Source organism: Protopterus annectens, chromosome 6.part1, assembly GCF_019279795.1.
Source record: "Protopterus annectens isolate FY-2018-M chromosome 6.part1, PAN1.0, whole genome shotgun sequence".
In the NCBI taxonomy this organism is placed as follows: Eukaryota; Metazoa; Chordata; order Ceratodontiformes; family Protopteridae; genus Protopterus; species Protopterus annectens.
Window position 1 is genome coordinate 483,801,116 of NC_056738.1, and position 144,179 is coordinate 483,945,294.

Consider the following 144,179-nt stretch of genomic DNA (forward strand, 5'->3'; position numbering starts at 1 on the left):
TTGTTTGTTCCTGTACCATGTGACTGTGGTATTGTCTGTAACAACTTGAAGAGGTCCAGGGGACCAAAGATGTTTCATACAGTTGACTGCATTGATTAGAGCTCTTTTATATTTATGTGCTTATCTCTGTCCTTGGTATCCCAAATAAGTTGAACTTTTATCCCTCCTGAAACTGCTCCCCAAGCAAAGTCCAATATATCTGCAGTGACTGACTGACTGCTTTGGAATGAGGGGGACCTGGATTTAGGAAAATTTCCTGTCTCCACCAAGACATTTCTCTTCTGACAAACCCCAGAACTGGCATTTGAAAAGAAATGCATGTTGGCGCTGGGACCAAAGAGACTCCAGATACTACTGTATCTTTCTCATTTGGACTTTTGCCAGGAGTATCATGAGAATCATAGATGCAATGAGACCCAAAATTCTGAGGTATTTCCTTGCAGTGAATGAAGTCTGAGTGGGAAACCCTAGAAATAGATCTCGATATAGATATATTCTTTCCCTGTGAAAGAAAAAGCTATTTGAGCCGAGGTGTCTATCAGACACCACAGGTACACCATCTTGTGCAATGGAGTCAAAAAAGATTTTAGAATGTTATCTTGGAATCGCAGCATGTGTAAGAGATCTCTCATCCCAGTCAGATATTCCTGACACTTTGAAAAAGAATTTGCAAAGATAAGCAAATCATCTAAATATGGAAAATGTGGATTACTTATAGCCTGCAATGAGCTATAACTGGAGCTAGACACTTTGTGAACACATCTGGTGCAGTGGATAGTCCAAAGGGCAAGGAAGAGAACTGGTAATGTAATCCAGATACACATAACCTTAAGAAACTTTGCTGAAGTGTGGATGAATATGGATTTGATGCTAAGTATCTTTTAAGTCTAGTATTACCAAGAAAGTTACATAAGAAAGAAGGGATAACAGGTTTTAAAATGACAGCATCTTGCACTTGGTCACTATCACAAATTGGTTTAGGAAAGAAAGATCCATAAGCAGTCTCCAAGCATTTTCTCTCTTTCCCAGCAAAAGCATCCTTGAATAAAAACCTTTCCCAGTCAGGGAAGGAGGACCTGGCTCTATCATTTCTTGAGACAACATATGTTGAAGGATAGGAGGAAATAGAGAGCCTTAGCTGGTGGATGAGGAATTACCCCTGGAAAACAGGAATTTCCTCCCACTGCCATCTGTAACCTTGATGAATGATCTTCAGAACCCATTTGTCTGAAACTATCTATTGTCAAAGACAAAAGTGGAGATTCAGACTTTCTGGAAGGGAGAGGGAACTGCCAGGGTGGAAGGGAGGACAAGTTCCGTTAAATCATCATTCTGACTTGTTGGACTTTCCTTGGTTTTGGGGAGTTCCTATATTCTTTTTGGAACCCTCTTTCCATTTATTCTTAAATGTCTGTCATTTTTCTGAGACTGTTTGTTTTGTTTCTTGTCAAAACTGGAGGAGGGGGTTAGAGAATCCCTAGAAAATTTGGAAAAGGAGGGATGAAAAATCTTAGAAGTTCCTTGTATCAACTTACCCCTTTCATCACACTTTCTGAAGCAGTCGTACCAAAAACTACATCTCTATCCGAAGCAGAATTTACAGTCTCATTTTTCACATAATTTAGGAGGTTCTGAGAATACAGCCAAACAAACCTCCTCAATACAGAACCAGTGGCCATAGCCCTGGAAGAAGTATCAGCAAAGACATGCACACAGTTTAAATAACAAGTTGTGACATGTAAAATGGAAGAAATGAAACAATTTAAAGCAGATTTTTCCTCAGAAGAAAAAGAAATGCAGACAAAATATTCCTCATACATTCACAGTTAGCTAGAATAAACTTTAACATATGCACCTAACAATTCAAAATGCTGAAAATCAAAGTAGCAGAAACATACACTTTTTTTTCCATACTTATCAATTATTTTCCCATCCTTGTTAGAAAGTATAGGATTAGAATGAACTAAATGTTTAGCAGCAGTAGTATTAACTAAAGCTATAGCTGCTGTGTCACGTTTGGAATGAGCGTATAAAAGCTTAAAAGACTGAAGAAATTTTACAATCTATCTGCCTATTACCAGGAAAATTGCAGGAGCAACAGACACATTCTCAAAAGCTAACCACACTGGAGGAATGGGTGAAGGTTCTGAAAATTCCATCTGTAACTGCTCATAGTACTTTTTGAGGACCGACAAACCTCAGTGTTCTCCCACAAAAAACACTGTCACATTCTGGAAAGAGTTTCAGATAAACAGAAGCCCCCACAGGGAGAATCAGATTCTGTGCTCTCCTCTGTGTCTGAATAAGAAATCTGGGGATAAAACCCTGCATCTGTCTCTTTATCTTCCTGCCCATTTTCAAAATATTGAATCTTTTCAGGAAAAGAGGTATCCTTCTTTCTTTTACCTGAAACTGCCTTATACCATTTTCCTAGGTGATCTAAACTATTCAGCTGGAAAAGCTGCACTTCCACTAGAGCACAAGCACAGGGATTCCTGGACTTTGTCAATACAAATGCCTTGGAATAAGTAGTCAGTGTACCCACTAGTGGGAATAACATCTTACAGCTTGGTCTTGCTAATATGGGAGCATGTTGTACCATCCCCTGTGTATCTTCATCACATGTTTGGTCTGATTATAAGGCAGTCTCCTTCAAAACAAAACTGAAACCAGAGATCCCTTCTACCCAAGGTATCATTAGAAATTTACGTACTCCTAAGTGGTACTTTGACAAGCTTCAGATCCCCACCAAATGCAGTTAACTCTATCAAATATGCAGAAATGTACACCACCCGCAATACCGGCTTGTAAACAGCTGCATAGATGCACCTGTACCATATAGGAACAAGTGCAGGGCAAACCTCAGAAACAAACACACATCATGGAACAATAATATCAACAGGCTTTATAATAAAAGGAAAATAATTTTGACCAAAAGTAAGAAGAGTAATTCCCATAACGTTAGAGCACCTGTCATTGAAATAAATATACAACTCAGGAGGTTAATAAAATCTACAAAGCCGAGTCTGAAGCTAAAATAGCCAACCTAGTCAAAAACAATCACAAGTCATTTTTTTAGGTACATTCATAATCTCAAAAGCACAACACACCAATTTGCTGAGCTGATTTTGAATGATGTTACTTACACTGAGGCTGAAGATATAGTTAACCTACTGGCCAATAAATTTAGCTCTAACCCTCTCTCCCCTCTGTCTATCCCTCAATATATACCTGAAACTTAAAATTGTTAAGTCACTTTTTTTTCTCAAAAATACAGTAAAAAGCACTTAAATATACTTTGCCATCTACAAAAAGTAAAATAACCACATTTTTTCCACAGAAAACATTTTTTTCTTCTACTTTAAACATCTTTTAAACTGCCACCCCCCCCCAAAGTGTGCTCCTGTTTAAAAGTACCATTGTCTCATGACAGTCCCTTAAAACACAAACTCCTACCTTAAAAATAACTTTCCTAAGCAAGAAAGTACAATAAAACAGTATATATTTTTTAATGTGGAAGGTTTTTTTCCCCCCAGAGGAACTTATATGCCCAGCAAAGGAACAGCAGAAGAGGGCAGTTGATCCTCAAAGGCCTACACAGGAGCACTCTCCTCAGTGGCAGGAAAGCTCTGAAGGGCTTAGCACTCAAACCTGTGTTTTTGGGCAGCACAACTCAAGCTGCCTAATGGTTTGAGCACATAGAAGATGCCCTGAAGCTTTGGAAGCTGGCTGGCTGTTATTTCCTTGCCGTGATATAACCCATATTCTGTAGCTAATACTACTGCAGCAGTGATCATTATGATGAACCTCTATGATTTTAAACAGAAGATTTAGTCCTCATGAAGATTTACAGACATTTTGGAGAATGCTAGGGAGAAGGGGAGATGGGGTAACAGATGAAGAATGCATAAAACAAAGCTTTAGATAAACCGACCAATCACAAACTATTAAAACAGTGGAAAAGGCAAAGTTTTCTGATTGGGAACTGAAGAGTAGAAGGATAGGAATGGGAAGTAATGTTGAGGAATTATGAATGAAAAGAAACGGAACTAAGATTTTGCAACTAAAACTAAATGGAGAATGGAAAGAATGGGACATGGAAAGAGATGAATATAACTTAACTACAAGAGACCAACTTTTATACCAAGGGCTTACTGTGACCAGGAAAGTGAGAGAGAGAGAGAGAGAAAGAAAGAAAGAGAGAAAGAAAGAAAGAAAGAGAGAAAGAAAGGAAAGCAATGGAGAGGGTCAACCTAAAATAGTGCTATACTTAATGGAGGCTAGAACTAACCAGTACAGCAGAAGACAAACATTATTCATTAGAGCTTATGGTGGGCTTAGAGATTTGCAAAAAAAAAAAAAAAATAAGGCTACAGGACATAGACAGGAATGGGCTAACAGTCTGCAAAAAGAGTACACAGAGAACCCAGTGGAAATAAGTTTGCTTAGTACCTAGCAACAAAGGCCAGGAGATATATAATTTTTGGGGTAGAGATGCTTACACAAGCATTTCTATATACCTGTTAGGCTTCAAAGGAGGTTCACATTGGCAGAAGGGATGTGCTGGAGATGTAGGAAGGGGGAGAACATGGGAACATATATTTCAGGAATGTGAAACAACAGATAGGTATGAAAGAGAGCTCCAAAAGTGATTAGGGATTTAGGAGGAGAAGAAATTGCGTTAACCAGGGAGACCAGGCTGCTGAATTGGGTGGAAACTAGAAAGCTTGGATACATAAAGGCCTTAATCTCACCAATAATACTAGTAGTAAAAAAGTAAACCACAGAAAATGGAAATCAGAGGAGTAACTGAAAATATAAGACATTAAGGAAATTATGGAGAGAATTAAACAACTAGAAATACAATCAATGTGCAAAACTTTGCCCATGAGTAAACTTCCGGTGAATAAATAGACCAAGTTGTCACTATACCAACAGGAAAATGAAAATCAGATAAGAAACAAGGGGTAGAAAAGCACCAGGCACTAAGAGGGAAGGAAATAAAAGCAACAGGGATGCATTAGACAAAAAGAAGTTAAGTAGACTGATCTGTCTGAAAATAATGTGAATAATGGGATGTAAACAGTTGCTGAAGAACATTTTTCTTTTTACGAAGGCAACATAAATAAGAGTGGGATAAAAGTAGAAGAGAAAACTCCGTATGCAAGGAATGACAAAAATGGGATTGATTACATAAAATGGAGGGGTTTGGCTAAGTCAGCTTCCCTTTTTTATTTATTTAGTTTTATTTATATTTGTTTATCGGGATAGTGCACTGATTAATAATGACCAATTTCAGGCTCAGTCCACATGAAACATTTCACAAACAAAAAATACAGAAATGTAAGCAATAACAGAGTAGTTCAGACTAATTACATAGAACAAATGTGTATATACATTGTTGCGAACAAGCACAGTGCTATGTACAATTAAGCAGATTATAATATACAGTACATGCATTAGTTTCTAAAGTGGGTCAAAGGAGGTTCACTCAGGCAGAAGGGATGTTCTGGGGATGTAGGAAGAGGGAGAAGGGAACATTGGTACATATATTTTGGGAATGTGAAAAACGTGATGGATATGAAAGAGAGCACCAAAAATGATTAGGGATTTAGAAGAGGAAGAATTTTCTTTTACTTAACTGTTATCCTGAAAGTAAGGACTTGGAATTTGCATTGTAAACCTTGATATTGGTCCAAACCAAATGTATAATGGGTTGTTGCAAGAACGGTTATGTTTTACAATACACAAAAAGGATTCGCCACCAGGGTACAAAATGTGCACCATGCATAAATTATTTAGCTGATGTTTTAAATAAAGTAACTGGGTTTGGAAGACAATGGGCGGCACAGTGGTGCAGCAGTTAACAACATTCACACCACAGCAAGAGGTTCTCGATTCTCGATTCGCTGGCTGGGCCTTCTGTGTGGAGATTGTTGTGTTCCCTGTGTTTCGTGGTTTCCTCCTCCGGGTACCCTCCCCCCCCAAAGACATGCATCTGGTTCTCCTCTCCCTGCCTCTCTGCTGAAAACAGGCTCCTAGAACCACATCATTCGGTCAACAAATGTTAAATAAATAAAATAAAAAAATTCTTCTTTAACTACATCAGATAATAAATTAACTAACACAGAGGCATGCTTTGAATTAATTCATAACGTTATCACCTACTCTGACTCTGAAGATACCGATTATATACTTGCAGATAAATTTACTGCCAACTTTACATCAAATACAACCAATGAAGTTCCACAAATTTAAAAGACCCTTTCTCCTCCCCAGGAATATTATGGCACATACATTAACTGCATTCTCTAAAGCTAAAATACCACATTTGTGAGGCCTGAAAGTATACTTGATTGTTTAACTGACAGCACCAAATATGGCCTCTCAGAACCCTGCCTAAAACTGTTCAACTTAAACATAGCTGCAGAACATGTTCCTGAGGTATGGAAAAGGGCTATTATTATACCATTCCACAGAGGGGGCCATAGCTCATATCCCAGGAAATAAAGACCCATCAGCATAATAAGCCTAACTTCCAAAGCTGAGGAACATTTTAGAACTTGTATCAATTCTTAACCAATGTTTTTATATTATCACTAATTTGTTATAATTATTTCAACTGCAGATGTTTTTGTTTTATTTTTGAAGACTAAAATTATTGTTCTGAAAATGTTTTGTAATAATGTGGAGCTTTTCTCCTTGGGCCTCCTCTGAAAAAAGGCTTCTACCCAGTCGGACTTTCCCGGTAATCAAATGTTAATAAACAAGTCTATGCTGAGGCAGGTCACGAGGCATAGCAGTAGCTGCTGAGATTGCTGAGCCTATGCCTTTAAAACCAAAACAGAGCAAGCAGGCAAGTCCCAGTAAATAAATGGTGTATTTTGAGATGTATAATAAATAAAGAAATGGACAGCTTCAGAATCCTGTTTTCCTGAGTCCTGGGTGAAGGAAGAAATATAATAAGGTATCTATGAAAGTCGGGTCTGAAGGGCAGAATTAATCTGAAATCCATCCTTGCAGTGTCAAGTTGGGAGTTTGGAGTTACTCTTTTTGCATTAAAGTTTGGAATTGATCCTGTTCACCTGGTGTCAGTGCTGTTGGCTTACACCAGAAATATTAAAGCTATGTGTGTTAAAAAGAGCCACAAAGTATGAATCAAAGCACACAAAGGTGAACTTATAATTCCTGAGAGCACTTATTGATGTTACGACTATATTTTCTGTTATTCCTTATTTTGTAATATAGCATCATTTTTCGTGAGTCCATGTAAATCTCATTCATACTATAATCTGGTATCTAGAGAATGCCTCTGTAGTTGGAACTAAATAAGAGTACTACAACAATCACTTAATTTCATTTTATTATTTTCATTTACAATATCGACGACATCATATTTACAGAGTAGAGAGAGAGGCACTGTGTCTGTTTTATAATGACATGGAGGCAGACCTCTCAACTGAACCGATTTTGACAGTACAGTTTTATTTTCAAGCTTGATTTACCCCTTCATGTGATTTTTCAAATAAACATGCCTGTTTCAGAGATACATTCCTATTTTCAGGCTTGGTTTACCCTTCATATGATGTTCAAAATCTTCTCCAACAGACATGATTTTGAAACTGTTGAGTAAATACGAAATCAGATCATAGGTTCATAGGTTCATAGGTTCATAGGTTTATACTAGGCTATCTGCCCTAAGGCCTAGTAGCCTTATAAAGCTTAGCCTTTGTGGCTTATGCCACCCTTATATGAAAAAAATACTGTACCCATTAGTTTGTTGTGCTCTGTCCAGCAGTGACACAGAGATGATTCCCGGATAAATAAACATCCTCAGGTCATTTCTTCGGTTGAGATGAGCAAGAGTTTCAGCTCTGCCTCATGGACACAGCATAGACAGTCTTTTAGGATAACAGCATAAATCTTCTCTCTATCCGTCTTATGGTCCCCCGTTGCTATATATTAGTCGCTTGATCTAGTGGTTTTGCTGGATTGCTCTTTTGGTTTTTGCATGTTTGGATTTGGAGCATGTCCACATCCCCGGGCACATCACACACATGTGAGGCTTTGGAGCACACTGAATCTGCAGGGGTTTCTTCAATGCAACAGATTTTGGAGTCCTTTTTCCTTTTCTGGCAGAGCATGACAGATTTTGGAGTTATCCTTGGTGAGGAACTTTTTCATGGGGGTCACCATGTTTGCTGCAGATGTCAGGTGGTGCATCCAAAATGGGGCTGATGGTGACATCCTTGGTCTGATAAGTCTGGAGAGTCTCCATGAAGAGTGTCTGAGAGATCCTTGTGTACATCCCTTCATGATCAGGTGGGCAATGGTGACTTTAGAAAGGCCACTGTCAGCAATGGTAGGCCACTGTCAGGCTGGGTCCCAACAACCTGGATTGCCTCTTCCCTTGTGTCTTCTTGTGCTGCCTTGTGCACCAGTTGGTGTATGACTGGGTTTTTTGAATTTTTCCCGTCCATATGACTATTTAACTACAGACCATAACTCTGGCACCAGCTTTCTGGCTCGCCAGTCCCTTCGTCGATGTGCACTTCTGAATGGCACTTCCAGGGCACTATGCTGTTTGACGATGCATAGCAAGTTGTTTGTGTTAAAAGCAAACTTTTGTGGAACAAACTGGGGAGAAGTTGTGAGTTACTTGGGAGCTCAGATTTAGACCGGGTCTGACGTTACCCAGTTGACCACACATCCGACCGGTTGTGTGTCAAGGCCTCTGTCCTTAAGCCCTGTTACGACCTTTCTTCTGTTTGTTGGCCAACTTTTTACATTTCATATGTGCTTCTACAATACCGAGTTTTAGTGCTGTGTGAAAACCTGCTGTGCAAGGTCAAGTGATGGTCAATGGCCCCCTATGGCTTTCAAAATCCTCTCCAATGGCCTTGGCCACTGTCAACAAAGTCAGTCTCCATGAAGTTCAAAAGGCATGATCTGCCGGGTCCAGGATCTTCCCTGAGCTGATCCCAATATCTGAAGTCCCCACCCTTGTCCACCTATCTCCACATTTGGCTGATCCAACAGCTGCCACGCAGCAAGGCTTTGCAGGGCAGAGAGGGCAATTAGCCGGGTACACAGGGGCCCCCACGTATGGAGTCACCGTGCCATTAGACCGAAGCCACCCCTTATGAAAAGGATGTGCTAAAGCCTGAGTTTAATATAGCTGTTCTTTGTGAGGAACAGTTTCCTCGGGGTTTTCGGGACACCATTAGTCCGGGCCACCATGTTAGTAATTTGCAGATTAGAACAGGCTTTTTTAGATTTGAGTTATCTGAGAGGCTGGTTGCTGCTGGGATAGTTATCTCTCATGGGGATAGGAGAGGGGTGGATTTGGAGGGGAACCTGTCTGCTCACTGTTGATTTTCTGTGGGCTCAGTTTTTTTTTGTTCATTTGGACTAATTCTGAGCATATCTTTTAATTTTCCATAGCTATTTTGGTTATAATATTGTTAGATTTCCACAAAGCCTGTTTTTGTTATTGAATTATTTTTCTCAAAATTGTTATTTTCTCCTTTTTTATCTCTCCTTTTTTTTTTTTTGGTGAGATCAGGGTGACTTCCCTTTTTATGGTTTGGGTGACTTCATTTAATCTTTCTCTTATTGGTTTGTAATGTCTGATTGGGGTGGTTTCTCCTAAGTTTTGGGGCCTTGGTGGGGTTTGGGGTTTGCTTTGGGTTTGTGGAGATTGTTAATTAGGGATGAGGTGAAGTGATTCATTGCATTGTCCATGTCGTCTCAGGTTGGGGTGTGGTATTTTCTTGGGGCTCTTGCATAGCTTGACTCAGTCACCACCAATATTGATTAGTGTGAAGTTTGGTGTGTCTTGACTGTTGAGAAGTTTGTCAGTTTATTTTTCTAGTTGGGGTCACCAGTTGGGTGAGATTTCAGTATGATGGATTCCCGGCAAGATTTGTGGTATGAGTGTGGAGCATTTTTGAGAGAGAGAGCGGTTCGGTGATATTTCCCCGGTTAGACATGAATGGCTCTCCAGCATTCTGCAAGCTCCTTGGAAGGAAATGTGGGGTTTAGAAATGCTTGGCAGGAACTTGTGGGTGAAAAGCCGTCGGGCAAGACCAGTGAAGTTAATGCTTGGAGTAATGGAGCCAGCTGCACCAATTATGATGGTTTATGGGCAGCAGCATGGTACCTGAGTGTCTTCACTGGGAGGGTGGTCCGCAGGCGGGATGTGAGATTTTGACCCTGTTGTCAGCATTGGCAGGGCTACCATGGTTGCTTTGTGGCACCAGATTTGCTGAGCCTGTTGTTGCCGAATCTTGGTGGGGGGTATTGCCACTTCAACTGTGGTGTGGGTGGTTTTGTGTGGTTGCGGGTTTGGTCCCTTGTGAAGTGGGTGGTATTGGTGAGCGGTGATGATATGAGGTCAGGAAACTGAATAGTTGTTTGAGTGCAGCCATGAAGACAGACCCCAGTTACAGCACAGACAAGATGTTCTCCATACTGATTAGGGGAGAGCAAGGATGTTGGCATTTAGATTTCCCTCTGGCATTGAGCAGCATTATTTTTTATTTCTTCCAATTTTTTTTTGGCTGATGGTTATGTGACTGACATACTCATGGCACCAATAATTTAAAGGAAGAGGACTTATATTTTGCATCCTCCCTTTTCAAAAGCTAAAGATGAATGACTTTCTGAAGTAAATTTTTGCAATATCATTTATTAAAGTCGTCAGATTTTACACTGTCTTTGATAACATGCCTATAGTTTTGAGTCATTTTTGTCATTCAGTTCTTTGAAATGTGTGTTTCTGAGTTCTGTAGTACAATCATACTGGACATGTGAGACGGCATATGCTATTCACATTCAACGTGCATGCTAATTAGGGATCCAGATTCTTGACTGGATAGACATATATTTCAAGAACCTTTGTATCTGTTTTCTAGTAGATATTCTCCAGGTTGATAAGTATGGGAGGGTTAGTATAAGCAAAACAAAATACCAAGATATAAAGGAAATGAGGATTGTGTTAAAGTAGGATGCCTGGCATTTAAGAGATGAAAAAGTATGGTTTCAGAGGAGATGGACCTGCTTGGAAACCAGGATGAGCGTGATATATGAGTACATTTCCAAGTAGTTCAGGCAAATAGTAGGATTCTTCCAGCTGGTTCAGTTTTTTGTTGCTTTGGGGATGCAGTGGCAAGTGTATATGAAAACAGACTACTGTTAAGCCCAGTGACATAACTCTAAGATTCAGCCATGACTCATTTGGTTACATTTCCTTATACACTGGGCCTGGCTAATTTAACCCTTCTATATGAAGAATCTGATCGACGTTAATAGTATTGCAGCATGATAAAAGGGCAAGATCGGTAAGTTAGTACTGAGTACTAAAGCAATCTAAAATTGCAGTTACCAAACAAGTGTTGTACATTACATTAAACTTGGATAACTGACCCACAGTTCCACACAATACAGATTCATTGTATGGGTTAGACCATATTATGGGTGGTTACACATACTGATAAAATTACTTTATCAAAAATGCATTGATTTTACTTAGTCTATAGAATGCATGATTCATTGACTAGGAACATATTTCTGGAGCATATGCTGAGTGGTGCCATGTCAGAAGCACTGATGATCACAGAGTTATACTATACAAGGTAGGGATGTAGGGACACATTTCACACACGATAGGTAAAGGGGACTTTGTACACTGCACAAAATGTATACTACTGTGTTTTACTGATTACCGGTTTTGACTATTAGATGACCTTTTTGTTCCCCAGTCAGTTTTAGGTAATAACTTTCAGAGAATGCTGATTCAATCTTAAAGAGCTTCAATAAGCACCTTGTAGTGCAATGAAATGACAGAGAATAGCAAATAATTTGAACATAGGTTCATAGGTTCATAGGTAGGTACTAGGCCATCTGCCCAAGGGCATTTATAAGCCTAGCCAGAATGTGTTGGCTTTCGCCTCCCTTTTAGATTAGTTTCCTGAGCCTCTGTCCAGCAGGGCCATTGAAGTGATCCCAGGGATAAATTTACGATTTCCCATCCACTCGTCAAGATTTCTCTTGAAGAGAGTCAGTGAGGGGCTTTGCCTAACATAGATTGGGATTCTATTCCAGAGCGAGGGAAGTCTCTCGGACAGGAATCTACACCTCCAGCTTGTCCTATTTATTGTTGTGCTGAGGTTTAAATCCCTGGAACGTGTAGCTCTAAGAGATTTGGTTTTCTTGAGGTGGAGCATATCCATTAATTCCGGGTTGGACATGGCCTTGTACGTCAGGCAGAGATCACCTCTGAGTAGGCGGTAAACAACCGAGTAGAGCTGGAGTTTCTTTAGTCAAGCTGCATAGGGCATCTGTTTGAGGCCCATGATCCTCTTGGTAAGGTACTTCTGTGGTCTTTCCAGCTGTTGCAGGTGTCGAGTAAGGTACATCCCAAATGGGGCATTGTACTCTATTATGGGCCTGATGAGTGATGAGTAGAGGGGCACAATGACCTCTCTTGATCTAGATGTGAACCCTTTTGTGATTAGGTGGGCTACATAGAAGGATTTTCTAACCACTTTGGCAATGTGATTATCAAAGGAGAGGTTGCTATCTACTTGGGTCCCCAGATCCCTAATTACATCTTCCGTACTTAGTGGATTACCACCTATGTGGTAGTTCGTGGGCATTTGTTTTTCCCAAAGGGGATGACTATGCACTTTTTGGCATTTAGCTTGAGGCCATGGTTCTGATACCAGGTATTCGTCTCCATGAGACCCTTCTGAAGGATGTCTGTGTCAGCTGGAGAGTTGATTATGGCCCCCAGTTTGCAATCATCTGCGAACTTGGTCAGCCATAGTTCTCCCGTGCTTGCCTGTACCTCAGAGAAGTATATACCAAACAGGAGGGGTCCCAGGACTGAGCCCTGTGGGGCATCACTTGTAACTGGTTTAGAGTCGGACATGGCACCTGCAACTCTGACTATGTGAGTTCTATCCATGAGCCAGTTGGCAATCCATCTCATGACATAGGCGTTAATGTTCAGGCTGGTAAGCTTATCTATAATGCTAGAGTGGGGAATGGTGTTGAAGGCATTTGCTAGGTCCAGGTAGGCTGTGTGGACTACCTTTCCCTCATCTATGGCCTTGGTAACTGTTTCAAAGAAGTCAAGTAGGTTTAGGAGGCAGGATCTGCCTTTAACAAAGCCGAACTGGGTAGGGTCCAGTGTCTGGAGGTTCCCAATGTCTCTGTTAATGAGTTCCATAATGATGCGCTCCATAGCTTTGCAGACCAGGCTAGTCAGGCTTATAGGGCAATAGTTTCCAGGATCCATTGTGGCAACACCTTTGTGGAGTGGGATAACTATTGCTGTGTGCCATTCTTTGGGTACATAGCCTGTGGTAAGGCTGAGTTTGAACAGTGAATTTAGGTGAGGGTTTAGTTCATTTGGAGCTCGTGTAAGAAACAGCCTGGGATACCATCCGGTTCCATTGATGCTGTGTTTTTGGCTTTGGAAAGGGCTGTTTTCACCTGTGATGTCTGGGGCTCTACATTCTTCTGGGATGGACACGGGCCCTTTTGGGGGTGAGAGGAGGTGAAGTTTGCACTGAACCTGTCAGCCAGGATGTTGGCAATGTCAGTTGGTTCAGTGTATTTTTTACCATTTTGCACTAGCTCAGAGCATATCTGAGAGTTGCCACCTAGATTCTTGACATAGCTAAAGAAGGCTTTGTGACTATCTTTTGAGTCTTTGGCAATTTTTCTTTCGAAGCTAACCTTGGATGATTTTATGACGGATCATAGTTTCTTGCTAATACTGATCAGGGATGCCTTCCCTTTTTGGGATTTTGCTCTATCATGTAATAGTTTCCTCCTTTTGTTGCATTGCTTATTTATGGCCGAGGTCCACCAGGCCGGTTTCCTCTTTTTGGAGGAGTGAGTCTTCGTTTTACTTGGGATGGCTCAATCCATGCATTCCTGTAGGTGCTCATAGAATGCATTTGTAAAGGATTCTGTGGTTTGGGCAGCTTTATCCTTAAGCAAGGGGGCTTTGAAACTTTCCATCTCGGTCTTGAGAAGTGTGAAGTTTGCTTTTGAAAAGTTTTTCACAGTGGCTTCCTTGACTGGGGGTGGGGTCGGGATGTGAATGCCCAGTGTGATTAGTTTATGGTCTGATCTTACCAGCGACGGGTTTGACTCTGGTGTGGAACATTGATCCCCCATGTTGGTGATGATCAGGTCCAATATATTGTCACCTCTTGTGGGAGTGTTGACCAGTTGTTCCAGGGCATTTGAGTTTATAAAATCTAGGAAGAGTTGGGCATAGGAGTTTGTACTTGAGTAGTTTTCCCAGTCAATGTTTGGGTAGTTGAAATCACCCAATATCATGGTGTTTGGTAGGACCTTCATATTTTCCAATGTTCTCAGGAATGCTGAGTGGGGTCCTGAGACAAGGTGGGTGATCTGTAGCAAGCTACAATCTAAAAAGCAGCTTTGCCCACTGTTAATTGCACATGGATGGTCTCCAAGGCCTCGTGATGTGCCACTAACCTGGAAGTGTGGGTATCCTTGACACCCCCACCTTTTGTATTTCGGTCCGGGTTCTGGGGCCGAAAGGTATGGTATGAGTTATAGCCTGGTAGTGCTGGGGTGCTCTCTGGAGCCTTGAACCAGGTTTCTGTTACTGCACAGATAAGATTCTCCCCATACTGAGGAGTGCCACAAGTGCATGCATTTTGAGGTTTAGACTTCTGGCTTTGAGTAGCACTACCCTCAGTTTTTGGTTTCTTGTGTTGTTTATGGAGGTGGGTTTGTCTTTTGAGCATTGCCTAAAAAAGGCACTATGGGGGTGGCAAGAGCCTTGGCCAGTATTCGAAAGGCTAAGGGCGCCAGGTGCAAGCTGTCTCTGGGGAAGCAACATAGCTTGTCGAGCATGTCATCCCAGGCTGACAGACAATGGATCCCCTTTGAACGATACCAATAGCTTAGCTAATTGTTAAAATTGATCATTTTATCTTTATACTGTGGCATCATTCTTGGTGAGGGCAAGTTGCTACTCAGGGTCATGGTCATACCGGCCTGGGCTACATGATCAGAGAGCTCCTCTATGTCTCTTTTCATGTAGTCCAGGGAGGTACATCTCAGGTCATTCACACTTACATGGACAATGACAGAGTCATATTTGTACCTGTTTTGGAGTGACCTGAGTGCTTGTGTTATGTGCCGGATCCTGGCACCCAATAGGCAGCTTACAGTAGCCTTCTCCTTGTTCAGTCTAGTGAGTTGGATGTCTATGTGCCTGACAATAGAGTCACCTATTACTAGTGTATTGGTTGTGTTATTTAGCCTTAAGGGCTGTAATTGCGTGGCACACTGATTTTGTGAAGTATGTGGTACGTGGTTGTTGATGTGGGGTGGAGGTTGCTTGGATGTCTGCTTTGGATGTCTCTGCTGCTTTGGCAGATTTTTATTTAGAGCCTCCGAGTATGTTTTTGTGTATTTATGTGTGTTGTTTGCTGGTGCAGATATGACTGGTCTATGTGAGACTGGTAGTGTGGTGCAAGTGTTTCCCTTCCCCTCATCACTGACTGTTCCAGTCTTGGGTTGAGAGAGCTTGGCCTCCAATTTGGCTATATAGTTGCATTTCTCTCATACATTTGTGTTTCTTGGAAGGAGGACAGGGTTGTCTGTGTATATGAGGCAATTGTAACATTGCCTCAAGATGCCCAGATTCACCAGCTAGACTGGAGAGTACACCTGAAACTGCCCTTTGGACATGCCTGAACAGATAAAATGAACTGTTTTACTGATTGTCCGGTAGGGACGAATAGGGAGCCTTCTGTATAGAATAGGGGGGTGTACTGCTAGCATTTATTAGTGCTTACTAAGAGATTTGAGCAAGTGCTGGACTGTAAAAGGAAAGGTTTGAGTGCTTAAGTTGAGTGTTTGACTAGTTCCAAGGGAAAAATTGAAGAGCAGACTTTGTGGAACCGGGAATAGTTTAACCCTAGCTAACTGGCTTTGCACGGTGCTGCCTGGCGCGCAAAACCACACAAATGTGGGTTTAAAGCAGGGAGATGAAAGAGATAGAAATTAGCCCAAAATGGCCAATAAACTACTAGTTGCTGGGCTGAGACCACTCCTCCAGGGACAGATAGGCTGCTCAAAGCTCCCCACTCTCACTGGTGAACAGAGAAACTTCTCTCTATCCAAGTAAGGTATGGGCAACATAGGAACTTGTACCACAGCCCTGAATTCAGCAGAACCTGAAAACTGGACTAGACGAGCTTAGAAAAGGCTGGAAACAAGAATATTTTTTTTCTTTTTTTTTTCTTTTTTTCACAAAAATACAGTAACTTGCTCTAAAACACTTTAAATGCACAGAAAAGGCTAGCACACTTGAGTGTGTAGCCTACAACAGTTAAACAGATGATTAGAACACAAAAACTACTATAAACGACTTATACAAGTGCAATCAGAAAAAAATAAGTACAATTATGCAGCAAAAATGAGCTTTTAAGAACACAAAAAATGCTAGAAAAATGCGTTTTAGGCGAAATTAGCAGTCAACAGAAAAAATGCAGAGAAATGATACTTAATCAATCCAAAGTCACTCTTTTGTCACTCTGCTGCTTGTAGGACTCTGCAGGACACCACAAGGAGCTTTGCTGAGTTGTATACAAGCTCAAAACCGTGCAAATGCAGGTTTTAAAGCAGGGATATGAAAGAGATAGAAATTAGCCCAAAATGGCCAATAAACTACTAGTTGCTGGGCTGAGACCACTCCTCCAGGGACAGATAGGCTGCTCAAAGCTCCCCACTCTCACTGGTGAACAGAGAAACTTCCCTCTATCCAAGCAAGGTATGGGCAACACAGGAACTTGCACCACAGCCCTGAATTCAGCAGAACCTGAAAACTGGACTAGACTAACTTAGAAAAGGTGGGAAACAAGAATATTTTTTTTCTTTTTTCACAAAAATACAGTAACTTGCTCTAAAACACTTTAAATGCACAGGAAAGGCTAGCGCACTTGAGTGTGTAACCTACAACAGTTAAAGAGATGATTAGAACACAAGAACAACTATAAACGACTTATACAAGTGCAATCAGAAAAAATAAGTACAATTATGCAGCAAAAATTACCTTTTAAGAACACACACAAAAAAAATGCTAGAAAAATCTGTTTTAGGCGAAATTAGCAGTCAACAGAAAAAATGCAGAGAAATGATACTTAATCAGTCCAAAGTCACTCTGCTGCTTGTAGGACTCTGCGAGACACCACGAGGAGCTTTGCTGAGTTGTATACAAGCACAAAACTGCGCAAAAGTAGGTTTTAAAGCAGGGATATGAAAGAGATAGAAATTAACCCAAAATGGCCAATAAACTACTAGTTGCTGGGCTGAGACCACTCCTCCAGGGACAGATAGGCTGCTCAAAGCTCCCCACTCTCACTGGTGAACAGAGAAACTTCCCTCTATCCAAGTAAGGTATGGGCAACACAGGAACTTGTACCACAGCCCTGAATTCAGCAGAACCTGAAAACTGGACTAGACTAGCTTAGAAAATGCAGGAAACAAGAATATATATTTTTCTTTTTTTCACAAAAATACAGTAACTTTCTCTAAAACACTTTAAATGCACTTAAAAGGCTTGAGTGTGTAGCCTACAACAGTTAAACAGTTGATTAATACACAAAAATGACTATATATCACTTATACAAGTGCAATCAGAAAAAAATAAGTACAACTGCCATGGCATAGGTGGTAAAAATGTATTCAATGGAAATTTAAGAAGAGTAAAAGAAGCATTGTAATTGGAAGGGAAAACTCATTTATGATTTAAGATGTACATCTTAACCAAAAGAGTGCTGAACTCCTGGAAGAGTATTAAAATAGAACTAAAAAGACTAAAGCTAAAACATACAAGTTCAAAGCTGGAGCAGTACCACCTGAAGTGAAAAGTATGCATGTCTATGTGAGTGAGTGTGTGTGTGTGTGTGTGTGTGTGTGTGTGTGTGTGTGTGTGTGTGTGTGTGTGTGTGTGTGTGTGTGTGTGTGTGTGTGTGTGTGTGTGTGTGTGAATTCTTACGTATCCATGTGTGCGCCTGCTATATATGTACATTTATATGAGTAAAGCACTTCTGTGTCTGTGTCCCTGTGCATGTATGTTTGTTTTTGCATGTCCATATGTGTATAACCATCATATCCATTCATGCATATGCATATGTGTATGCGGACATGTGTGCCATTTCGACTGTTTGCAGTCAATGTAGCATATACCTGTGTAGTCGGTTGGTGATGTAAGCACACATAACCATATATGTATATACATGTAGGTGCTTTGGGGCTGGAGGTCAACAAGTCTCTGTCTGCAGTTATAGTAATGGCAGAGATGCAACTCACATAATAAATGGGCCAAAGGGTCCTTACTTAACATAAAATTGCATATTTTTCTATCATTTGCAATCCATGAGATTATGCCATTAAGGCAAGCTTTACTAAGTATATAATTACTTCTTATGTCTACTTTACAAGAATGTTACAAGACATTTGCATTTGACTCTCATATTTTGTAAGCAAAGTTACAAAAATGGGACACTTTTAATGCTAGAGTTATAGTAATTCTGCAACTTCAACTTAAACAACAGAGATATGGAGAAGATATGTAGATCTACTTGGAATTACAGTACTGCTTTTATAAAAGTGTCAGTGAGACAGTGAGGCAGTGTGTTTAGAAATTCTTTTAGTACTGTCTTAGGCAGTGGCAGCTGCTGGGAATGTGATCCTTTCAGCTGTGCTGTTGACAAATTTCTTTCTCTGACACTTAAGATACACTGTGTTCTGCATTTGTAATTATGTGAGTTCTGGAGATGGTCGCACCTAGTGGACAAATCTGTAGTTTGTACATTGCAATAGAAGCACCAATTTTATCCTATTTTATAAAGAGGGCCCAGAACGAACATTAGTAAATAATCCTTATGCACAAACAAGTTTTTAATGTAAGAATTGCATGGTTCCTGCAACATGTTGAGCTTAAATAAAACTTTATTACACTTTCTCAGTGCTATGTTTCTTTGAATCATAGAAACCTATGCTGCATGATAAATAGGGACCTCTTGGCCTATACATTCTGCCCATTTCACTGATATACTGATATATATATATATATATATATATATATATATGGATAAAATACAACAAACACTTACCTAAACACTGCTAGCAGGGGGCTCTGCCCCCAAACCCCCCTGTAACTTAAATATACCAACTCTGAGATCGCACTACAGTACAGGAATGGAAATCGTTCCATTCCGCACTGTACAGAGATGCCAGTTCTGCATTGTCAGCATTTCAAATGTCGATCATATGGTCTCGGCCATTTGAAATTCGGCATTTTGAAGTGTCGACAATGTGAAGGGGACCCATATATATATATATATATATATATATATATATATATATATATATATATATATATATATATATATATATATATATATTGATATACTGCAGATCATAATTATCCTATTAGTCATCCAACAGTTTGTTTCATTTTTTAACCTTATCTACTCATTGGAAATGCTATATGTCTGTTCCATGCCTTAATGAATTCTTTTCCACTTCTGAGTATATTCTTGAATTAATTTACCATTTCTGAGTGTACTTCTACTTCATATAGAATGTTTAACTTATTCACTATCCTTTTTGAGAAATAATACTACATTGGATATTACCTGAAATGGCCAACTTGTATCTCACTCTATTATGTTCTCACTTCTTGACGTTGCAAAAATATGGCCATCTCTTGCATTCAATACCCTAGAGGTACTTAAAAGTTTCTATCAGTGCCCCCTTTGCCTTCTTTTTCTTGAGTATACATGTTAAGTTCCTGCGCTGTCTCATTATGAGGTTTTGGTACAGATCTTGTACCATTTTCTTGCATTTCTATGAACTGCCTCTATTTGGTCTAGATCTTTCTCCAGAACTGCATACATTACTCTTTACAGGCTACTATCAGCTTAGCACACTCTGCTACTGCCAGAGTGCACTCTACCAGATATACAGAGAAAATAACTTATTGTTTCTAACCGCGGTGACTCATCCTCTGTTTCCCAGTGTTCCGCCAAATCTCTTTGATGCTCCCTGGTATTGCTTTATTACTTTATGTCATCTTACATGAATACCCATCCATCTGACTTTAATACTCCTCCTGTGTTGATGCTGCTGTTTCCTGTCCAATTATATACACTTTTCTGGATTTTGGCTTCACAGATGCAGTAGTATGTACTTTGCACTGGATTTAACTAATGTGTTTTAGGACATTATTCAATAATCAGAGTTACCCAATGCTAGCTGACAAACATTTTTTTCTCAAGTATTTCTTTATTTAGACACATTCATATGGTTTGCCTGTGTCAGAATGCACAATATATTAATCAGTGCTAAATAGATAATTGACAGCTGGTATTTTTTATTTGCTTTAGTTAAATACTTATTATAGCGGACCGGAGTTCCGCTGTGGCGACCCCTAACCGGGAAAAGCCGAAAGACACAAACAAACAAACAATTATAATTGATTAAGCATGAAGTGCCTTTTTGAAGAACAGCACAGAATAAAACAAAGATAGTATAACAGCTCAAGTGCCTGGGGTTCTTATGTAAACAATGTTAAAATTATAAAATACGGGGCAATTCCTATACCATTGCTTATATTTGTGACCATCAGATCTGGCACCACACCATTTTTCTATGACACTAAACTTGTTGCTGTTTACTCAATTAGTTGTGTCTGAGTTTTCATTACATCAAAGACTTTAGCACACCAGTTCTGTATATCAAAACTGCTTAAGTTCTTTCAAATTTGTATTCCTAACTTCAGGCATACTGTCTATCCATGTTAGCCTTTACTACCCTCTTCTCGTTTTGTCTTCAATCTTTCCTAGCATCTGTGCCTTCTCTAGTGAATCCTATGTTCTGGATTATGTAGTCAAAGTATCTGCAGATCTTCCACTGAACAGTCTGGATTTATTGTCCTTAAGTATTGAATAATTTGATTTTGTAGCCCACAGAATTCTTAAAAGTTAAAAAATATCAATTTTCCAGCATACAGCCTTACATAAAGTCCAAGTCTTGCAGACATATCTCATTACTGGGAAACCCTTAGATTTGACTATATGGTCCTTTGTTGGCAATGTAGTCTTTGCTCTTTAAAATGTTATCCATATCTGCCACAGCTTTCCTTCCAAGAAGCAGTTTATCTTTTAACGTAGTGGTTGCCGTGACCATCTGCATAGATCTTTAAGCCTAGGAAAATATAATCTGAAACTGTCTCCACTTCTTTTCCATCTATTTGAAAGAACTTAAAGGGCTATCAGCCAAATTATCATTTTATTTTTATGATGGTAAGCAGCTAGCCAGCTTTTGTACGTTCTACCCTCACCTTCAACAAAAGGCCCTTCTGGCGTCATCTGCATAGCCAAGATTGTTAATATTTCTGCAAGCAGTTTTGATTCCAGCATCCAATTTGCCTAATTCAACATTTAACATGATATATTCAACATATAAATTTAATAACCAGGGTGACAATATATAGCCTTGTATTCCTTTCCCAGTCATGAACCAGTCATTTATTCCATTTTCAGTTCTAACTCCTGATAACTGTTGCTTCTTGCTCTGCATACAGATTTCTAAGTAGGGAAATAAGCTGACTCTTAAGTCCCAATTTTATAAGAGTTTGTGACAGTTTATTATAGTCCACAGAGCCAAAGTCTTTATAGTAGTCTGCAAAGCAAAAGTAAATACTGTCTGGAACTCCATCACTTTTTCTTTTCTTCTTTAGAGGATGACAATCTCATGTCTGGGGCTTCTGCCCCTATTAAAACCAGTTTATACATATGGCAGTTCTCTAGCCATATACTTCTGGAGTCCAGCTTGAAGGATCTTGAGTTTTACCTTGCTAACATGAGAAACAAGTGCAACAGTTTGATAATTCGAGCACTCCTATTATTGCTCTTTTTTGGAACTGGAATATAAATGGATCTTTTTCAGTACAATGGCCACCGTGATGTTTACCATGTTTGTTGGCAAATTCCAATCAACACTATAACAGCATCATTATCCAGAATATTAAACAAGTTAGCTGGAATTCTATCATTTTGTGCAGCCTTTTTATTAGCGAGGTTTCTAGGACCCATTTAAATTTGTTCTCTAGAATGTCTGGCTCTAGATTCAAAGAAAACTCCTTTGTATTTGTCAATGATGTTAGTGTCCTTCTTATATAGTGCTGTATGTTCCTGCCACCTCTTCTTAATATCACCTGCTTCTTCTAGGTCCCATTTTTGCCTTTTATCTTGCCCATTTTTTACATAAAATTGTCCTTTAATGTCCTTTAATATCACTAAGCCTCTTGAAGGGATCTCTTGTCATTCTCATTATATTATCTTCTTCCACTTCTCTGTACTGATCATTTAAATATGCCTGCATATCTCTACTCGCTATTCTCTGAAACTCTGCTGCTAAACTAGCTGCCTAAAAAAGTCCCACCAAGGGTTTTAGAATAATTCTAGTCAATAGTAGACTGAAATCACCACCTAATATTAACTCTTCCACACTTCTGAGGCTGATGGTGGCTTCCCATTTCAGGCCTTCACTCAAGGTTATATACCTATCTGCAATGTCTCCATGGCTGGTGGTATCAGTAACTTTGCTCAGTACAGCACACAGCATCATTTGCCAGTCAGCCAAACTTCGATAGCTACAGAAATAGGAGGGACATTCTATTTATTTGACATCTGTATGGGGAGCAGTAAGCCCCCAAATGAAGGACACACATACTGTCAGAGGATTTTTACATAACTGAAATTTCACTATGACTGAAGTAAGGGGAAGTTATATAGCCGAGGTGCCTTTGAACATCACATGAAAAGGTGACAGGAAGGTCTAACAAATCACACTGGAATGTTAAGACAGGAATTAAAGGACAGTTTGATTATGCAAATAGGATTTAATACAGGAAATATGGAGACTAAAAATATCCATGGCAGCCTTAAAGATGGGGAGAGGTGGCGCAAATCATTGTATTTATCTAAGTTCAGTTTATCAGCACAAATCCACAATTATGTGTTTTAAATATAATTAAATGAAATGATCCAAGGTCATTAGACAAGCCAAGACAAATTCATCACTGTTGGCTTCATTTTAATGGATGACTAATGGTCCAACACTGGCTATGTCTCCTCAATAAGCCATTCTCAAACCAACTAACAGATCTTTGTAGAACCTTCACTTTCAAGCAAGCCATCACATTTCCTTACAAAATGATTTAACTAATTATGGGCCTGTAGGTGACAGCCAGAGAAGTCAGTTCCTGCAGAATTCATGGTCCTCTTTATCCTGGATTTTCTCTCGCTGATTTATGTTGGACCAAATGGTCATCTGGTTCTCATGGACAGATCATAAATAGCCAGCAGTTTTCTAAGAGAAGAGTCCTAGAAGCAGAGAAAGTTTTTCCTTATTCTGCAACCACAAATGGGTGATTGACTATCTGATCCTATCTTAAGAATGTATCTGACATGAATACAGGCTGTTTGATGGCTTTCCAGTCTACTTCTTTTACTTTTAAAGGAATGTAAATGGCAAATCTTTTAAGGAAGCAATGAACCAGTGGAGGGACACATGGAACAGTATTTTATTACATTATGCCAAGGAACAATAAATATTTCAGTCACCTCTTTAAAATGATACCACTGTGAAGTATGAGAGAGTATACACATACATACACATATGCATTTAATATATACAATCACACACATGTATAATATACTTACCCTAAATACCCTTTACAACCCCACTAGGCCGCTGCGATCTGAACACCAATATCTTCTTCAAGTTCATAAACCCAAATTGCCTGCAGGCGAGTTTTTATATTCCTGAAATATTGCTAGAATATGGAATAGCCTACCTACTTTTATTTGTGTACAACAAAGCCATTCTAACTTCAAAAATGCACTGTACAATCATCTTCTCTCCAACTGGATATGTAACTGCTCACTTGCTTCCTTTGCCATTACTTAATTCTACCAACCAAAACAAAATCTGTTTTTATCTAGTTCCTGCTTCAACTATTGTGTCCATGATAATTCCTAATGAACTTTTGACTACTCCTGATTCTCTTAACTCCTTAATAATGTTTCCCCTCTTCTCTCCCTTCTTCTTCTGTCCTTCTGCTTCTATATTCTTCCCTCTCTCCTACCTTTTCTTTCTCTTTTTTCTACTGTCCATCCTACTTACTTTTCCTTCCCACTTCTCTCTTCTTCCTCACCTCTATATATATAATTATTCCTCTTAAGTTTTTCTCTCTTTACGTATGTTTTATTGTTTATTCTATGTAATACCCGAATTTACTTACATTCCTTGGTGCACATAACTGTATAACATTGACCTATGTCTTGCCCAGCATGTGCTATGTTATTATTCTCTGTACAACTAATATGCTTAATCTTTATGTTAGTACAATGTTTAACTATTTTCCATAATATTTTGATAATTTCTTTTATATATTATCCTTGATCTGTTGAAATTGTTTGAAACTTTATTTTGAAACTCTATGTAAGTTTTTTCTGTTACCGTGGAGCTTTTCTCTCCGGGCCTCCACTGAAAATGGTCTTCTTTTGGCCCAGTGGACTTTCCCAGAAAACAAATGCCAATAAATACATAAAATAAATAAATAAATATATACATACCAGAAACTTCATCTCATCGCTGGACAATTGGTGTTGTAAGGAAAGTGCTACATTTGTAGATTACTACAAATTTTGAAAAAAAAGCATCTTCAAGCTGGATGGCATATTTTCAGCAGTGATATAATCAAGTAATTAGTGATAATTTTTATGGTTTCATGGACGAGGCATTTAAAACTAATCACGTCACAAGCAGGGAAAAGTATGTCAGCAAAGTAAGCTTTTAACTGCCCACCTCTGCAACAAGCAGTTAACTGGGTGGCTAAAAGGATCATATGTCTCTACAAAGTGGTGTGCAAAAAAAAATATATATATATATAAGTCCTAAACAAGTAAAAAGGCTGTAAAACAAAAATGACCACTTGGTAGAAAGCAAGCAAAACTGGTAATAAATAATAACTATGGAGGAGACTGAAGTAAAACCTCTAAATGGTCCGAAGTTCCAGTCAGGATGTGCCAATATAGCACAAAGGATTAAGGCTATTTGTTGCTAACAAATTTCATCCTGTATTGCGGAGAATAGCTGTCCCAGATGCTCATGGCATATTGTAAGGCTTTATGTAAGTTAACTAACCAGACAGTGCTTCTAGACCTTCTCTGAAAAGGGGCATTTAGGTCTAGTGAACTTGTGTAGTAATTTTAATACTTGTTAACATTCAAGCTGCTTATTATACGGTAGGTTATACACGGCTTAGATGTCACATTACAGACTGTATTTTGGGGAGCATTGAGTGGGAACTTAAAAGGGGTTTTATGCCCATTCAGACCTTCTTGGTAAAGATGTATAAATAAACAAATAAAAGCATTAGAAATGTTATGAAACTGTTCTAGGATTCTTAGGAGTAAGATGGAGGACCTGAAATTGACATGGGGCAGGGAAGCCTGGCCATTGTGGAAAGAGACAATATACAGTAATAACTACAGCCACAGACAGATGTCACAGTTTCAGAACATTGTAATGGGTTTCCAATTACACATTCACCATGTTAACTCCCTCACTGTCATTGACAGCCACCACAGGATTTGTTTTTCTTGCTGAAGTACTCTTCCAGGCAGGACTCATTCCTGTGATGCTCCATGTGCACAGAATACTTACTGAATTTTTTTTCTGTATCGCAGTTATATAGTTCTAAGCAGCGTTCAGTGAAATGCCACTAGTGCTTTATATTGCACTAGCAAGAGCTTGTTTGTTACTATCCAGGTAAACAAACATAAATAAAATATAAAAGTACAGTGGGCTTGTTAATGATGCCATTTAGCACCATTGTCTGTGAAATTGTTGCTGGTGAAAACACAGTACCCACACATGTTACTGGTGGCTGTGCGTATCACAGTAAGCACAAAGAATGTGATCTGTATGTTCATGCAGTTGTCATGGCTACACCCTTAGTAGCTTGGTTCAGTAATAAAGACATGTATTAGTGCCAATGTGCAGCACAATACTGGGCAACATGTGAGTCTGCGGGAACAGGGTTACCATTTTGCTCCTTGAGTGGACTTTAGTGAGTGGGCATGGTTACTTCAGGCACTGAGGAATGTAAGTGCCCAGTATGGTGGGCTAGGGTTAGCAGGCATTTCCTGTTCTTCCTGTACAGAAACTTTGGGGAGTACCTACTGTAGGGTTGTTATGGTTGCTTGAATGGTAAGTAATTCTCCTGGTTTCATCCATTCCTATGAGAAATGCCAACATAGATACAGTGGCCTAGCATGATGCTACCCTGATCTTCTTCATCAGATGGAGTCAAAGGTTCAGGAGAGAGGGATAACTTGAAATGCACTGTTATCATTTTTAACTTCTTCTATATTAACTGTTGTACATGTATGCCCAAGAGTACATAGCTTTGTTTTCCAGATACAGAGGAAAAATTGCTGAATATGGTTTGGTTTCACAGAAGCTGGGAGTGCCTCTTGCAGCAGTGGAATGTATATGATATTTATACATCTGTGCCAATCCACTGTACAGATGCAGCTGTGTTTGTAACATAAGTGTGCAATCATTTTTCCTACAGTGTCATCCTTCTTCAGGTCCATTTGTGGAAGAAGAGAAGGAGGTAATGGCACAGTCACCTTGGGGTGCACCACTCATTCTCTTTAGTGCTGGGTCATACCAGTGTCCAGCAGCTCTTACCTCCACAGACAATTAATTTGATTTGTAGGGGTCACTGCTGTCAGAAGGAGGCAAAGACCCCTCTCCAGTCTGTAAGTAGAGTGGAGTGGTGCCCCCTGATCTTCTAGCATCAGTTATGCAGGCTAGTGGTGTTGAGATAGGCTAGCACCTGGATGCCTGCCTTGGCAATGGAAAGCTCCTTCTGGTGTGGCTTGTGGAAGTGCATGACCCGCAGGCCCATCCCACTGAACCTTTGGAGGTACAACCAGCACATAACATTAGCCACCCAAATGAGTGATACCTGCACTTGCTAATCTTTGGCCAGCCTGGCATCTAGCTATACCAAAATGTTGCCTTTTTGCCATTCTGTTTTTTTTCTTTCTCTCTTATGTGTCATTCCTCAGTCCTTGTTCATTGTCCAATCTTCCCCATTACTAATTATCCACCATATGTATGTCTGTGTCCATTCACTGTCTTCCCCACCATTTATATGTATACAGCACCTGTCTGTCTGAGTCTGTATTCTTTGTCAGTTTTGTCTCTGCCACCTCCAGTTTTCATTCTAGCCTGCTACCTTCCCCACCTACCTTTTTTTGTCTAATCTTACAAAGGGGTTATTTCCCTTAAAAATGTACCCTTCCTTCTCCCCCCACATTTCACGCTTTATGGTTAGCCTTGTCTGTTTTCTTGATTTTTCCCCATTTCCTTCTTTCCTATCTCTCCCATTTATTTCCAATTTCAAGAGACAGACAAGGCTGACACTTTGCTGTGCAAACTCACACTGGTCTTTCTGGTGGTTGCTGTGCCATTCTTCTTCTTTTAAACAATATCTTTATTGAATTATCACTTATGACATAGTCAGTCATACATTGATATAAATGAAAAAAAAACATAATGGCATATTTTCATTTGTAAACATTATACATCACTTATAATCTTCTGTACAGTCATTGTCAGTCAAATATTACATGGCTCACTGACTTCCTGCCTTCCCTTAAACTTCATTCCTCCTCCAAAACATTATTCTGCATGTATTAGTCTCATAATTCCAGTTTTTTTTTCTATGTAATTTGCTCCTACCCTTTTCTAAAGATCCCACTTCCAGTTCTTTTATCTCTGTTACTATATTCACTATTTCTTCTTTGATTTCCATTTTCTAGTAATTGCTTTTTTGACAGCCACTAGAATTAAACGTAGCAAGGCCTTAATATATTCAGGCAATTCTGATTCTGTATCACAGCTCAAAAAAAAATCATTGCCTTAGTTACAACAATTATCTCAACTAATAGTCTGTAGGGAATTTTTAAAGTATACCAACTCATTACACTCCCCAAAACATATGTTCCCAATTATCTCTTTCTTTTCCATCACACCTTCAACATTTGTGATCTATCTGAGGAAAAATTCTTTGGAATCTGCTTGGTGTATAAAATACCTATGCAAACACTTCCAAGCAAAGATCCTAAATCTTCCAGACTTTGTTGTATATTTGGGATCAATACATATATCATCCCATTGTTTCTTTGTGAATTGCTTATCCATTCCTTCTTCCCAATTCTTTCTGACCTCCTCTGATGGATTTATATAGTTATCAAGCAATATTTTATATACACAGCTAATTATCCCTTTTTAACAGCAGCTTATGTTCCAGATTATACTAAAAACTATAACAGTGCTGGTCTTTCACTCAGGATCCTCCTATTTATTTCTCTTTGCCTATACTTCTTGCTTGATAGGGAAGACAGTCTCTAGCCTGCAGCCCAAATGTATTCTTGGCCTCTTCCCATTCTATTACATTTCTCTCTTTGCTCCCAATACCTTGATTCCTTTGCCAATTTTCTTCAGTAAATTCTATCCCCCTCTTTCCTATTCACTGTACTCCTAATTACAGTCATCCCTATTTGCAGAATCTCTTTTCCCCATTCCCGTGCTGGCTTAGTTCTTAGAATACTTTTTGCTGCTTTATGAATAGGTTCCCTATTATAGGTTCATAGGTTCATAGGTTAGTACTAGGCTATCGGTCCTAGGGCCTATACAAGCCTAGCCATAATTCCCTGGCTATTTCTTCTACTTCTTCTTATGCGATCGAAAACACTGTTCTTCGAACGTGTAATAGTCAAACCAAAAACATCGAAAACACATAACTGTGAACGGCCAAGTACGTGAATTTTTTCCTAGGGAAAAAATTCAGTTGGTCATTCTCGCAGTTTGCCCTGTTCCCCAACGCTGAGTGATCTCAGAGTTGGTATATTTAGTTAGGGGATTGTGGGAAGTGTGTTTCGTTGGTTTACGGCCTCACAATTTTTTTCCCTAGGAAACAATTTGCAGACATGGCTGTTCGCGGTTATGTGCTTTCGATGTTTTAGGTTCGACTATTATGTGTTCGAAGAAGTGTCTTCGATCGCGTAATATAGACTCTATGAATATACTATTCTGTATGGTTATTGTTATTCTCCTTAAGAATCTGCAGCCAAAATCATGGAATCTCCCTATTTCTTGAACTTCCCCCTGTTTCATCATTATCGTCCTCATCCTCCTCATCATCATCATCATCATCATTCCTTTCAACTTTGAATTATAGCTTTCTGCTTGTGCTATGTATAGGAGCCTTAACTGTGTAGCTCTGAAATACCCCTTCAAATCAGGAAATCCCAAACTACCTTGTCCTACTGGAAGGATTAACTTCTCCCACATGACTCTTGTCCTTTTCAATTCCCAAAAAAAAAATCTTTCAACTCTTTATTAATTGCTATCCACATCTTCTCCTCTGGCTGATAAAACTATGCCTGACCTATGTATAAAACTAAAGGGACTAAAAACATTTTCACTGCTTGTATCTTACTATCCATATCCAAAAAAACAGAGCTTCGAATTTCTCAGTTTTTGTATTATTTTTTGTTTAGTCTCTTCCCACATATCCTTAGCTGCCATAACAGAATCCTTTTTAATCCATACTCCTAAGTACTTCATTTTATCATGTCCCCATAAATATGGGTATTGCTGCACCAATTTGTACATGGGTAGATAGTTTACAGTTATTGCCTTTGCTTTATCTTCATTAATTTTGTATCCTGAAAGAAGTAAAACCATTTCAAAATATTCCACAACACTGAACTATCCTTTTTTGGCTTTATTAGGTACAAAATAATATCACCTGCAAATAAAGCCAACTCTTCTTGAGTAGCATACCAATTAAATCCTTGAATTTCTGAGTCCTTTATTTTCTTTGTTAATGGTTCTAAATATAACACAAATAACAGAACTTATCAAAGAAGAATGCCCCCCCACTTTAATTTTCACCTCTGATACCTCATTTATCCTCCTAATCAACCGTATTATTTTATCAGGGTGTGCAAATGCTTCCATTGCCCTACTCATAAAATCCCAGCTTACACTAGCAAACACTTTCTCTGCATCAAGACCTACCAACAACAACTGTATTTTCTTACATTCTGCACTCCTCTGGATCATATTTGTTCTATTCATGTTGTTAAATGTTTGCCTCCCCTCTACAAAACCACATTGATCCATATCTATCAATTTTGGAATCACCTTTGCTATTCTTTTAGCCGTTACAGACAAAAACACTTTATAATCATTGTTTGAAATCGAAATGGCCCATATGAAGCTGGATCTGATGGGCCTTTACACTATTTAGGTAGTATAGCCACCACAGCTTTCTTCCAAGATGTTGGTGCTTTTCCTCCTTTTAAAATACTGTTAAACAAAACCTTTCAGATCATTATCACTTTCTTCCCTCCTAGCTTCCAAACTTCCACAGAATATCATCTATCCCTGCAGACTTTCCTGTAAATTGGTTATACATAGCCATTTTTATCTCATCTCCTCATATCCTGTTAGTAATTGAACCTCATCTACCACTAACCTTGACATATTTAATTCTTCCATAAACATAATTTATACTTGATCACTATGACTTTATTATCTCTGTTGATTTTTTATTCTGACAAACTAATGTGTGTTTTTTCAAATTTTGTGCTTGAATGTTATGACTTTATTACATATGTTAAGTTCTCATTCTGACAAACTAATGTGTTGTTTCCATATTTCTGCTTGAATGTTATGAGTTTATTATGTCTGTCTAGTTTTTCATTCTGTTAACCATATGTATCTGGATCTTTTCTCCCCGGGCTTCCTCTGAAAATGGGTACCTCATGACCCAGTCGGACTTTCCCAGTAAACAAATGGCAAATAAATAAATTAATTAATTAATTAATTTTCTTGATTTCCACATTTCTCTGCTTTATACAGATTTTCATTAAATTTCTGAAATATTCTTAATACATCTACAGGATCTCTAACTATTTTCCTTGTTATAGCCTCCCTAAGCTTGGCAACAACCCTTTCTACTTTCTGTTGCATGAGCTGTTGTGTAAAAGCTTTTGTGCTCTGGAGTTATTAGCAAAAAATAATTGCCTAGTAACAATCTTTCTAAAGTCATGCATATTAATATTGTGAGCAAGGTGTTAGAGCTGTGCAGACCAACTATGTTCAGTACTCACAGTTATATTTAATACCTAACTTGGCCTAGCAAAGTAACAAATATCATCCCTCTACCCAAAAACACCTCACCCTCCAGCTTGAATGACTTCAGGTCTGTTGCACTAACATCCACAGTTATGAAATGTTTTCAGAGCCTGGTCAAGAAGCACCTGTCCACCGAACTACCATTAACTTTTGATTCACTGCAGTTTGCCTACAGAGAAAAAAAATCCACAGCTGATGCAATACCGGTCGCATTGCATTGTGCTCTTGAGCATCTGAGGAGCAAGGACAGCTATGTCAGAATGCAATTGATCAATAAGCTAGTAGATCTGAGCATCAGCAAACACCTCTGCAATTGGATCTTGGACTTTTTGATTAACAGGCCACAGAAGGCATGTGTGGGCAAGAATACCTCTAGGAGCATAACACTCAACTCAGGTGTTCCTCAGGGTTGCATTCTCAGACCCTTATTGTTTACTATCCTAACCCATGACTGCACAGCAAACTTCAGTACAAATCATTTTATTAAGTTTGCTGATGACACCACAGTTGTGGGTCTCATCAGGAGACAGGTCAAGAGTGCATACAGAGAAGAGATTAACACACTGATTGCCTGGTGTGCAAGAAACAGCCTTGACCTGAATGTAAGCAAAACAAAAGAGACCATCATAGTATACAGGAAGAGGCAAACACCCCATGCACTGCTCCAGATCAATGGAGAGACAGTGGAAAGGGTAAGCAGTACTAAATGCCTTGGAGTTCATATCTCTGATAATCTCTCCTGGTCTGGGAACACCTGCCACACAGTGAAAAAAGCACACTAATGTCTCCACTTTTTGAGAAGACTCAAAAAGGGGAAACTATCATTGTCAGCACTTTCCACCTTCTACAGAGCAGCAATTAAAAGCATCCTAACATGCAATTTTTTGGTATGTATGGGAGCTGTTCGGTTGCAAAAGAAATCCCTGCAGAGAGTGGTGAGAGATGCGAGAGGATAACTGGCACTAGTCTGCCCACAATCCAGGATCTTTATACATCAAGGAGCCTAAACAGAGCCACCAAAATACTAAATGACTCAACTCATCCTACAAACAGTCTGTTTATGAGCCTGTCATTGGGTAAAATATACTGCAGTATTCAATGCAGGACAACTACAACTAGATTCAAAGATAGTTTTTATCCAAAGGTGATCAGACTTCTTAACTCCAACATTAGGTCTGATCATTGACAGGTCAGAATGTTGGGACTTCCCATTCACTGTGAGATATTATTTTATCTATTATTTATTAAGCCCAGCCAACCATTATAATTTATACTACTAACCCAGATGCAATATTTTTTTATTGAGCTGCTACTGCTATGTGCTTGTTCACCCATAATGTGGTACATGGTGCATGTGCAATATTATTACTTGAACAATGCTGCCAGATGTGTATTTTAGTATCTTAACAAGGAATATTTGTAGCTATATACTTAAGTGCAGAGTTGATTTATAAGATGATGGTAGTATTATTATATGTTGTTATAAATTATGTCTTTCTATGTATGCCATTTCTTTTTTGTCTGTCCCATGATGAGCTGACTGCACAGAATCTCATTTAATCTACACTTGTGTAGATCTAAATGACAATAAAGTTACTTTGGCTTTTTGACTTGACTTGATTATCGAGGTAGTCCCTTATTTCTCTTTAGCACTGTGCAGTTGCCCTGTTTCTGAGAGATTCACCCTATTCTGCAATACTTAAACCTTTGTAAGTCCCTCTAAATAATTTGTGTTACTTCTTAACCATATCTCTTTTCCTTTTATTTCTACCCTATTTTTTAAACACCATTTTTGTTTTATCCCACTCCTTAGCTATATTTTCAGAAGAAATTTCTAACTTCCCTAATAATTCCTGAATAAGTTCCACTACCCATTCCTTAAGTTCCTCTCTGTTTAACAAATAGATGGAGAAGTGCCAGTCTCATTTTCATTTCATATAAATACATGCCAGCATAATCCTCCCCCCTTACCAGTAGCCCCTTACAGCTACTAATCTACCATTATTATCTTTTCCCCTCTTTTATCACCATCCCAAAATCCTTTATTTACCAAATTCTCACTCTCATTTCTTTCCAAATGAGTCTCTTGTAGTATGGTTATTTGCATTCTGCATTTTATTATAGTTCACCACTTTCTTTTTTATATAATTGTGAGACCATTCACATTTAAAGATAATATTCAAAATGCTGTCATTATGATTAGTTATTGTCCCCACATGTTATGTATAACAACTTTTTTTTAATGTCTAACTTCAGCGTTTGTGTTACATGCATACACTAATGCCTGTCAGGTTGATCTGTAATACATTTGTTTCTTGTCTTATCCATTTGAACCTATGTCACATCTTACAAAACTTTTTGTTTTCATGAAAACCTTCAAACAAAAACACACCCCATAACCTATTAGCTTAATACAAACACACAAAACTATGCATATCTTCAATAATGAAATTTAACCCTCCTAATAGGAACAATTGTTCCAGATTGAAAGCTGCACTCACAGGCTTGAATTGACATATAATCAAGGTTGTCCATGCTAAGATGCATGGTACAGCCTATGCTTCTACTTGCACTAAGTGCTGTCTGTTTTTATCTTATCTTTTTTCCTCTCCCATATGTAGAAAACAACTTGAATTCAGAAAGCATTATCTTCTAGCCATTATAAGAAAAAATATATATATTCATTGTCCACAGTTGCCTTCAGCCACAAGCTTCTCATGTTGCACTTTGAGCATTTATTTGCTAAAGGTAAACTTTTCCTTATTTGCTTGTTTCTCCATAAAATTTATTGTTAGATCAATCCAATGGCCTTCATCTACTCAGTCTCCTTTCCAAAAGTAAGAAAAAGCATATCAGTTTTAGTTATATCATGCCCTTTTGTCCAGGCTTTCCTCTCTTTTTACATTGCAGTGCCTACATTTCTTAAAACAGAACAAGAAGAAAGAAAGAAGGAAAAAGGGCACCTGTTTACTTTAGTATCCTTATCAGACACAAAAATGACTGAAAAGCGTTACATTACCACTTGCAGTATATGTCATGTTTTATAAAAATTCTGTTAAGAACAAAAAATTTACTTACAGTTACATCCTTCCCTCCTCCTCCCCTCTCCTTAGTGCTCTTCCATATGTTAATGACATGAAGTAGGGAATATGCTTTGAAGTCCCCTACAAGTTTAACAAAGTCTAAAAAGTCCAATATTTGCATGTTTTCTTTTTCTGCCATTTTTCACAAATGTGACTGATGCTTCATAATCCCACATTTATTCATTAAATTCTGACTTGCTGGTTTTCTTCATGTTAATTTCCATCTCCCAACTCCATGCTCTTGTTCTTTTTTAACATACTCCTGGTTCTTTTTGTCAACTTCTGTGCTTATTTCTGTTTCTTAAGCATTTTCCTTTTAACTATTTAAAAAATTTCACTGGCATAGTCTCCCTATAAGCTTTATCATCAGAAGAATAAGAAACAAATCCCTTTCTGTTTGACATGTCACTTTTTGTTGGATAAACTTTTGTATTTCCTCCTTAGCATGTTTTACATCAAAATGACTTCAACCCACCAGGAGAAATATTCTAAAGAATAGCTGGATACAGCAGCTTAAAACTTGCACCTACTTTTCAACATTCTCTGATTTTCCAAAAACACTCTAGTGTCTCCATCTTTTAGTACTTTGTCCTTTTGCCACAGTTTTTTCAGAAACAAATCTTTCTGCTGGTAGGATAACATCTTTACTATTACATATATTGGCTGCTTTCTCATAGCCAGGTTTGGAACTTACACACAATGTGACTTTCAGTTAACAACTCCTGCTTTGGTATACCAGTCCAGTTGCTTGTCTGTACTTTCATAAAATTAATACAGTCTGTTCCTTCCAGTTTCTCTGATAAAGCAGAAAATCTCAGGTCTTCCCTATATGCTCTATCCTCTAAATCTACCATTTTTTGAAACCTCTCTTTTTCAGCCATTTCATACTCGGCTAGCTTTTTCTTCATTTCAACCTCTGTGTTTTGCAGTTTTATCACCTCATCTGAATATCTGTTTAAAGTTTCTTCCATTTTTCCAGTCTTTTGTTATTTGAGTTGATATATTCTTTCAGTGTTTTATTTAACTTTAACATTTGACTTATTTTTTCCTCTAGATTACTGGGCGTCATGTCTTGCACTAAACCTAGGGCTTGAATTGCTTTTGCCAAACAGCTGCAGGATTCTTCCCAGCCAGTGTTTTCTCCATACCTTTTGTGCTTGATTTTCTTTCAAGTTCTCCAAATTTCTTCTTTGTTGGTATCCAGGCAGTGCACTTACTAGCCAGTAACTGAAATTAGCAACAAAGACAAATTCACTGCCTGTCTTTTCTGAGTTTCTGGTTTCTCATTGGAAGAGCTGAAATAAAGCTGTTGCTCATTTCACAGCCATCTTGAAAGTCACTGTGCCATCCTTCTTGTGTCAAATGAGCTTGAGATGCAGATCTGCAGTTTAGCATTGCATTGAATTCTTGATCCATGCACATAAATAGAAATGGACACGCTAACAAAGGATGTGAAAGGGACAAAAAGCAACAGTATAACTAAGGGGAATTAATGTGATATAAATTTTAATAACATGCTGAGTTGAGATAACAGTTAGCAAGGACAGTAGATACATTAGGGCTATTCACATAGAAAGCAGTTATTGAACATGTCCATACCTACTCAGTCTGGAAACATCAAAAATCTGGCCCACTGGCCAAAAATCTGGATGCTGGTTAACATAAAATTAGCATACATAATTATGTGACACCACCCACCCCAATGGAATTGTGGGATGCCAACATACAAATGCAAATTGAAGAACAAATTATTAAACATAAAATATAACCAGAACAATAGTGTTTCATTTATATTAATATATGAGCTTGCATCAAAATTTGAACTTGTACAAAACTAAAATGCAAAAAAGTTAATAAAATTAACTGTTAGTAACCTGTTATTCTAACAACATTCCAAGTTTCTAAGAACAATATTTTAAATCTGTCCCTATTTTTGGGTCTTATTATTTAAGGTTTTATCCAGATTTCTTGTGTTAGGAAGTTGAGAGGTATGATAGGGAGAACATGCAGACCACCACAAATGGATGCCAGAAACACAGCCTATGATCTTAGAGATGCAAGGCTTCGATATTAAGCAAATTTTAATAATAATGGTATGTTGCTACGATTGCCTGTAGTATGCTCACTTTTTTTTAAACTGTGAACCTACAATTAAAAACTGTGACATAACATATTAAAACAAAGAAATGCCACTACTGAAAAAACAGGTTATAACAGTTTATGCAACTTACTCTAGCTTTGAACTAGCTGATAAGATTATACACAGGCATTTGGTGAATGTTGCTCATTCTAGGAAAAACAAAAACAAAACAAAATGTGACTATAAAGTTGCAATATAAATCAGCCTGAGGCAAATCTGGCTCAGTACTTTCTGCATAAGTGATACCATGGAAAGGCTAGAAAGAGAAGTGTTTTAATCACACTTACTTCTGAAATAGCATGAATGATTTAGAAAGGGCTGAACATTCAGCTGGAACATGAAAAATCTATAGTAAATGTCCATAGTTTTCTGGGCAATATTGTGTGTAAAATTACAGAATCAGGGACTTGATTTATAATAAGCAGATTATATTATATTCTATAATACTTGTGCATCTCTGTATCCATGTGTGCCTAAAGGGTAATGTGTGACACCAATGACCTCTGCTTAACATATGCTCAATGAGATACCCTAAGTATGCAGAAAAATGTCAGTAGTGGAAGGAAAGCCAAATGTGATACTGCTGCTGAGAAAAACAATTTGGAGACCTCATTCAGATTCCATTTCCGAAAGTCACACCTTCACGACTTTCACTGAACTGCAGTAGTTAACTACAGCGTTCAAGAACATACTCATATATGATGCGATTCCAAGGGATTTCAATTGTATATACAAAGAAACTATATTAGAAATGCTGAAAGCTTTCATATGGTTAAATAAGTACAGAACATGGAGGAAAATGTAATATATTATGCTCTAACAACTATGCACAAAGTGCTGATTTCCAGGAGTGAGATCTTCAGTACAGCAGATCGACAGAATGCAATACAGTTAAGTACTATTAAAAAAGACCATTTTTTTGTGGGGGTAGTATTGTTTCTTACTATATGAGGACAAGTAAGTATTATTAGAAAAGCAGGTTTTTCGGGTAGGGTCTTTGTTTCTCACTTTATGCAACTTTTTCATCAGCAATTGTTAAAAACTGCTGTATTACTTGTACAGATAAACTGGCATGATTTTCTTAACATTTATTTTACAACAAAACCACATGGAAGCATACCTCTCAAACATCTAAAATTCTGCAAAATTTCTAGATTTTTTACCTCATATTTTTGGACTGTTTCTAATTACATTTGCAGTTTTCTAGCAAATTACTGAGAACAATGATTGAGCTCACTAAATAATAACTGATGCTTGAGTTTCAGATGGCATATTCTTTAGAAAAATACATGCTAAAACAAAACCTAATATTCTTTCATTATTCTATCTGGTTTTCAAGGACCACACCTACCAAACCAAAGTGTGAGTTTTTGTACAATCATTTAGAGGCTTCCTACAAAACCTTTCTTTTGTGCAAACAGGTGCCATTTGATAAATAATACAAAATGAGTCTCAGGCCTGACTACAGAATTTAACATACAAAAGTATAATTTAAAAAAGTCTGACTTCCAACATGGTGAAGCCGAATCATGCCTTATTACTATCTTTCTTTATTACTGCTGGAGGCTTGGAGACTGTCGACACAAAACTTAAACACCTCAAAAAAACAAGATCACAAGGCCAATGTCTGCCATAAACATCATATCACACCCAGAGTCCTTAAAATGAAATAATCGTATATAACCATGGAGAAAACAAGAATGCTAGTGTAATATTATTAAACAATATTCAAACAACATCAATTCAACATCCAATATTTTTAGTAGCCTAAAGGTGCAAAACTACAAATCCCTGTTTGGTCCAATTAACACTCACCTTGGCACTCTCTATTCCAGACTGGCATTTGTATTTCACAGAATCTCTCAGTGTTAACTTAAACCATTCTCAAAGATAAAGATAAACCTGCTGTCTGAACATGGAAACAAGTCATCGTCTAACAAAACAGTGTAGAAAACCAGCAGCATTGTCTTATTAATTTTTAATAGTAATTCTATGGAAGTTTTACTCTCGTTGTACGTATATGAAAGCAGCAAAGTGAGTATTTATTTATTTATTTTATTTTACATTTGTTGAAGTCTAGCTGGATACATGTCCATTTCAGTAGAGGCCTAATATCAAACAAAAACAATAAACAATAAAAAACATATATAAAGTACAATCTGAAAAAGTTTACAGAAGAACACATGCAAAATTCAATCAAGAAAGAGAAGTAAAAAAAAGTCCATGCAAAATTCAATCAAGGAAGAAGTACCAATAAAGTCGTATATAAAAACAATATAGAAAATAGTATTGAGTAGAACAGATGTATAAATAAGAAAAAGTTTTTAAGATATAAAATATTAACTGCCTTACTACCATTGAGCATGACTGAGCAGTAAACAATAAGGGAATATTCATGAGAGGATGTAATATGCAAGTATATATAAAAGTTTCATGATAAGCAGATTTTATAGGGAAGGCTTAGGATGATGCAGGTAGTTATAAGTGAGAAGTATCAACAGTTAGTCAGGGCTAGTACAAGAACATAACCAGTGTGACTTGAGATGAAGCTTGAGTTTCTTTTATATGAGAGCAGAGAGTTGTGAGTTCAGTGGGTAGCAGATTCCATAGCTTACCAATGGTATTAGAGAAAAGGGAGTAACCTGCTAAATTGTTGGATCTGCAAATGTTAAACTGTAGTTTGTTAGAAGAGCGTAAGTTTTTAGGATTCTCGTAGGGGTAAGTAGCTTTGAGAGTATGTTGATACAGGGTTTTGTGGGCAATAGTAAGCTGTGAAAAGTGTAGATGGTGTAGAAACTCTAACCAATCAAGTACAGGAACATAACCAGTGTGATTTGAGATGAAGCTTGAGTTTCTTTTTAAAAAGTATATGAGAGCAGAGAGTTGTGAGTTCAGTGGGTAGCAGATTCCATAGCTTACCGATGGTATTAGAGTCACCTGCTAAATTGTTGGATCTGCAAATGTTAAACTGTAGTTTGTTAGAAGCAATCAAGTTGTTTAAGATTAAGACAGTGATGAGTTCTGAAAGGAGAGACAGTAGCAAATCTGGCATATTGTTATAGGATACTGTCAGTTTTGTTGTTGTTTTTTTAGAAGATTTATAATGGGTGAAGCAAGCAGCAGAGAGTAGAGAGAGAGATGAGTGCTATAGCAGTCCTGGCTGCTGGCTGCCTAAGTAAGGGTTTAATTCTATAGAAGGGATCCAAGTTTCTTGTTGACTGTTTTATTGTACTGTTAATATGCATGTCATAGTTGAGATTATTATCTATAGTTACTCCTAGGAGTTTGGTAGTTAGGGTCTGGAGATAAACAGTACATTGTTTAGATATAAAGTAAAATGAGAGTAGCAGTTTAGGTTTGTAAACCATTGTTCAACAGTATTAAATGCATTCTGGGTAAGGGTCTGCAGTTCAATTTGAGAAGTGGCTGAGCAGATAATAGTGGAGTCATCTGCATACTGAATGCAGGTAGTATATGGAATTACTGACTGAAGGTCATTAATATAGATGGAAAATAAGAGTGGACCTAATATGGAGCCTTGAGGGACACCAAAAAGATTATTGTGCCAGAGTATTGTTTTCTGTTTTCAAGGTAGGATTTGAACCAGTTAAGGTCAAGTGATAGAGATATCATTATATGTAAGAGCAGTTGGTGATTAACCATGTCAAAAGCGATAAATCAATGAATACTGCAGAGGATAGAATGCCTTTACTCTGATTCTTGTTAATACAATCTGTAAATGATAGCAGGGCAGTGGTGGTACTATGGTAAGGTCTGAAACCATGTTGACAGTTGGCAAGCATGTTATTTTGGAGAAGGTGGTTAAGAAGTTGCTTCTGGATACACTTTCCATAATTTTGCCAGAGGAGATACTTATGGTTCTGTTGATAAGAATGGAGATAGGGTAGGCAATGGATTTAGCTCCTATTTGAAGGTATTCTGCTAAGTAGACACTGGCTGTAATTGAAAAGATGGAGAGGGATTTAAAGATGAGTTTGGCAGATTTGAGGTTTCTGTGAATAGGATTAGTTGGAGCCTAGAGGTAGGTGTGATAGATTGTCCTGGGTGAAGAAGTTTGTTAATGCTGTTCCAAAACTTTTGATTCTTTTGATAGGTTTGCTGTATTTGGAGGTAGAAGTTCTTTTATCTAGCACAATGGCTTTTTAGTATGATTTCTTAGTTGTCTAAATGTTAGGTAATCCGATGGGTTTTAGTAGATTATCCAGGATTTGTTTCAGATGGAAGCTTTGCATCTATAGAGCGTAATGGAGCATGGTGGTTCAGGATGGTTAAGAATGTGAAGATATTTTAGTGGTGACCAATTACATTGTTTAAGTTCTGTCTGGAATAGTTCAGGGTTAAATTGTTTTTGTAGCGTACAGTTCTGGCAATGTTGGGATGAGTGAGGGTTTTTAGATTTATAAAAAAATAAAATATGTTAGTCACTTATATCATCTGGGAGGGTCCCTACTTTGTAGGTATGTAGAGGATTATTAGTAAGTATCCAGTCCAAGGTACTTTCTTTGTTGTTAGGTTTGTGAGTTCTGGTAGAGGAGTTAATAGTTTGTGTAAAGCCGTATGTTGAGTAAAAAAATTAAGTTACTTTTTGCTTTTAAATCTTGGTAGTGTGGTGTAGGTTGGAAAAGATGAGTTTACTTTTCTACTAAATGTACAGTTTGTTAACTCGTGTATTGAACGCTGCCTCTGCTTATTTCACAGAAAGCTGTTGCTTAAAAAATTTACACATTTTTGCTTATGGTCTTACCAAACTGTTTATTGGATGGTTTCAGTAAGCGATTTTTTTTGGATATTCCCTTTAATTTAGTCACGCCAGTAAATCGGTTGCAATGATGCCACATCAAATCATCTAGACATTACTCAAATGAGCTTTGTCAACTGACCCAATTTTGTTTCCCTGCTCAAAAAGTTTATTGTTTTATTGATAGGCAAATTTTCTGCATCTCATTTTCAGGTGTGAACTATTAACATTAAACAAAGAAAATGCTAAATTCAATAATAACAATGCATATACATGCTAAAATCTAGATTCTCAACTTAAGTTCAGTATTAGATAATTGTGTAAATGTGTTGTTAAATAATATAATTAAATTCACATACCATTGGGAATAATACAGTTCTGATAAATAGGAACTGAAGGGGCCACTCAGAAATTTGTGGCACCCCATTATTTTGCCCTCAAAATTGGCAAATTCCAAGGAATTCAGTATGGTTGAATGGTATAAATATGTCATGTATATACAGGGAATGATGTGTACTGCCCAACAGTACTGCTGTACTCTCCACTTCATCATGTATAAACAAGAAGAAATGAACCCTACAGCTGTTGTGTCATGCAATCAGATAGGGACATGTTTTTGCCACTTGAAGTAATTTGCAACAGAATAACAACAGAAGCATACTGTATTGCCTTTAAAAATGTATCAGACAAGCAAGTGTTTTATATTCATGTAAATCCTAAACAGTAATATAATAACACTCAAAATACACAAGTGACAAATAATAAAACAGATCTGATGGCATTTCATTAGTTCAAGGTCAACATTTGTAAATGGAGCACATCTACTACATGATTATACTAGGCATGATCAGTAGAAATTACAGTGAACACTACCATAACAGCATGTAAACAACACAAACACACAAGAAAGTGTCCTAACACAGGCAGAATCACACTTTAGGATGATCTTGTATCATGCCATACAGTAAAAAATGTTATCTAAGCCTTCATGTCCTATAAAGCTGTACAGTGTAAAGAAAAGAATTACAGTAATATATAAATATTTGGATGAAGACACATAACACAGAGCATTATTATTTGTAAAATAAGTAATCCCTGTGAGCAATCAATAACATACACAACATATGCATCTTACCAGACTCGAGCACATGCCAGGATTGCTATCCAAGAGCTGTGTATAAACCATTGATGCCACAGAAATAGGCATACCATAAATGTTATGAGACCACCCTTGAAGGGCTTACAGATCTTTCCTATTGTAATGGGTATGGATCATCTACTGTGGACATGAGGCCTTAAAAATGTGGCCCTCTGACTGTGTCATAACTACTTTCTTTGCCTAAGCCACTTCTGTCAGGCACAGTTATATGACAGAAAGATGATACCAGATTCCAACCTCTGCTTATCATAATGCACACTCTACAGACATATGTACTGACTGCACCTGATGCAGGACATAGAAATGGAGCTTGCCACAAATAACTGAAATTAATGTGTAAAGTAAAAAATGACTTTTGACGATAATTTGTACAATATTAATTTGTAAGAATGATGATAAGATGATACCTATGTTAATATTCTCACAACTGTAAGCAATCCAATATAAATGTATCTTCATCAAGAAAGCATTTTCCATTGTTTTGTGCACACACTATCCCAGACTTGAACCACACTCTATCTGTGTAGGTATGCTATACATGTCAGTACCCAATGCATATGCCATAGCAGCACTCACACCATGACATTCGCAGAACAACTGTTTCATTGCCATGAAATTACAAAATGTGTTAATATTTCTTTGCCCAATGTAAAAATGGATACTAATAATATGATGTACTGTTGTTTGTGTAACATCAGTGCATTCATATAATGTTGCCCTTGCTGGGATTGAACAGCAAGCTATGTAAGGCCACTGATTAACAACATATGTATGAATCACATGTGCCACAGTTGAAGTCATAACTGTTGGACTCCACTTATTTGAATTCATTATAACACATGATTGTGTTGCAAACAATTTATTTGAAATAAAAGGGATCAGGGAGCCTCTCCCACTGTAACTGTACACACTATAACTGTTGTAAATGTTATTCATGCATAACAGTATAAGGACATACAATGCTTACAGCTAGTCATTGTAGATTTTGAACATCTGACTGTGATGACAGAAGCTATGTGATATTGTGAAAGTGAGCATGCCACAGTACAATTGTTGCTACTCTGTGAGATATTTTGGTATTTGAAAACATGGCATCATATTATTGCTGCAAGGGATATGTGTCCCTGTAATTTCTTTGAAAGATTACTGCTATATGCCTACTGGTCACACAACATTTCCTGATGCTAGGTGTACCTAAACAAATGTGATGCATAATGCAGTCATCACTGTGATGGTAAAATGGCAATCATGCACAATGTATAGATAGTAACGGAATCAAACACATGCCTTACTAAGGCATCAACATACAGAATACTCACATTTTCTCATACTATAGGAGATGTCTTAGTAATTCTCTTAGGAAAGCCATATTTCATTAAATAGTATCATCAGTATCAACTAAAGTATTTCTCTGTGAGAAATGAGCAGAATTTCTTGTAAGAGGAATCTGTATCTAAATGTGTACACAGCAGGTAGCTGGGTGACAACATTGTTACCAACATGCATATTCACACTCATACTGACAAAACTGAGTCTAAGCATTAATGACTGAATTCGAACTGACTACCTAAGATCACGAGGGACAGAACATTGCCTGAATCGCACATGCCACACAAGGTGTTGGCTTACAATTGTGACAGTACACATTTGAATGGATGGTATCACCATTGTTTAATAGGATGATGCTTCTACCAAAAAGGAAAGAAAGTGGTTGAAAAGCAAAATAACACTGCGCAGCTACATATCCTATATGCATTAGAAGCCTTCTCTTTATAGCATGACAGACAAGCACACACCCACCTTAGCCAATTATTGCTGGATTCAAACCACCTACCTATTTAGTTACACAATCTAGACAGCACAATATTAACAGACAGTGCCACAGGATAAGTCATACTATAACTGTGAGATAGTTCAGTTTTTAAAGCATAATGTAATCATTGTGTTTCCAACACAGGGTTTTCCCTGAGGATACTACAAATTTATAGGGTAGCCCTTTGCCAGAGAAAATATGTCTTCTAAGTGGAGCTTTACTTAAGAGGTGTTGTTACTGAGCCAATTATACATGACAGTACATTCATTCACACTATTCAAGCAATGTTGGATTCAAACCACTTACCTATCTAGTTACAGAACCTAGATAATGCAGTATTCACCACAAGCACCACAGCAGAAGTGTGACTTTTACATTGACAGAGTGCACTTATGAAAATATGACCTTATCAGTGTGTTGCAGTGAAAACATTTGTGGTAATAGTGGGATACGATGTGCCTTCTGCCAGTGTAAATGTTCCTCCTGAGTTAAAGTAGATACAGCACTTCTGTTGACATACGTACCTGACTCTTGAGACATGCACACACACACACACACACACACACACACACACACACACACACACACACACACACACACACACACACACACACACACACACCCTAATTTAGTACTGTTGGATTCAAACCCCCCCCTCCCCGCCTTTCTATCTACAGAACCTATAGAACACAGTATTACCCACAAGCCCTACAGGAGATGAGGAGATGTCTTATCACATCAATGTGTTGCATAGAAGATGTTTGTCATAAAAGTGGGATAAGGTGATGGGGAGTCCTCTCCCAGTTTAAATGATTCTCCTGAGTGGAAGTAGATGCAGCACATTTCTTGAGGTAGCTATATATACCTGACATGTAAGCCATACACACAAAAGTTCACCACTGTGAGATCTGAGCCTCCTACTTATGTAGTTATACAATCTAGTGTACACAGTATGAATTACAAGTGCCGTATGAGAAGTCTTAGTCGTAAGGGGAGACAGTATGAATTGCAAGTGCCACAGGAGAAGTCTTAATCATAAGGGGAGAGAGTGCTTTTGACAGGATGCGCTCATCAGTGTGTTGCAGAGAAGATGTCTGTGTTAAAAAATGGGATAAAGTACAGAGACAGATGTGTCCAACATTCAAGTTTTCTCCAGATTGGAAGTGGACACAGTACATCTGTTGTTGAAGCTTTACTTTCCTGACACTAACAACACACACACAAATTCACCACTGTCTGATTTGATCCATCTGCCTATATAGTTACACAATCTAGAGAACACAGTATGAACCACTAGCACCACCAAAGTATGACTTTAAAGATGTGAAAATGTACATTGTAAGTATTAAAACTTCACTATTTTGAAGATCAGTTACTGTGCATGACAGGTTTTGGGACAAATGCATGTGTCTAGATAGCCCAGCTTAACAGCACTGTGCTTGTCTCATGTAATTACATACTTCTCTGATAACATCTATATACTGTCATTCACGCACATTGTGTTGCTGTGATGACATGAACCTGCTTCAAAATATGGGGTGTCAATGACAATCACAACTGTAAATCAGTGGATTGTCAAGAAAGCATTCATGACAATTCATACCTGGATGATTGCATGCAAATAATAGCCATTTACTGTATCACCATCAGTTGTATTGGCTTACACTGGCACAATGATCAAAAAATAAGACAGTGCAGTTCTGAATAAAACTGCCAGATTATGTGTGAAAAGGTTATATATGGTTGTAAAAAAGATGCAAGTGTAACTGTTGAAGTACAGACATACATTAAGAAAATGAATTAATTGAGTCAATATCACTGTGAAATCTAGATACCTTGGTTTAAAAATTTCATTAACACAGATTTTGTACAACCTACTCACATAATTCTTTGGTGTAATTTTTTTAACTGTCTTTCTGAAGCATACCACTGGCAAGTTCATTTGTGTGGCTGATGGCAAAGTATTATCATATCCTGAGATTCTGAACTTAGAATGGGAATTAGCAGTAGTCTATGGAGCTCTGTGCTGACCTTCACTTAAATAAGCAGTATACACAAACAATCGTGTCTGAATCTGATGGAATACAGAACAGATGTGTGCTATGGTCATGTTTCATGTGGCATGATTTACACATTTGTCATGACATTTGCAGTCCATCAATTCTTATATGTATGATACAAGTGTAATGTGTAGGCCACGGTGGTGCAGCGGTTAGGGTTATCGCCTCACAGCAAGAGGTTCTCCGGTTTGATTCTCAGATGGATCGCCTTCTGTGTGGAGTGTGCATGTCCTTCCCATAGTCGAGTGACATTTAAAGACATGGAGGTAGGTGCATACATGAATTGGTGTGCCTTCTTTGAAGTTTGGGCATTGGGCTGGCACTTTAGCACCGTAAAAATCCACTGCCAGTCATTAGCAGACCAGAGTTCCACTGTGGCAACCCCTAACTGGAAAAAGCCGAAAGATGTTAGTTATGATACAGGTGTAATATGAAACACATGAGAGACCAAGCATGTTACTGCTGGTGGAAACATAGATTACGGAAATGGTTTATTTAATGATACAGGATGGGTGGGAGGAGGTGGACATTTGGAGACAGGAATACACATACAGACATACTTAGAGATTAGTTTATGGTTCATTTCTGCATATATTTGTGTTTTGTTGTGTTATCCTGCACTTTCTGACATATATAAATTTACAAAATCAAATCTATGGCTTTTACTAATGCCTCCAATTGTCAACTATTCTCAAGATACTATTAAGGATAAGATGACAGCCACACACATTATGACTCATAAATGAGTACAACTTTTGAAACCCTGTACCCTTCAGATGTATTGTTCTGTACAAAAAATGTTTCCAATATGGATGAAGATCAAGTAGAAGACTGGAAATATGATAAGGACATAAGGAGGACACTATTGTTTGACTACATATGCACCACACTTACACACATAACATTAAGATGTGAAAACATTAATGTAACATTATGTATGACATATGTCTGGATTTGAACCCTTGACACTATAAAATCAAAGTGTACAAAGAGGATTATCTCAGCTCAATACACAGGAATTCAAGAATTGTTAAGTTTAACTGACACATTTGAAGAGATGCTGACAAAAGATTCAAACAAGGGAAAATGTAGACATCAGCCTTCATCACTCTAAAGACAGGTGTAACATCCCATAAGGTGCATTTGACATCTATCGGCCTAATATATATGTTACATGAACTGTGTCACAATAATACTATCAGTGTGCATTTCTATAGCACAGTAGGGCTAAGCCTATTTTCACAATGCGAGCCATGCTAGCGTGGTTGAAATTAAAATCTTCAGCTTTTGCCATAATACGTGAAATGACATTTACCATCACTCACCACTGGTGTGCGATGCCAAACATTGCGCATAAGTTGAGGACACTAAATGTGGAAAAGAGATTGGGAGACAGGCATGGAGACATAGGAAGAGATTTACGTATGGTCCATTTCTGCACATCTTTGTGTTGACTTTGGTTTGTCATCATAATTATTCAGTCATGATCTGTACAAGACAGTATTCCCACTAGGAAGGAAGTACATTAATATAGCAGCAGGATAATGATGTGTTAATAAAATGCATAGCGAACACACAAAGGAGTCTACAAAATACTCAATAACACTTTGGCATGCATCTGGATTTGAACCTTGATAGTATTCCAAAACAAATGTACAGCAGGCATGAGTAGTATCTTAACACACCACATAGGAACTCTACTTCATTCATCCTCATTGCACTTAAGACAGCTGCAAAATCCCTAAAGTTTATATTACTTCCAGTAGAATGATAAATATGAAACAGTAAAAAGTAATGATACAGAAGTGGAAACAGATAGAGACATGGAGACAGGGATGAAGACACACAAAGAATGGTATATTTTTCTGGGAAATTTCTTAACATCTATATGGTGTGTTACTGTTGTCTTTTTCCTGTTAAGTAAATTGTTATGTTATATACAATCAAATGCTTCCAGTGGGGAGCAAGCAGGGATCAGAAAGTATAACCATGACTGAGAGATTAATGCAGATTAATGGTGGGTTACTAGGATTATGTAGACAACACTTACACACATAATAGTAATATAAATAAAATATTAAATATGACTTTTACGTATTTCTGGATTCGAACTCGACACTATGTCAAAAGCATTTTACAGATATGTGAATTGTGTCAATACAACACACAGGAAATGTTACTAATTTTAGTTGTTTGAAGGGATGATCACAAAACCATGGGACAAGTGAGAATGTAGGAATCAGGCTTCATCACAGTAATGACCATTTTAGCATTACATAAGGTGTACATTACAGCCAGCAGTATAATAAATGATTTAAAGCAGAATGCTTCCTCAATATTTGCAACTGGATCATCCTACATGGGGTACATTCAACTCTTCAGCCCAAAAGAAGATTAGCCTGACTGTACATAGAGCAGTAAGGCTAAGCACAGTAGTGTGAAGGGCACCAGAGTAATATGGCAAAAGGGAAAAACTCACAAGATTCCATTCCTCCTAAATTACAGGTGCCAGGCATTGTGAAAATGCTGAGGAGAAAGACCGATGACACAGAAGGGGGAGGAGACATGCACAGATGGAGAGGGAAGCAGGGACCAAGTTGATCATGACAGAAGCAGGTTAATGGTGGCTCAAAACAAAATGCAGCCAACAGCTGCACATAAAATAGTAAATAAAAACCGTCACCAACAGTTTGACATATGTTTGGATTAGAACCCCTGAAAGTATGCAGAAATCAATGTATAGCTCTGGGCATTATCACAGCACACCACAAAGGAACTTCTAATTCACACAGTTTAAATAACTCAATTGAAGGGACAGTGACAACTTACCGAAGAAGGAATGAAAAGAGAGAGACAGAGAGATGGAGAGAGAAATATCAAAAGTTGTTTATAGGATATTTAGGACCATCTTTATGGTTTGACAGTCTTAGCTGTTTCCTCATTATTACTCTGTCATGCTTTGTATAATAAAGTGTTTGTTATAGGGAGCAAGAATATGTAGCAGAACAGAAACAAATTTAAGACATAAACAGGATAAGGGTGGCTTATTAAGTCTCCCTATTGGGGATGGAATGTTTTTGCAAATGCTTTCTTGCTGCACAATTCAAATGCTATGTTAATGAAATGCTTGTAAATGGATATAAATGCAAATGTTTTGGAATATAAAATGCCATGAAATAATATTTTAACATACAGCTATAATCGGACCCCTGGCACTATGCAAAAACATGACTCTACAGACAGAGGAATTGTCTCAACACAACACATAGGAACTTCTAGTTCATTACATCCAGCAGCCTAAGAATTGTTAGAGTAACTGTTTCAAAGTAGTGCCTTTACTCCACCTTTCCTCTGTATTCTAAGGCAGAATGAATTTAAACACATTTGTGCTAAGGTAACAAGAATAGTGTGAGCGATGGAAAAACTCATCAGTTTGTGCCACGGGATGTGAAACGTCATTCACTGTTACTCAGCAATGGTGTACAATGGCAATCTCTGGGCAAATGCTGAGGACAAAAAGTGAAGACTTTTTGATAGGCCATTTCTGGCCATGTGTGCGTTGTGACTGATTCTATTTTTTGACCAGATTAAATGTGTGAAAAAAGGGGTTGATAAGACAGTGGTGAAAATGGGGGCAAGCATACAGTAGGACACAGGGGAAGGATTATAGGAATGTAAAAGTTCCAGGAAGTTGTATGCAGATAAAATCAGAACCAGGAAAGCAGAAGACAAATCACAATAAATAAATAAACCAAGTAAACCAACATGGCTCTAAAATTAATGATATTTAATAAAACAAAAAAGAAACTGGTGAGCGCTTTCATGGTTATACAACTGCTTCATCAGACCAATAAACATGTCAACAAAAAAATGAAAACCAATCAAAATCTTAAAATAACACAGCCAAACCAATCAAATAATCAAAAAACTATCACATGTAGCACCTTCACTGTTGCAATGCTGTTCATTCGTAGCAAAATCATTCATGAAAAACTAGCCAATCAAATTATTACTACAGCACACACACCTTTACAATTGACTCAATAAGTAAATATAAAGTCTAATCCAATAAGGAAGTCCATCTAGTAATAAAATTGCTAGAACTAATCAAGTTATCAAAAGATAATCACATAAAATATTAGCATTGCTGTAACATTATACTCTGATACCAAAACCATTCATAGAGGCCTATCTAATCAAATTAGTGTCTCAGCCCACAGACTTTAAGGATTGGTTTAACCAATAGTACATTGTTCAGTCCAGGAAAAGAATCTGCCTTAAATGACATAATCCATTTTAGTTTGGCGCATTCTGACTTAGTAAAAAGACTGCCACCTCTAATATTCTCATAGACCCTTTCTGGCACAGGAAACTTAAAGTATGTTCCAGGCCAGTCTCTAAAATATGTTTGAATAATGAGTTGGTCATTCCTTTATTAGGAATGTCCCCTAAATGTTGTAGGATCCTGTCTTTGAACTGCTGATTAGTCTTACCAATATAAAATCAGATGCGGACTCGGCATTTTGTGAGGTAAACAATGTTTGGAGTTCTAGAGTCTGCATAAAAATTAAAATGTATATGCCGTTGAGATACAGAATGCTTAATAGAAGTGTTCCAAATGTGCTTACATGCATTAAAAGACCTGCACATAAAGGTGCCAGTACAATCTGACAAAATAGGATACTGCTTGTGCTGCCTATAGCATAAAAGACACTTAAGGGACTTATTATTACAGAACATAAACTTTGATGAAGTACCCAAAATATCTCTTATAGTATCATCGGTTATTAATATCGGCCAATTCTACCTCATTATATCACTTACTGAGCTGATATCAATCAAATAAGTCAAAATTATGCATGGTGATCTGTTGGAAACTATAGAATGATCTGATACTGCTGCATCTGTGGTAGAAAAAAGGGTTCTAGCTGTAGTTTCCCTAGAGGAACAGACTTCATCAATGATCTTGTTTACTTCACTCCTCAGATAGCCTCTTGATACAAAAGTATCTGCCAACACATTCAAAGCCTACAAGGCATTATTATCATTATTATGTAGTCTTGATGTATGTAACAAATGCCATTTAATCATGTTCTTAGGAATATGCCTCGGATGCATGCTAGTTCTGTGCAACAAGTTGTTTCTCTTACAAAGTTTTATCAATACCTTTGTGGTAATGCTTCCTCTACGATCTCTCATGATAGTCACCTCAAGGAAATATATATTCTCTAAAAAGTGATTATATGTGAATGTCAAAAAAGATATTGAATGTAAATAATAAATAAACAGATGAAAACTATCCAGAGTCCCTTCCCAGACAAGGAAAACATCACCAAAAGTGTCTATAGTATTTAACATTATGCATGAAAGGGTTGTATCTAAATATGTGATCATTCTCTCATTTCGATAGAACTAAATTCACATAGGAGTTAGCACAAGCAGGGCCCATAGCAGCTCCTACACGTTGCAGATAATAATCTTGATTAAACACAAAAAAATTTTCCTCTACGATTAAATCCAGCAAGACACAAATCAAGGTAATTTCATTGTTGAAAAAAACATCGCATGAAGACAAAAAAGTCCTAATATTCTCAACTCCCAGTTGTTAACTGAGATCTGGTATAATCCTCCTGCAGCAGCCTCTGGCTGTAGCACATGACGATGAGTTTCACAAAAATCTTGGGACTCCTCAAAACACCACCTTTGTGCACGGAATGGAAAACCATCCCTACCTTCACCAGGCATGTCAGCAGAAGTCAAGCTAGAAATATGTATCTGAACTGGCACCCAATTCAGATCGCATGTGTAACAGTGGCTTACATTTTTTTTCTTTTATGTTTCATCTCATACAGGACTATGGCATCCAAGAAATCTGCATCCCATAAACCACCATCCAGTGATGCAGATAATGAAAAGCTCATCCAGGCTCTACATTGACATGGGTCATTCCTCTTAAAGAGAGACAGAGGTGACAAGTTCTCCTGTGATCATATTTGGGAGCAGGTGAATGTCAATGCCGTAGGAAGGTATGGCTGTACCTTCCAAAAATAAGACAGAGCCAGCAACCTGATCATGCAGATGAGATGTGGGTGGCTACAATTGCAGGGGAACATATAGCTACAGGGAGGGGATCCTACTACTCAACACCACTGATTGAGACAGAGGAGTTCCTGTCCACTATCAGACATACAGACAGCTCAGCACAGAATTTACACAGAGTCATTGTTAGTGATGATGTGGAGGACAGCCCAAATGTGTCTGCTGCAGAATTTCTAAGTATACAATATAATTAAAGAATTTTCATGTGTGTGTGTGTGTGTGTGTGTGTGTGTGTGTGTGTATATATATATATATATATATATATATATATATATATATATATATATATATGTGTGTGGCTGCAAAGTGTACACATCCCTGCATCCCTGTTAAAATGCCAGGTTTTTGTGATATAAAAAAATGAGACCACAATAAATCATTTCAAAACTTTTCCCACCTTTAATGTGACCTATAATCTGAACAATTCAATTGAAAAACAAACAAATCTATTAGGGGAAAAGATATAAAAAATAAAAAACGTACAATATGATGGTTGCATAAGTGTGCACAGCCTTAAAATAATACTTTGTTGTGTCTGCACACCCTTAAACTAATACTTTGTTGAATCACCTTTTGATTTAATTACAGCATTCAGTCTTCTTGGTTAGGAGTCTATCAGCATGGCACATCTTGACTTGACAATAATTTGCTCACTCTTTCTTGCAAAAGAACTCCAAATCTGTCAGATTGCGAGGGCATCTCTTGTGCACAGCCCTCTTCAGGTCACCCCACAGATTTTCTATTGGATTTAGGTCTGGGCTCTGGCTAGACCATTCCACAACTTTAATTTTCTTCTAGTGATGCCCTTCTTTTGTTGATTTGGATGTATGCTTGAGGCCATTGTTGTGTTGAAAGGTGAAATTCCTCTTCATCATCAGCTTTCTAGCAGATGTCTGAAGGTTTTGGGCCAAAAGTGACTGGTATTTGGAACTGTTCATAATTCCCTCCACCTTGACTAAAGCCCCAGTTCCAGCTGAAGAAAAGCAACCCCAAAGCATGATACTGCTACCACCATGCTTCACCATGGGGATGGTGTTCTTTTGGTGATGTGAAGTGTTGTTTTTGTGTCAAACGTACCTTTTGGAATTGTGGCCAAAAAGTTCAGCCTTGGTCTCATCAGATCATAATCCATTTTCCCACATGCTTTTGGGAGACTTGATGTATTGTTTTGCAAATTTTAGCTGGGCCTGGATGTTTTTCTGTGTAAGAAAAGGCTTCCGTCTTGCAACCCTACCCCATATCCCAGACATATGGAGAATACAGGAGACTGTTGTCACATGTAGTACACAACCAGTACTTGCCAGAAATTCCTGCAGCTCCTTCAGTGTTGCTGTAGGTCTCTTGGCAGCCTCCCTGACCAGTTTTTGTCTTGTCCTTTCATCAATGTTGGAAGGACATCCAGTTCTTTGTATCAACACTATTGTCCCATATTTTCTCCACATTTTGATGACTCTCTTCACTGTGTTCCATGGTGTATCCAATGCTGTGGAAAATGTTGCACCCTTCTCCTGACTGATACCTTTCAACAATGAGATCCCTTTGATGCTTTGTAAGCTCTCTGTAAACCATGACTTTTGCTGTAGCAGGAAACTGAGTAAATGTCAGGAAAATCCTATTAGGATAGCTGAACTTTATTTGTGGTTAATCAGTCTCTTGAATTGATGGCAGGTGTGTACCCAAGAAGACTGAATGCTGCAATTAAATCAAAAGGTGCTTTAACAAAGTATTAGTTTAAGGGTGTGCACACACAACAAAGTATCAGTTTAAGGGTGTGTACACTTATGCAACCAGTGTATTGTAAGTTTTTTTTATTTTTCATATTTTTTCCCCTAACAGATTTGTTTGTTTTTCGGTTATAGTTCACATTAAAGGTGGGAAAAGTTTTGAAATGATTTATTGTGGTCTCATTTATTTATATCACAAAAACCTGGTATTTTAACAGGGGTGTGTACACTTTTTATATCCACTATATATATATATATATATATATATATATATATATATATATATATATATATGGGCCTACTTCAGAAAAACGAAACTCCAGAACACCGAAACTAACATCACCGAGACAACATGAACGAAACCCCATTACACCGAAAGACCAGAATCGTGAAATTCAAAATCCTGGTATTACGGGATTTTGAATTTTGTGCTTCTGGTGTTGCGGTGCAGGTAAGTATGTATATGTAAGTGTATGTTTGAGGGTTAGTGGTGTGTGTAAGTGTGTGTTGTGACTGTGGTGTGTGTGTGTGTGTGTGTGTGTGTGTGTGTGTGTGTGTGTGTGTGTGTGTGAGAGAGGGACTGTAATGTGTGGGTGTGAGTTTGCCTTGTGTGTCTGTGCGATCTCGGAGTTAGAATATTAAAGAAGGGGGATGTGGGGGGTGCAGGGGCTTGCCCTATCTGTATTGTAGGATGTTGTGTTAGGTAGTTTGGGGCAGTTGTGTATATGTGTGTTATATATGTTTTGCAATGTGGTTGTGTGTTTTCGGTGTTATGGGGTTTCGTTTTTGTGAAGTAGAGCCATATATATATATATATATATATATATATATATATATATATATATATATATATATATATATATATATATATATATATATATATATATATATATATATATATATATATATATATGTATATGTATATATATATATATATATATATATATATTCATAGGTGTGTACTAGGCTAATGATTACTAGGGCTCTTTTAAGCCTAGCCATGCATCCCAAATCTCTAACAAGTACTGGTACCCTTGATGTGTTTAAGCAGGGGCTTGAAATTTGAAACATTTGCAAGCAGGGGCCTTGGAGACGAACCATTTACAGGCTGCATATGTCCAATAGAGACATAGGTGTCAAATCAGGGATGAATTACCTGCCCCCTATTCAATTGTCCAAGTTACACTTGAATTGGGTTAGGGTTGAACTCTGTTTCACATGGATGGGGAGACTGTTCCAGAGAAGATGTACTCTCTGGGATACATACCTGTCTCTCCAGCATGTCCTAGTTATATTATAGGCAAGGGTTAATTCTTTAGAATGGGTAATTTTGGTGTTGACTGTTTTGTGGCTATGCAGGAGGTCCATCAGGATGGGGTCCAACAATGCCTTGTATGCCAGGCATAGATCTCCCTCAACAGCTCATAGGAGACAGAATTAGGGGTAGGGTTCTGGGTCAGTATTCATAAGGCACGTTACTTAAGCCCTATATTCTTTTAGTGAGGAACTTTTGTGGACATTCCATTTGTTGGATGTGCCTGATTAGGTATATACCAAAGAGGGCACTGTAGTCAAAGACAGATCTGATAAATGTTGAAAAGAGTGAAACAATGACCTCCTTGGATCTTGATGCCATTACTTTGTTTATAAGTTGCACAACACAGAATGATTTCCACACTACTGTAGACATGTGATAGTCAAAGGCAAGATTACTGTCTATGCAAGTCTTAGACTACTGTGTCGACTGTCAGGGGTTTGTTGTCAATATGATAGTTACCAGGGGTGTATGACTTCCTGAAAGATACTCGTATCCATTTCTTGGCATTTAGGTTTAGAGAATGGCTCAGACACAAGTTATTTGTCTGGGTCATCCCTTCCTGGAGAACATTAGTGTCAGTGGAGAATTCCATGACTGCTCCTAATTTGTAATTATCTGCAAATTAGGTCTGCCAGAGGCCCCTGACATTGACCTTGGCTTCAGAGAAGTAAATGTGAAAAAGTTGTGGTCCTAGGAACAATCCCTGAGAGACTCTGCTTGAGACTGGCCTCTTTGTAGAAGTGGACTCACCAATTCTAACTTCCTAAGTCCTGTCTGTGAGTCAGATGGCTATCCACCAGGTGAAATAAGGTTTTATACCTAACCTCTTTAATTTTTTAACAATGCCAGAGTGGGGTATTGTATCAAATGCCTAGACCAGGTCAAGGAATCAGTGTGGACTATTTTTCCCTCATCTATTGCTTTGGTGACTTTCTCAAAGAAGTCCACTGGGTTGAGTAAGCATGACCTGGCCTTTACAAAACCAAACTGAGTTGAGTCCAGGGTCTGGATGTTTCCTATGTCATTATTGATCATTTCCATAATAATTCTTTCTATGGATTTGTATATGAGACTAGTGAGATTTATGGGTCTATAGTTTCCAGGCTCTGTAAATGGCCCACCTATGTGCAAAAGGATGACTGCTGTCATGGCTGTTCTCCATTCATGAGGCATGAAGCTTGTTTGCAGGCTATAGTTAAATAGCAATTCCAGATGACCTGATTGGTCATGCTATTTAGAATGCATCCTGGGATATTGTCTGGGCACATTGATGCACGTAGAATGCATTTTCTGGGCCCATTGATGCATGTGCTTGGCCTTAGAGAGAGCACCGAGGACCTGTTCCCTAGTGATAGTAGGGGGAGTTATATGTGATGGTATTTTCTGAGGAGAGGGTGAGGATAAAGAAGAGTAAAGTTAGAGCTGAATTTGTTTGCTACTGGGTTTATTTACTTTATTTTATTTTATTTTATTTACATTTGTTTACCAAGAGGGTCCTACTGGGCCAGTGGTCCATTTTCAGTGGAGGCCCAGAAAGAAAAGCTCCTCAGTACAACATCTGTAGAAATAAACAGCATAGATACTAAACATTTTGTGGAATACAATACAGTCTGAGATAAAAAATGCAAGTTACAATTACTGACATAGGATTAGAAACATTACTAAGGCACGTGTATTTAGAGAAAATTTGATATTATTTGCTTTAATACAATATAGGAAAAGAAGAGGACATTGTTCAGGTTTTTTTTTTCATTTGTTTTTCTTTTTGTGCTATATCGTCTGGCTTAGTATAGGTGGCTCCATTACCAAGGAGTTATTCATACAACTGTATATTGTCTTTGAGGTTGCAGACATAACTAAAGAATGCCTTGTGGTTGTCCATAGCCTGGGAGACCAAATTTACCTCAGATTTTGCTTTGGTAGACTTTATTTGTCCTCTGTGTTGTTTGTTTAGTTTGATGAGGGTGCTTTTATCTTTCTGCATGCTACACCTCCTAATTTTTGCTATGATTTTCTTCCTTCTGTTATGAAGCTTATTGATGTTGTGATTCCACTAGGGTGGCTTGTTTTTTGAGTTACTTCTGTATTTATTTCTGGTGGATACAGCTGCCTCTATGCGGCTATTAACATGATTGTATGGGGTTTCTATGAACAGTTCTACATAGGTAGTAGTGTTCTCAGGGTTTATGGGGACTTGAATTTTGCCAGATTATCGCTTAATAGTAGGAGATTAGCCTAAGAGTAGTTCCTGAATATTCCAAGGTTAGCTGAGGTTCTGGGTTTTATTTTTACTTCAGGGGAGACTGTTTTGTTGTCTGAACTTACCAAAGAGGCCATTACATTAGGGGGTGTGCAGCACTGTCCCATATTAGTGAGGACCAGGCAAACAATATATAGCCTTGCACTGCTGGTGTGCTCTCCATGGCTTTAAACCATATTTCAGTGACTACACAGACATCATCACTTTCTAGGGTGAGGAGATATAGAATGAAAGAGACAGTGAGAAGGGTGGTGTGGAAGAGGCACTAAGACAGAGAGAAAAGGTGGAGGAAGTAAACTGGACTACTGTGAGTGTACAGTTCACTTTTGTACGAAATGTTTATTCTTCTGCAGCTGTCAGGGGGATTGTTTTCTGTTTCTTGTATCATTTGCATTGTGATACTTATCAGCCATGCTTTATCCCCCTTTCTTATGTGCAGGCATAGCTGGTTCTGAGTTTGCATGACCACCTGCACATGCTAAGCGCACCTTTTTTTATTCTTATTAATGTACATAAGATAGCTGTATGTATACACGGAAGTCATTTTTGCATTGCATTAACATTTATTATTTTTTAAAATACATTTTATGTAATATAACTTTGATCGGTCTGTATTCTGTTTCTCTCTTTGCTGTGTTAATTACTTGTTATCATAGGGGATTCTGCCAGTGGCACTGTTGAACTCCTACCACCTGATGCCAGAGTATCGGTAGCCTTTGATGATAATGGCGGTGATGAAGAGGAACAGTCTGGGGGTGCAGAGGCTCAGCCTGACATTGATTTTGTGCTTCCAACATCCCCTGCCCATATTTTGGATACAGTCACTATGACTATGCATACCCATAACACAGAGACCTCAGACATAGTAGGACATGTTGAGGGTAACACAGTTGATCAGGGTAGTGTGGTTACTCCAGTTGCAGAACTAGTTGATTCTCCCCATAGCCACCATGAGGACAAAGAGCCACACAGGCAGGTTGGTAGAGGTGCTCAGAAAAGACCTGCTGTCCACCCTCCTCCTGATGTTGGTGTGTCAGTAGCTGCCATATGAGGTATGTGTAGGGCTGTCATGGAGGTACAGGCACATTCCAACAGAGCCTCAGAAGAGATAATGCAAGTACTCAACACTGTGCATTCTGGTGTGTGGGACTGTCTCAACAGAGTGGGTGACTCCCTGAACAAGATGAGTGACACACTGGATCAGGCAGTATCTATAATGGAACATCTGCTGGGGTAGGGTCAGTATTCATGTGGCTGGAGAGCCATTACATCATCCAGTATTAGCCAACATGGCCATGCAGGATCCTGCTCTCAAAGAGGCACTACTTCCACTGCTCCATCAGTGATTACAGTGTCCACACCTAAATGTACATATAATCATGGACAGAAGTGGGTTAAAAAATAAAAGAGACAGCTGGGTACACAAGACCCAGGATAAAAAAGTGCTCAATCCTGGTAGGTGCACTGGTGCCAAGAATGGAAAAAAATGACAGTGTAGAATCCTCAAGACATGGAAAAAGTCCTACAATGGGGCTAGGCCAGGCCCGAGGGGAGGATGCCCCCCCCCCCCATTGTAGAAGGAAATAGCAATCCATAAAAATCACAAAAACTGATAGGCCAAAAAAGAGCCACAAAGATGACAGAGTGAACTATTGAAGATAAGAAAGAAATTATGTATTGTTACTATTATGCAAGAAGCCCAGAATCCAGACAGAATATATAAAAAAGATTAAGAAAGAAATTAGAGGAAAGAAAAATACTTCCACAAGAAAAACTGCCAGAAGCTTCAAATAAACATTTGTAATTATTAATACAACAGATTTATGAAAAACATTATATAGACCAAGACACCTTGTGACATTTGGAAAAAGAAGCAACTGAGGAAGTGCGAAAATATAAAGAACAAAATCAAGAGACTTTTGAAAGGTATAAAAAAGAAATATGGACATGAGAAAGAAAGAAAGAGAGATCTGATATGGTGCAATATTTGTACAGAGGAGAATAAATTAACCAACACAAAAAAGAGCCTCAAAGATATTTGAAGAGAATTACAGGGAAAGGGATCCAGATATGGAACATTTCACAATAAAAAATAGGATCACAAAGAGGGAATGTAGTACAGAAGATTAGTAAAGTAGAAGTTAAAAAAATAGGAGATGACATTATGGAATACTTGTGAAGTGAAGAATTTAGTGCAGAAAGTCTAGCACAAGTTATATCACAGCATGATGGAGCAACAATTCCCCAAAGTACGGAGAAACAGCAGGAGCAGGAGACATCTGAAGAAGAAATGTGTACATGGGAAAGAAAAAGAGGTGTAATATGCTGCAATATTTATGCAAAGGATAAAGCAAATCAATAAAAAAAGAGCAGCACCAAACATATTTGAAGAGAAATACAGGCAAAGGCATCTGGACATGGAAATTTTTAAAATACAAAAAATAAGAAAGCAAAGAGGAAAAATAGAAAAGAGTTTTAGTAATGGAGAAGTTAAAGAAATAGAAACTCAGGTTATGGATTACCTGTGAAGTGAAAGATTTAGTGTAGAAAATCTAACTCAGATAACATCACAGCAGGATAGAGCAATGGGTCCCCAAATTAAGGAGAAAACATTGGAGTGGGAAACATCTGATCAGTTGCCATATGAAGATGCTTTTGTGGCTTCCACAGGAAACCAGTACAAATGTTTAGTTGGAGTTGCACAACAAGGGTAGGAACAGGAAAGTGTGGCAACTCTGACACAGTCAATGTTGTGGAATGAGAGGCCAGTGAGTTCCTATATGAAGGGGCAATGGGTGACACAGGCAATGGGTGACACAGGATGAACTGAAGAGAATGTGGCACAGGAAGATGCTCTGGAACTTTCTATAGAATGCCCATAGGAAATGGAGAACAAATAACATGCCCTAAGTTTAAAAGAACATGATTTAAGAGAAGAGTTGCTTGATTTAATTGAAATGGACAGACATATTAAGATCAATGAAAGAAACAGACTACAGAAAGTCAATAAATCCCAAAAAGTTAGAAGTTTGATAAAACAAATGACCACAGTAATTAGGAATGTCCACAGAAATTCATGTGCTAGAAGTAAATAGGACATACTACTGTGCAGCTAAATTAATAATATTTAAAGTCTTACCACAAAAACACAGGCAGTAAGGGAAAGGAAGGGGAGAAATCAAATGTCATCATGGAATTATCGAATAGAGAAAATTATTAAGTTATTAAGACAAGAATTGTCACTGTTAGAAGAGTATACACCACCTAGACACTGTCGCTCCATTGTGCAAAATCAAGGTTAGAACCTCTACAAACCCCTGGTTCAGTAAAGAAACCAAACAAATCCTCAAGTCCAGAGACACTGCCTGGCTTTACTATCAAAATACCAAAGAAACACAAAGCCTAAGTACCAAGAACTGCGAAACTGTGCAAAAAAATACATTAGGCTAGACAAAAAATCCTACTATACAACATTACTAACTAAATACCAGCACAACCCCCAAAATTTTGGGAAAATGTAAACCAACTACTAAAATCCACCCACAAGGCTACGCCCAAACCAACCACCCCGACACTAAAGTTCCCTTCGAAACACAATTCAACTCCCACTTTGTGAACTCAATTCTATCCTTAGTATCACAGGACAGTTCCTTCCTCACTGTCCCCTCCAACACAAATAACACTAATACAAGCTTTACCCGCAAAACAGTTTCCACCACTTCAATCAAAAGCATGCTCTCCAAATTAAAAACCTCATCAACAGCAGCCGACCTACTCCCCAGCTATTTCTTGAAACTCACAGCAGATCAATTGTTGAAAACTATGTGCCCAGACTCTGGAAAATATTCTACGTTACACCCATACATAAAGGCGGGACCTCCACTGAACTTAATAACTACAGATCCATTGCTTTACTCTCCCCCCTGGCCAAAATCCTAGAAAAATGCATCCATACCCAGGTGCTAGAATATCTTCTAGACAGCAACATCCTGTCACCCACTCAGCATGGTTTCAGACCTGCCCATAGTACCACTACAGCCCTCCTCTGCTTCACAGACACTGTAAACTGTCTCAAAAATGAAGGCCTGCAGGTGTCAACTCTTTTTTTGGATATGTCCAAAGCATTTGATACAGTCTCACACCAAATCCTCCTAAACAAACTAAACCAATATCATCTATCAAATTCCACTCTTACCTGGTTTCAAAGCTACTTAACTGACAGGTACCAAACTGTGAAATGGGAAAATGCTCTCTCTCCTCAGCTGCCCATAACTAAAGGAGTCCCACAGGGTTCTATCTTAGGACCACTACTATTCACAATCTTCACAAATGACCTCCATACCTCCGCACAGCATGCATCTATCATTCAGTATGCAGATGACACTACTTTAATCTGTGCTGCACAAAACATTCCCACCCAAATAACTCAACTAGCATTCTCTGATGTTGAAAACTACCTTACCAAAGCCCAACTTATCCTTAATCCAAAGAAAACTCAGCTTATGATTATAACCAGTTCTAACAAAAACACTAACAGTCAATTCACTATCTATTCCACAAATGCTACGCCAATCGCTCCAGTGGCACAGGCTAAGCTATTGGGAATAACCATAGACTCTCACCTAAAATTTGTTAGTCATCTCAACTTAATTATTAAAAAAGTGCATGCCAAACAGGGGTCACTCTACCGTATCAAACCATTTCTTACCAACAACACAAGATCAGCCATTGCTCGCTCCCAACTTCTATCCACCCTACAATATGCGTCTCCTATTCTGACTAATCTCAACAAAACTGAACTAAGCAAAATAGAAGCCTGCTATAACAGAATGGCCTGCTTTGCTGCAAATTGCTCATATAGAACTCATCATGGTACTGCTTTGAGACAGCTCCACTGGCTTGAACTGAACAGCCTCCTAACCTACAATCAGTTCTGCCTCTGTCATTTGATCTATTACCTCCCCAATGTGTCCTGCCCTCAAAAACCTAGTACAACATTGCTCAGCCAAAAGGCCTCTTAGATCATCAAGCAAACTACTACTAGAAGTCACCAACAGCTACAATAGCTTTGAGGATGCACTATATAGTAGTTCAGTGGCTAAAAAATGGAACTCTGTCCCCACTAGCATTCAAAGCACACCGTCCAAAGCCTCCTTTAAAGACCTTATCAGGCAGCATCTCAAGCAAAGTTGGCAGTGCCATGATTGCTCCCCAGGCTAGTGAAAGTGGATAAGGTACACATACTAAACATAGAGTACTTGATAATAGTTTTCAGTCTTACTCACAAACACTGGCTAATCTGCAGTGTATGTACTGTACCTGTGTACTATGTATGTATTCTACCTATGTTCCAAAGTTCAGCTGTACACCACAAATCTATTAATTACCTTTATTTTTAAATTAATATTTTTTGTTTGTTCTCTCCAATGTAACTGTTGATGTGCTGCATACCACTGTAAAAACATGTATTTTGTAATTTGTGTGTATACTGATCATGTCTAAATAACTAAATGCATCTGTAATTTTTCTATGTGGAACTTTTCTCCCAGGGCCTCTGCTGAAAAAGGGCCTTTTTGGCGCAGTCAGACACCCCCGGTTAGTAAATGTAAAATAAATAAATAAAATAAAATAGAAGAGGGGAACAGATCAACAAAAATACTCACAAAGACAGATGTGATAAAACCAATGAGCAGTATCAGGCGAGATCAGGATTTATCATGCAATATTGCAAATAATAAACTAAAAATATCAGCACAGGCAGAAAAACTTAGAAGATGTGCAGATAAATATAAAGGAACAGTACAAAATAAGCAATTTACTGATGACCCAAAAAAGTTTTATAGAGAATTGGGAAACAAGGCAAAAGTAATTGAAACGCCACCAAAAAAATAGATTCATTTTGGAGAAATATCTATGAAGATCTTGTGGAACATAACAAAGATGTAAAATGGATAGAAGTAAAAGAAAAAATACAAAGTTCAAATGTACAGGATATGAAATGGGATGAAGTAACAAGCAGAGAGATTGAAACAAAGTTAAGAAAAGCTCCTAATTTGAAAACCCCAGGCCCAATTGCAATACCTAACTTCTGGCTAAAATTATGAACGTCTTTACATAAAGATTTAGCCATGAGTAAGAACTATTTATATGTTCACCCTGATCAGACACCAGCATGGTTAACAACAGAAAAAACAATACTCCTACTTAAGAGTGAACCTGCAAGCTGTACTAAAAACTATAGACCAATAACTTGCCTTCCGACAATGTATAAAATATACACTGTAATTCATGCCGACAGAGTTTATAGTCATTTAGAAGAAAACTCAGTCATGGCAATAGAACAAAAGGGTAACAAAAAAAGTCATATGGAACAAAGGATCATTTGTTGTTAAATAAAATCATAATGGAGAACTGTAAAAAGGGGAAGAATCTAAGTATGGCATGGATAGATTATAAAAAGGCATTTGACAGTATCCCACATTCATGGATAAAAGAATGCTTAAAAATGTATAAGATACACTCTACACTGATTGATTACATTACAGTGACCATGAAACAGTGGCAAACCACTTTGCAGTTAATCCATGATAAAAGACAAATTATTATTCCAGGGATAAAAATTCAAAGAGGGATATTTCAGGGTAACTCTCTGTCATTGCTGCTCTTTTGTCTTGCCCTTAACCCATTAAGTTGTCTACTTAATAGATTAGGTCATGGCTACAATCTGGCTCCCAGAAAACAACAAAGTATAAAGACTTCTCAGCTTCTTTTTGTAGATGATTTAAAACTGTATAGTTCATCATTTGCCTTACAAACTCAAGGTGCAGGGTTTGAGTCTCACAAGGGATAATTGGCTAGGCTTTAAATGGCTTGCAAGAGCAGTTAGCCTAGTACTAATCTATGAACCTATGAACCTATGAGGAACTGAAAGCACAACTGCAAGTGATCAAAACGTTTTCAGATGATATAAGAAGGTCATTTGGTCTTAATAAATGTGCAAAAGCAACCTATAAAGCAAGAAAGCTGCAGCACCAAAAAAAATCAGTTTGTCACAGGAATGTGATATAAAAGAACTTGAGCAAGAAGAAGTGTATAAATCTATCCATCCATCCTCAACCCCTTTTTCCTATTTTACACATGGGGTCAGGGTGTCACTTCAATAGTGACAATCTTCTTCTGCCAGTTTACACTGCTGGGTGGCTAGCCCTGCCATGATAAATCATCCATAACACTCACTTGCACCTACAGCCAATTTAGAATGTCCAATCCACCTACTTTGGAATGTGGGAGGAAACTGGAGCACCCAGAGGAAACCCACGCGATCACAGAGAGGACATGTAGACTCCCTACAGAAGACACCCCAGCCAGGAATCGAACCAGAGAACCTCTTGCTGTGAGTCAACAATGCTAACCTCTGCACCACTGTGTCCGTCTGTCCAAGGAGTGTGCAATTATTCGGGAATTAATGAAGGATCAACAATAAAACATGAACAAATGCAAACAAAACTTAATAAGAAATATTTTAGAAGACTTACATTAATACTGAAAACAGCGCTGACATCTAGGAACAAAGCCCGAGCGATAAACCAATTTACTCTTCCTGCCCTAACTTACAGTTTTGGAGTGATTGACTGGCCCAAAAAGGTGTTGGATTGGTTGGACAGGAAAACAAGAAGGATGCTTCATACTCATCAACTGAGTTATAAAAATCATTGCATACCAAGATTATATATTCCCCATTCTGAAGGAGGTATGGGCCTCCTCAAAACTGATTACATGTATAGATCTGCAATTATGGGACTGCATACATATCTGCTGACCTCACAAGACCCAAACGTAATAAAAATTTTGAAACATGAGGAGAATAATAAATAAAAATGACTTCCCTGCTTAGTTTAGCAGAAGCATATCAGCATCAAGTGGGAGTGGAAATCAAACCAGAAGTAGATAAAAATTAGACAGCAACTGAATGTGCCAAAAAACAAAAGAAAGAATATAAGGTGAAGGAACAGATGAGAAGGAAAGAAATGTGGAAAAAACATAAATATAACTGCAAGTATAGAAAACTCTTGTAACAACCTCATGATGATCAGGATCAAATGCAGGAATGGTTAGGGGGAGGTGAATTTAAACCAAAAGACAAAAGGTTAATTTTGGAGGCCCAAGATAATGGACTACATATATGCTGGTTTACAAAGTCCATTGAACATGTGGAAGAAACAGACAAATGTAGGTTTTGTACAACAGAATTGGAAACAGTCGAACATCTTGTTGCTGGTTGTGATATACTAATGGCAGAAGGAGTATATACTGAAAGGTATAATAATGCGGTAAGACTGTTACATTGGGGATTGTGCAAATATTATAATATTGAAGTAGCTGAAAAACAGTGGAAACATGAACCATAAAGCATCATAGAAAATTATGAAGTTTATTTCACATGGGATCATCCATTACCAACAGTCCAAAAATAGATGTAAGAAAACCAGATATAGTAGTCTATGAAAAGAAAACAAAAGTAGCATTGATCATTGAAATTGCTATACCCAGTGACTACAGTGTCTTACATACAGAGAGACACAAAGTCATAAAATACCAGGATTTGCAGGCAGAAATGAGGTCAGTGTGAAAGAAGGATACCCAGACAGTTTCAGTAGTAGTAGGAGCAATGGGTTTTATAAAAAAGAATTTACAATCATACTTAGATATGTTACTTATACATGTAACTGCATACTAATTGCAGAAGGAATTATTACTGGGAACATTGCAGGTGCTGCGAAGAGCACTTTTGGCTAACAGCAAAGATTGAAACAGTACTAATTTCATGAACTTTAATCATACTTTGATTTAGGAATGGGGTCCATTTCCATCATGGTATTAGAAACTCAAAAGACTTGGAGAAATTAAAAAAATGTCAGGCCATGTGGTGATGGTCCTGAATGTAGTCATGATGGAGAACTCCTACAGCAGACATCACTCACATTCAGGTAGCACACAGATTTCTAGCCAGGACTAAGGAACTAGCAGTGCAACTCTTGGCAGAGGAAGTTCTCATGGTTAGGGGTACCAAGGGTCTATATTATATTATCGAAAAGACAGGTCAGCGAATGGCGCTTACATCGAAAATGCCATTCAGCGAATTTGCTCTTTCCCCACTAATTATATATACCAACTCCGAGATCGCACTACAGTGAGGAAAGGACACATTTTCTGGTCATCACTGTACCGTGATCTCAATATGAACAGTTTGATGAATGGCATTTTCGATGTAGGTGCCATTCCCTGACCTGTCTTTTGATAATATAATATAGAACCGGATAACAATGCTGAACTGACTGCTCTACCATGCACAGTTCACACTTGGCTGATATGCCAGAACATAGTGATAGCACAGTCCTTGACTGATTTCATGACATCACACATTGAACAAAAACTTGCCTGTACCACCAAACACACATACACACACACACACACACACACACACACACACACACACACACACACACACACACACACACACACACACACACACACACACACACAACTGATGTACATATCTTTTCTACTGGCCCTGACAAATGGATATTTACTGAATAATTTTTTTGTTACTCACACACACTCATTGAGTGTATAGCTAATTTTTGTTTACTCACAAGCTTGCTTTAATGTAAAAACATTGCAGAAAAATGTTTTTATTTATCATGCCTGCTCAGTTGTGAATGATTGGTTATGTAGTTGTTGACCCTCATCATATTTCTGTTAGTATTCTTAGTAATGCAGTCAAGGTAGATATTTAAGTATTACATATTGATATACTTGAGTAAATGATGCTACCATTGATTGCTCAGTGATTTATATATAGTGGTCAGTTAAAATACTTGATGCATTTTATTGGGCAAAATCCATAGTTGTTGTTGTTGTGTCTTTCGGCTTTTCCCGGTTAGGGGTCGCCACAGCGGAACTCTGGTCCGCTAATGATTGGCAGTAGATTTTTACGTGCTGAGTTGCCGGCCCTGATGCACAACCTTCAGTGAAGGTACGCCCATTCACGCATGTCTCCACACAGAAGACGCTCTAGATGAGAATCGAACAGGACAACGTCTTACTGTGAGGCGACAACGCTACCACAGCACTATCACCGCAGTATATTGTAAAAATCAGTTGTAAGACATTACTGACATCACTGTACACCTGAGACATGTTCCTGCCTAGGGACATATAAATATTTGCATATGACAGTGATCAGTTATATATCTATTTTTTTCCCATACAGGTTCCATACTTGGCTTATTAATACTACAACTACAAGATGTATCCCTGGGGCTCTCTCTCTGCCTAACACTAACAGAACACAACCATTGCATGGTTAAGTAAAGGTTGTGGACTTTTACAGTCATCAGTTTTAATATTTGCATTTCCTTAGGATTTTAAGTTTCACTTAGGCAGTCAGTGTGTACTATCTTTTACTTCTTAGTCAGAGCCATGGCATATTGTACATGCCTACATCTGACAGCACGATCTGCAGCTGGCAATTCTCCCTCAGACTCCTCATATGCATCTGATAGAGCTGTGGGTTCTGCTTGTGATCTTGGAAACTGTGGTCCTGCCCCTTGTTGTCCTTGTTGAAGTTGTTTCCAGAGAATTATATTGTGCAACATGGCACAGATTGTGAGTATATGAGCACAGAGAGCTGAGTCATACTACAGGATACCTCCTGATGTGTCTAGACACCAGAATCTTGATATGAGAAAGTCAAATACACATTCTATAATATTCTTAATTTGAGCATGGTCATCGTTGTATCCTTGATCAGTTGGGTTTCTCATGGGTGTCATGAGCCAAGGTTTCAGTGCATACCCCACACCCCCCACTCGATGAAAATGTGGAAAGTCACCCCTAGCAAATCTTGTGTACAGCTCACGTGTGCCAAATGTGTGAGTATCGAAAGCTGCCTGGGTTACCTGCACAGACATTGTGTATGATCCCTTGGGCATTACTGACAACCTGACAGTTTATAGAGTGGTATCCCTTTCCTGTTAATGTACCTCTTTCCCTGTTCACTGATGGAGCTTTTATTTCTATGTAAGTGCAATCTATGGCCCCCAAAACTTCAGGAAAGTATGCTACTGCATAAAATTTCCGCATGTTTCTTTCTCTCTCTCTCTCTCTCCCCTCTGGTTTGTGTGGGAAACAGATATGTTTCCTTGCAGGCAGTAGCATTGTACTTAGAAAATTATGTAATATTCTAGAAGATGAGGCCTGGAACACCTCTAATAAATCCTCTGTGGGTCTCTGTAAAGCCTCTGTAGCTAGTATACATAATGCTACACATACCTTTGTTTCCGCTGAGATGGATTCTCCACAATTTCCCAGGGGCATCAGGAGAGGGAGGCAGAGGTTGTACATTTCCTCTGCTGTTTTCTTGTCAACGGATATTGCTCTACAATTTTTGTGAAATGCAATCTACAGTAAGTCAAACAGGGTCTAAACACCCTTCTTCTTGGCCAAGGTCTGGTAGCAGCGGCAGCAGCATCTTGAATTAAAGCTTTCTGCTCATACAGGTTAATGATGGCAGTGGCAACCCCTAATATTTTTTTTCTAAGTGTAATCACAGCTGTATTCTAAAGACTTTGGGATTTTAGGGTAAATGACTATACTAAGTATTCATGATTACTTCATACCTTCCTGAATACCGCCGCCATAATTGGTTAATTAGCATTTAATTCAGTTACCTGTGCTTTCATTAGTGTATTCTGCCATTTACCCCTGTTTTGAGGCTCTAAACTAAGGGTAAGGCTGTTTAATAAATATAAAATAGTGCACTATCATGTGCAAGGTGCACTGTGATGCATACAAAATAGCAACACTTAGTGTAGGTGTAAATTAATCTGCTCAAAGGACTGGAACCTAGATATCATATGTGCATGGAAACTAATATGATAACAAAACCACAGTAGTTGTATTGCACACTCTTTCTTTAAATGCACGTTAACTACTATAGTTATGTATGAAGTTATTTTCTTAGAAGTTGATAAACACTTTAATACAGCAGCAAATGATACTATTTATTTATTTATACTGCTTGCATGCCTACACACCATGGAACTTTTCTCCTTGAGTCTCCAATGTAAATGTTTTTTTTTTCTAGCATAGTAAAGTATAATAACAACAACCTTAAACTCCTGGCCATCCTAATGACAATAAATGAGTCCAGTTATTATATTAATGAAGTCTTCCCTGGAACTGTGGATTCAAATCTCTCCTCTGACAAATGTGTTTGTCTGGCAGTTAGCATAGAGGATTAAAGTTTTCAGTTGTTAACAAGCTGTTTCATATAGTGTAGGGTACATGGGTTGATTCTTTCCATCTTCATTTTCCCACTGTGTGACTCTGAGCAAGTCACTTAAACGGACAGTGTTCCCCAGTCAGCCCAGTAAAAGACATTCAGGTCCAGTGGGCTTACTTGATTAATAAAGGACTGAAAGAAAATCTATATATTGCAAAATATAGAGGCTCTTCAATGTCTCTGCTGCCCATGATTCCTACCTCAGCCAGCCTGGTCACTAACTACTGATACCAATACAATCATCTTGGATGACTTCAACTACCCATCCATTAACTGGATAACATACACAACCAGTAACAAATATATAGAGTTAGTCATTTACTTTATTCATGCCTACTCCCTTGACAAAATAGTGTGTCTTCTAAACAGTGGTTCCAATCTCTTTGACTATGTTCTTTACTGTTAAAATACCTGCCTAAGGTCACACCCTCCAAGATCAAATCAGACCATCAGGTTGTCATTTTCAACCTAAGGACCCAGCCTATGACTCCATCAAAGCATGCAGTATTCAGAGATTTATCTACCATCAGCCTCGTAATGCTCTTTGATGACCCAATGAAATGCAAAAGTTCACTCCAGTGACCCTACAACCAAAGCAGGTGCTTTTTCACTCCGTATAATTGGTTATCCTTGTAACAGCCTTAGACTAGCTGGCTTTGGAGTGTCTGTTGGCAGTAACTACCTTATAGCCTGGGAAGAAGGGGGCATAGCTAGTAAATGTGTTCTAGCCTTTCCCAGGTAGGTGTATGTGTGTGTATGTGTGTGTGTGTGTGTGTGTGTGTGTGTGTGTGTGTGTGTGTGTGTGTGTGTGTGTGTGTGTGTGTGTGTGTGTGTGTAAATCAAGTCTCAAAGAGTCTGTGTGTGCCAGCTTCTGGGAACAGAGACAAAAAACACTAGTTTCACAGAGAGAGTGATGTATGACTTGGCTTGGATACTCAGCTGAGGACTCAATTCTACAGATGTACCAGTGGGGAGTCTTACTGGGGATCTGGGGAGAGAGAGAGAGAATGAAAAACAGCCCCCAAACTGTGTGTGTTCCCTGTCTGCTCTTAAGGGAAATTGTGCTTGATACAGAGAGCTGCATCTGGAAATACTGGGTGTATTCATTTCTGTTCCAAGTGAATGTCCCTCTCCAGTGTCAGAGGTGAGGATTCAGGCTCCTTGATTACTGTCCCAGAGTGGGGACGTCACTCTGCAATTCATAAATAGTGGTAATGGCAGCCTACAATCCTTCAACCAAGAGCCAAGTGAGTCTGGCTTTGTAAATGCTAGGTCCTGCCTACTGAATCTAACAGACTTCTTTCATAGGGTGACTGAAACACTGGCTATTGGCACAGCAGTATACGCTATATACCTGGATCTAGCTAAGGCTTTTGATACTATTACTTACTCTGGTATTATCAAAATATAAAACCCAATGCAATCCATGAAGAGCTAATTGGAGTACAGAAATAACCCACACAGTGAGGGTTGATGACTCACTTTGATCTACAACAGTATTCACCTGTGATGTCTCACTCCATACTGGGTACCCTCCTCTTCATCATATACTTCTGTAATGGCTAACCTGGTGTCAAGGGACTCTGGCTGATACAGCTTACACATGACTGCAAACTCAGCAATGTCTCCTACTGATACTCATATCCTGTAAAGGGGTCTAAACCCAATTACCACCTAGTGTCAAGCTCAATGTAAAAAAGTGTAGCATTGTACTCCTTGTCAAACATGGAGTCTCATATAACTACCACATAAATGATACTTCCCTCAAAGCTGATACTGTCATTACAGCTCTTGGCACATTCTTAGACAATGAACTCTCATTTGACCACCACAAATCAGTTACTGTTAGAAATTCCATCTATACTACCCAACTAATTACTAAAGCCACATCCTCCGGTTCCAAATAAATTTATGCCCAATTATTCCTGCTCCTTAGTCTGGTACATTGTAGAAAAGAATGCCCCCCTTTGTCACATATATATTCAGACCTATTGCTCAACTAGGAAAACTACAACAGCTTATGACCATGAAAACCTAAAGTAAGAGCTCCTTGGGTTACACAGAGTGACCAAAACTTCCATTATTTTACTCTGTCTCTTATACACTCTTGTGCATCAATCCCTGCTTAGCCTACAGGACTTTGAAAGACCCAGTCCAGCTTTAACTCTCACTCTTGCAGAAAACAATAATACCATAAATACCCTATTCTATAGACCTAAACCTACACTACACTATTAACAGGACCTGTTGACACACCACATCAGACACAGTATATCACTAGTGCTTGTTAAAAAACAGTACAGTTGTTTAAGCTCCACTTACCCATAAAAGTAGATGTCTGACTGCTGATAGATTAATCCCAAGGAGGGAAATCAGCAATCAGAATGAAACTTTCTTCGGGATTTCCTTGTCCATATATTGAGAGAAGAGCCTAAGAATCCTGAAGCAACAAAATAATAACAACAATAAAACATATAAAGTAAAAACACAACACTACTTTATATCACAACTACAACTATATAGCAAGAGAAGGGGGATGGAATGTGAGTGAGGCTACTGCAACAGTGAGGAATTTGAATATCTACCATTATGGGTAAGTGCAACTTATACAACTGCACTGTAGTGTAGTCATCATTCACAAGGCTCATTAGCCCTTAGACTATATGTGTTAATTACCAAAGCCCAGTCCACCTGGGAGGATGAAGGATATGGATCCAGAAGCCCCTGGAGAATGGTCCTAGCAATGTTCAACCTGGACATAGAGAAAGAATCTAGTTTGAAATGCTTTATAAAAGTATGTTCAGAGAACCATGTAGATGCTTCTATAATGTTTCTAGGGTCCCCCCTTTCCAGTACGCTATAGAAGAAGAAGAAGAAGGGTCTAGTGGAATGTACTTTGATACTGCCTGGAAAGGATTTGTCATGGTGGGAATAACAAAAAATAATAGCTGAGGGCACCCACCTGGAAACTGTTTAGCCACAGGATTTCCCTATTTTCCTCTTGATAAAGAAATTAATAGTTGATCAGCTTTTTTTAAAGGGCTTATTTCTGCCAAGTTGGTAACTGACTTGCCAATATACATCAAGAGTATGCAGAATCCCTTTTCCATGTTTTTTAGGTTCTGGGTAGGAAAAACCAAGAGACTGATGGCTTCTTTCAAAATTAACTCTGAAACCACTCTGGGTATGAAAGAGGCATTTCTTTTCTTAAAGAGACCCTATCCCTGTGTAAAATCAGATAGAGCTCACCCACCATTAGAGCTTGTGACTCAGATACTCTTCTTGCAGATCTCAGAGCAATGAGGAGTACAGTTTTCCAAGTCAAGAACCTTAACTTACTGTGATGTGGAGGTTCAAAAGGTGGTATAGTCAGTTTCTCCAGTATACAGTTGAGATCCAAGGAGGAGGAACTTGTTTACAAGAGGTCTCAGGTGTGAAACTCCTTTCAAAAACTGTTTTATCACATACACAAACTGTTTTAACACTATCGTCCTTCATAGAGCAAAGTCTGTATTCACTACATCTGACCTAGTCATTGCAGGGGCAGTGCCACAAGACACTACTCCAACAAGTTTACTGAGAATTTCATCATTGCATAATAGCCTGCTGTCACTATATCTGACCTCAGTACTGCAGGAGCTCTGCCACAAGGCAAGTTTACTGAGAATTTTGTCATTGCATAATGTAAGCACACTTATCTTGAATAACCTTGTTGTATATTAGCTTTAATCAGTCAAATACATGCCTACTCTGTAATTAAAAGTCTCTGTGAAATAATACATGCCACTCTAAGAACCTGTTACTAAGTTGGCTACTGTCCCCTTTTTCTTGACCAGTAGACTATACTGCATACACCAGATATTTAGCCTAAGGAAGTTACAGATGCTAAACTTTATTTCCTATCTCTTTGTTAATGGGTATAAACTGATTGCTCTCTTTTCTCAGTTATAATTTGAACTGAGGTGGAAGTCCGCTATGCTCAGCTTTGCTTTGCTCCCCTACCCCCAATTCCCAACACCACCTCTTACTCTAACATTATACTGCCTACATAACATTTGACTTGTGAGTCTTATTCCTAAATCCTCCCCAGATGACCTTACTACTTTTATACATACACTTCTGCTTTTTGTTTCCTACTTTCTTACATACATTTAATTTTTAGCCTCATTCCCAACTATCTTTCTCCCTCCCATACTGCTTTGCATTACATCCATTCATAATCATAACCCTCCCTAATAGTATCTATCTATTCCACATTGTATTTTTTATTTTTCCCAAATAAACCCTCATTTCTTCATATTCTGACTAAATCATTATACTCTAGCCTTTCATACCCCATCTGTTCCTTACATTCCAGACAATATTCTAGCTCAACCTAACACACTTCTTTTATAGAAAATACTTCTCTCCTTATCTATCCTCTACCAGCTTTCAGAATCCACCATTACTGAATCTCCTATTGCCCTGTAACTTCTTGTTTCCATCTTCATTGCTACTTCCATACTACCTGGTATCTATAAAATACAGATTCCCGTGTTTAATTATGCTACTCTTCAGCTTATCCTCTATTCTTCTCCTCCTACTTTGCCATCATTCACCCTACCGTGACTCAATAATATGCCTCATCATCTCTTTAACTCTGTCCCAAGCACCTATCCATACATTCTCTTTACACTCTCCACACATTGCACCAAACCTATTTAATATTGTCACCTTTATTCCAAATATAGATTGATTAACTGCACTTCACCTCAAACCAAAACAAAATTAAATGCAAAAATCCTCTCCAAAAAACAAGTATGCGTAATTCCCCTTCAAAATATAGGAAACAACTCCACCACAGTTAATCCAGGACCATTATACCAGAAACGTAACACTTCCCTTTTCCTCCTTAACATTAATGCAAGAAGTATTGGAAACAAAGTACATGACCTGCATGCCCTACTCTTCCACTGTTCCCCTGATATTGTAATGTTAACAAAAACTTGGCTTAAACCCAGCAATAACAACGATGAAATTGTACCTCCCAGATACAACATTCTGTGTAAAGACAGGATATCCAAATGGGGTGAAGGAGTAGCTATCTTATTCAGAGACCACCTATTGGTTGACTGTTTACAATTAAGCACTCCAACTTTGACAATGCAGAGCTTATCTGTACCAAATTGACACAACCCCAAAAAACAAATGAATATCGTAGATGTTTATATCCCACCTGGGAACAATATTCCCACACTAAAGAGTATACTATACTGGGTCTCTAACTCCTTACCACAGGAAAAATCCTGATGGGTGACTTCAATGTTGATTGGTTCAACTGTTCCTCTCAGAACCCAACATCACATATTAACCTACATGGGTTCACCCACGTTTTCACATCTCTGCAAGGATTGACAAATACTCCAAACAACACTCTATCCTGGACTGGATATTAGTCAATAACCCATCCCTGTCAGCACAATCAGGCTGCCTCCCTGATGGTCTGAGTGATCATCTGCCAACCTTTCTGGTAAGATCCCGTACTCACCATACCAACCTAACAACCTACCGATTAATTAGAAGTAAAAAAAGCCTCAACCCTTACATGTTCATCTCTGCTCTAAATAGCTGCAACTGGGAATCTCTCAGACAGCTACCCTTTGAAGACGGAGTCAACTACTTCAACAACAATTTCCTATATATAATAAACCGCCATGCACCCTCTAGAACAATGGGTTTCACTTATTGCAATTCTTTTTTGCACTTCTCCAGCAACCATCCACCAAAACAAAAAAGATCTATTGTTAAAGGGCAACTCGTGAGGGTGGCCCGTATGTGTAGTATGAGTGATGCATTCAAACAGGAATGCGTCACTTTGAAAGTTATGTTTATGAACAGGGGATACCCCGAGGCCCTTATTGATAGCTTGGTCACAGAGGTCTCCTTCAAAAGGGATAATGGTTTTTACCAACCCATACTTAATCATACTTAATCATAACAAACAGGGGATCACTCAATTGACTGAAACTGTATTAAGTCTGACTAATGGTGTTAATACTGCCACTGATACTATTGTTGATGATAACATTCATGGATCTGACTTTAAGACAAGTTTTGTTTTGACATACAATAGCTTTGCAGGTGAGATGTGTTCCATCATTAGAAAGAATTGGCACTTTATTCAGAACAATTCTGCATTATTAAATGTATTGGGTACACATCCTGTTATTATTTTTAAAAGAGGTTGTAATTTAAAGGAACTTTTACAGAGGAGTGGAACTGTAAATACGTTTACTAGACAAAAAGGCACTTTTATTTGTGGTGCCTGTAATTGGTGTAACTCCTTGAGAATGGGGAACTCATTTACTGTTAGAGATAAGAAATACATCATAAACCATGGGATAAATTGTAACACCAAATCTGTCGTTTATGTTGCTTTCTGTGATTGCTGCCCGGTGTTTTATATTGGGAAGACGGACCGTAGGTTACGGGACCGGATTTACCAGCACAGTTATGCCATAAAAAATAAGAGATGTGACAATGCTTTATCTAAACACATCTTGAGTCACCCGGGACATAGTTTCCATTTTATGGGAATTGACCATGTTACATTAGGAATCAGGGGTGGACCTCAGTCACTTGTTTTAGAAACAAGAGAGCTAGAATGGCAAATTCTACTTGATGCTTTTTCTGAACCCGGGTTAAATGAGTCTTGTAATATTGCTTCTATTTTAAAGTATAGAAGTTATTTGAGATAGGTTATTTGCATTTTTTATGTGTAGGGCAGGGTGTGCATATAAGCTTTTTAAAGCAGTCAACTGTTCTTTTTATATATATTATAAATTTTATATAATAAAACTAAACTACATCCTAATGCTTTTGGATAGAATACATTAGGTTGATATTCAGATTTTTTTAGCAGAATTTTGAAGTGCAGAAAATATAATTATTGAATTAATTGAATGTAGGGATTTTATACTTTTATATCTAATGTAAAATGATGTTTTAGTTATACATATAATTGTGCATATGTATTTTATATTGTATTCTCGATCCCAAGGAAGTAACATCACGATCCAAGAGGATTTAAAACTTGGGAAGTTTACTGTTTTTCTGTTCTGATGAAGAATTTCTGCAAATCACAGCAGATACTATAGCATATCCAGTAGCCATACTCATAAACAGATCATTAGCAGAGAGCCTAGTTCCTGATATTTGGAAAATCTCCCACATTATACCTTTACACAAGGGAGGTAACTCAGTAGAACTTACTAATTATAGGCTAATTGCCATCCTGTCCCCCTTATCTAGAGAGGACTATACGCACCCAATTAATGGCCTACCTTAACACACACAAACTATTATCAAACACTCAACATGGTTTCTGCCCCTCTCACAGCACTACTACAGCCCTTATGTCCTTCACAAATACAGTGAACCACTATAGAAACAATGGACAATTTGTATCTGCCACATTTCTAGATTTGTTCAAGGCCTTTGGCATGGTCAATCACAACAAACTCATCAGCGTCCTCTCCACCATAAATCTCAGTAACTCCTCTCTATCACATGGTTTAAACGTTACCTATCAGGATGACAGCAGGCTGTCCAATGGCAACACAAACTTTCCCCTCTTCTCTCCATTACTTTAGGGGTTCCACAAGGCTCCATCCTTGGACCTCTACTTCTCTCACTTCACCAACCAACTCCACACTGCCACACACCACACCACAGTCATACAATATTGAGACAACTCCACTCTAATATGCACAGCCTCCTCCCTACACTATCTCCACACCATAAACCAAGACTCCTTTCTAGCCACTGAATTATGGCTCACCAACTCCTAACTCATACTAAACCACAACAAAACAAAGCTCCTTCTCTTCTGCCCAACAAAATCCACCTCATCTTCCCAACCTTTCACTCTCCTATCCAAAAATAAAGCTACTATCACCCCAACAATTCATACCAAACTGTTAGGCATAGAAATTGACAACAACTTGACGTTCAATATACATATAGCACAAATCATTAAGAAGGTCCACAAGAAACTAGATCTTCTATACAGAAACAAACAATTCCTAACAAGATACACAAAAGCTACTATCGCTCACACACATCTCGTATCTTCCCTCCTACATGCCTCCTTAACCCTAACCAACCTCTGCAAATCTGAACTAACCAAACTCGAAACTTGTTACAATAAAATTTCCAAATTCCCCACTATGCCTCATACAGGACACATTACTGTATAGCTCTTAAACAGCTAGAATGGCTAGAAATTCCTCAGATGCTATACTTTAATCAGTTAACCTTTGCCCACAAAATACTGCATCAACCAGACAAAACTCCTGCCCTCCAAAAGCTATTACAACCATACACCATCTCTAGACACCCTCCGCTCTAATAACAAATTCCTACTAGACACCAAAAAAAGTTCAGTTACAGAGCTGCTGTTCTGAACTGTTTGCAAGTTTCGTGGAGGCCAGTGCTTACTTGGGCTAAAGGGAAGTCTATGTGTTCACCAGTGGCAGTGGTTAACAATGAGCAGCCTGCCTGTCCCTGTAGGAGTGGTTACTGCCAAGAAACTGTAGTTTTATTGGCCATTTTGGGTCAATTCCAAACTCCTTAATCACTCTCTCTTAAAACCCTGCAGCCGTGTGGTTTTGGCATCTTTCCAGGCTTGATAGTTGTTGCTGAAGCACCTACCAAGAGGAGAAAATGCTGAGAGAAGAAAGGAGCCACTTTTGAGATTTTAAGTATTTTCTTCTGATTTATTTCTTAGAAAACTGCATTGCCGCCTACTTTTTGGCATTTTCTTGCTTGCAAAAGTTGATATCTGTGTTAGAAACAGTATTTGGAACATACTTAGAGCCTGTTTATTGCATTTTTTGTGTTGCACTTAATTTAAAATCGTTTTTCTTAAAATTGCATTTTACCTGCCTCTGACCTAGCACACACATGTTGGGGTCATTTATTGCACTGTTCTGACTAGTTTGCTAATTTTGTGTCTCTGCTATCCTTAAACAACAACAAAAAAATCTTGCTATTTTCCAACTTTCTATAATTTAAAAAAAGTTCAGTTACAGAGTTGCTGTTCTGAACTGGTTGTAAGTTTCTTGGAGGCCAGTGCTTACTTGGGCTAAAGGGAAGTCTCTGTGTTCACCAGTGGCAGTGGTTAACACTGAGCAGCCTGCCTGTCCCTGTAGGAGTGGTTACTGCCTAGAAACTGTAGTTTTATTGGCCATTTTGGGTCAATTCCAAACTCCTTGATCTGTCTCTCTTAAAACCCTGCAACTCTCTTTTTGTGTGGTCTTGCGCACAGAGCAGCGTTGGGCAGCGCCAGTTAGCTGGGGTATACTATTCCTGGCTCCACAAAGTCTGCACTGCAAATTTTCCCTTAGAACTAGGCAAGCCTCAACTCAAGTGCTTCAGATCAACTGCTCTTATTGCAGCACTTGCATAACCCAAATCAGCACTTGTCCAAATCTCCTAGACAGCACTATTATTTTCCAAATCTCCTGGACAGCACTATTATAATACAGCATAAGATGCTCAATTGTCCGCAAGACAAGCAAAATTTACTTTTCCAAGCATGTCCAGAGGTCAGATTCAGGTGTACTCTATAGTTCATCTGGTGGAACTGGGCATCCTGAGGCAATGTCACAACTGCCTCATGCATACAGACAATCCTCTCCTCTTACCTCTAGACACAAACACTTGTGAGAGATGCAAATACACAGCCAGACTGGAGGCTAATCGCTCTCAACCCATGACTGTAACAGACAGTCAAGAAGAGAAGAGACACATTAGCATCACACCACCAGTCAAACATGGATCTACAAAACAAGCACCGGCAAAACATACACATAAATACACAAAAAACATATTCGGAGGCACTAAGTACCAATCTGAAAAAGAAACAGTGCCCTCCAAAGCAGACAGGTAAGAAACCTGCACCTTCAAACACAAGCCAGAAAATACATAATTCACCTCAGCAGTGTGCCTCACGACAGCCCCTAAGGCAAAACACCATACCCAACACGCTAGTAATAGGAGACTCTATAGTAAGGCACACGGATGTTCCACTCACCAGGCTGAACAAGGAGAAGGTTACTGTCAACTGCCTGTCAGGTGCTAGGATCCGCCACATAACACAGGCACTTAGGTCACTCCAGAACAAGTACAAGTATGATGCTGTCATTGTGCATGTTGGTGTGAATGATCTAAGACGTACCTCCCTGGACTACATGCAAAGAGACATTGAGGAGCTCTCTGATCATGTAGCCCAAGTTGGTATGACCCTGAACTTGAGGAGCATACTACCTTCACCTAGAATGATACCACAATACAAAGACAAAATTATCAATTTCAACAATTGGCTAAGCTTCTGGTGTCATTCTAAGGGGATCCAGTGTCTGTCTGCCTGGGATGACATGATAGACAAGCCTCGCTGTTTCACCAGAGATGGTTTGCACCTGTCCCCCCTAGGCTTTCAAATACTGGCCAAGGCACTTGCCATCCCCATAGTGCCTTTTTTAGGCAAGGCTCAAAGGACAAGCCAACCACCGTAACCAGCACATGTAACCAAAAACTAAAGGTAATGCTACTCAACGCCAGAAGTCTCAACCTCAAAATGCACGCACTCGAGGCAATCCTCAGTATGGAGAAAATCGATGTTTGTGCAGTAAAGAAAACCTGGTTCAGGGCTCCAGAGAGCACCCCAGCACTACCAGGTTACAATTCATATCATACCTTCCGGCCTCAGTTACCGGATCACAGTTCAAAGGGCAGAGGTGTATCCATATTCATCAAGGATACTCACATCTCCAGGTTAGTGGTGCAGCATGATGCCCCAGAGATCATCCATGCGTAACTATCAGCAGGCAAAACCACAGTTCAAGTCATAGCCTGTTATAGATCTCCCACCATGTCCCAAGATGCTCACTCAGCATTCTTTGAGGCATTGGAAAATATAAAGGTCCTACCCAACACCAAAATTTTGGGTGATTTCAACTACCCTGGTATAGACTGGGCAAACTGCCAAAGTTCTAACTCCTATGCCCAGCGGTTCATAGAATTTATAAATTCAAATGCCCTTGAACAACTGGTATGTTCTCCCACTAGAAGGGACAACATATCGGATTTAGTCATCACAAATATGGGCGCCCACTCCTCCTCTGGTCAGATCAGACCACAAACTGATAACCCTAGACATCCTCACCCCTCCACGTCCCCCAGTCAAAGAAACCATTGTAAAAACCTTTCCAAAGCAAACTTCAAACTACTTGCATCCGAAGTGGAAAGCTTCACTATTCCCTTGCAGAAGGATAATGATATCCAGGATGCAGAATCCTACATCAAGGCACTTTATATACATCTTCAGGATTGCATGGACCGTGCTATCCCAAATAAAACCAAGACTCCTTCCTCAAGCAAGAAGAAATCAGTCTGGTGGACCCCGGCCATAAGCAAACTATACAATAAAAAGAAGAGACTTATACAAAAAAAGGCCAAATCTCAAGTAGAAAAATCTTCCCTGATCAGCTTTAGTAAGAAATTGAGGGCCCTCATCAAGTCAACTAAAGCCAATTTTGAAAAGAAAGTTGCCAAGGATGCCAAGGATAACAATAAGGCCTTCTATGATTACGTCAAAAACCTAAATGGCAACACTCAGGTCTGTTCTGAGCTAAAAAAATGGAACAAAATGCACTGACCCCATTGACATTGCCAACATCTTGGCTGACAGGTTCAGTGCAAATTCCCCCCCCCCCCTCACCACCTACAGGGCCTATTACTATTCCAGGGGATTGTGCAACTCCAATTATTACTGATACATTCGTTAATAAGGCTCTATCTAAAGCTAAAAACACTGCCTCCATGGGACCAGATAGTGTCCCAGGCTGTGTCATACGCGAGCTCCAAAATGAATTAACCCCGCATCTGAATACCCTGTTCAGTCTCAGCCTCTCGACAGGATATGTGCCCATAGAATGGCACACAGCAATGGTAGTTCCGCTGCACAAGGGTGGGCCCACAACCGACCCTGGGAACTACAACCAATAAGCCTGACCAGTCTGATCTGTAAGGCAATGGAGCAAATCATTATGGAACTCATAAATGAAGAGATTGGGAACCTCCAAACACTTGACCCCACATAGTTCGGCTTCATCAAGGGCAGATCATGCCTCCTGAACTTGGGGGACTTCTTTGAGACAGTTACTCTGGCTATAGATAAGGGAAAGAAGGTACACATGACTTACCTTGACCTTGCTAAAGCATTTGACACCATTCCCCATTCGGGTATTATTGATAAACTCACCAACCTGGGCATAAACCCTTACGTCACAAGATGGATCGCAAACTGTCTCTCAGACAGATCCCACAAAGTAAGAGTAGTGGGATCTATGTCTGAATCCAGACCAGTAATGAGTGGTGTGCCTCAGGGCTCTGTCCTGGGGCCCCTCCTGTTTGGCATATACTTCTCAGAAGTACAGGCAAGCACTGAAGGGCTGTGGCTGACCAAGTTTGCGGACAACTGCAAACTGGGTGCTATAATAGAGTCTCCGGCTGACATGGATATCCTCCAGAAGGGCCTTAATGAGACTGATGCATGGTGTCAAAGCCATGGTCTCAAGCTAAATGCTAAAAAATGCATAGTAATCCCCTTTGGAAAAAAACAGAGTTCCCGCAAACTACCACATAGGAGGTAACACCCTGAAATCTGAAGTAGTAATAAGGGATCTAGGGACCCAAGTAGATAGTCAGCTTTCTTTTGATAACCATGTTGCCAAGATGGTTAGAAAATCCTTCTATGTGACCCATCTGATCACGAAAGGGTTCCCATCAAGATCTAAGGATGTAGTGGTGCCCCTCTACCCTTCCCTCATCAGACCCATTATTGAGTACAATGCACCAATTGGAATGTACCTGGCTAGGCACCTCCAGCAGCTGGAGAGACCACAGAGGTACCTCACTAAGAGGATTACTGGCCTCAAACAGTTGCTCTATGCAGCATGACTGAAAAAACTAAGGCTTTTCTCTGTTGCATACCACCTTCTCAGAGGCGATCTCTGTCTAACATACAGAGCCATGTCCAACCCAGAACTGTTGAACATGCTACATCTTAGCAAAACCAAATCCACTCGAGCTACATGATCTAGGGATATAAACCTCAGCACAACAATGAATAGAACATGCTGGAGGGATAGATTCCCTTCGCAAAGACTTCCCTTGCTATGGAACAAGGTCCCGATCTACATAAGACAGAGCCCCTCACTATCACTCTTCAAGATGAACCTTGACGAGTGGATGGGTAACAGAAAGTTCACACCAGGGATCATACCAACAGCTCTACTAGATAGGGGCCAAGGGTACTAGCTGCTAGATCAAGGGCCTAGGGAACTAACCAAAGGGGCGGTGAATACTGCACAATGTGGCTGGGCTAATATATACCTTCGGGCAGATAGCCTAGTATCTACCTATGAACCTATGAACCTAAAGCAAATAATACAGCTGGAGAATCACTCTTCTCAAACTACATTCCTAAAATATGGAATAAACTGTCCACCCAAATTACTTCCCTGCTGCTCTATAACACAGTTTAAAAAACTCCTAAAATTACATTTGAAAGACACTTGGCTCTGTTCTTGTAACTCCCCTAGATAGGCCTCTAACTGTCTAGCTCTACCTGTTTAACTAATTTTTGCAGTCCTCTCACATCCTACTGATACAGCTGTCCTCACCTGACTCTCACTAGTCTCCCTTCCTCATGTATGATGAATGACTTATGTATATACTCTTGTTGGATGTGCATTGTATACATTTGCCTCCAATGTATTATATTTATCATCCTGTTACTGTCATTTTAACCCTTTGTTCTTGCTTGCAGGCAAGCTAATTTTCTTTTTTGTGGTGTGTGTATGTTTTATATTTTTTGTAATTGGAACTTGAAAGTTTTTGTAACTGGAGCTTTTCTCCCCAGGCCTCTGCTGAAAAAGGACTTGCATTCCCGGTAAACAAATGTAAAATAAAATAAAATAAATAAATAATAAAATCCTTCTAGGAGGAGATATGCACCCTAATCTTGGCCCCCACTTATCACAATGAACACAAAGAAAAATCTGTCCCACACTATTCTATAACCCAACAATAGCTGATATCCAATTCTGGTGATCTGATTTTTGCTGGAATAAATGTTAGAAGCATAATAAATAAAACTGCTGAACCACATGCCTGGATTACCCAATATAAGACTGACATTCACACTGTAACTGAAACTTGGCTTAAACTCAGCATAAATTACTCTGAAGTTATACCTCCTGGCAATAATATCATCCAAAATGACCATATAAAGAGGAAAGGTAGTGGAATTGCTTTAATATTTCCCAAAATCTACTACATTTCCCTTAGAGCAAATCAATACCAAAATTCAGTTCTGCAGGGCTTCTTATTGCTTTTCTCAAAATAAACAATTATAAACAAATATGCATTACCGTACTTTACATTCACATTGCATTCCCATAAGAAAACATAGTACTGGGTGATGTGAATGTCAGTTGGTTGGACATAAACTCTAACTTCCCTACATCTAGCATGAACCTATATGGTTTCCCACACTAATTAATAGCCCCACACATTATAGCAAGACATCAAATTCCCGATTACAAGATCCTAGTTTCAGACTCTAGTAAATACACCACCACAGGTACAATGTTTGACTCTCTCAGTGATCTTCTCCCAATCTATATGACCAGACATCTCACACTTCCATTTAAACAGTATATTTATAAAACAACATGCAATCTTTCCAAGTTTAACCCAGAAATGTTCATTACTACACCATCATCTGTTAACTGGAACGTCCTAAAAATCCCCCCTTAGATGATGCTGTAAATGAATTCAATACAACTTTGTTTTAAATATCCTAAATAGCCTTGTACATCCTAGAAGGAAGAGCCTAAAAACAAATAATGCAGTCTGGCTGTACAAAAAGAGTAGAATGTTAATGCAGGATAGAGAAAAAGCATGGAAAGAATGGCAAAAATATAAACTACCTTAATATCTCGAAAACGTTTGAATGCTATGCAATCTTACTAAGAAGCAAATAAATGAAGACAAAATGCTATACTATACTATGACAACTTTTAGAATACAAAACAACCCTAAAAAATGTTGGACATCCATTAAAGAAATCTTACACCCCAGCCAAAAATTCAACCCAAACCCCTCTTCCAATAACTCACCACTGAAAACTGCAATACAGTTCAGCTCTTATTTTACAGACAGTATGGCATCTCTAACCAAGGATTCCTCAACATCTAATCCCAACTCTGCCCAACAGCCACATATTACCACATCCACTTTCACCTTCAAAGCTGTGCCCACATCCTATATAAAACTACTCTTAAACAAGCTTAAACTGCGCTCTTCTTCAGCTGATGACCTTTCAAGTGAGTACCTAAAATTAGCAGCCAATAGCATTGCATATCCTGTCTCAGTCCTTATAAATAGGTCACTCCAGGAATGCCATGTTCCCTCTCTCTGAAAAAAGTCACACAATATCCCTCTTCATGAGGAAGGAAATTCAACAGACATTAATAACTTTAGAACTACAGCAATCTTATCTCCCCTTACCAAAATAATTGAAAAATGTATTCAAAAACAATTGCTAGACTATCTCCTGCAGAAAGAACTCCCATCTCCTACACAACATGTCCGACCTTTCCGTAGTAGTAGCATGGCCCTTTTAACTTATATAGATACTGTCAATAAAACTAGAGATAATGGAAAACTAGGCTCTTCCTTATTTCTAGACTCGTCTAAAACCTTTGACACAGTTTGTCACAACAAACATCTACTTCAAATGTCTTCATTAGGTCTCTCTCATCCAACCCTTCTGTGGTTCAAAAGCTACCTGTCCAATAAGTATCAGTCAGTAAAATGGCACTCCATACTCTCTCCTTACCTCCCAGTCACCACCAGTGTACCACAAGGTTCTAATCTTGTCCCCTTCTCTTTAACATTTTCACCAACACTCCATACATCCACACAACAGGCCATCCTAATACAATACACAGATGATTCCACTCTCATATGCACATCTGACAACATGGTACACCTCCAAAAAATTACTCAGGAAGCTTTAACAGCCATTGAAACATGGCTTCATAACTCGCTACTCATGCTCAACCCAAAAAAGACCAAACCACTACTTTCCCCCCCAATCTCTTTCTCATGAAAAAAACAAAATTTAAAGTCCTCTCTCAATAATATAACCAGGGCCGGCTTAAGGTGGGTGCTATTAATGCTGCAGCATTAGGCCCATTCCTGAAATAAGCCCAGATGAAAACAGACGAGAATTTTCCGGAAGCTGAACAGTTTTCCTTTGCTATATTAACCTCAAAAAAATTCTTAGAATGAAATTTGGAGTCTGCCTTTTGGACGCCTATATACACAGCATTGCTTATTATACAGTTACTATTATTCTTTGCATTGTGATGTAACTATAACATCGCTGTGTTTATTGTTAACCAAAGATTTTAAGTTAATGCTATCAATTTTATGTTACACAGTTTACTTTGTGATATCTTCGTACTGCTTCCCGCATGCTTGCTATGACATCTCAACTCAGTGGATGGGATAAAGTGAAAAAGAAAAGGAAAGAAGCAGCAGAACAAGAAAAGCTTTTGGCAAAAACTCCAAAATTGAATTCATACTTCTGAGCACGAGCATCTTCATCTCAATTGTCTGCATCGGATGCAATTGCGAGTTCAGGTGCTCCTGAAGACCAGGCCAAGCAAGATGAACCTGTGGAGGTAAGAGAGAATAAAAAGTGGGAAAGTTCAGTGGAGAGAAGCGGTGAAAGGAGACGCTATAGCTGAAGCACTAGCGCCAATGCTGGAGGCTTTCACCAATGATTTGGGACAGTGGGGTGAAATCTATGCTGACACTCGAGAATATTGGGCCAAGAAAGGTCCAAAAGACTGCCAACACACTGAATAGAAGTTTGAAGAGAGTGCCAGACGATACCCAGGCAAGTCGTTCCACCGTCAATGCACAAAGACCTTCTTCGTGCGTACGCATCCGCTCAATGGCAAAAATCCTGTAGACAATGGTTGTGTTACTCACCTTCGACAGGAAAGGTGTTCTGCTTTGCATGCAAGTTGTTTGGCGGCAGTGCTGTTCAAGTGACCAAGTTTGTTTCTAGTGGTTTTGACTACTGGAGGGCAGGCGAATCCAGAATAAAAATGCATGAAAGCAGGGATGGTCATCACAAGGCTATGTTGTCCTTTGCGAACTGACAGAGGGAGGCCAGTCATGTTGACTACCTAGCCGTCAAACAGGTCAAGGAAGAGCTGTGTTACTGGCACCAGATTCTGAAGCGGCTCATCAATGTTCTGATATTCTTGACTGAGCGTGGTCTTGCTATAAGGGGCGTGGATGAGATCATAGCTTCCGCTCATAATGGCAACTACCTTAGCATCATTGAGCTGTTGGCGGAGTATGATACTCTGCTGGATAGCCATATTAGAAAGTATGTGAACCACGGGAAAGGTCACGTTTCCTATTTGTCATCCACAATTTGCGAAGAACTGGTGAAGCTCATGGGACAAAAGGTGCAGGGCACCATCCTGAAAGAAGCCAAGGAGGCGAAGTATTTCTCTGTCTCGATTGACTAAACACCTGATGTATCACGCCTAGATCAGCTAACGATTGTTATCCAGTACGTTCTGCCATCGGGCCCAGTTGAACGGTTCCTGACATTCTTGCCTATGAGGATGAGACACATGGCGGAGCAGATGGCTAGCATACTTCTAAACTTTCTGAAGGAAAAACGCTAGGATATTGCTAACTGCAGAGGCCAGTCATATGACAATGCATCAAACATGTCAGGACGGTACAATGGTGACCAGACAATTGTGAAGCGAGAATGTAAATATGCCGCTTTTATTCCATGCTGCAACCACAGCCTAAAGCTGGTAGGAGATCAGGCTGTTGAAAGCTGTGGTGGCTGTACCAGGGTTTTTGATTTTGTCAATGAACTATATATATTCCTTTCTGACTCAACATATCGATGGCAGCGACTAAAGAATCACTGCACGCTGATGCTCAAGGGTTTGCCTGGAACCTGATGGTGTGAATGTGCAGATGCTGTCAAAGCACTGGTAGAAGGGGGAAGAGCATTCAGGAAGTTCTGGAAGAGCTTGCAGCAGATAAGGAGCAGAAGGCAGATACGAGAAATCAGGCTGAGGGATTTTCGCGAAGGATGGACGAACTTGAGACAGCAGTTATGGCGACTGCCTAGAACGACATCCTTGGCCATCTCAACAGTACAAGCATTAGCCTCCAAGATCCTACAGTCAGCCTGAATACGGCAACTGGCTTGATGGCATCACTGGTTGACACGGTTCAGTTTGCACAAGACAGATTTGACGTGTATGAGCAGATGGTGACTGAAAAGGTTCAACATGGTGAATACAAGGCTGAGCAGCATCAAGGCCGTAAGCAAAAGTGAATGCCTGATGAAGGAGCTGCAAACAAAGCAGACCTCAGAACAAGGGAAATGTTCAAAACTCAGATGTATCTGGTCATGATCGACAGTGTTAGCTGAACTGGAAAAGCGGATGAAGGCGTATGACGATATTTGTAAAACATTCAGATTTCTCTCGGAGCTAACATCATTGAGTATTGAACAGATCGAGGACAAAGCTAAGAATCTCATTTCCTCGTATCCAGATGACTTGGAAGACACACTGGTGGCTGAGCTGATACAGCTTGCTGCATTTATGTGCACTCAGAAACTGGTGACTGTGAATGAATCAGCAGAGCTTACCATGTACAAGCTTTTGTCATCGTTGAATCTTTCTCAGATATTTCCAAATGTCAAGACTGGGTTGCGCATCTATCTGTGCATGATGGTGTCCAATGCCTCCAGTGAGGGGAGCTTTTCAAAGCTGGGAATAGTCAAAGGAGAGCTGCGGTCCTCAATGGGGCAGGAAAGGCTAAGCATGCTGGGGCTTATGAGCATTGAGCATGAGCTGCTGCGCAGCCTTGACTTCACTGACATGATCGAAGAATTTGTGCTTGCTAAGGCTCAAAAAACAGAAATATAAGTAAGCAGCACTAGCGCAGTAGTAAGAGTGACAATATGCCTAGGTAGGCTAGGTTAAGTCAATCTGGTTTAGCCTTTTCTGCATTAAGTGCACTTTTCAGACAATTGCTATTGAATGTTGATGTTACATAGCTTGATGTTAATCTCGAGTTGTTACGATAATACGTCGACACATTATTATTATTCATGTTCAATAAAGACTGGCTGGTTGCATTGCAAGTAATTAAGGCTTCTTGGTCTGTCTGAATGTGCATGTACGGTAAGTGTCGAATGCACATACACCAATGCCAAGAAAAAAATAGGCCCTTTTTGTGCTGCAGCATCAGGCCCAATTTGGTCTTAATCTAGCCTTGAATACAACCACTGAAGTCACTTCTCATAGCAAATTATTAGTGGTGATAGTGGATGATAAAGATACATTCGACCTGCATATAAAAAATTGTATAAGAAAAACTCATAAAAAAACTAGGGATGCTTTACAGACCCAAAAACGTTTTCACTGACGCAACTAAAAAAAAAAGTTATGTACTCACCATAACATTCCGTGTTTGTTGTCCTTGATCTCGCCTTCCTTCTTGCTGGTTGGGTTCGGAGCCGATCCTGGGCTCTGACTCGGCCATATACTATAGCTTGAGAGCTTTTGCTGGCTTGAGGCTAGCCCCTATCCCAACATGCCTAGCGGTAGTTACCCAGATCTCGTTTGTGATAACCCACCAGACTATACAGGTCAAAAATTACTATAATTTACATATAAGAGAACACCTGTATATAAGGATGTAAATAATCAGTAAAGAGAAAGGAAGGAAAGACTAGGCCTAACCAACTGGTAAGGTAAAAGGAAACTCAGCCAGTGTAGCCAAAAAAGAGGAACTCCTCTTGATTCTCCAGGAAGGGGGAAGGATGGTGGGATGCAAGAAGGAAGGTGAGATCAAGGACAATAAACATGCAACGTTATGGTGAGTACATAACTTCTTATGTTATGTTGTCCCTATCTTGCCTTCATTCTTGCTGGTTGGGACCACGTCCCCAGCACCTATTTCTTGGGTGGCTCACTGGAATGAACGGTTCAGGACCATGGAACCAAAGGATGCCCTGTCCTAGGAGGCCACATCTACTTTGTAATGAGAGATAAAAGTATGAGGATTAGCCCATGTAGCTGCCGCACAGATTGAATCTAAAGGCAGTTTGTCTTGAAAAGCAATAGAGGTAGCCAAGGCCCTAGATGAGCGTCCTTTAATATTTCCTGGATGTTTTTTGTTCTGCAAATCGTAGCTGTAGATGATAGTGTCTGAAAGCCACTTAGATAAGGTCACTTTTGAGACTGAACAACCTTTCTTATTCTCTGCAAAAGATATGAACAATTGGTCGGATTTTCTGAAATCTTTGGTCCTATGTAAATAAAAATATAACTGTCTATGAACATCCAATTGATGGAGCTTATACTCTGCCTTGCTGCCATGATTGGGAAAGAATACAGGAAGCTCTATGAATTGATTCAAGTTGTGCTCTGAACACACCTTGGGTAAGAAGGAGGGGTTGGTTCTGAGAGAAACTCTATCTTTGTGGAAAATCAAGTACAGGGAATGAATAGGTAAGGCCTGTAATTCTGAAACCCTCCTAGCTGAGATAATGGCAGTAAAGAAAAGGGTCTTCCATGTCAAACATTTCAGTGGGCAAGAAGCAGCTGGCTCAAAGGGGGAAGAATCAGAGCCTCTAAAACTAAATTCAGGTCCCGGGGGGGAGAGGTTCCCTTATTGGAGGTCTTAAGAGGGTAGTACCTCTTAGGAATGTTCTACATGGTCTATGGGACATAATGTTAGAGCCCATTTCTCCACATGGAAATTAGAAATGGCAGCCAGCTGAACCTGGATAGTAGTTGCCACTGCTCCTCGCTCAAAGGTTTCAGCAAGAAATTCGAGAATCTTTGAAATGGGTGCAGTAAAGGGATCAGTGTCATTCTTGTTTGCCCAACAAGATAACCTCTTCCATTTACTAGCATAAAGTTTCCTTGTAGTGGGTTTATGGGATGAAATCAAAATGTGTTGAACTGCTGGGGAAACCATCGGGAAGCCTGGCTAAGACTGGAAGTGGAGAAACCAAGCTGTCAGCTTGAGAGTATGGATGGAAGGGTGGAGCACACCCAACTGATGCATCAGGAGATCTGGAACTGGGTCCAGTATCCAAGGCTCCCCTTGCAGATGAGGCCAAAAGAATGAGAACAATATATGATGAGGCCAGTAAGGGGCAATGAGGATTAACTTGCAACCCAATGAGTGTGCTTTCTGAAGAACCTTGGGGATCAGGGTGAATGATAGAAAGGCATAAAGCAGTCCTGGGAGCCAGTCGTGAATAAGTGCATTCCTGGGTGACTGTCCCAGTGGTGGGACTAGGGCAAAGTAGCTGCTGCATTTGTTGTTGAGGGGGGTGGCAAAAAGATAACAGCATGGCAGGCCCCATTTGCGAAAAATCAATTCTGCAACTTCCTGTTTCAGGGACCACTCGTGAGGCATCAGAATAGCCCTGCTGAGCTTGTTCGCTATCACATTGAATTTCCCTGGGATGTGTGTTGCAACCAGAAAGCATTGGGAAGACAGCGCCAATTGCCATATTTGTAGAGCCTCTCAACACAAGGGATAAGACCTGGTTCCACCCTGTTTGTTGATGTACCATACTACCGACATATTGTCTGTCTGAATTGCTATAGTGCCTGTAGGTAGAGAGTCTTGAAGTGCTTGCAACACCAGAAGGACCACTCTCATCTCTAGGACATTGATGTGCAAGTGGTACTCATGTTCCTGCCAAGTCCCTTGAACAGTCTGTCCCAGATAATGCCCCCCCACCCTATCTGGGAAGCATCCATGGGCATTGTGACTACGGGTTGAGTGGGTTAGAAATGGTCTGCCCATTGACACCAGAGGGGAATGAAGCCACAATGCTAAATTCTTCTTGTAAGACTCCGTGATCAAAATCTGATGCGACACTGGTAAATCCTGCAATGACCATTGAGCAAAAAGGAGCCACTGCAGAATTCTCATGTGGAAGTGTACCACAGGGACCAGAGTAATTGCTGCAGCCATCGAACCCAAGACCTTGAGGACAAATCTTGCCTGGATTCTCTTGTTTGCCATGAGGATTGAAACTTGACAATGAATGGTTAACACCCTTTCATGAGGCAGTTTTGCTATCATGGCCCTTGTGTCCAAATCTGCCCCTATAAATGTAATATACTGGCAAGGCAACAAGGCAGAATTTTTGTAGTTTATGGTGATGCCTAGTTTTGTACAAGCATGAATTGTGGAGTCCTGTGCCTTGATCAGTTGATGCTTGGTGGTGGCAGTGAGGAGCCAGTCATCTAGATATGGAAACAACCAGAATCCTAGATGCCTCAGATGAGCCATGACTACTGCCATGCATTTGGTAAACACTCTGGGGGCTGTGGTGAGACCAAAGGGCAGAGCTCTGAACTGGTAATGACTGGCTCCTAGCCAGAAGCGTAGATACCTCCTGGATTGCCTGTCTATTTTTATGTGGTAGTGCGCATCCTGGAGATCGATAGAGCACATCCAATTGTCCTGACCCAAAAAGGGAAGAATGGACTGCAGTGTTACCATCTGAAACTTTGTTTTCTTGACTGATTTGTTCAGTTTGTTGAGATCCAAAATGGGCCTCCAGTCCCCTGTCATTTCTGGAACTAAAAAGAACCTTGAGTAAGTGCCAGATTCAATTTGGTCTGCTGGGACTTCCTGGAGGGCTCTTTTTTCTAGCAATCTTTGAACTTCTAAGTTTGCTTGATCCCAAAGACTGGGTGGAACATCAGTGATTGACTGTTGTTTTCTTGTAAGAGGTGGCTGGGAGAAGGGAATTTTTTAACCCCTGGATATTATCAGTAGTACCCATGTATCTTCCGTGATTGTTTGCCAGACTTTTGGGTACAAGGATAATCTGCCCCAACTGCCTCCGGATGTGAACAGTCAGGCCTCCTTTCAGGAGCACTGGAAGGGCCTGCAGGAGAAGGTATCTCTGTCACCATGATTCTGGAGACCCCCCCCCCCGGCCGCGAGATCGGCGTCTCCCATTATTATTTCCCCCTCTGCCCCTGGGGGAAAAATCTCCACGTGTGTCAGGCAAAACCCCCTAGAATTTCTGAAACCACATCTTCACGCTCTTCTGACCTTTAGGGTAAGGTCTAGAGGGAGCAGAAAAATGTACTCCAATGGCAGAGAGAGTTTTGTCATCCCAGTCACACCTGGTGAGAGTCTCTTCTACCTGAGGCCCAAACAGCAATGAGCTGTCAAAGTGGTTATTGGTAAAGGAGGACTTGAAGGGCTCCGCAAATTGACAAAGGCACATCCAGGAGTGTCTACACAAAGCAACTCCTATGCCTGCTGCCCTACTCACTCCATCTGCTGTATAAGAGATCAGCCACATGGAGGAGTTAACTACAGAAGTCAAGGTTGCAAGCAGTGACGCCACCTTACCTGCAGTTCCCTCAGCTGTAGGATCCTGTAGGGTATCTCCGAACACCTTTAGGAGATCTCTCTGAAGGCATGTATAGTGGGACAAATAATTCAGTGACCTAAGAGTAAAGGCCATTGAAGAAAACATACACTTCCCATACCTGTCCATTGTACAGGACTCTTTGTTCAGCAGATGGACAGAAGGAGAAGTCTCCACTAGTTCTTTCTTGGTGGCTGCTGCCACCACCATAGTATCAACAGGCATGCCCTTAGATAGAAAAAGCTTATCATCTGGAGCAGTTATGAATTTATTGGGCCTCCTCGGAACTGGTTCCATAGTCTCTAGAGAGCTCCACGCCTTCCGGTTCACTAAGGCCAGCAGTGGGTCAAAAGACAGAGACACCCAAGAGGTGGAGGGTTGGGAACCAAATGCATCCAGGTACACAGACTCACCCTCTGAAGGGGCAAGGGATTTCCAGCCACCCCTCTGTCTAAGGATTTCCAGGATGTCTGAAAAAGAGACATCCTCAGAGGGGACCCTTCTGAGTCCTCCAAGTTTATGTCTGAAGGCAGCAACTAAAGGGAATCCAAATGCTTACTCTTGCATTTCCTCTTCTGAGAGACCTCCTCTGAGTGGTGCTCTAGGAGGTATTGGAAGAGGTGGGGTCACTCAATGGGACATCCTGGAGCATGGGTTCTCTACGCTGGGGTAGGGGAAGGAGGTTCAGAGGCAGGCACCGACACCAAAGGAGAAGGAGCCAATGGAGCCGAGGGTGGAGCGGTCTCAGAGGACAGCACACTCCTCATCACCTCAAAGGCACCAAGATCCCAGCCCAAAAGAGTCCCCGGTTCTGAAGAGATCTCCTCCAAACCGAGGGCGATGGCTCCAAGGCTGATGTAGGAGCTGAGCTCACCTGCACCAAAACTCCGAGAGGGGGAGTAGGGGCCAGACAAGGGTCCAATGCCACCCCCCCTTGGAGCCAATGAGAGAGCATTGACCCCCAGATCCCTCGACAGAGTGAGTTAACAAGGAGATCAGAGCAGAAGTCAGAACCAAGAGACCGGTGGTAGTCAGAACTGACGGTTCCACAACAACTTCCATGCACTCCGGCTCCAAGCTCAAGAGAGTCAGAGGAGGAATCGATAATGATGCAGGTCAGGCTGCTGACACCACTTCCTTATGGGCTGGGCTCGATAATAATTTAGCTAATGCCTGTGTCTTGAAAAGCCTCTTCACCACTCTCTCCACATCATCATCCAAAAGACTCCTGGATGACCGATAGGAATGGGTGGAAGACCGATGACTGCCTGCCACAGATTGCAATAATGGAGACTGTGGAACAGACCACACCAGTTCCAGAGAGGGAGACCTGGTTCTCTTGTGAGTCCTGACTGGCTCCAAGACTACTGATGGAGCCGTCAGAGAAAGAGCTTTGTCAGAGCCAACATCCAGATCCCACAAACCTGAGGTTTTGTCCTTAGCTTTGGAAGACTCTGAAATTGTAGCCGACGAGGACAATGGCTTAGTAGACTTGTCCTGTGTTTTTGCTGACTAAGTACCCTCAGAAGAAGCATTGAAGGGGCCCTTTAATAAGCCTCACAAAATCAGCTTATTTTTTTATCTCCTGCAGGACTTGAGAACTGAAGGCATGACATATAGGACATGAGTCCTGCAGGTGAACAGTCCCTAAGCAATAGATACAGCTCATGTGCCCATCTGTACAGGACATCTTTTCACAGCACAAGTCCCCACTTCTTAAAACATGAAGGTTTTGTCTCTTTAGTGGAATCCTTAGACATGCTATCAAATAATAATTGACACTAAGAATAATGACACTAACAATAAACTTAGCTTTTTTTTACGAAGGAAAGAGGAAAGAGGGAAGGGGAAGAGCCTCTAAGCTAAAATGGTAAACTCCCAACCGAAGAGAGCCTCTAACTTAAACGGCTGCTCCTAGAAAGGTAGACAAGGAGGAAAAAAAGAGAAAAGCCCTTTAACTAAATGTGGTATTCAAAATGAAACGCTGTACAACAATGGCCAATGAAGTAAAGTTCTCTTGGAGAATAGGTAGTGTGGTTAAATGATATAAAACTTAAAAGTGCAACATATATAGCAAAAAACTTGCATACATTTCCAGTACTTAAATTAAATGCACTTACAAGATATTCATGCTGTGAATGCAGTTATACCATAGCGAAATGATGGCTCCAAAGTTTCCAGTCTTATGATGGCTTCAAAGTATCCAACCTTTTTGGTCTGATATACAAAGTAGCCACACTGAAGATGTAGTAGCTGCTATGTGACTGTGATGAACTGTGATAACAGCTTAACCAGTCTAACAGATCAAATAAAAGCTTCTAGCTTTAATGGCAGTTAAAACCCATTTATTGTAGGAAAAGTTAAATTCTTCGTCAAGTTAAAATCTTGATGTAGAATAAAACAGTCCCTATGTATTCCAAACGATACATGCTTTCAGTATCTTCTTCAGATCATAGAGATTGGGACTGAAAGTTCCTTTTTATAGTGCTTGCTTCCTTTACTGTTGAGACAATCATTCAATCATCACACTGTCAATCAGCTGTTTAAACGCACCAATCCTCTTTCCTCTCAGCTGGGGGTATTCCATTTCCTATACCTTTTGCTTTTGAGGGGTGTGACCAGTCATGAATTATTAAGCCAGACACGCCTCCATGTTAGCTGATAGTTGGTCTTCTAGCTTTTAGTATAGGTTTCAGTGGAATGATGTTATTCAAGCCTGGCTCAATATCAGCACGGAGGTTCACAATCCACTTACTCTCCCTGCATTCAGTAATATTTTCAATGTCGCCGTTCCTTATTCCACTATATACATTCTCTATCACCTTATAAGTGAAAGAATGACCGACATTTCTTTCAGCATGCGTTGCTAAAGCATTATGTGGATCTTTATTGATAATGCCTCTTTGATGTCTCAAAATGCGATTTATAAACATCTGATTAGTTTTTCCTACATAGAATGCAGGGCATAGTTTACAGGTAGCCATGTACACCACATTGGGGGTTATACAAGTGGCTTTGACATTAAAAATGTATTTCTTCTTTGTCCTTGGATGTTCAAATTCATTATTACAGTCAATCAGTGGGCATGCTGTGCAGTGGCCACACTTGAACGTGCCTTTATGTCCAACGATTTTATGTTTGCTAAACCCATCCTTTGTGCAAAGTAACCTCTTTAAATTTTTCTTATTCTTGTAGCCAAAGCATGGTGTTTCACCTACAATGTCTTTTAGCTTGGTATCCTGGGTGAGGATTGGCCAAAACTGCCTTATTATGGATTTAACTTGTGTGTTGTCTGTGCTGTAAGTTAACATCACTCTGGTGGTTCTGTCTTATGTCTTGTTTTTCTTTGGGATAACTTCTTGAACATTCAGATCTTTTTCATTATAGCCTCTCTTTATTAGGTTTTGTTGTAGAAACTAAATTTCCTTTTCTCTTGTCTCATCTTTGCTACATCTTTTATGTATTCTTTGTGTTTCATTTTGCATAATACTTTTAGTGACATGTTTAGGATGCATGCTGCTTTTCAACAAGTAATGATTTTTCCATGTATTTTTTTGGTGTAATTCGGTTTCCAGCATGTTTTCATTAAGAATAACATTCACATCCAAAAATGCAACTTGATTATGAGAGTGTTCTGCTGTAAAGCTTAAAAAAGTAGTAGTCCTATTTAGATATTGATGGAATGATTCAAATTGTGGTATGGTTCCTTCCCATAAAATAAAAAGATCATCCACAAATTGACCATAAAATTTGATGCATTCATACCATGGATTATTTGAGTTCAATACATGCTTCAATTCCCAGTCTACAAGCACAAGATTCGAGTAGCTGTTAGACAAGGGTGCCCATGGCTACCCCCCATTTTTGCCAATAGATTGATGTACCATACACAAAATAATTATTTTCCAGTATTAAATCTAATAAAGCACAAATCCTACTGGTTTCATTAACAGTTTTTTGTGGCTTAAGGTCTTTCTTACAGCTTCTACTGCCGTTGGGAATGGAAGTGAATAAACTATTCACATCCAGGGTGGTCACAAGTAGGTGGTCATAATCCATAATGTTATTCATGGTTTGATTTATCTTTCTTAAGAAGTCATCAGTATCCTGCAGAACTGTATCAAAATATTTTAAAATAGTTCTCAATTCTTTCTCCACAAATAGTGACATTGTTTCTGTCACCCAACCTTGTCCTGCTACTATAGGTCATAGTGGAGGGTTATGAAGGTCCTTATGAATCTTAGGAAGTCCATTAATATTTGGAACAGTGGGTTTTGTGATGTTCAAAAAATTATAAAGGTCTAGATCTACTTGGCCTTCAGTCAACATATCCTGAAGTAAGGAAGACACTTTTGTATAGTTCGATTTAACTGGATTGGTGTAACTCTATGGTATGTCTTTTCATCTTGTAACATGGTGGTCACAAATCTAATATTACAGACCTTTGTGATAACCCACAGACTATCGTAAAGAGAAAGGAAGGAAAGACTAGGCCTAACCAACTGGTAAGGTAAAAGGAAACTCAGCCAGTGTAGCCAAAAGAGGAACTCCTCTCGATTCTCCAGGAAGGGGGAAGGATGGTGGGATGCAAGAAGGAAGGTGAGATCAAGGACAATAAACATGCAACGTTATGGTGAGTACATAACTTCTTATGTTATGTTGTCCCTATCTTGCCTTCATTCTTGCTGGTTGGGACCACGTCCCCAGCACCTATTTCTTGGGTGGCTCACTGGAAAGAACGGTTCAGGACCATGGAACCAAAGGATGCCCTGTCCTAGGAGGCCACATCTACTTTGTAATGAGAGATAAAAGTATGAGGATTAGCCCATGTAGCTGCCGCACAGATCGAATCTAAAGGCAGTTTGTCTTGAAAAGCAATAGAGGTAGCCAAGGCCCTAGATGAGCGTCCTTTAATATTTCCTGGATGTTTTTTGTTCTGCAAATCGTAGCTGTAGATGATAGTGTCTGAAAGCCACTTAGATAAGGTCACTTTTGAGACTGAACAACCTTTCTTATTCTCTGCAAAAGATATGAGCAATTGATCGGATTTTCTGAAGTCTTTGGTCCTATGTAAATAAAAATATAACTGTCTATGAACATCCAATTGATGGAGCTTATACTCTGCCTTGTTGCCATGACTGGAAAAGAATACAGGAAGCACTATGAATTGATTCAAATTGTGCTCTGAACACACCTTGGGTAAGAAGGAGGGGTTGGTTCTGAGAGAAACTCTATCTTTGTGGAAAATCAAGTACAGGGAATGAACAGGTAAGGCCTGTAATTCTAAAACCCTCCTAGCTGAGGTAATGGCAGTAAAGAAAAGGGTCTTCCATGTCAAACATTTCAGTGGGCAAGAAGCAGCTGGCTCAAAGAGGGAAGAATCAGAGCCTCTAAAACTAAATTCAGGTCCCGGGGGGGAGAGGTTCCCTTATTGGAGGTCTTAAGAGGGTAGTACCTCTTAGGAATGTTCTACATGGCCTATGGGACATAATGTTAGAGCCCATTTCTCCCACATGGAAATTAGAAATGGCAGCCAGCTGAACCCGGATAGTAGTTGACACTGCTCCTCGCTCAAAGGTTTCAGCAAGAAATTCGAGAATCTTTGAAATGGGTGCAGTAAAGGGATCAGTGTCATTCTTGTTTGCCCAACAAGATAACCTCTTCCATTTACTAGCATAAAGTTTCCTTGTAGTGGGTTTATGGGATGAAATCAAAATGTGTTGAACTGCTGGGGAAACCATCGGGAAGCCTGGCTAAGACTGGAAGTGGAGAAACCAAGCTGTCAGCTTGAGAGTATGGACGGAAGGGTGGAGCACACCCGACTAATGCATCAGGAGATCTGGAACTGGGTCCAGTATCCAAGGCTCCCCTTGCAGATGAGGCCAAAAGAATGAGAACAATATCTGATGAGGCCAGTAAGGGGCAATGAGGATTAACTTGCAACCCAATGAGTGTGCTTTCTGAAGAACCTTGGGGATCAGGGTGAATGATAGAAAGGCATAAAGCAGTCCTGGGAGCCAGTCGTGAATAAGTGCATTCCTGGGTGACTGTCCTGGTGGTGGGACTAGGGCAAAGTAGCTGCTGCATTTGTTGTTGAGGGGGGTGGCAAAAAGATAACAGCATGGCAGGCCCCATTTGCGAAAAATCAATTCTGCAACTTCCTGTTTCAGGGACCACTCATGAGGCATCAGAATAGCCCTGCTAAGCTTGTTCGCTATCACGTTGGATTTCCCTGGGATGTGTGTTGCAACCAGAAAGCATTGGGAAGACAGCGCCAATTGCCATATTCGTAGAGCCTCTAAACCCAAGGGATAAGACCTGGTTCCACCCTGTTTGCTGATGTACCATACTACCGACATATTGTCTGTCTGAATTGCTATAGTGCCTGTAGGTAGAGAGTCTTGAAGTGCTTGCAACACCAGAAGGACCACTCTCATCTCTAGGACATTGATGTGCAAGTGGTACTCATGTTCCTGCCAAGTCCCTTGAACAGTCTGTCCCAGATAATGCCCCCCCACCCCACCCTATCTGGGAAGCATCCATGGGCATTGTGACTATGGGTTGAGTGGGTTAGAAATGGTCTGCCCATTGACACCAGAGGGGAATGAAGCCACAATGCTAAATTCTTCTTGCAAGACTCCGTGATCAAAATCTGATGTGACACTGGTAAATCCTGCAATGACCATTGAGCAAAAAGGAGCCACTGCAGAATTCTCATGTGGAAGTGCACCACAGGGACCAGAGTAATTGCTGCAGCCATCGAACCCAAGACCTTGAGGACAAATCTTGCCTGGATTCTCTTGTTTGCCATGAGGATTGAAACTTGACGACAAATGGTTAACACCCTTTCATGAGGCAGTTTTGCTATCATGGCCCTTGTGTCCAAATCTGCCCCTATAAATGTAATATACTGGCAAGGCAACAAGGCAGAATTTTTGTAGTTTATGGTGATGCCTAGTTTTGTACAAGCATGAATTGTGGAGTCCTGTGCCTTGATCAGTTGATGCTTGGAGGTGGCAGTGAGGAGCCAGTCATCTAGATATGGAAACAACCAGAATCCTAGATGCCTCAGGTGAGCCATGACTACTGCCATGCATTTGGTAAACACTCTGGGGGCTGTGGTGAGACCAAAGGGCAGAGCTCTGAACTGGTAATGACTGGCTCCTAGCCAGAAGCGTAGATACCTCCTGGATTGCCTGTCCATTTTTATGTGGTAGTGCACATCCTGGAAATCGATAGAGCACATCCAATTGTCCTGACCCAAAAAGGGAAGAATGGACTGCAGTGTTACCATCCAAAACTTTGTTTTCTTGACTGATTTGTTCAGTTTGCTGAGATCCAAAATGGGCCTCCAGTCCCCTGTCATTTCTGGAACTAAAAAGAACCTTGAGTAAGTGCCAGATTCAATTTGGTCTGCTGGGACTTCCTGGAGGGCTCTTTTTTCTAGCAATCTTTGAACTTCTAAGTTTGCTTGATCCCAAAGACTGGGTGGAACATCTGGGATTGACTGTTGTTTTCTTGTAAGAGGTGGTTGGGAGAAGGGAATTTTTTTAACCCCTGGATATTATCAGTAGTACCCATGTATCTTCCGTGATTGTTTGCCAGACTTTTGGGTACAAGGATAATCTGCCCCAACTGCCTCCAGATGCGAACAGTCAGGCCTCCTTTTAGGAGCACTGGAAGGGCCTGCAGGAGAAGGTATCTCTGTCGCCATGATTCTGGAGAACACCCCCCCCCCCGCCACAAGATCGGCGTCTCCCATTATTATTTCCCCCTCTGCCCCTGGGGGAAAAATCTCCACGTGTGTCAGGCGAAACCCCCTAGGATTTCTGAAACCACATCTTCACGCTCTTCTGACCTTTAGGGTAAGGTCTAGAGGGAGCAGAAAAATGTACTCCAATGGTAGAGAGAGTTTTGTCATCCCATTCACACCTGGTGAGAGTCTCTTCTACCTGAGGCCCAAACAGCAATGAGCTGTCAAAGTGGTTATTGGTAAAGGAGGACTTGAAGGGCTCCGCAAATTGACAAAGGCACATCCAGGAGTGTCTACACAAAGCAACTCCTGTGCCTGCTGCCCTACTCACTCCATCTGCTGTATAAGAGATCAGCCACATGGAGGAGTTAACTACAGAAGTCAAGGTTGCAAGCAGTGACGCCACCTTACCTGCAGTTCCCTCAGCTGTAGGATCCTGTAGGGTATCTCCGAACACCTTTAGGAGATCTCTCTGAAGGCATGTAAAGTGGGACAAATAATTCAGTGACCTAAGAGTAAAGGCCATTGAAGAAAACATACACTTCCCATACCTGTCCATTGTACAGGACTCTTTGTTCAGCAGATGGACAGAAGGAGAAGTCTCCGCTAGTTCTTTCTTGGTGGCTGCTGCCACCACCATAGTATCAACAGGCATGCCCTTAGATAGAAAAAGCTTATCATCTGGAGCAGTTATGAATTTATTGGGCCTCCTCGGAACTGGTTCCATAGTCTCTAGAGAGCTCCACGCCTTCCGGTTCACTAAGGCCAGCAGTGGGTCAAAAGACAGAGACACCCAAGAGGTGGAGGGTTGGGAACCAAATGCATCCAGGTACACAGACTCACCCTCTGAAGGGGCAAGGGATTTCCAGCCACCCCTCTGTCTAAGGATTTCCAGGATGTCTGAAAAAGAGACATCCTCAGAGGGGACAGTGGGGACCCTTCTGAGTCCTCCAAGTTTGTGTCTGAAGTCAGCAACTAAAGGGAGTCCAAATGCTTACTCTTGCATTTCCTCTTCTGAGAGACCTCCTCTGAGTGGTGCTCTAGGAGGTATTGGAAGAGGTGGGGTCACCCAATGGGACATCCTGGAGCATGGGTTCTCTACGCTGGGGTAGGGGAAGGAGGTTCAGAGGCAGGCACCGACACCAAAGGAGAAGGAGCCAATGGAGCCGAGGGTGGAGCAGTCTCAGAGGACAGCACACTCCTCATCACCTCAAAGGCACCAAGGTCCCAGCCCAAAAGAGTCCCCGGTTCTGAAGAGATCTCCCCCAAACCGAGGGTGATGGCTCCAAGGCTGATGTAGGAGCTGAGCTCACCTGCACCAAAACTCCGAGAGGGGGAGTAGGGCCAGACAAGGGTCCAATGCCACCCCCCCTTGGAGCCAATGAGAGAGCATTGACCCCCAGATCCCTCGACAGAGTGAGTTAACAAGGAGATCAGAGCAGAAGTCAGAACCAAGAGACCGGTGGTAGTCAGAACTGACGGTTCCACAACAACTTCCATGCACTCCGGCTCCGAGCTCAAGAGAGTCAGAGGAGGAATCGATAATGATGCAGGTCAGGCTGTTGACACCTTCCTTATGGGCTGGGCTCAATAATAATTTAGCTAATGCCTGTGTCTTGAAAAGCCTCTTCACCACTCTCTCCACATCATCATCCAAAAGACTCCTGGATGACCGATAGGAATGGGTGGAAGACCGATGACTGCCTGCCACAGATTGCAATAATGGAGACTGTGGAACAAACCACACCAGTTCCAGAGAGGGAGACCTGGTTCTCTTGTGAGTTCTGACTGGCTCCAAGACTACTGATGGAGCCGTCAGAGAAAGAGCTTTGTCAGAACCAACATCCAGATCCAACAAACCTGAGGTTTTGTCCTTAGCTTTGGAAGACTCTGAAATTGTAGCCGACGAGGACAATGGCTTAGTAGACTTGTCCTGTTTTTTTGCTGACTGAGTACCCTCAGAAGAAGCATTGAAGGGGCCCTTTAATAAGCCTCACAAAATCAGCTTATTTTTTTCTCTCCTGCAGGACTTGAGAACTGAAGGCATGACATATAGGACATGAGTCCTGCAGGTGAACAGTCCCTAAGCAATAGATACAGCTCATGTGCCCATCTGTACGGGACATCTTTTCACAGCACAAGTCCCCACTTCTTAAAACCTGAAGGTTTTGTCTCTTTAGTGGAATCCTTAGACATGCTATCAAATAATAACTGACACTAAGAATAATGACACTAACAATAAACTTAGCTTTTTTTTTAGGAAGGAAAGAGGAAAGAGGGAAGGGGAAGAGCCTCTAAGCTAAAATGGTAAACTCTCCCAACCGAAGAGAGCCTCTAACTTAAACGGCTGCTCCTAGAAAGGTAGAGAAGGAGGAAAAAAAGAGAAAAGCCCTTTAACTAAATGCGGTATTCAAAATGAAATGCTGTACAACAATGGCCAATGAAGTAAAGTTCTCTTGGAGAATAGGTAGTGTGGTTAAATGATATAAAACTTAAAAGTGCAACATATATAGCAAAAAACTTGCATACATTTCCAGTACTTAAATTAAATGCACTTACAAGATATTCATGCTGTGAATGCAGTTATACCATAGCGAAATGATGGCTCCAAAGTTTCCAGTCTTATGATGGCTTCAAAGTATCCAACCTTTTTGGTCTGATATACAAAGTAACCACACTGAAGATGTAGTAGCTGCTATGTGACTGTGATGAACTGTGATAACAGCTTAACCAGTCTAACAGATCAAATAAAAGCTTCTAGCTTTAATGGCAGTTAAAACCCATTTATTGTAGGAAAAGTTAAATTCTTCGTCAAGTTAAAATCTTGATGTAGAATAAAACAGTCCCTATGTATTCCAAACGATACATGCTTTCAGTATCTTCTTCAGATCATAGAGATTGGGACTGAAAGTTCCTTTTTATAGTGCTTGCTTCCTTTACTGTTGAGACAATCATTCAATCATCACACTGTCAATCAGCTGTTTAAACTCACCAATCCTCTTTCCTCTCAGCTGGGGTATTCCATTTCCTATACCTTTTGATTTTGAGGTGTGTGACCAGTCATGAATTATTAAGCCAGACACACCTCCATGTTAGCTGATAGTTGGTCTTCTAGCTTTTAGTATAGGTTTCAGTGGAATGATGTTATTCAAGCCTGGCACAATATCAGCACGGAGGTTCACAATCCACTTACTCTCCCTGCATTCAGTAATATTTTCAATGTCGCCGTTCCTTATTCCACTATATACATTCTCTATCACCTTATAAGTGAAAGAATGACCGACATTTCTTTCAGCATGCGTTGCTAAAGCATTATGTGGATCTTTATTGATAATGCCTCTTTGATGTCTCAAAATGCGATTTATAAACATCTGATTAGTTTTTCCTACATAGAATGCAGGGCATAGTTTACAGGTAGCCATGTACACCACATTGGGGGTTATACAAGTGGCTTTGACATTAAAAATGTATTTCTTCTTTGTCCTTGGATGTTCAAATTCATTATTACAGTCAATCAGTGGGCATGCTGTGCAGTGGCCACACTTGAACGTGCCTTTATGTCCAACGATTTTATGTTTGCTAAACCCATCCTTTGTGCAAAGTAACCTCTTTAAATTTTTCTTATTCTTGTAGCCAAAGCATGGTGTTTCACCTACAATGTCTTTTAGCTTGGTATCCTGGTTGAGGATTGGCCAAAACTGCCTTATTATGGATTTAACTTGTGTGTTGTCTGTGCTGTAAGTTAACATCACTCTGGTGGTTCTGTCTTATGTCTTGTTTTTCTTTGGGATAACTTCTTGAACATTCAGATCTTTTTCATTATAGCCTCTCTTTATTAGGTTTTGTTGTAGAAACTAAATTTCCTTTTCTCTTGTCTCATCTTTGCTACATCTTTTATGTATTCTTTGTGTTTCATTTTGCATAATACTTTTAGTGACATGTTTAGGATGCATGCTGCTTTTCAACAAGTAATGATTTTTCCATGTATTTTTTTGGTGTAATTCGGTTTCCAGCATGTTTTCATTAAGAATAACATTCACATCCAAAAATGCAACTTGATTATGAGAGTGTTCTGCTGTAAAGCTTAAAAAAGTAGTAGTCCTATTTAGATATTGATGGAATGATTCAAATTGTGGTATGGTTCCTTCCCATAAAATAAAAAGATCATCCACAAATTGACCATAAAATTTGATGCATTCATACCATGGATTATTTGAGTTCAATACATGCTTCAATTCCCAGTCTACAAGCACAAGATTCGAGTAGCTGTTCGCACAAGGGGTGCCCATGGCTACCCCCCATTTTTGCCAATAGATTGATGTACCATACACAAAATAATTATTTTCCAGTATTAAATCTAATAAAGCACAAATCCTACTGGTTTCATTAACAGTTTTTGTGGCTTAAGATCTTTCTTACAGCTTCTACGCTTGTTGGGAATGGAAGTGAATAAACTATTCACATCCAGGGTGGTCACAAGTAGGTGGTCATAATCCATAATGTTATTCATGGTTTGATTTATCTTTCTTAAGAAGTCATCAGTATCCTGCAGAACTGTATCAAAATATTTTAAAATAGTTCTCAATTCTTTCTCCACAAATAGTGACATTGTTTCTGTCACCCAACCTTGTCCTGCTACTATAGGTCATAGTGGAGGGTTATGAAGGTCCTTATGAATCTTAGGAAGTCCATTAATATTTGGAACAGTGGGTTTTGTGATGTTCAAAAAATTATAAAGGTCTAGATCTACTTGGCCTTCAGTCAACATATCCTGAAGTAAGGAAGACACTTTTTGTATAGTTCGATTTAACTGGATTGGTGTAACTCTATGGTATGTCTTTTCATCTTGTAACATGGTGGTCATTTTCTTCTTATACCAATTAGTATCCATAACCACTATAGTACCTCCTTTGTCTGCTGGTTTGATTACCACATTCTCATTTTGTTGTAAGTTGCATAGGGCTTGTCTTTCTTCATATGTAATGTTTCTATAATGTTTAGTATGCGTGTCCATTCTTAATTTCTCCACTGCATTATTACACAGCCGCATGAATAGTTCCACAGCAGGATGGGCTACAGGTACAAATGTACTTGGTTTCCTTAAGGTTCTAACTTGTTCTGTGTTTGTGCCATAAATATTTCTTAATGTCACATTACGTCCAAAATGCTTTATGTCTATAACAAATTAATTCAGATCGGATCTTAAAGAGGGTATGAAAGTTAACCCCTTCTGTAAAACAGAAGTTTCTGCTTGAGTCAATTCATATTGAGAAATATTCACCACTATAGAACTGTTTAATTCAGTGTTTTCTTTCTTTTTCTGTCTTGACTGTGAGTTTGTGGGTTCTTGTAACTGGTTTGATTCAGAAAAACCGGAAGTTGTGTGGTGATGGGGAGAAATGTACTCCCTTTCTTAGGAATGGTTCCTGTTCCTGAGGATGTTTCAACAATCCTATCTGCCGTAGTGGCCACAGCTGTCCCTGTAATATTGGTAGATGTATTCAATGTGCCAGATGTTTGCTCCTCAGTCCCAGTATGGTTTCTAGACACAGATGTGTCATTCCTAATGAATGCAGGATGTCTGGTGCTAGGGTTAAACTGATTTGTAGAAGATCTTATTTCCTCCCTGGGCCACTCAAAGATCCGCCCTTGTTTGAAATCATTAATGTCTCTATTTAGTTTTTTTATTTTCTGATCTTTTATTTTTGATTCATACACATTGAGATTGAATTGTAATCTTTCTAATTTGTTGGTGTGATAAGTATTCAAATTCATTTTTTCTAGTTCTACTTGTTTTTCTTTGATTTGAAGGGCGAGATTGTCTTCCTCTGGTCTAAAATAATCCATGATTAGCTTCATGTATCGGAAGCTGGTCTCTAAATTTATTGCTTGCCATTTAGCTAGGAGTTCAGGATGTTGATTCCCTTAGCTTGGCATGCATTTCACTTGCATTCCTCTAGGTCTGAACTGATGGTATAAACAAGCTTCCAAATGAAAACGTTGCCAAGTTAATCTTTTTAGTTTGTATGCTGCAAGTTCTACTTCTTGTAAAATATAATCAAAGTTGCTGTGATTTGTGATATCTTGAATGTCTGATGATTCAATGCCATCAAATCGCATATGTAATAATGGATTTGCTTGTTTATCTGTTTGTTCAGCATTATTATGCTGTAGGAAATCAATGTTTAAGCCTTGGTTTTTATTTGCAGTGGTAGCAACATTGGCCATGTGCAAATGAGAGGTATAAGAAATATACAATAAAGAAAGGGTACCTCCTAATGCTAAAGTACAGCTATCAGTAACAAGTAAAAACAGTATTCAAAATAAAACGCTGTACAACAATGGCCAATGAAGTAAAGTTCTCTTGGAGAATAGGTAGTGTGGTTAAATGATATAAAACTTAAAAGTGCAACATATATAGCAAAAAACTTGCATACATTTCCAGTACTTAAATTAAATGCACTTACAAGATATTCACGCTGTGAATGCAGTTATACCATAGCGAAATGATGACTCTAAAGTTTCCAGTCTTATGATGGCTTCAAAGTATCCAACCTTTTTGGTCTGATATACAAAGTAGCCACACTGAAGATGTAGTAGCTGCTATGTGACTGTGATGAACTTTGATAACAGCTTAACCAGTCTAACAGATCAAATAAAAGCTTCTAGCTTTAATGGCAGTTAAAATCCTTTTATTGTAGGAAAAGTTAAAATCTTCATGTCAAGTTAAAAAGTTTCATTTTGAATACTGTTTTTACTTGTTACTGATAGCTGTACTTTAGCATTAGGAGGTACCCTTTCTTTATTTTAACTAAATGCGTGGCTGAAAGAGAGGAGAACTCTCTAAGTTAAACAGGTTTACAAGGACAAGGTAGGCCTAAAGGAAACGGCAGCCACAAAAACAACAATAACAGCAGTGGAAAGGTTAGAAAGCGCAGTAACCTATGAAGAAAACACTAACACTCAATATTGTACAGAATCTAAAACTATATCTAACCAAAAGTTAGAATTTAGCCAAAAAGAAAACAACACTTAGCCTGAGCCAGTATCAGCAGTCTCCACGCTGCAAGTGGCAAACGAGGTCTAGATAACTACCGCTAGGCATGTTGGGATAGGGGCTAGCCTTAAGCCAGTAAAAGCTCTTGAGCTATAGCATACGGCCGAGTCGGAACCGAGGATCAACTCCGAACCCAACCAGCAAGAACAAAGGTGAGATAGGGACAACATAACATCAACACTTGCCACTACTTATCTCCTCCCCACACTTCTTTATGGCACTCCCATCTTTACTAACCTCCAGGCTTCTTAAAAATTAAATCTTAACCAATGCTATAACAAAGTTGCTAAATTTGCAGCAAATACCCCTTTCAGAACTCACCACTGTGTAGCACTAAAAAGTCTAAAGTGGTTAGAATTGCCTTATCAACTAACATATACACAGCTTTCTACCACCTATAAAATTATCCAGCATCCCTCCGCCTGTCCAGCACTAAAAAATATTCTACACAACTATGTTCCCAGCTGGTCATTGCGATCCAGTGACCAAAAACTGCTGCCTGTCTACAAACCTATCAAATCTGCTGGATGTTATCTGTACTTGTACAAGGTTGCTAAGGCCTAGAACTCCTTACCTGTATGCATCAGGTCAGTACCCTCCCTCCCATCTTTCTAAACCCCTCTGAAAGACTTTCTAGATAACATCTGGCATTATTCTTGCTCAAAAGCAAGATAAATTATATACCTAAATGTGAACAAGTACATTTTCATTCCTTATACCTCCTTACTCTCCGTTCTTGACTTACTTCCTTACTTCTATCAAATTCTCCTCCCTGACTTTCTCTCTAAATATACTGTAAGCCTGTTTTTTCCCCTCACTTCATATTGCAATTCCTGTTTGTATTAAACATGAAAGATTGAGTACCAGTCTCCAAGAGGCCTCTTTCTTTGATACCAGAAACATTCTAGAGTAGAACCCTTTGCTCCTTTGAATTAAAGGCACTGGTTCTATAATGCCCTGGGGGAGTAAAGATTGAAGAACTTGAGGAAAAAAGTTCTGTTTGGTTCGGAGGGTGGTGAGGTACTCCTCTGAACCAGTGTCATCTGTAACCCTTCTGCACCACTTTTTGGAGTCTAGAACAATCATTTGACAAAGGGCAATGCTAACGGACAGTTTTTGGGACAGCTTTGTTTAGATATTGGCCAGAGAAGAGGGAAGATGGAAGAGAATGCTGACATAGTCATTATGTACTGCTGGTCTGTCCCTTTTTCTGAAAAAAGACCCCTGTTTTTTGTTGTTGATAACCTCCACTCATCTCTTTTTTGCATTTTGTTTGCCAGAAAAAAGACTGACTTGTTTTGGCGTTTTGTGATAGAGGCAGGCCTATAAGACCTCTATTGGGGTAAATGAAATATCTTAGAAACTCCCTGAATTAATTTCCCTCTTCATCATATTGTTTGAGAACATGAGTAGTAGAAAAACAAAGAGAATCTCTGTCTAAATCTGAATCCACAGTTTCAGACTTTATCTCATCAGCAGACTTTTCTTACGTACACACACATATCTTCTCATCACTGTAGCAGTAGCAATGGCCCAAGATCCATTATCTGCACAATCATAAACACTTTTTCAAAGTATGTTTAGATACCTGAGAAAAGGCAGAAACATTTGGGTTCAAAAAAGAGCTTTCTTCTGTAGGAAAAGTGGAAGCCAACTCCCTTTAGACTGTCCATGTAACAAAGAATACATTTCTACATGTAAGCATGGTAATTCATAATTTTGAAAGCTAAAGTGGAAGACATAATTTGCTTACCTATGCAGTCCAACATTTACCTTCCTTATCACAAGGAGAAGGGTCTGTATTGAGGACCAGCCTGTCGCCAGCATGAGTCACAGTTGAAATGGCAGCTGGATAAGACCTAAGTTGAGAGAAAAGAAACTCAACTTTTTTAGCAGTAATAACGTGACTGTGGTGGTGGTGCTGCAGTAGCGTTGTCTCCTCACAGTAAGATGCTGTCTGGTTCGATTCTCAGCTACAGCGTCTTTTGTGTGGAGACATGCGTGAATGGGTGTACCTTCATTGAAGGTTGTGCGTCAGGGCAGGCAACTCGGCACGTAAAAATCTACTGCCAATCATTAGCGGACCGGAGTTCCACTGTGGCGACCCCTACCTGGGAAAAGCCGAAAGACACAACAACAACTTCATTAGAAGAACAATTTATAATTTGTTTCCTAATAGGAGTTCCAGTAGTAGAGGACCAATTCAAAGGATGGACGTCTTACAGGTCTAATGGTCTCTTGTCCTAGCTACCCCATGAAGAATGAGTGTCTCCCATACCTAGAGAAGAAAGTTCTCCCATGCCTATATTGGACTCTGGAACAGTTGAAGAGGACATGGGTGACCCCTGGTTTATGCTGGCCAAAAGGACAACAAAGGAAGCCAGAGAAGTAAGTGAATAGTCTGAGGAACAACCGGTGGCCACTGCAGGCTCATCTGCTATTGGTTGAGAAGTAGATTGAGTCTGCAACAACTGCAAGAACTCCTTGGTAAGTGATTTTTTTTCTTTCCAGGCACTGCGGGGAAAGAGCCAAATGGACCCAAGTGAGTATCCATGCAGTAACTGGGAAAGAAGCATCACACGTGGTAAGCATAGCAGGAGCAAGTCAGCCAGATGGTTTGTCCAGTTAACAAATCAACAAAATAAGAAGAATGTGAGTCACACTTAACTTTGTCTCCCATTCTCTGCTTCTTAACCTGCGGAAACTGTCTCTTTTCTGCTGTTTCGCCCACTGGCATCATGATTATCTCTGAATGAAAAGAACTCTCAATAGCATCCAAATAGAATACATACATCACTCTAAGAGTTATGTCCCTGAAAAATTAGAAATGTCTCTTCTATAAACTGAGGATTGTTCTAAGTTTGTATTACTCCCCAGCATAGCTGAAGTCTTATGTCCTCTCTTAGGTCGGCTGTTTATGATTACAGCATATAAGATACAACCACTTCTCCTATGAATGATCAAGATGTGATCGATTGAAATCAGACAGCTTAATCACAAATAATTGAGAACACAATTTACCGAAAGAAGACCTGCTTATATTTAAATAAACAATCTGCTTTTGTAGCAGAACAAACGCATTTGCACCCACCCCTTACATACTAACTCCACAATGTCACAACCATGAGAAAAGAAGAAACTTATCAATACAGTGTACAGCTGTCTCACGACTTTTTCCTACTAGTCAAATATGCAACCTACAAGGAAAAGTGACATTGACCAGTTGTGTTCCTGCAGTAAGACCCAAATCAACTGGTCGTTGACCACACATAGATAAGCTAACATTAGTATGACTGGCCTAGGCTCTGCTGGTTGACAACAGATTTATCATTTTTTTTATTTGATAACAATATAAGTAGACTAGTGCGCTCACCATTTTCAACTATACAATGTTTTTTTTCCTAAAATTTAGAATATTTGCAGATTGCTTCATCCCCTTTTCCATTTCCCTAAAATTTGCTCTCACAAAAAGAAATATTAAAGAAAAGGTCTGCAGTTCATTTACACTGTCTATATCTACATACAGTGTGTTGAAGTACTCTGATTTATTGGCTCATCTCACTTAATGTATTTTTTTTTGCGCTTGAATATTTAATGCAAGTGTGTGTGTGTGTGTGTGTGTGTGTGTGTGTGTGTGTGTGTGTGTGTGTGTTTCTGTGCGTGTACCTGCATGTATGCACCCCTCCCAGGATGAAAATATTTTGTTTATTTAACATAAATATTACTACATAAAATCAGCACAATAACTATAAATTCAGTATTATATTTATTATTACATTAAGTTACAGTATCTTTTGCCTCACTGTTTTGAAAGACTTACAGTCAGTTGATCAGATCACCCAAGCTTGTATCACAGTTGTTCAAGCATGACAGCTGAGGTCTTCAGCTGCTTAAGTCCTCTTTTCCTCTTGACACATACAAGTGACATGCTGTTCTGTGCATGTGTCTGCTTAATAAAATGTCCAAGCTCACAGCCTCGTAGAATAAGAGCAAAACAAGCTTTATCACAATTTCACTAAGATGCGTTGACTTCAGACTGAGAATAGTATGAGGGCTGGGCGTGCAGGGAGCTTGCTACCCTGCAGAAATGATTTTACAAAAATGTTGCATTTGTTCGTATTGCTCATGAGACTTGAGTACTTGTTTTGTGTGTTTCAAATACTTCAGTTTGTGTTATACAAGAAATTATTGAATTGGTTTTGTGTTATGAGTCTGGTATCTGCCGCAGAGATAGTAGAGCCATTTTGAATAGTTGTTGCCATTCATCTTGTTGATCACGTGTACAAGTTAAAGTATGTGAGTTGATTAAACAGTGCTGAGTGACCCAATCAATGCAGGAATGCCTTCTTAGACTTAAATAATGTTCACACCTAGCAAGTGAAATGTAGTAGCACAGCACACCTAATCCTAGAGGTGAATATTAGGTCCCTATTGAAATATTGGCACTTGTAACACTGAGTGCTGACACACACACACACACACACACACACACACACACACACACACACACACACACACACACACACACACACACACACAAAACTGAAAATGCAGAAAAAGAAAATATCAAAATATTTCTTCTTTAAACTTTCTTTTTTCACCTGAAATTGTATATACCAACTCCAAGATGACCATACCTCTGAGAAAGGGAATATCCTGAGAAATGTCCATTTTGGACTTGGTATGTGCAAGTCTGTGTTTTCAGCCAATCAGTCTCCATATCACTGGACTCGTTGAAGTGGGTCCTGAAATTTCAAATATTTACCAATTATTACCTTAAAGGAATTTAAATTAATACAACAGCAGATGAATATAACATGACAGAGGTTAAAAACATCAAGATCAGATTTAGGGAGGAAAACATGCAAATGGCCTGATGTACGTGTTATCAGGTGTGAATAATGATGCAGACTTAGCACTGCTACAGACTTCTCTGAGCAAAACAGGAAGACGTGTAACTTTTTTAAAGCCCTTTAGGTACATCAAAAGAAATAATAAGGCTCTCTCTATCTTTCTACCTCAAGCAGAAATATACTCAATTATGACAGACATGAACACAAGTAAGGTGTTTGATGAGCAGAGGGGCATTTGGAATTGTTACTTCTCTGAAGAGGTAAACAGGAGTGCATTCTGCTTTCAGAGCTGATGGCAGCAGAAGGAGTAAGGAGTTCTGAGCAATTATGGATCAGGGTGACAATAGGGAATACAAAGTTGGGTAAGGCTCAGTAAAGTGCAGTTATGTAATTTGCACTTACTGTAACAGTAGATGTTCAATGAAGTCACTGCTGCTGTCGCCTTAACTATATGGGTTATAACCTACCAAGAATATAACGGTTGGTTAGTTTTCCAAAGCCTTTGTTTCCCTCCACACATGTCCCCAGGCTGCTGAGGCTCAAACTCAAAAGGGAGAAAATAGCAGTCTGGCTGCCAAAACCCTTCAGGAATTTCTTGCCCACAAAAGGATAGCCTACTTTTCTGACAAAAAAAAAGCAAAGTTGAGAACTCATAACTTTATGTAAAACATAATGATTTACAGAAAAAAGGGGATGAAGCGATGGTGTGACTAATGCAGCAGTGATTTCATTGAACAACTACTGTTACGGTAAGTGAAACTTATACAATTACTTTGTGCATCATAAATCTCTGCTGCAGTAGCATTAGCTCTTTGGATAGATTACCATTGCTTATTCAACATCCTAGGAGAAAAGACTAGGAAACAGCAGCCCCTGGAGAATGGCTCTGGACATAGAAAGGGAACCCAGTTTGTAATGACTTGTAAAAGTATGCACAGAGAACCAAGTAGCTACCTATAGAATTGTTATAGAGTCCACTCCTTTCCAGTATGAAGACAAGCCTATTGTAGAGTGTGTCTTGACTCTGCCTGGAAGTGATTTACCATGGATGGAATAACAAAAAGCAATAGCAATAGCAAGGAATAAGCATTTATATTGATATGGGTTTCCTTTTCTTTGTCCAATCACAGGAAATAAACAGATGTTTAGTTTTCCTAAAGGACTTAGTTCTGTCAATATAAAACCTGAGTTGCCTGTGCACGTACAGTATGAAGAATCCTTTCTTTCTGATTATTAGGTTCAGAATAGAAAACACGGAGACTGATGGCATGATTCAAAGTAAAACACTATAAAAAAGACACAAGACAGGGGGAGTTTGATGCACCCCAGTCTGAAACAATGACAACTGACTGCCTGGAGGATTTAATTGTGACACCTTTAAGGCATCTTGTTACTTATATATATATATATATATATATATATATATATATATATATATATATATATATATATATATATATATATATATATATATATAAATGTTTGTTCTAGGAATTGCTAAAAACAACGAATAAATAATTAAAACCCTGAAGCACACATTTTAGTACACTGCTGCTCCTTAGTTTACTGCTAAGTAAGTACTTATTGTTACAAAGCTTACAGCTTTAGTACACTACTATTTATGAGTGATTTTAACTACCATTCTATAAACTGGGAAACATACACTGTCTCAAAATCACAGACACAATGCTTCCTGGACTTTATTAACATGAACACCCCAGAGGATCAAGCATACCGTATCTAGTAATCGCCATCATGGAACAGCTCGCCTCACCACCACCACCATGTCACATCCTCAATAGTGACATTGTAGCACAAAGCTGTCTCCTTCGAAATAAAAATCAACTCAGAAAACTCAACTAAACCTGTAACAGTTAGGAACTATTCTAAGGCAAACTACATCCACTATATCCTATCAAGAAACAGTTTGTCAAAATTAAAGGCTCTCTCTAACCTTGAGCTTACAGCTGCCTATGTAGAATTATTTACAGAAACCCTGTATAAACATATAAGTGGCTGCATAGATGCCGTACCTACCAGAAGTAAGCCCAAAATAAACATGAAAAACAAACCCCAATGGTGGAATCCTTACCTCAACAAGGTATATAACAAGAAAAAAGCCATGGCCAAAATCAGAAAGAACAACTCCCACAAAGAAAATAGCTCTCTGATTCAACTAAACAAGAAACCAAGAGGTCTAATTTTATTAATTTATTTATTTATTTGACATTTGTTAACCGGTTTAGTCCAACTGGGACAAAGACCTTTTTCAGTGGAGACCTGGGGAGAAAAGCTCCACAGAAAGACATTCAATATTTGACACTTAGTAATACAAAAATTTACAAAGAAATCAACAATAGAAGTTAATATTCATTATTTATTAATTAAGTCTAACAAGGCCAACTACAAGGTCAAGCTAGCCTCGTAGGCTAAAGGACAACCACAAGGCCTTCTTCAGCTATGTCCAGAACATTAAACGTAATGCACAGCAGTGTGCTAAACTGCTAAACTGGTGGCTTAAGGCACCACCTTCAGTTATCAGGGACTCAAGAGTGAATCTATTGGCTGATAAATTCTTCTCTTTCACTCCCCGTCAGCTATCCCCTGTGAAATCCTCTCTAGTACTCTACCCCAACTATTAGCAGATATCAGGTTCTGGGGATGCATGCTAAGGCCAAAAATACTGCCTCAATGGGCCCTGATAATATCCATGGTTGCCTCCTGAATAGTCTAAAAAAAATGACCTATCAGGACCACTTGTGGTAGTCTTCAACTACAGCCTCAAAACCTGTTGCATATCAAGTGAATGGAGGACCGCAAAGGTCATCCCTCTTCCTAAGGGCAGATCATAAACCGAATACAGGAGTTGCAAACCGTTCAGTCTAACAAGTCTAATATGCAAAGCCATGAAATGAATTATCATGGAAATGATCAACAAGGACACTGGCAACCTATGGACATTGGACCCATACCAGTTTGGCTTTGTTAAGGGAAGGTTGTGACTACTTAACCTGGCTGATTTCTTCAAGAAAGTAACCAAGGCAATGGATGAGGATAAAACAGTTCATATTGCATACCTAGTCCTGACAAATACATTCAATACAATACCCCCACTCAGGCATTGTTGACAAACTCACTGAATATAGGCATGGATCTCTACTGGATTGCTGGCTGGCTCACAGATAGATCCCAAGAAGTCAGGACTGGTGACACCACCTCCACCAAGAGACAGATCACTAGCGGAGTAACTCAGGGTCCATGCTGGGCCCACTCCCATTTGGCATCTACTTCTTGGAAGTCAAGGCTAATGTCAAAGGCCTTTGGCTTACCAAATCTGCAGATGAATGTAAACTGGGAGATGTCATAGATCCACCCCCCCATGATACCAGCATCTTGCAAGAGGGTTTAACACAGAAAAATGACTGGTGCCAAAGCCATGGTTTAAGACTCAATGCCAAGAAATGTATTATAATTCCCTTTGGGAAACTGTCTACCAATTTAATTACTTCATCGATAAAACACCCCAAAGACTCAACCTGGTAGTTAGGGATCTGGGAAGATATGTAGAAAGTAATATGGCCTTCAACCATCGTATACAAAACATAGTAAGAAAATTGTTTGATTTTGCCCAACTTGGTAAGAGTATAGCATCCAGGCCCAAGTAAATTAAAGTGCCACTCTACTCAGCCCTTATCAGACCCATCATTAGGTAAAATTCTCCCTTTGGCATGTATCTAACCAGACACTTGCAACAGCTGGAATGCCCACAAAGGTTCCTCACCAGGAGAATCCAGGGAATGAATATCCTGTCCTACATGGATCACGTAAAAAGCCCTATCTCTCTGTACTCAGTATCCTACAGGTTGTGGAGAGGTACTCTATGCCTAGCCTATAAGGCATTCACAGACCCAGCCCTGACTGATCTTTTGCACATCCACAAAACAAACAGCACTAGAAACATTAGATCCAAGAATTTGAACGTCCCTTGTGACAGAAGTAGAACATGTGAGGTGGACATATATGTCACTCAAAGGATCCCTGTGTTATGGGATAGTCTCCCCATCCATGGAAGCAGAGTTCATCTCTTACCCTATTCAAATGAAACCTTGACCATTGGATGGAAAATCACAAATTCACCCCCAGTATGGCTCCCATGTCTCTAATGGACAGAGGCTGTTAGTAAATAAAATGTTCTCCAGTTAACATCTCCCCCACAAATCCCTTAACTACCACCTTGCTAACATACCCCATCTCCTAATAGATGCCCTAAGTACTCAGCAACAAATTGGGCTGGGGTGCATGGCTGTTTATAAAGGCCCTAGTGGTCATTAGCCTAGTAATAAACTATGAAGCTATAAACCTACAAAAGAAATCAACTCAAAGATGGACCTTCTACCCTGGAAAGAGGTGTTTTACCCCAGCCATCCTGGGAAGGACCTCCCTGTGAAACTCCCATGACCAAAGAAAGTATCTTTCCCATGTCTGATAAGGATATATGAACAGCCACAGAGGATGTAGATAACCCCTAGTGACAGAAGGGAATACACCAGGGGATCCCAGATAAACCAGTGAGTAATCTGAGGAACAATCTGCAGCCACTACAGAGTTTCCCACCAGTGGCTGAGGCAGTAACTGAGGCTCCCTAGCAGTTTTCTTTTTCTTAAATAAAGCAAGAGAAGGAACCAAAGTACCAGTAAGTGAACCCATGTTCCTGCCAAAAATGAAGTCTGTTCCATGGTATGCACAGCTGGAAGGAGTTGTTGGAAGGTAAGTTGTCACTACAGTGTTCACAAGCAGCACACATATTTACAGCTCCTCAGATATGCACCACGCTCAATGAAATACAAAAGCAAATGTATCTACAATACTCTTTTGCATCAAAAATTGCAGAAACACCTGTAGAAATACAAAAAATAGACTGGCAAACCAGAGACATGTAACACTCAAGATAACACAGTAAAAACAGCAAACAAATGCTGGTATTCTTAACCACAGTCACATAATAGTCTGGGTAACACAGTATAAACAGTACACAAATGCATATTCTTAAAGAGACCCAGTATAAATTTTACACAAAAACAAATACATATAGAAGGAACCACAGTATAGGGACTTATCTGTCAAGAAACAGGACATAAGAGACAACCATTGATCCTATGAAGCCCAGCAGAAGAACTCTCAAGGGCAGCAAGAAAGTACTGAAGAATTTTGGTAACCAGGCTGCTGGTTTCTTCTTTGGAGCTCAAGGCACTGCAGCATGGGTGCATGTCTTGGGGGGGGATGCAAAGACTTTGGAAGACTGCCAGCCATTATATCATTGACTGGATGCAACTCAAGTAGCTAAGGCAACTGCAGCAGTGATTTATGATGAACATCTACTCAAGACAGTAAAGAGCGATGATAAACAATATATCCCCTCATCACTATGAGTGTACATGAAGCATTCAGTCCATTCTTTTGCACCTGTACCTTTCTTCAGGTGGAACTGTCCAATTAGCACAGCAGTGACCCTAACACTAAAGATGACAACAGTGCCTCTGTGAACAGTCTTGGCATACAGGAAGTGGACTAGAGGGAGACCCAACAAAATCCCTTATGAAGATGCCCTCTTCACAGAAATGATGCTTACCTCAATCATAACCTGCCCACCAGTGCCTTCTCCTCCTGCCCATTCGCTAATAGCATAGACAGCTATCTATGCTTTATTATGCTTATTAATCAGAAGTACCTCTCAGATTCATGCTTATTAATCAGAAGTAAAGGAATATTTCACCAAACATAGGCTTTGCTCATGTTCTCCACCAGGCTAACTAATTTAACCCCTTACTGTCTAACTTCCTTCTCTCCACCACCCCTTGTCAGTATTTTTTTGCCAGTTGAGCCTTCTTAGCTTCAGTTTGTGATATTTCTGCTCTGAAAAAAAAATATATATATATATATATATATATATATGTGTGTGTGTGTGTGCGTGTGTGTGTGTTTTGCCTGTATGAATAGTTATTATTATAATAATATCATTGTTATATGCTTTTAGATGCAATGTCAAGGAACTTGCGTTTGAACTCCTACTGTAATTGTCATATGCACAAATGTATAATTATGTAATCTTCCTTGGAGCTTTTCTCCCTGGGTCTCCACTGAAAATGAGTTTCTGGCCCAGTTGGACACTACCTGGTTATCAAATGTAAATAAATAAATAAGTACCTCTCAGATTCTTTGCCTGGTCCTACACCTCCTGCACTAAACCCCATCCCCCATTACCTAAAAATTATTCAAGCTTATGCAACCTCAGATTTCTGGTGTATCTTAAAAAAACTTTGTGAGTCCCATTTCTGTGTCCTTCACATTGGTTACTTTCTTCTTGTTATCATGAATGTGTTTTGTATCATTGAATGTATTCATCTTTTACACTGTCTTTCCTTGCTATCTGGTGTCAATGGTTCAACAGGAAGCATACTCTTCCTTGATGCTGGGAGATTACAAGGCTGTGAATTATATTTCCAAACAAGGTGCTTGGATACATTTTCCTGTACTGATATTACAATACACCTCTGAATTACTGTCCTTTAGATTAAATATAAAACGGAGGTCCCATCTCCTTGGAGTGTAAAAGATGCTATACTCCTTGCTGAAAAAGAGTAGCAGTTTTATTAAAATTATCCACAATGTGAAATTTATAACTCATAATTTTTTGGAACCACAAAATTTTATGCAACATATTTTCCAAATCTGAAACATTTTTTCTAATATCTCAGATCTTATTGTACAATAGCATCCCTCATCTTTCCATCCATAGTTTCCAAATAACACAAATAATAATACCATTTTAGGTCATAGCACTCATTTACCACAACCTTAATTTCTTTCTATATGTATTACTTATAACACTGTCAGATGATTTAATTGAGTACTCTATACCTAAAATCTGTTTTAAATTTCTATATACATGTATATGTATGTATATATAAGTACTTTTAAGTATGTGTGTGTATGCATATATATATATTTGTGTGTGTGTGTGTGTGTGTGTGTGTGTGTGTGTGTGTGTGTGTGTGTGTGTGTGTATACATACATACATTATATATATGTATATGTGTGTACATCCATCCATAACCCCTTTTTTTCATTTTTATACATGTGTTTAGGGTGTCACATTAACAGTGAGAATCATCAAGTGCCTGTGTTCCCTTTGCCAGATGTCTAGTCCTGCACAAATTAGTTTTATACAGACACACACATATACATATATATATTGATATTGATATATAAGGTATGCAGTTCAGAATGTTAGATGGCAAGAATGTTGATAGTTTTTTTTCTCTCTTTTTGGGTGAGAAAATATTGACTGTGCAAAAGGTCAACTGCACAGAATGAAAACTATACCTGGGACTTAGAAAGACTTAGCATGATAAGGAAGGTTTGTTTTGGAAGACTGCTTCATTATACTAAGCCCTTCTGATTTTTAAGCAACTCTCTCACTGAGATTTTCCCCCCACTTGGGAGCCTTAATGCAGCTACTGGTTTGCTTGTCTAAATGATTCACAGAATTGCTTGGAGGAGTAAAATTTTACTGTAGGAGGAAAAAGTGACATTTGTCAAAATACAGCAAGTGATGATTGGATATGAGTTTGTATGTAAGAATATCTGGGAGTGAGTGTGTGTGTGTGTGTGTGTGTGTGTGTGTGTGTGTGTGTGTGTGTGTGTGTGTGTGTGTGTGTGTGTGTGTGTAGGATGGCTGCCTTTAGTAACACAATGCATGGGCTGCTAAGGAGACCACTAGTGAGGTCAGGTCTGACCGTGCATTGTTTAATTCAGAGACTTTTTAATGAGCTGCTAATGAGGTCTTTCTTTTCTCATCTATATGATGTCTCTGAGTTGGAATTTCTCTCCATTGCACCAGTCTGTATTAGGTAATTAGATCTGGTGAAAAGAAAGTCCCTGAATCCCAGCTTGTGTTTTGGTCAGCTAGTTGGTTTACTGGATTTGTTTTATTATGTAGTACTTTGGATAATTGAGCCCATGTGAAATGATGTAGGATGTTACTTTTATTTTGTTGGTGCTTATTTTAGTAATGCACTGAGTGTATAGTGTCTGAGTGTGTGCTGGCAGTATTACTGTATGTAAGAGAAAGTTTTTCTTTTTGTATATATTTGTACTACAGTGCAGTTGGTTTATATATATATATTTTTTGGGGGGGACTTGTCTCCCTGCAAAAATCAAAAATCACTCCCTTTTTGGATCAATATGATGTATTGTGTTATTTCCTACTGCCAAGGTTTTTTTTTTTAGTGCAATGATTTTTTTTCACTGTACTAAAGTGTGGTATTTTGTAATAGTGATACATGCTTACATAACCATACATAGAAGTATTAAAAATTATAATGAAATTACAGTAATGATCAGAAGTTACATTTAAAAACTTAAAAATCACAAGCATGAGTCAAAGACTGCATCTCCTGAAAATGCAGTTTCATTGGTTTTCAGAAATATTAATCAGTGTCCCAGTTCATTATTACTTAAATTAATTTCAAAGCACTTCAAATTCTCAAGCCTGTTAAGAATCTATGTTATACTGTGCACCACAAATAATTAATTTAAGACTCATGCAAAATCTGGAAAATGAAAGGCACCAAGCTATGCTGCAGACAATTTAAGAAAGCAGTGTTAAATTACATATTTCATTAAAATTTACTATAGCTGCTCACGTGATAGAAGTAGCTCGCAATATACCCACTCACTGCCACTTACTCAAAAAAGCAAGTGCTCAAACCCCGACTACCATGATCTCCCATTTTTAAATAGCCCCTAACACCCAATCCTATAAATAACATAGCTACCAGAACCTTAACCCTAAATGTAAAGCTCCCACCCAGTTCACAACCCAACTCCTCATTCCCTTAATCTAAACCTCCACTCCACCTTCTTAATCCAAAAGTTCCCAATCTCTCCCTCAAACAAAAACTACAAACTCCCTCCCTAAACCTAAATTCACTGATCACTCTTTAACCTTAAAATATCCTTCCCACTCTCTACATCTAAAAACTCAACCTCACACCCTAAACCTAAAGTCCCCTATTACTCTGCAACCCTAAAACTCCCATTCCACTCCCTAAACCTAAAAAACTCTAACTCCCTTCCCAATACCTAAATTCCTGATCACTTCCTAAACCTAAAACTCCAACCCCCCTCCCTAAACCTAAATTCACTGATCGCTCCCTAAACCTAAAACTCCAACCCCCCTCCCTACACCTAAATTCACTGATCACTCCCTAAACCTAAAACTCCAACCCCCCTCCCTACACCTAAATTCACTGATCACTTCCTAAACCTAAATTCACTGATCACTCCCAAAACCTAAAACTCCAACCCCCCCCTCCCTAAACCTAAATTCACTGATCACTCCCTAAACCTAAATTCACTGATCGCTCCCTAAACCTAAAACTCCAACCCCTCCCTAAACCTAAATTCACTGATCACTCCCTAAACCTAAAACTCCAACCCTCCTCCCTACACCTAAATTCACTGATCACTCTCTAAACCTAAAATTCCAGCCCCCTCCCTAAACCTAAATTCACTGACCACTCCCTAAACCGAAATTCACTGATCACTCCCTAAATCTAAAACTCCAACCCCCCCTCCCTAAACCTAAATTCACTGATCACTCCCTAAACCTAAATTCACTGATCACTCCCTAAACCTAAAACTCCAACCCCCCTCCCTAAACCTAAATTCACTGATCACTCCCTAAACCTAAATTCACTGATCACTCCCTAAACCTAAAACTCCAACCTCCCTCCCTAAACCTAAATTCACTGACCACTCCCTAAGCCTAAATTCATTGAGCACTCCCTAAACCTAAAACTCACTTCTCGCTTCCTAACCCTAACACTCCCTTCCCACTCCCTAATCTTAACTCCCCTCATGCTCCCTAATCCTAAAACATCCCTCTCCTGCTCTTTCCCCACAGCTGCTTTTCCAAAGTCATATTCAAGTTTGAGCATAAGCATTAGCATAGATGATATGCAAGGTGCTTGAGTCCCTGGCGTTGGGACTGTGGTTTTCAAGCACTTGGAACTTGAGTGCCTGTAGTGAAACTATTTCATTACACTGAATTAATTCAAGACCTCCAGAGAAACTAAACACAAACAGTTTACTAACATGATACTGTTAACTGTGCAGGCATTTTTTTAATTTATGAAGTCAAACTATGCTAAGTTATTATGCAATGATATTAATTCAAGAATTTGAAGATGAGTGGGATGTCCTGAAAGTCTCAAACAATTATCAGAAGGTGCTCATAGTTAAGTAGCTTGTGTAAGAAAATATTAGAACTGGGAAGAAAGTTTGCAAAGCGGAGAAGGCAGGTCTGGATAGATTGGAAGTATGTGATAATGGAATAAAGACTTAAGTTATACAAAGTACTTTGAAAGTTGTGTACTCGAGTTGTATGCATCATATATCATAAATTAAATAGCAGGTAATATGAAAAGGAGACAAACCTTGGGAAGAATGGAAAGGAGATGGTGGAGATACAGGTGGGCCGCAGTCCATCTCAGAATGAGTTCAATGGTAGTGTTCTGCCTCTGAGATAGGGCTTTTTGAATAACAATATCACGAGCAAAGAAATAGTCCACTAAAATAAAGGTGCAGTCACATGCTTCTACGTTAGCTTGTGAGAAAAGGTAAAAAGTAGAATAGTAAATAATGAAACACTTCCACTTTAGTTATGATGTTTACCAGGTAGAAAAATCTCATGAAGTGTGACATAAAGTTAGGGTTAAATAAATATATTAAACCTTTATAAAGAATAACAAGAATCCAGATATTATTCCCTCTTTGCAAAAACTGAAGATTTTAAGATCAATTATTTGCACTAATATAGGAAAAACAACTAGTTTTACAAAACTGAACTCAGCACATTCTGTTTAGGAAAACTCCTACTGCTAATTATTTTATTTTATTTAAAGGCATAAAAAGACATGTCTGTACATTATGTAATGTGTGCAGTAAAAATTCAGAGCAAAATGAAGTAGACATCTACTGTCTCTGAAGTCATGTTATTGAACTGATAATGTTCATCATATTGATGACTGCTGCAATGGCCTTAGCTATACGGGTTAAATCCTGCCAGCCATATAACAGCAGGCCAGCTTCAAAAGCTTCAGGGCAACTTCCACATGCCCAAACTGTCAGGAAGTTTGAGCTGAGATGACTAAAAGACAAGTTTGGGTGCCAAGCCCTTCAGAGCTTTACTGCTGCCAAACAGTATGCTCTTCTAAGGCTTTCAAGGATAGAAGGTTCACATGGTCATTCATTTGCTGAGCAGATAAGTTCCCCCTGGTGAAAAACCTTCCCTTTTGTAAATATTGTTTGTGTTTTATCATGTTCCTCTTCAGAAAAGTTATTTTAAAGCTAGGAGTTTTGTGTTTTAACGAACTGTTGCAAGACTGTATCGTACTTTTAAATGGGAGCACTAATTTTTCCTGTCAGTTTAAAAGTTATGTGAAGTAACTGAAAACCATTTTTTTCTGTGGACAAATTGTGTTTATTTTTCTTTTTTAGTGGCTGGCAAAGTGTTTTGAAATGCTTTTTACTGCATTTTTTGTCAAAAAAGTAACTTTTGTGGACTGGCAATGTTTACTGACAATCGTTGCTTGTTTTCCCCAGAAAAGAGGTACTGTTTCCGGCTTTACCATGGAACAAACTACCAATCCCATGGTTGTCCTTCTTCCAGCCACAAAAAGAAAAAAATTAAGCAAACAGCCTTTGCCACCACAGAAAGTTAGCAATTTGCCTCATCCAGTTTTGGCAAAAAATAGAATAAACAACCTCAACAAAATACAGGTACACTGGCTTTTAAGAAAAATTGTAAATAAAAAACAACTGCTGTTCTGCCAAGTACAAATAAATCCAGGTCCCGAAATGTAAAGATGCTTAATTGGTCCAACCACCTCAATAGGAACACCAACAAACAAACTGCAGGCTAGTAGTGAAAAAACAATCCAAATAACATATTCCACAAAACGTTTTTTTAACTTCAACTTGTTCTCTCTTTTTTCAGAGACCATTTCCCCTCCCTCACCTTTGATTCTGTTCAGAATAGCAACGTCATACTAAGGTGGGATGCCGTACATTTAAGAAAAATTGCAAGGAGGTTCTAAAACCAAGGACAGTCCGAGAAGTCTGAAATCCTTGATTATGATGAAATGTTTCAGTTAACATTGCATATTGATATTGAACAAGTAACAGTCTTCTTACATAACAATATTCATACATTCTGTGTTAAAAAGTATAGAACTTGTAGATGGTTTAATTTCATAACAGTTAAAATACCAGGGTTGTGAAACAAATTGCCTTTAGATGTTAGATCCTCCAATAGTAGAATCTTGATTACTGAAGAGTCTATGACCTGGATTTGGTAGAAAAGTATAGTTGTGTAAGTAAACTTACAACAACAGTAGATGTTCAAATGTTCATCGGTGCAGCTAGATGGAGAAATATCCCACCAAGGATATAACAGCCAGTCAGGTTCCAAAGCTTCAGGTGGCCTTCCACATGCCCAGAACTATCAAGCAGCTCAAGCTGAGCTGACTAAAAGACAAGTTTGGTTGCCACATCCTTCAGAACTTTCCTGCCAGCAGACAGAGTAAGTAAAAGTGGATGAACCCTGAAAGGACAATGCTAGGAACAACAAATAATAAATGTCCACATTCTGGCATAAAGAACGCACCAAAAACAAGGGGAATGGAGGGCTTTAGTGGCTACTGTAGTGGTGATCATTGGAACATCTCCTGTTATAGTAAGTTTACTTACACAACTGCACTATGTTCATCATCCTGATTACTGATGCAGTAGTAGCCTTAGCTATATGGGTAGATTACCCTAGATTACTACATTTGCAGGTGGAAGGAAAAGAGTCCAAGAGCCTCTGGAGTCTGGTCCTAACAAAGCCTGGACTGTACCTAGAAAAGAAATTAAGCTTATAGTGATTTGTAATAGTATGTGCAGAAGACCAAGTAGCAGCTTCTAGAATATTTCTAGAATCCAACCCTTTCCAAAAAGCCATAGATGAAACCAAGGCTCTAGTAGAGTGGGTCTTTACCACACCGAGAATAGTTTTGTTACTCAGGACTAATGGAAGGTGCCCTAAGGCTTTGGAAGTTGGCTGGCTGTTATATCCTTGGCAGGATATAAATTATATAGCTAAGGCTACTACAGCAGTGACCTCTAACATCTATTGTTATGGCAAGTTTACTTACACAACTATTTTTCCGAACTATCCTTTTTGGAGAGTAGATGTGCTATGGTGAAATGTGAGAGTCTGATAATGTGGTACCTCGTTATATGGCTGTGAGTCTTAGTGGGTAATATGGAAGTGCACATGCAATGAGGGGTTACTTTTGTTACAGTGAGTGTAGTACTAAATATACAGTTTAGCAGAATTATTTGTTAAAACTGAGTGCTCTGAGCAAGAGCTTTGAAAACATTTTCTTTGAAGTTATTTCTCCTCATAGAATATAATTTTGTGCTGCCTTGTATGGTGGTCTCATCAGAGATCTGACATTGGTAATAGTTAAAATATGTTTAATTTAGAGTTATTTGTGCAGTCTCCTTTTAAGATGGCAAGACATTGTTAAATAATTATGTAACACCTTTTATTTTAGATAGTCTGAGTATGTAAAGCCATGAATGCAGCAGCAGCATTCGTGTAGATAGCAAGAGTTGTACTATAGCAATTTCACAGTGTTTGTTATGTACTTTTTTAGATACACATATATTTTTATTTGTTATTTTAGTTGTACTGGGGTATGACAAGCTGCATTATCATGTAATGCCTTTGGTACAGTCAGTACATTCTTAGGTTGTAAGAAGGCTAAAATTCACATCTTGTTCCAGTGGACTGCCATCTAGGCTTAATGCATTTTCTAAAGCAGACAAGTTTTCCCTCTATTAATGACCACACCTCTCAACCTGCAGACACTGAAAACAGGAACAAAGACTCCAAAAAATAGAAACATCCAGCTAAAAATCTGGATATCTAATTAACATAAAATGTAAATACCAAATAGCAGATAACTCTTATCACTCTGCCTGAGAATGTGGGATACTACTGAGAAACACATTTAAAAAAACAGAGGATGACAAAAATGATGGAAAATATAAGTGTGAAGGCGGCCAGCCTAGCCAGATAGAATTTTGTAAATAATGCTATGTCCTTGTAAATATTAATATGATCCACAAGCTTGTTTGACAAATGTAAGAAAACTGTATATGTTCTGAGCTTCAAAAATGTAACCGCAGTGCACCCTGCTGGAGGAAAGCTGATAACCAAATAATTTTATGACTGTTTGATCTCAAGCTAGGAGACAGTATGTCTGGGCCAGGAAATTATTTCTATTGTTCTAAGACAGAGATAATTACTATGTTTTACATGTAAGGTGCCTTTTATTGCTGTGGCATCCTGGCAGGTGCAGATTACAAAAAGAAATGTTAACATTTTTAAGTTCTGTGAGCCTGGGAAACTTAAGTAGAAGTGTCAAGAATGATGTAATCTGAAATGACTAGCAGTACTGTGTATTATCAATTTAAGGACAGAAAGAAAGAAGAGCATTTTGTATTTTTGTCTGAACCTGAACACATCAGCTCACCAGCACTTTGCCTTTGCTCTGTAAGTAGAATTTAGAACAGTGATTTCTCTTAGAGATATATAGAAATATAGCCAGATTAGTCTAGCTGTTTTCTATATTTATGTGAGAATAACCTACAATGTTGTTTTAAAGTATTTCCTCTGATTTCTGAACTCTCTAGAGTCACTTTGTTGAATGAATAAGTATTGTCTTGTATTTTTATTATTTAATATTAAATATTGTAAACCTTTCAACTGTGGCTGTTTTGGGTAGAGATAATTTAAGCTCTCAGAGTACGTCCATATATTTGGTGATACTGTATAAGCCAATCCAAAAGCCTTAGCCCTGGGTTACACTTACTATTTGGATAACAGTAACATTGCACAGTAGAATTGGACACCCTTTGGTAAGGGCCTTTATAGTAGCTGATAAATTAGTTGGTGGCAGTGAATTACTACCTTATAGCCTGGGCAGAAGGGGCCATAGCTAGTGGACCTGTGCCAGCCTTCTCCAGGAGTGTCTGTGTGTTTGTATATAAATCATGTCTTAAAGTGTGTGTGTCAGCTACTTGAGCAGGGACATGAAGAAGTGGTTGGACAGAGAGGGTACTGGAGGTTTTGGCTTGACTACTTGGCTGAGATCTGAACCCTATAGCTGTGCTAGTGGGGAGTCTTATTTGGGATCTGGGGAGAAAGGGAGAAACCAGCCCCAGACTGACTGTGATTTCTGTGTGCTCTTAAGGGAAATTGTACTTTTCTGTGTGTGTACTTGTTATCCTCCCAATGTAGATGCCCCTCACTGGTGCTAGTGGTAAGGATTGAGGCTCCTTGAATACTGGGCCAATGCACTGGCATCACAATAAACACATTATCAAAGAGACAATGTAAATTTTGTAGAATTTCATGAATGGTATTGCAAAATTCTATCACAAAAGGTCATTTACTTTTGCTGTAGAAAAGGGGAGTTGTAAGATACATGTCCCCATTTTTTTTAATTATTGTTGCCACTAAAATGTTGCCCATGTACTGTGGTTTTCTGTGTACTAGACAGCTTTACAAATCATATGTGATGAGGGGATTCAGAAAATTGTGTGAAGGAGTAAATCAAGACTGAAAACAGGGCCATAGCTCAAAAAATAGGGACATACTAAATCAGGCTTGAAAACTGGAACATTCCTCCAAAATAGGGATAGTTGAAAAGTCTGTTATTGACAGAGTAGGTTAAACTTTTCACTTTTAACTACAATCCTCTTAACACTCACATATACCACTGATAGAGTACTGATGCTACAGTACAGAATGAGGGACAAAGCAGTCCAGAAGTACTGTCCTTGAGATGGGACCTTAAGCAGAGATCCTACCTGCCTGTGCTGGTAGTAGTCCAGTGTCATGAACTCCGCAGAGGCACTAACTCCTGTAACAAAGGGCAGTCAAGATGGTATTCCACAATAGTGGCTGTGAAAGTTGCTGCAAAAATACTAAGGCATCTACACCTACATCACACTACTATAATTAATACTATTATTAATTATACTATAATTAATTAGCTCCCACTATTTGCACACATATCTCGATCTTCAAATCTCCCTTTCCCTTCATTTATTCTTTCCCCAGAGAAAACACCTTCTCTTTTGCACCCAACTCTTAACCTGAAAATTTTTCACCATTGTACATACTGTAAACAGTACTTTGCAAAAATTAACCTGACTGCTGTAAATACTGTAATGTGTTATCTGAACATTGTTACCACCTTTCCATAGTTTCTACAGTTTTTCCTACCTTTCTATATTCTTTTCGGAACCTGTAACACATAATGTTTTATTAATTTTCACCTTTACAATATTTGTAAATAATTATTAGTTATTTTAAATATTGTGTCAGGTTTAATCTTTGTAATAACAACTGTATTTATTTTTGTTTTAAGATTTTTATTCACATTTAACACATTAATACAACATATTAACATTAAAAAACAAGCAAACAAAAAACAAAAGTAAAACTGTTTTCAACAGTGTCTACATCAAAATAATTAAGCCTTATGGTTCAAAGAAGGATGTACAACTATGTTAAGTGGCATACCCAATGATTCCATAAACCCTCTGTAGGCTTCACGCAAAGCCTGCATGGAGTTTACAGGTCTATATTAGATCACTGAAGCGTTAATACTTTGAATGGTCTAATATCGAACCGAAAACAGTGAACGCTGAAAATAGCAAAGCTGCAGATAGCCAAATTTTTTCCTAGGGAAAGAATTTGGTTGTCGTTTCTGTGGCTTCGCTATTTTCAGCACTGTGGTAGAAAGTTACAGATTGAGTTCAGGTAAGTGTGTGATTGTGTGGACATTAGGGTTAGGGTGGTGTATGTGAGTTAGGGTTAGGGTGCGGGTGAGGTGAGTGTGCGATAGTGATAGACTTTAGGGTTAGGGCGGGGTATGTGAGTTAGGGTTAGGGCACGGGTGAGGTGAGTGTGCGATAGTGATAGACTTTAGGGTTAGGGCGGGGTATGTCAGTTAGGGTTAGGGCACGGGTTAGGTGAGTGTGCGATAGTGCTGGACCTTAGGGTTAGGGTTTAGGTTAAGGTTAGTGGATAGATAGTACTGTATGTACAGTTTAGTGTAGGGTTAGATGTAGGATTTTACGTGTATGTGTGTGGATTGCTGTTTTTTTGGTGTGCTTGTGTTGTGTGTGTGTTTCTCGGAACAGTGAATTTTTTCCCAGGGAAAATATTCGCTGTTCTGAGCTTTCGATGTTTTTAGATTTCATGGTTAGAAGTCTGAGGTTGTTGTATTCGATGGTGTGCTGTTTCGTTGAACTGATATAGACCCAAGCTTACATGTGTGCACGGTGATACGCGGTGAGTGGCAGCACGCAATGCATATTCATGCCACGTGGAGTGTTTAAGCAAGGTTTTGCAGCTGGCAACTGTGTTAATGACTAGGAAAACCATGTAAGTGAACGTGGATAGGAATTCTGTTTAAAGCAGAGCACCTACAGTCTGCAGATTTGTGTGAAATGCCACAATGATCAACAGGGCTTCACAGATAGCTGTCAATCTGTTAATGCAACACATCTGCACAAAGGCCAACATAATGTGGGAACAATTAGCCAGAAACAGGGACATATTTGGCATAGATGTCACATATAATTGTGGTAGAATGAAACCCACACATACTTCCCAATATCTTGGAGCAAGAAATCTGGACAAAGCCATAAATAGTGGTGGGATGGAGGGCCCAAAATACCAACAGATTTTAATATTGTTCTTCCAAACTTAGAAAGGTGATAGAATAATATGTTTTACAGTAGCATGAACTTTCTGAAGAGCATGAAGTTTGAAATTCAAATGTCTGTCATGAGTTTCTGACTTCAGTCTACAATGACATGCTTTCAGACCTTAAGGAATTTAATATGGGGGGGTAGATAGCAAGAGTTGTACTATAGCAATTTCACAGTGTTTGTTATGTACTTTTTTAGATACACATATATTTTTATTTGTTATTTTAGTTGTACTGGGGTATGACAAGCTGCATTATCATGTAATGCCTTTGGTACAGTCAGTACATTCTTAGGTTGTAAGAAGGCTAAAATTCACATCTTGTTCCAGTGGACTGCCATCTAGGCTTAATGCATTTTCTAAAGCATACAAGTTTTCCCTGTATTAATGACCACACCTCTCAACCTGCAGACACTGAAAACAGGAACAAAGACTCTAAAAAATAGAAACATCCAGCTAAAAATCTGGATATCTAATTAACATAAAATGTAAATACCAAATAGCAGATAACTCTTATCACTCTGCCTGAGAATGTGGGATACTACTGAGAAACACATTTTAAAAAACAGAGGATGACAAAAATGATGGAAAATATAGTGAAGCCAGCCTAGCCAGATAGAATTTTGTAAATAATGCTATGTCCTTGTAAATATTAATATGATCCACAGGCTTGTTTGACAAATGTAAGAAAACTGTATATGTTCTGAGCTTCAAAATGTAACCACAGTGCACCCTGCTGGAGGAAAGCTGATAACCAAAGAATTTTATGACTGTTTGATCTCAAGCTAGAAGACAGTATGTCTGGGCCAGGAAATTTGGTTCTTTTAGACAGGAGATAATTACATGTTTTAGTTCTGGGAAACTTAAGTAGTAACAAGAATGATGTAATCTGAAATGACTCAGCAGTACTGTACATTATCAATTTAAGGACAGAAAGAAAGAATAGCATTTTTTTTCTGAACTTGAACACATCAGCTCACCAGCACTTTGCCTTTGCTCTGTAAGCAGAATTTAGAACAGTAATTTCTCTTAGAGATTGATAGAAATACAGCCAGATTAGTCTAGCTGTTTTCTATTTTTATGTGAGACTATCTTACAATGTTTTAAAGTATTTCCTGTGATTTCTGAACTCTCTAGAGTCACTTTGTTGAATGAATAAGTATTGTCTTGTGTTTATTATTTAATATTAAATATTGTACCTTTTAACTGTGGCTGTTGTAGAGATAATTTAAGCTCTCAGAGTCGTCCATATATTGGTGATACTGTATAAGCCAATCCAAGCCTTAGCCCTGGGTTACACTTACTATTTGGATAACAGTAACATTGCACAGTAGAATTGGACACCCTTTGGCCTTTATAGCTGATAAATTAGTTGGTGCAGTGAATTACTACCTTATAGCCTGGGCAGAAGGCCATAGTGGACCTGTGCCAGCCTTCTCCAGGAGTGTCTGTGTGTTTGTATATAAATCATATCTTAAAGTGTGTGTGTCAGCTACTTGAGCAGGGACACGAAGAAGTGGTTGGACAGAAAGGGTACTGGAGGTTTTGGCTTCTTGGCTGAGATCTGAACCCTATAGCTGTGCTAGTGGGGAGTCTTATTTGGGATCTGGAGAAAGGGAGAAACCAGCCCCAGACTGATTTCTGTGTGCTCTTAAGGGAATGTACTTTTCTGTGTGTGTACTTGTTATCCTCCCAATGTAGATGCCCCTCACTGGTGCTAGTGGTAAGGATTGAGGCTCCTTGATTACTGGGCCAATGCACTGGCATCACAATAAACACATTATCAAAGAGACAATGTAAATTTTGTAGAATTTCATGAATGGTATTGCAAAATTCTACAAAAGGTCATTTTGCTGTAGAAAGGGAGTTGTAAGATACATGTCCCCATTTTTAATTATTGTTGCCACTAAAATGTTGCCCATGTATATAGATCATAAGTGTTAATACTTTGAATGGTCTAATATCGAACCGAAAACAGTGAACGCTGAAAATAGCAAAGCTGCAGATAGCCAAATTTTTTCCTAGGGAAAGAATTTGGTTGTCGTTTCTGTGGCTTCGCTATTTTCAGCACTGTGGTAGAAAGTTACGGGTTGAGTTCAGGTAAGTGTGTGATTGTGTGGACGTTAGGGTTAGGGCGAGGTATGTGAGTTAGGGTTAGGGTGCAGGTGAGGTGAGTGTGCGATAGTGATAGACTTTAGGGTTAGGGCGGGGTATGTGAGTTAGGGTTAGGGCACGGGTGAGGTGAGTGTGCAATAGTGATAGACTTTAGGGTTAGGGCGGGGTATGTGAGTTAGGGTTAGGGCACGGGTTAGGTGAGTGTGCGATAGTGCTGGACCTTAGGGTTAGGGTTTAGGTTAAGGTTAGTGGATAGATAGTACTGTATGTACAGTTTAGTGTAGGGTTAGATGTAGGATTTTACGTTTATGTGTGTGGATTGCTGTTTTTTTGGTGTGCTTGTGTTGTGTGTGTGTTTTTTGGAACAGTGAATTTTTTCCCCAGGGGAAAAATTCGCTATTCTGAGCTTTCGATGTTTTTAGATTTCATGGTTAGAAGTTTGAGGTTGTTGTATTTGATGATGTGCTGTTTCGTTGAACTGATATAGACCCAAGCTTACATGTGTACACGGTGATACGCGGTGAGTGGCAGCACGCAATGCATATTCATGCCACATGGAGTGTTTAAGCAAGGTTTTGCAGCTGGCAACTGTGTTAATGACTAGGAAAACCATGTAAGTGAACGTGGATAGGAATTCTGTTTAAAGCAGAGCACCTACAGTCTGCAGATTTGCGTGAAATGCCACAATGATCACCAGGGCTTCACAGATAGCTGTCAGTCTGTTAATGCAACACATCTGCACAAAGGCCAACATAATGTGGGAACAATTAGCAAGAAACAGGGACATATTTGGCATAGATGTCACATATAATTGTGGTAGAATGAAACCCACACATACTTCTCAATATCTTGGAGCAAGAAATCTGGACAAAGCCATAAATAGTGGTGGGATGGAGGGCCCAAAATACCAACATATTTTAATATTGTTCTTCCAAACTTAGAAAGGTGATAGAATAATATGTTTTACAGTAGCATGAACTTTCTGAAGAGCATGAAGTTTGAAATTCAAATGTCTGTCATGCGTTTCTGACTTCAGTCTACAATGACATGCCAATGAATGGCCAGAAAACCAAAATTATGAGGAAAAGGTCAAAAATATGAGACAAAAACTGGACGTCCTACACAAATCAGGACAGTTGAGAAGTATGATCAAGTGTTTGCAATATTGATTCACACCAGTCCTGAGATTATCCCAGTGATATGGCAGAAAACCAAAAATTTGATAAGGAAAACATCTGGACATCCTGGGAATATCTGGACAGTTGAGTGGTATGAATGCTAAGTATATGGCCCAAGCACAGTACAGGACAGTGTATCTATAGTGCAGAGTATTGCGGTATTCCATTCCTGACATGCTGTACTGAAGCTGTGTAAATGATCTCTAATGGTACATGGACTGCCATGTAAAATGAACACCAAAGGGAATTGCATGTATCGATTAGCACATAGATGAATCGTAGGAATGAACACAGGGAAAGAGGACAGGTGAAACAACCTAATGTACAGCAGATGAGGACATGTCAATAGAAAATGGTTGCACAACCCCAATCACACAGCTATATGGTACACTATGGGCTGTACAGTGAAAATGTGTTTTATGTGACTGTCACACAAGGTGACATAATGGGGAGGATGTCTGTATGAGATAAGCATATTTACATGAATAATGCAGAGGACATCTATCAGAGATATGACATACAGTTGGGGTAGGGTGCATACTGTGAAGCTGTGCAAACTGATATGTCTGAATATGAGTGTACTCTCAGCAGAGGTCTCCACCAAGGTGGGCACAGGTAAAGGCTCATGGAAAGCATTAATAGAACCAACCACAATCATGGACAATATCAGAATAATACCACCAGTAATCCCATGCCTCTGACATAACATATGTGATTAAGAGTGATAAGAGATGAGACTGCATACACACACACACACACACACACACACACACACACACACACACACACTTGAACTACTGTTATGATACATCCACACTCTATGAGGGTAACCACACACACTGTCCTGGCACTGTAACATCTGCTAGTGGTGTTAGGAAGGACACTGGTATACCTGCATGTGATAATATGAATTTAGAACAGTGATTTCTCTTAGAGATATATAGAAATATCCTTAGTATTGTCTTGTGTTTATTATTTAATATTAAATATTGTACCTTTTAACTGTGGCTGTTGTAGAGATAATTTAAGCTCTCAGAGTCGTCCATATATTGGTGATACTGTATAAGCCAATCCAAGCCTTAGCCCTGGGTTACACTTACTATTTGGATAACAGTAACATTGCACAGTAGAATTGGACACCCTTTGGCCTTTATAGCTGATAAATTAGTTGGTGCAGTGAATTACTACCTTATAGCCTGGGCAGAAGGCCATAGTGGACCTGTGCCAGCCTTCTCCAGGAGTGTCTGTGTGTTTGTATATAAATCATGTCTTAAAGTGTGTGTGTCAGCTACTTGAGCAGGGACATGAAGAAGTGGTTGGACAGAGAGGGTACTGGAGGTTTTGGCTTCTTGGCTGAGATCTGAACCCTATAGCTGTGCTAGTGGGGAGTCTTATTTGGGATCTGGAGAAAGGGAGAAACCAGCCCCAGACTGATTTCTGTGTGCTCTTAAGGGAATGTACTTTTCTGTGTGTGTACTTGTTATCCTCCCAATGTAGATGCCCCTCACTGGTGCTAGTGGTAAGGATTGAGGCTCCTTGATTACTGGGCCAATGCACTGGCATCACAATAAACACATTATCAAAGAGACAATGTAAATTTTGTAGAATTTCATGAACGGTATTGCAAAATTCTACCATAAAAGGTCATTTACTTTTGCTGTAGAAAAGGGGAGTTGTAAGATACATGTCCCCATTTTTTTTAATTATTGTTGCCACTAAAATGTTGCCCATGTACTGTGGTTTTCTGTGTACTAGACAGCTTTACAAATCATATGTGATGAGGGGATTCAGAAAATTGTGTGAAGGAGTAAATCAAGACTGAAAACAGGGCCATAGCTCAAAAAATAGGGACATCCTAAATCAGGCTTGAAAACTGGAACATTCCTCCAAAATAGGGATAGTTGAGAAGTCTGTTATTGACAGAGTAGGTTAAACTTTTCACTTTTAACTACAATCCTCTTAACACTCACATATACCACTGATGAGTACTGATGCTACAGTACAGAATGAGACAAAGCAGTCCAGAAGTACTGTCCTTGAGATGGGACCTTAGAGATCCTACCTGCCTGTGCTGGTAGTAGTCCAGTGCCATGAACTCCAGAGGCACTAACTCCTGTAACAAAGGGCAGTCAAGATGGTATTCCACAATAGTGGCTGTGAAAGTTGCTGCAAATACTAAGGCATCTACACCTACATCACACTACTATAATTAATACTATTATTAATTATACTATAATTAATTAGCTCCCACTATTTGCACACATATCTCGATCTTCAAATCTCCCTTTCCCTTCATTTATTCTTTCCCCAGAGAAAACACCTTCTTTACCCAACTCTTAACCTGAAATTTTCACCACTGTACATACTGTAAACAGTACTTTGCAAAAATTAACCTGACTGCTGTAAATACTGTAATGTGTTATCTGAACATTGTTACCACCTTTCCATAGTTTCTACAGTTTTCCTACCTTTCTATATTCTTTTGAACCTGTAACACATAATGTTTTATTAATTTTCACCTTTACAATATTTGTAAATAATTATTAGTTATTTTAAATATTGTGTCAGGTTTAATCTTTGTAATAACAACTGTATTTATTTGTTTTAAGCAAGAAATCTGGACAAAGCCATAAATAGTGGTGGGATGGAGGGCCCAAAATACCAACATATTTTAATATTGTTCTTCCAAACTTAGAAAGGTGATAGAATAATATGTTTTACAGTAGCATGAACTTTCTGAAGAGCATGAAGTTTGAAATTCAAATGTCTGTCATGCGTTTCTGACTTCAGTCTACAATGACATGCCAATGAATGGCCAGAAACCAAAATTATGAGGAAAAGGTCAAAAATATGAGACAAAACTGGACGTCCTACACAAATCAGGACAGTTGAGAAGTATGATCAAGTGTTTGCAATATTGATTCACACCAGTCCTGAGATTATCCCAGTGATATGGCAGAAAACCAAAAATTTGATAAGGAAAACATCTGGACATCCTGGGAATATCTGGACAGTTGAGTGGTATGAATGCTAAGTATATGGCCCAAGCACAGTACAGGACAGTGTATCTATAGTGCAGAGTATTGCGGTATTCCATTCCTGACATGCTGTACTGAAGCTGTGTAAATGATCTCTAATGGTACATGGACTGCCATGTAAAATGAACACCCAAGGGAATTGCATGTATTGAATAGCACATAGATGAATCGTAGGAATGAACACAGGAAAAGAGGACAGGTGAAACAACCTAATGTACAGCAAATGAGGACATGTCAATGGAAAATGGTTGCACAACCCCAATCACACAGCTATATGGTACACTATGGGCTGTACAGTGAAAATGTGTTTTATGTGACTGTCAGACAAGGTGACATAATGGGGAGGATGTCTGTATGAGATAAGCATATTTACATGAATAATGCAGAGGACATCTATCAGAGATATGACATACAGTTGGGGTAGGGTGCATACTGTGAAGCTGTGCAAACTGATATGTCTGAATATGAGTGTACTCTCAGCAGAGGTCTCCACCAAGGTGGGCACAGGTAAAGGCTCATGGAAAGCATTAATAGAACCAACTACAATCATGGACAATATCAGAATAATACCACCAGTAATCCCATGCCTCTGACATAACATATGTGATTAAGAGTGATAAGAGATGAGACTGCATACACACACACACACACACACACACACACACACACACACACACACACACACACTTGAACTACTGTTATGATACATCCACACTCTATGAGGGTAACCACACACACTGTCCTGGCACTGTAACATCTGCTAGTGGTGTTAGGAAGGACACTGGTATACCTGCATGTGATAATATGAGTAATACATATGTACATATGGCACAATAGACACTGCCATGAGTGATGTACGTGCCATTAATGCTGTCAAACACCTATATATGTAGTGTATGCATCAGCAGAACAGGTAGCACACATGTATCTGGTGTAACAACTTGATTGCTGTTCTGCACTATTAGTCATGTATATTCCACAAAAATAATACATAGGTATGGCAAATAAGCTGTGTGACAGCTCATTGTGACAAAGATGGCACATTTCAGTTATACATCACTGGAAAATGTGTAGGGATGTACATGAAGAAGGATGCATTGTACTCAGTTATTGGTGTGATTTAGTTTAGGAACTATGAAGGTATTATGGCCTCTGATGTGGCTGTCCTTCACATACCCAGCACTTGTGTTACATTCAAAGCAGTAGTCAGCACTGTGACCACATGCTTGTGGAGGTTCCAGTCACCATGCACCCCAAGACATGAGTCACATACCCATTGGTCTGATTATAGGGTGTGATGTCTACATTATACTTGGGTTGTATGTTTGTTTACCTGACTTAACAAATCCCACCATGCTTTTTTGTCATTGCAGGTGTTGTCATGGCTGTGGCAGCAATATTTGGCATGTGTTCATACTATCTGTATTATATTAATATCACAGTTGGAGTCAATGATTGCCCACAGTCTATAGGCTTTCAGGCAGATGTTTGGACCCAGGATGTGTATGTCATCTGTGATGTCATTCACTTAAATAATGGACAGGAAAGGGCCTAGCAGACAGCCCTCATATACGAACCTGATCACTGGACCTAAGATATAGTTCATTTCATACATTTCAACATAGTGAGATGCCATGTATGTGATACATTGGTCTACCCAGTTGGTGGTATAGCTGTTTATAAACGATACTCCAACAGTTGTAAAACAAAAAAGCAGAGAGTCCCAGATGGCAGTAGTGCTTCCAGTAGGTTTATTCCTCCAATACCACACAAACAGGTTAAAAACAAAATAAAAGTACTGTCACGTACCAATAATGGAAACTAAGAAAATAAGCAACAAAAAAAGTAAGTAAAGCGCTTTTCGTCCGGATTGTATCGGACTTCTTCAGACTAGAAACCGACATTAAAATCAAGTTTAAATAACCTCCCATTCTGATGTTAACCTATCAGGGCTCAGTATACTTCCTTTGAAGTTTTTAAAGCCATAATTACCTTCACTCAAAGTGAGCGGATGTTCTCTATAAAGTCATATAAATATTTTAAATGTGACCATAAATATTCAAAAATATGTATGCTACCCTAGTGAGCTGCATCCAATTCCTATTTTATGTTAAATTATCCAGTAAGTGTGTAAACATGCACTCCATCAACAATAAATAAACAATTAAAATAAAAAGTTATCTAACATAGTTAAAAAACATATGTTAACGGACTTGTCAAAAATCTCTACGTGTATATATTATACAGTTGTGCTAACTTTTTTGGTTAATATGAAACTAAAACTAAACAATAGCTAATAAAAAATGTTCATAATAATATGCCATTGCATCATTAGTTCCTGTAGCTTTTTTCAAGCATCTCCACTATAATGTAAATAAACTCCTGTTTTTTAACTGGAACCTTGTATTTGTTCATACCCACTTGTAAAATCGGTACTATGCCTACTAAGTGAAAGTAAAATAAACAACTCTTAGAGGACCGAAGTCCAAGGTAGTCTACTATTACTTTACTAGCCATGCCTTATTTGTCCCCAAATGACATACATATGCTAAACAGATATATGTGTGGTGCATAACGCTAGCTAGGTAAAATTATACATAGTAATAAAACCTAAGTCATAAACAACTTTAGCTATTTTAACATCTCCACAATAATCTAAGTAGTTTCCAAACCTTATACTAAGGGTTTGTATTAGTTCGCCTCTGCTTATGACAGAAAAACTTTCCCTACTAAATTCAATTGGAGTAAAAAGCCTTAATGAACAGTAATCTAAGGTAAACTATATGTTCGGTACTGGTTATCAATTAGTTTATCTACTTCTATGTACCGGTTCTATAAATTCCTGTAACTCATTTCCACGGATTGTCCTTCCACAAATGGTCAATCGCAAAGTTTTTTTGCTCTATTATAATCAATCATTTTACGATTAAAATAGTTCTATAAGACCACTCATACACAAATCAAAGAACCAAATAGTCGTGGATCATGTATGGTACCCTTTTTACCTAAGTAAACTTCTAAGTTTAAGTACACATGCTATGGAGCACGTTTCATTCAACCCTGGCTCATTACAAGCTTATAACTGTAGTTGCCAGTTCAGTTTGCTTTTTTCCAACAATAACTTAATAAAACTATCATTTATATATTTTATACCTTTGTGGTTGTTTTCCGCCCTTTGTGCTATCTTAGAAATAATCTTGAATTTAAAAAAGTGTTCAGCATTTTGGTCACAGTGTCTTGCTAGAGCGTTATCAATGTTCTTCTTGTTGATTGCATATACATGTTCATAGATTCTGTTCCTTAACCGACGGTCGGTTTTACTGATGTAAAATACTGGACATTATTGACATCCGGCCAAATATACAACTGATCTTGTATTACAATTGTAGGTATCGTAAATGTAAAATGTCTCGTCTCTAATTTTGAAACAATTCCCACTATCTATGTAGCTACAGTATTCACATGCTCCACATTTATTTGTACCCGTATTGGTCTTCTTAACTTTGTATTGTGTTTCCAAAAGGTTTTTCATATTGAAACCCCTCCTAAATGTAAAAGTGGGGGATTCACCTATCTTACTAAAAATGTCCTTATCCAATGATAAATAATACCAGAATTTTCTTATTGTTTTCTGAATACCTATTGCTACAGGGCTGTAAGTGAAAGTAAATGAAAGAGAAAAAAATGTATCTTTAATATTTACAGCTTGTTCAAGTCTTGTAGGAATAAATCCATCTTCCTGAACAATGTTAACTGCTTCAGTATCTAAGGTGTTTTCCCATGTTGTTATGCAATTATTCAAAATCGGTTTATAGATACCTACTTTCCTTTTAACTTTCACTTCATGAAATATGTCTGTCAAAAACCATTTAGGGTAACCCCTGTGTGTAAACATGTCATACAAAAGTTTACATTCCTCTTCAAATTCACTTTCTGTAGTTATCATTCTAGCTGCACATACAAATTGGCCTTTCACCACTGATTTTATTCTGATGTTGAGGGTGAGAACTAGTAAAGTGTATAAATGAATTTGACTAAGTACTTTTCCTATAGATTTTTGCAGTGTACCTACCCTCTTGGATGTTTTTACTAAGTTCTACATCCAAGAAGTGAATCTTACATTCTTGGAAATTTCTAGTAAATTTAAGAAAAGTACTGGTTGAGTTTAAAAAGGCCACTGGGTTATCTGCTAAAGTACTGTCTCCATTAATTATTATAAAGATGTCGTCCCTTTTGTAGAACATGATTTTTTTGTTCCATTGGCTTTGAAATATGTAGTTGGATTCCCAGCAGGCCATAACCAGGTTTGCAAAGCTCGCTCCTATCGGGGACCCCATTGCTACTCCGATTTTCTGCAGGAATAATCTGTTGTTAAATGATATGTAATTGTTTTTCAAAATGATGTCTAACAGTTGTTCCACTAATATACTATCATTTTCAGTTGCCCCTTTATTTTTTATAAAATCCACTACCCATTCTATTCCCAGATCTTGAGGGATACTTGAGTATAAATCACACACATCAACTGTGAGAAAGTTGTATTTGTCATTAAATACTAATGTTTTAATTTCTTCTAAGAAGGACCAGAAGTCTTTACAAATTTGTGTTTCCTTTTCCACATATCTCTTCAATATTGAATCTACAACTTTTGCACAGGAATATGTAATAGACTGTCTAGCATCTACCAAAACTCTAAGTGGTGGGTCAGTCAAACTCTTATGAATTTTAGGTACACCAAATACCTGTGGGATTTTAGGGGACAGCATTGGAAGGTAGTTATTCAAGTGTATATCAATCAAGCCATCTATGAATAGGTCACTAATAAACATCTTAATCCTATTGTATGCCTTATTCAATTGGCTTAAGCTAACTTCTTCGTATGTTTCCTTTTCTAGTAGTGATGTCAATTTCTTAATATAATTTTCATTATTCATAACTACTAAGCCCCCTACTTTGTCTGGTATCATAATTCGAATTGGAAGGGTATGAAAAAGTGTTAGCAAGTGTTGTTCTTCTAAGGTGATGTTTTCAGTGTTCCTATTTTTATTGTTGTTCTATACTATCTGCCTAAATTCATGTTCAGATAGAAACTCGAACATGTTAATAATAAGGTTACATGGTGGATTAAATGAGCCAGTAACCCTTAGTTCGTTATTACTATATGATGAATTCCCCATCAACGCAGTTAAATTTAACATGTGAATGAACAATTTAAGATCAATCAGTAATTCAGCAAGGTTACACTTATTCGTTGGTACCAATGTAAGGCCTTTCGAAAACAGCTCAACCAGTGTCTCATCAATGTGGCATTCTGTGTAGTTGAAAATTTAAAAATTTCCTTCTCCATTCAAAATAACTTTGTATGGTGGAAGTCTTAATTCCTGTTGTTGCTGTGGGTATTGTACCTCTTCTTGGGGGGGTATTGTGGGTTGGACTTCCAACTGTTCCCCCTCCCCCCTCTGTAGTTTTTGTGATGTTGTTGTGGCTGTTGTTGGTGCCACTGGTTTTGGTCATAATGTTGTTGGGGGTATTGACCCTAATGGTTATAGTCCTTATTAATTTCTTCATTTTGCATGTCATTAAAAGCAGCACCATCATTAATGAAATCTGCACTATTGGTTTCTTCCTCATTCCGAGGTACATCTGCTCTCATGTTTGAACCTGTATACTGTTCTTATCTGTTAAAGTGTCTCTGACCAGAGGGCTGTTCCCTCCTATTCCAGTTCACAGTGTTCTGTGAGCTTGGAGGTTTTGGATATGCAAAGCCCTCTGCATAAGCTTTCAAGTCTCTTTGCAGTTTTTTAACCTTGGTGTTTTTCATCTTCTCTAATTGTTGTGCTATACTAGTAAAAATCATATTGTAATCATAATGGTACCGATTAAATACTGAGATTTTTTTATTTCTCTTTCCAGGGCTAGAGTCTCTAAGGTCATTTCATTGACTGTAATCTGATAATGTTTGACCATGCATTTTAATAACTCTAAGCCTTGGTTATTGAACAGTTGTATTAGTTCCTTATGGAATTCAGATCCTTCAATCAAACCCGTGGGATATGAACAATATCTTAGTCCCTTTGGAACAATCTTTTCTTTTATACATTTGTTAAAATAGTCTAATTCAAGCTGTAATTTTTTGATTTTCAAGAGTTTTCAAGAGTTTATTGTCAAAAAGTTTCAGTTTCTCGACCAAAGAGTTATTTCCTTCATTGCCAAAGTCACTGTTACTACTTGCCTGTGGGTTATCCAAATTTAGTTTGTCATTCAACCAGTTTGTGATGTTGTGCCACCCCTTTAGTTTGAATAAACTATGCCCATTATTTTGCTGTGCCTCTGTCAAGCAGTGACACTGAGGTAATCCCTGGGGTATATCTGCGATCTCCCATCCATTGGTCAAGATTCCTCTTGAACAAGGCCAGCGAGGTGCTCTGCCTCACATGTACCGGGATTTTGTTCCACAGCATAGGGAGTCTTTGGGTGATGAATCTGTCCCTCCAGCATGTCCTATTAATAACCGTGTCAAGGTTTAAGTCTCCCGCCCTTGTAGTTCTGAGGGATTTGGATTTTTTGAGG